At 52.3% G+C, this 140473-nt stretch overlaps 2 protein-coding genes and 1 long non-coding RNA gene across 9 annotated transcripts; 2 read left to right on the forward strand and 1 right to left on the reverse strand.

Moving 5' to 3' along the window:
* The first annotated feature begins 4414 nt into the window (after positions 1–4414).
* On the forward strand, positions 4415–6565 carry Lrrc10b (leucine rich repeat containing 10B). Its single transcript, XM_005063844.4, has one exon. It carries the CDS (start codon positions 4623–4625, stop codon positions 5499–5501), a length of 879 nt encoding a protein of 292 aa, XP_005063901.1. The 5' UTR covers positions 4415–4622; the 3' UTR covers positions 5502–6565.
* A 3434-nt stretch (positions 6566–9999) lies between these two features.
* Positions 10000–68444, reverse strand: Syt7 (synaptotagmin 7). 7 transcript variants are annotated; one of them, XM_040747795.1, is made up of 13 exons: positions 68229–68444; positions 45976–46079; positions 41716–41795; positions 37936–38067; positions 36823–37050; positions 33210–33578; positions 29560–29682; positions 24445–24580; positions 20663–20933; positions 16798–16967; positions 16258–16372; positions 15569–15768; positions 10000–13235 (listed from the first exon to the last, which is right to left on the reverse strand). In XM_040747795.1, exons 1-13 carry the CDS (start codon positions 68257–68259, stop codon positions 13131–13133), a joined length of 2064 nt encoding a protein of 687 aa, XP_040603729.1. In that variant the 5' UTR covers positions 68260–68444; the 3' UTR covers positions 10000–13130. The 7 variants fall into 7 exon arrangements, with proteins under 7 accessions (XP_040603729.1, XP_040603725.1, XP_040603733.1 ...); XM_040747791.1 differs by lacking the exon at positions 68229–68444 and adding an exon at positions 51837–51906; XM_040747799.1 differs by lacking the exons at positions 37936–38067; positions 68229–68444 and adding an exon at positions 51837–51906.
* Positions 68445–68485: 41 nt separating this feature from the next.
* Positions 68486–72004, forward strand: LOC121140963. Its single transcript, XR_005877925.1, has 2 exons — positions 68486–69503; positions 71272–72004. It is a non-coding gene; the product is annotated as an uncharacterized LOC121140963 (long non-coding RNA).
* Positions 72005–140473: the final 68469 nt, after the last annotated feature.

Here is a 140473-nt window from a genome sequence, read left to right on the forward strand (position 1 = left end):
CCTGGAAGTCTTGTTTTCAGGCTGAGGACAAGTGTTTGGGCACACTGGACGGTTTCTTTGATGTCTGTCAGCCAACTGAGTCAATGACCCAAGATATGAAAACTTTTGGCTTCCGATAAGACGGACCTGCACCTCAGCTTTATCCCTTCCCAGCTGTGTGACCTTGCTCAAGCCTCTCTGAATCTGTTTCCTCATCTGTAGAGTGGGAGGATGGATCGGCAGTGAAGGGGAAATTAGACAGCCCGTAGGTGCTCAGTAGATGACAACGTTCATTACCGTGTGGGAGAGAAGCAAGATGAGAGGGGGGTGCCGTGCAGGCGTCTTCCTGCAGCTGTTGTTCAAAAGCATGATCCCTGCTCTCCGTCTCTCAGTGACCTGGTATTCAAAGTCAATACCAAAAAGCAGCTGCTGCCTCCTTCCTTCTCTCTCTGCCTCACCTGCAGCCACGCCCTGGTTGCTCCAAGGCCCCCAAAAGCTCTTGGGCTGCTCTGCAAATCCCGGACCCACTTTCACCCCAATGAGCACCTTCAGGATGCACCCCTGGGCGCATCTTCCTGCCTTCACTCCTCTTGTTCTAGCTCAACGCTACTCTCTCACAGTAGCCCGCCTGGGCCACTCATGTGTCAGTGGCCTCTCTCCTCTTTTCTCCCCCCTCCTCAGTCCCTGCTTCATTTCTTCCACAACCTGACCATCACTCAGCTCCTTTTTGGTTGACTGTCTCCACTGGCAGAATCCTGTTCTCAGAGTACAGACTTGGACCTTGGTGTGTGCCCAGGCCTAGAAGCAGGTATTTGATGTTTTTGAATGAATACTTTAAAGACTAAGGGGATTAAGTTCTGGCTGGTGCAGGTAAGGAGACAGCCCTGTGGCATGAAGAAGCCATCACTTTCCTTTTTCCAAATGAGAGAATTAGAGTAGATCTCCAGGAGACCATGAACCCATGGGAACTGAAGATATCAGTGTGTGAGTCCCTTCTGCAGAGTTTTTGGAAGCCAGGGTCTCTAGCTTCTTGCAGACATTAAGAGCACACCCCCCATGAGGCAATGAGCCCTCTCCTTGCGCTGACATTTCCTGGTTGGGTCTAATAAACTGGAGTCTTTGCTTTCTAAGAACCTCCAGTGATGTGACATTTTGTGACTGTTCAACTCTCAGCAAGCAGTCAGTGGCCCTGGCTCAGGGTAGGGAGGGAGCGCTCAGGAGGAGCCTAGGCAGGGGCAGCAGGGGACACAGAAGGGGAGACAAAAAGCCCCCTTCTGTATGGTTTGTCAGAGTTTTCGTTCTTTTATTTAAAAGAAAACATTTACAACAGGCATAAAAAAGTGAACAGTCGTGAATGCTGGAGACTAGGTACAGAGACGTTTATCACTGAGAGCACTGAGTTTTTGTATTCAAAGGAATCTTCACATAGAGTTTGGGGGGGTAAGATTATTATAGCTGGTAGCTGGCAATAGAGAGTCCATTTTGAAGGCCTGGGGACTTGTCCTGTGGGTATTTTTGCAGTGTGTGTGTGTGTGTGTGTGTGTGTGTGTGTGTGTGTGTGTACAGAGGGCAACAGCTGAGTCTGGGTTGGAAGCTAGAGCTGCCAGAGCCCTGGCTCCTCCTAGCAGGTCTGTTTCCTGCTCTCCTGGGGAGTGGGGAAAAGCTGAGAGGCCCCACGCTGGGGTTGAAGCTAATTCATTAGTGACACCTCAACAGGGACCAGGCTCCTGCAGCGCCAGTGTGACTCATTGAGATGATTGCTTTGCTGCCAATCTGCGTGGGCCCTGAACTCAGCGGCACATTTTACCTTTGCCCACTGAGAAGGGCCTGGTGGGAGGTAAAGAAACAGTATCTACCCAGAGCAAGAAAACGACCTAGAGGAAGCATTGGGCTGGCCTCCTTGCTCCTAACCCCAGGAGCATACCTGCCTGGTACCGAAGCGGAGGCACTCATAGGGCTTCTGGGACCCCACGGAGTCCAGGCGGGCTGCCTGGCGCTGCAGTGCCAGCCTGAGCATGTGGTGAGGGTAGGCTGGCAGGGTTCCCTCCTCCACATCGAATGTCCCTTGGTAAAGATGCTGAGGGGATGTGGGGGGTTGGGAGGTATTTATGCCTGGCTGGGATTGGCCTGGATTCCTGGCGTGTGAGTGCCCACCTCCTCTGAGAAATCCTCTCATGTAGGAGAAAGGGGAGTGTTGGGCTGGGACATAACGTGGTCTGGGAACCTGAGGAGCTAGAACCTTGTCTAGCTGGGCCTGAGAATCTATCCATCTGGGGTCTGATGTCTGGACTTGGTTTTTTCTAAACATGGATCCCTTACCTTGGCTGGGGTCCCCACATAATTTTATTAGTTTCCCCCGGGATGGAGGTACATGGCTGTTTCCTAGTAACAGCCTGCCACTTTCCGTGTTTCCCATTATCTGCTCACCCCCAAGAGGCCCCTTGCTTGAAGACCACTACTGTTGCTCTGCCCTCTGGTCCTTTAGCTAACAAACATCTATTAAGGCTCAGAGAAGGAGAGGCCCAGGAATGAAAAAGGATTTGCTGGATGGCTTCATTCCTAGGAAATTCAATAGCAAGACAAGTTGACCCATGATGATAGAAGTCATGACCCAAGTTGCCTCTGGGATGTGGAAGAGCCATGAGGGACACGAGGACTGCGGATGTAGGTCAGTTAGTGGGGCGCTTCGCCTAACATGCTCAAGGCACATAATCAGAACACAGTGGTGCACATCTGTAATCCAGCATTAGGGAGGTGGGAGGACCAGAAATTTGGCTAGCCTGAAGTATGTGAAACTCACAAAGGAACAAAAGCTTAAACAAACAAACAAAAAGCCCGTGATGGCACAGGCACATACATTAGTCAAAATACACTCAGTGGCACTGAGGGACACTCGCAGTCCTTCCTTCTTTATGTCATTACCTTTTATTTTTCAGGTAGATTCTTACTATGCTGCTCAGTCTGGTTAACACACCTGGGGTGAGCGGTGTGAGTCACTCTACCTCCTTTTATTGCCTCCATCTGAGACAAGGGCTATTAGACTTACATCACTATATACCTTAGGCTGGTTTTGAACTTGCAGAAATCCTCCAGTTTCTGCTCTGAATGTTGTGGGATTCCAGGTCTGAGCCACCACACCTGGGTTCTTGCCGCATTGTTGCTCAGGATGGCTGACCAGCTAGGATCATAGAGGTGAATCTGTTTCTTACTTTCTTCCACTGTCTTAATGTTAAAACTGTCATGGCAGTAGGGATGGTTTGGAAGACGCTAAGGTCTGTCCCCATAGCCAGGTCAGAGAGGGCAGGGAGGAGGTGTGAGGTCTGCTGACCGAGTTCCCAGGGTGCAATCTCTCCTGGCTGCACAACCCTCCAGCACGTTTGCCTAATCCCTGGAGGCTGCTTTCCTCCTGGTTTCTATGGTTTTAATACTTCCTTTCTCCTAGTTTTTGCATTGTGAGCCAGAAACTCTGTTGAGGAAAAATTCACTGGCGGGGTGGGGTAGAATGATGTGTTTTCTTTTACTGGGAGTTATACGGTTAGGACTTGGGGCTCTTGAGTCACACTGGCTTCAAATGCCATTTTTTTTAAGTCAACAGGCTTAACTCCAATCTCTTTGAGCTTAACTCAGTGCGTCTATCTTTAAAATACGGGTAGTAGCTTTTAGCAAAGTGCCTGGCACCGGGAGCCTTGACAGAGTGGGAGGGGAGGAGGCAGGTCAAAAGGCTGTTGGGGACAGCAGCCCAGTGACAGAACTAAGGTGATTATCGTTGTTGGCACTCAAAGGTCACTTGTTCCAGTCCTTCGCCCAGCACAGCCACACACAGACCTTGGGTACCCTCGGAGGGGCACGCATAGGTGCGTGAGAACACCAGCAAAGGGCGGAACCCAGCGTGGGCGGAGTCAAGCATAGTCCCGCAAATCCTTAGATCTAAAAAAGGCCAGAACATTACATTGTTCCTAGTTAGTCTAAAATAATCTTGAAGTGACCCCCACCTCCACTGGGCGACTATTCACACGCCACTAGACGCGAAGGAAAAGGCAAGTGACCTCGCCTTCAGGTCCTCTTCCAGTGTCCACACTCCTCCATTTCTTCAGTCCCAGGTTTCTTCCTCCTGGGCCCATCCGCCTCGAGGCGCACACAGCTACCCGTTGACGCTGTTGCAGACAGCGTCGGACGTCGGGGCTCAGCGCTAGCCCCGTGCTAGATTTGCGCTCAGCGGCAGCCTCGGCTCGCGCTAGCTCCGGGAAGGGTTAGCTAGCCAGGGACCCGCTTTAGCTTCGGGACCCCACTCTCCCCGGCCGCCTTGGCCCCGCCCCACCCCGCCCTCCCTCTGCCTCATTGGCAGCCGCAAGCGCGTCGGGGGTTGCCAAGGCGACGGGTCGCTAAGCTGCGAGTCAGCTCGAACTCGAGCCAGTCGGCCTCCGGCGGAGGCAGCGGGGGAGGCCAGAGGGCGGGCGGCCGAACGCGGTGCCGGGCGGCGGGGCCCAGGCGGGCGCCTCCTCCCGGCACGGCCCCCCTCCCGGCACACAGGCAGGCCGGGGCGGGGGGCCCCCGAGGCCGGAGCGGCCCGGGCCCCGTCGGGGCGGCCAGGGCGGGGCGATGCCGGGTGGTGGCAGCGCCGGCCCGGGCTGGGGCCCGTGACCATGGGTATCGCGGAGTCCACGCCGGACGAGCTGCCGTCGGACGCCGAGGAGCAGCTGCGCAGCGGCGAGCAGCAGCTGGAGCTGAGCGGGCGGCGGCTGCGGCGGCTGCCCAGCGCCGTGTGCGCTCTGAGCCGCCTGCAGAAGCTGTATGTGAGCGGCACCGGGCTGCGCGAGCTGCCCGAGGAGATCGAGGAGCTGCGCGAGCTGCGCATCCTGGCGCTCGACTTCAACAAGCTGGAGCGCCTGCCCGACGGCCTGTGTCGCCTGCCGCGCCTCACGCGGCTCTACCTGGGCGGCAACCGGCTGCTGGCGCTGCCACCCGACTTTGCGCAGCTGCAGAGCCTGCGCTGCCTCTGGATCGAAGGCAACTTCCTGCGGCGCTTCCCGCGGCCGCTGCTGCGCCTGGTGGCGCTGCAATCGCTGCAGATGGGCGATAACCGGCTGCGCGCGCTGCCCGCGGAGCTGCCGCGCATGACGGGCTTGCGTGGCCTCTGGCTCTACGGCAATCGCTTCGAAGAGTTCCCGCCCGCGCTGCTGCGCATGGGCCGGCTGCACATCCTCGACCTAGACCGCAACCGCCTGGGCGGCTTCCCTGACCTGCACCCGCTGCGCGCGCTACGAGTTTTCTCCTACGACCACAACCCGGTCACTGGCCCCCCGCGCGTGGCGGACACCGTTTTCTTAGTTGGGGAGGGCGCCGTCGAGCGCATGGCTGAGCGCGACGAGCCCATTCCGCGGCCGCCACCCCGGCGTCCAGTCCGGGCTTTTGAGGATGAGGAGGAAGAAGACCTGCTCATAGGAGGCACAGGACCCAGGGCCCTGGGGTCCGCCAGGGACAGCCTCCGAGCCTTGGAAGCCCCTCCAGGATTGGGCACCTGAGCCTCTGCCTTGAGTGATGGGCTTGGCCACTCTGGAAGGAGGGTCTCTAGGAGGCTGCGGCTGTCTGGTTATGGGGTGCCGCTGCGCCGCTTATTGGGGCGGTGAAGGAGCGGCATTGAGAGAGCAGCCTGGCACAGGCAGGCCTGAGGCTATCTTCCGATAGTCCTGGGTAGTAAGAAAGACTCCCTGGGCAGACCTGTGGGCAGTTTTCAGACCAAGAAGTCTGGGATAGAGCCACTGATGGTACAACAGATGAGCCGGTTCTCACCTGGAACCAGGGTCACCACTATCCATAGAATCATCCCCACTCTGACACTGGATGCCCAGGGTGCCTATTGCTTTCATCTGGAGTTTGGATTTCCTAGGCCTACCCTAGCTGTTGCTGGAGCCATTACCTCTGGGGTGGGTTGTATGGAGGCAAAACTTCCCCTCGTGTGTGTGTGTGGGGGGGGTCGTATGGCCAGTGTTAGGGCATAGGGACTCTGTCCAGAAGCAGGACACAGATTGGGGCCTAACACCTTAGTTTCCCTTAGCTCTCCACCAGGTCCCCCGATATCTGTATGGAGCGCAGAAAACAGGGTCTCCACCCCACCTTTCCTTCTGGTCCCTTCTCCCAGCATATGTGGAAAGATTGCTGAGCAAAGAGATCTTCCCTGTCCTACAGCCTGTGTCCTCAGTTGTCAAGTTAGAAAAGAAGCCGCTGGGCCCGTAGGGCCTCTGCCCGGGGAGCGAGCGAGCGAGGGGCTCTGCCTTCTAGGAGACTGCTCAGGGCCTCCTACGGCTTGCACTCTCCATTTCCTTACATGGGCACAGCCAGGGTGGCTGGCACAGCATGGGGCCCCGGACGGGCACCATGTGCCTCTACTCCGTCACCAGGGACAGCCTCTGAGGGGGTGAGGAGACAGGCTCTGCAGTTCCCAGGGCCAGATCCAAGCAATAACAGGAGGAAGGGGTCAGAGGACACTCAGGGACACTGTCAGGGGCTGGAGCCCCAGAAGGTAGTGTTTTCTTTAGGAAGAAAAAAAACTGGTTGTAAACATAAATTATATTTCTTGGAGGAAGAATGTGTGTTTCCCACGTGCCTATTTATTTATAAGCCCAGGAGCACCAAGTTCCACCGCTGCGGTTACACCTCCCCCACCCTTGTGCCCCGACTCTGTGTCAGAATGACCCTGGCCAACTGCTGTGTCCTTCCTGTCTGGGGAGCAAGTGCGGGCTGCAGAAATGGCATTGGCTCCCCGAGGCTGGTCACCTGGCCCCTTAGGGTGTCTTCTTCCCCACCCTGGCTTACCCTGCCCTCGGTTGTGCTGTGGGGTCGTCTGGTGCTTAGTTCTCGGGTCCAGGCTCTGCTGCTCCCCCCAGCTGGGCTGGCCTTCCCCTACTGTTTCACGGCTCCCGGCCCCTCCCTCCCACTCCCTGACTGCACTTGCTCCCATCCCCTTTGCCTTTCTGAGTCAGGGCTCCCTCAGTTTTGGCCGCTATCACCATGGCAACGAGGGCTGATGTCATATGAGGCCAAAAGGTCAGGCTCAGCCCAGTAGCTGGGCTCTGGGTAAGGAGACGCTGGGCATGGATCTGGAGTGCGAAGAGACTGGAAAGAGGGAGGAGGCAGGGCACTTGGAAGCGGCCTCTTCCACAAGGAGCAAGGCCAGCTCGGGACACAGCTGTCGGCTTTGTCTTTGCTGAGCTGCCATGGGGTCCTGGGCCTTCTTGGGGTCTGGGAACTTGGGAGAAAGGGTATGGGAGGTGGGGTGGTCAGATGGTTTGGGTCACCAGGGACTGACCTCTTGACCCAGAACTTGCCAGGTCCAGGGAAATCCCCTGTGGACCAGGTCTGGCCCCCTCTTAGTTCTGCTATTGGCTGTGTGATCTTGGTCCCCTGGGCCTGGGTTTCTCCATCTGTAGCTGAGGAGTTGGTCTGATGCTCCTGCCCAAGACTCCACTCACTGCTTACCCCCACCCTTTCGTTGTCCAGCCCCAGCCATCCTGAGGTGTTCAGGTCCCTCCCCTGCCCCCTTTCCACCTTGGCACCATTACCTATGGCTGTTTACCAACCAACTGGAGCTACTGAGGCTGTCTGCGGCAGATCCAGTTTCTTGTGCAAAGTTTGGTTAGAGTCCCTGCTGATGCCCGACACACTGTTATAGCTCTCCTGAGAAAGACGGAACGGTTGCCAGTCCCCCTGATACAGCTCCGTTGGAGTGAGGAAAGCACTGTGTGTGTGTGTGAGGGGTCCCGTCATGACCTTGGAGTGAGGAAAGCACTGTGTGAGGGGTCCTGTCATCTCCACCCTCCCTTGGCCCCTGGAAAGAAGGATAAGAGGTGTGACACATTTGGCCACAGCCTCATCTGTGGTCCCCACACAGTCTCAGGACAGTCAGAGGTGGGACACACGGGGAGGGGATAGGGAAGCTCAAAGGAGTTTGGTGTGTCAAGCCAGGGCGGAGGCCAAGAGAGCTGATGGTTACAGCAGAAAAAAAGGCCAAGGGAACAGAGTAGTGGGAGGGCAAGAGACAGATTGAGGAGAGTCTGTGATCCACCCATTGGCCTATCTGTAGACTCCTAACCCAGTGCTCAGTTCAAGCTGTGGAAGAGCCTCTCCATCCTTGGCTGGCTGGCAAGTTGGCAAGTGAGATGGAGGAGAGTTATAGCCTGTCTCCTCCCCTCTGACCCGCAAGTCTCCAGTCTGGTTCCCAAGTCTCCAGAACAGCTGACTTCTTGACTGGCAGGCAGGGCAGAGACGCTGGGATGTTAGCAGAGGCCTTGCCAGGCTTCACTACCGCCCCTTCGAGAGCTTGGTAAAGGGGGGAAATGGGGTGATTGGGAACCAGAGACCCTCCCCAGAAGCCCCTCCCCTCCTTCCGCGCAGCCACACGGGCTTTGTCACCGCTCCCAAAGCTTCCTCAAGACACCGGGGCACCGTGACTCTGAAGATGGACATTTATTACCACAGCCAGGCACGCCACACAGAACGCATATTCAGACAGGGAACCCTGCCCAAGGGCTCACAATCTAAGAGACACCACACCCGAACGCGTGTGCACATACAGACACATAGCACATGTACCGACACATACAGGACCCAGACACAGGGAGTGGACGACTTCACAAGAAACAGATGGACGGGGGCTCCGGATGGGGCATCAAGCATGTTCAGATTGTCCTTTGGGCTGTCTTTCTCAGAGAGGGAGAGGAGAGCCCAGAATTCAGGGAGGCTAGTGAGACCTTTGGAAGCAGCGTATCTGGGAGGGACTCGCAGGAGAAAGTGGTCTCATGAAGGGATGGATGGGTAGCTCAGAACAGGCAGAGAGAGCCCTGTGCCAGCGGCCAGGTCTGGCATCTCTGCTGTGCTGCCCCACCTACGCTAAAGCTGTTTCCTGACTTTACTTCCCCCAAAGAAAGGCTAAACCAAACCCAGGCTGGTTTGGGGTGCCCCTGGAGCTACTTACCTGACCCCAGGACTCCCTCCAACCCCTGGAATAGAAGCCAAAAGAAACTGCATATGCACACGCACTCTAGGCAGGCACTGTACCTCTGAGCTACACCCCAGCCTGCAAACAGCTTGCAAAAGGGATCTTTAAACCATACTATAGGAAGTTGAAGGAGCAGAAGGGGGAAGGGTGGGAGACTCAGAATGGGGGTGCTTAGTACAGATTGAGGAGGCAGCTGCTGGCCCCAGATGTGGGGGACCAGAGGGTATGGGACCCTCTTCATGCCAGAGTAGGGCAGGTACCATGGAGATATGGGGTTCAGTGTCTATTTGAAGCAGATAGTTTTCCTTCTGCAGTACCCTGAGAACTGGCAGGCCAGCTGCCCTGGACCGAGCAGGGAGTGGCTGGGAAATTATTGCTTCTTTGAGGATAGAGGACACTGAGGGCCCAGCAAGGGACAGGTCTTTCCAGAGCCACAGATAGGGCGCTGGAGTTCATTCTCTCATGCCCTCAGGTTGGAACTTTCCAATGGGGCTGTTAGATTGGAGAGATTGTTTCCAACCACAGAGAATCAGCCTAGACCACAGGTTGGAGAAAGGCCACAGGTCCAGCAGGCCGACCAAGAGCTCAGCCTATCTTTTCTTTCCCCCACCAGGACCTGTGGACCTGTAAAGAAACATTGTCCCCAAGTCTTAGCAGCCCAGCAATGATGGTGAGGTAATGGTTGGGTGCCACCTTGGCTTTTTCTGCCCATCTGGGATGGGGTTAAGGACCCTCTGGGAAGAGACGGGGTGCATACCCCGCTAGGTGAGCTCCCAGGGAGGCCCTGGAAATCTGTAGGAGAGACCACTACTAAGCATGACACATGCCTGGCCCAGGATGCAATGCTCCCTGGTGAGTGTGGAGATGACAGTCTCGGCCTGAGACTGGGTTGGAAGCTCAGGCAGGCCCAAGCCACTCATGAAACAATCGAGTCCCAGAGGTGACAGACTCCCCACTCCCAGCTGCTGCTTCCCTTGGGGGAAGAGAGAGAGGGCTGGGACCCACAGAGGAAACAGCCAAGGCCCTACTTTTTCACGATCCTTTATTTATCAGAACAGGCCTTGCCACAAAAAGCAGGGCCCATTCCCACAAAAATATGGTTTTGCAAAGAGGAAGATTTTGCTGGCTTAGAGGGTGCATATGGTGGGAATTTTCGTATGGTTCTTTTTCCCCTTTTTTTCTTCATTTCTCTTTGCTGTGATTTTTCTTTTTTTGTGAGAGTGGATTTTTGTTTTATTTTTTATAAAACACTTGCGCTCAAGGACTCAAACACAATACAAACAGCGCCACCAATTCCCACCCCGGGGCCCCAGTCGACCTGGGAATCCCCTTGGCTTTTTTTTCTTTTGTGGCTGTTTTCCTTTGTCCCTTCCCCGGCCTCTGGTGCCGAGGGCAGGTGGAGTGCTGGGGCAGGTGGAACTTGATAGCAGTTACATGGAAAGATGGTCACAGGAAAGGTTACCTAAACAACATAACCACTAAGTCTAGGGTGCCCACAAAACGCCAGGTGACACTCATAAAGGGGCTTGGGACACAGTGAAGAGACAGATTGGCTCTGGTGGTCCCTAGAGGCTCTGCGGGGTAGGGTGGATGGGCAGGTGGGCCTTGCTCTCAGGCGCCAGTGACAACTTTGCTTTGGGTAGCACCTTCAGAGCCCTCCTGCCTTGATCCCCTAGGTCAGGTGATGGTGGGCCTCACAACCTCCCCCATGAGGTAGGTGAAGTATTATTACCATCATTTTACAGATGGAGAAACTGAGGCCCAGTGAGAGTGGGTGACTTGCCCAAGATCCTAGGACAGTGGTAGCAGAGCTCTGGGGCCCTCCCCACCCTCAAGTTCCCCTGTCCCTGCTCTCCGACTGCCCTAACTGTCCCATGCCCAGACTCCTTGTCACCCAGCTGCCTCTTGTACAAACCCACGTTGCTCTCAGCCCACCGTTTGGAACCTCTTGCCGGTGTCCTCCACTCTCTAGCTACATGTGGGGGCTGAGGAATTCCAGGCTGGATCACCAGTGTTCCTAGGTGGGGTACACGGCAAACCAACTCTGGAGGATGCTCTCTGAGTTGATTGACTAAGTGTGTGACTCCATAAATCCTCTGCCATCCTTAAACCCATTGGGGGAAGTTGGGTCCCTCAGATGGCTCTGTGGGAATGTTCAGGGAACTGAGGCAGATGGAGTAAAGGATAGCAGCAATTTCTCTCTCATTTCCAGGCTCTTGACAGTACCCTCTCCTATTTCCACACAGGCTCTGGGGTCCCTTTCTGGGGACTACACCCAGCTGGGGAAGGCAGTTGGGGCAGATCCCCCTTAAAGCAAAAGCTGCAGTATAGAAACATTTATAATTACAAGTAAAATGGGTAACTATTTGTTTCACAATAGAATTATTCACTCTACAAATGATTCACCTATAACATAAGATGTTCTTCCAGGTACCAGGGGACACGGTGTGAAATTCAACTTAAGAACATTTTGATATGGGTGAAAGGAGACCTCACTGCCCAGAGCAGAAAATTGAGCTTAAGGGGACTCCCAACAAAGGAAAATGTGCCCAAATATCTGTTTCCACTGTGCTCTAGATGTGTAGATCCAGCACAGAGCCCCTTCTGTCCCTGGGGTGTCAGGCTTGCCAGCCAGGGTAGAACTGTGGTCCCCGACTGTTAACACAGATGTGGTGGTCTGGTGCCACCAGGTGGTAGGTTCTGGGAATGTCGGGCTCAAGTCTAAACTGGTTTTGAGGCTCTGTCATCAGTGGCTATTTTCTCAAAAGAGCACAGAGGGATCATCCTAGAGTCTGCTGTTTCCAAGGAGAAGCCAGTTCTAGTCCCAGCAGAGGCTAGGAGGAGAAACAGCAGCTTCTTTGGGTATGGTAACCTCAGAATTCTGGAATGTTCCCTGCTTCCTCTGTTTGTGTGTGTGGGCGGGGCACAAAGAAAGAGTTGCTGCTCTGGGGTGGCGGGGAGGTCGGGGAGGGTGGAGGAATGTATCAAGACAGCCTGGAGTAGGTCAGGGGTAGACCAGATAATGCAAAGAGAGGAATGGAGGAGCTGGGGTAAGGGGTGGGGACGAGGGACCATATCCACGCCAGAGTGTGGGACAGATGCCATCTTGGCTGGAGCATGAGATCTGGGAAGGTGGGGGTCCCTGGGTACGGGGTTAGGGATGCCTGAGAAGGATGGGAGTGGTGCCCTGGAGGAGTGCCATGCACATGGTGAGTAGGAGCCTACAAAGTGTGAGCCCAGGCCCAAGGGATGACATTGTAGGGAGTTGCTACTGGGCAATTATGGGGTGGGGGCTACAGAAACTGGCCAAGTGGGTGTCAGGAGGCAGCTGAAGCATCTGCCCTGGTCCTGATGACTCCTTCTATCCATCTGTCCACACCCTTCCTCCCTATCATCCTTAACCTCTTCACCTCATCCTCATAAAACTCTGCTCCTCTCCATAGCCTCAGTACTGCTGGCCCCACGGGGACAGGGAGTAGGCACCCCTTTCACATGTGTGCACATGAGCTTACACGTGCACGTGTGCACGTGTGTGGACATGCGCGCGCACACACACACACACACGCGCGCGCGCACACACACACACACACACACACACACACAGTAGACACAACACAAATACACAGGGCCACGTGTCTCCAGGACCCCAGAGCACGGGCTATGTACTATCCTCAGCATCCAGGGCCCAGCCGGCACCCGAAGCTGGGGACAGGCCTGGTGACCAGGCCGTGGCCAAACGCCTCGGCCTTCCTCTCTTGGACCCCAAAAAGGGGGGCTAGGGAAGGGGTGGCTTCTCTCCACTCCAGGCACTGCCTTAAAGAAAACGGCGGACTATGCCCACCTGGCGGGCCTCTGGAGGGATCTGCCTATCTGGCTCTTGAGCTTTCCCCCACTTCTTTAGTATCAGCAAATCAGGAAAGAAAGAGGCAAAGCAGGGAAATGGCTCCCAGAGCCCCCACCCCCAAGCTGGACTCATGGGGGTGTGGCCGGTACTTCCTAGAAATGGGGCCCAGTGGAGTTCTGGCACCCCTCCCTGGCTGAGCCCTCAGGTTCTCCCCTCACCCAAGGCAGGGCGCCGGGCAGGGCGTTGTGCATAAAGTGGTGGGGGCGTGATGGGGACCCAGGTCTTGGCCCTTGGGGCCTCATTTGGCCCCACTCAGGCTTTCAGCTGATGCCACTGGGCCACAGGCTGCCGGGGGCGAGCGATCATGTCCTTCCAGTGTTTAACTTCGCCCGGTCCGCTCTTCCAGGACAGGTAGATCTGGGAAGGAAGAGAGGAGGTATTATGGCAGGCTCTGAGGCTTGGGCCCTGTCTCACAGTAACAGCCCGTCCCACAGAGGCTGTTCCTTTCCCTCCTTGCCAGCCTGACCTAGTTTCCTGCCTGTGCTATCCCTCAGGGGCCTGGACATGCCTGGCCCTTTGACATCAGACTGTAGCTATTTTGTGGTGAAGGTCAGGGCACAGGCAGTTGACTTGGGTGACCTTCCTTGCCCTACGAGGTGGCACCATTGTTACTGTCTCTTCCATCTCCCGACATTTCCTGCCACCACCCACCCCAAGGCTCTGCACTAGGGACCTTTCAACGTACCCTTACAAACCTGACAGGTGAACAAACTACACGACTAGCCCCAGTTTTCAGATGGGGAAACCAAGGCACACAGAGTTAAGAGTTTAAATGTTCAAAATGGTACAAGGCAGGTCTTGGGGGTTCTAGACTACTAATCCTGTCCAAGCTAATGTCGGGACTCCATAACTTGCACGGTTGCCCCATAAGTCCTCCAAAGTATGCTCAGCCGAGCCTGGCCTGGGCACTGGTGGGTGCTTAAGACCAAGGACACTGGAAGAAAGTGCTGCAGGATCCTGGCCAGGGCACTAAAGCCATCAAGATGACAGTTTAGAGGGCGAGAAACTGTCTCAGTCCAAAGAACCTGGGGGGCTTGACAATGGGGTACAATGTGCTAGCTAGTACTGGATCCCGGACCAGAGGCGGGGCATTAGCGGAAGAACTGACCAAATGCAAATGAAGTCTGGTGGCTTCACAGCAAGGCCCCATGTCAGTTCCTCAAGCTGTGACAGATGCAATGTGAGGGGCCAGCAATTGAGGACACTGGGCAAGAGGGATATCGGTACTCTATGCTATCTTTGCTACTTTCTGTAAATTTAAAAACTATCTGCCAGGTTTAGTGTCTCATACCTAAAACCCTCACACCGAGGCAAGGGAACTGCTTTGAATGAGGCCCTGGAGTCACTGCATAGAGCAGGTACTGTGGCACTGGCCCATAACCCCAGTGTTTGGGAGGTAGAAGCAGCAGGATCAGACATTCAAGGTCATCTTCAGCTATAATGAGTTGGAGGCCAGCCTGAGCATGGCGGTGCATGCCTTTAATCCTAGCACTAGGGAGGCAGAGGCAGGGGGAGCTCTTGAGTTCAAGACCAGACTGGTCTATACAGTGAGTTCCACATCTACCAGGGACATACACATATAGGGAGACTATCAAAACAAAACAGTGGAAAGCAAACTTCTGTTACTGAATAGATAACCGCATTTGCCAAGGTCAGGAACATTTCAAAACTAACTTCTATTATAATAGAAGCTATGTGTATGCTCCAAGTGCCAGACTAAACACTTCACTCTGCCCTTATAAATATTCCCACTCCATTGTGTAGCCAGGATAACTTCCCTACTCGCATTCTGAGCAGAGGAAGTAAGATTCAGAGAGGTGACAGCCGTTAAGGGTGGAGTTCCAGGGCCAGAGGTACAGGTCAGTGGAAGTGTATGCCTGTGTTCCATTCAAATGCCACAAAACAAACAAATGAACAACAAAACCAGAACCCCACAGACTTCTGTGCTCATACTTCCAACATTGAATCAGAAACACAGGAATGTGATTTTCAAAGAGTGGAGGGTTTATGTCACAGAATTGTGTAGAAAAATTCAAATCAGGTCTGGGTCTGGCTTCTTGTTTAATATGCAAGAAGAGATCACCATTGCTGGTTGAGGCAGAGGCAGAGAGGCAGAGAGAGAGGCAGAGAGGCAGAGAGAGAGGCAGAGACAGAGGCAAACAGGCAGATCTCTGTGAGTTCGAGACTAGCCTGGTCTACAGAGTGAGTTCCAGGACAGCCAAGGTTACACAGAGAAAACCTGTCTCAGGGAAAAAGAAAAAAAAAAAAGAGAGAGAGATCATCTTCACCCAGAATCTCCATCTATTTCAGGTGATTCTTGCCTGACTCTGGAAAGTTCTGGAGGGCTGGCATTAGCTTCGTTTTACAGATAGGAACACAGAAGCTCAGAGAGGCCAAGTGACTTACTCCAGGCCACCCTGGAGTGCAAACCAACTAGGAGCTAAAGTCAGGTCTTCGGTTTCTGGCAAGGGCTCCACCACAACACCATCTAGGTCATTCCATGAGCAGGGCTGAGCCAGTCTGAGAGCCCACTCAGAAAACCTTTAGGGAACTCAAGGCACTTCCCCTGTTTCTCCTTTCCCTGTCTGACTGGGTCTTTCCTGGGGTCCAGGCCTGTGCTCATCCTAGCCCCTGCTGTCTCTTAAGGACAAACCCTTGTGGCCCTGGCTATGCGCCACATCCAGCCCTACCTTGCCAATGACGTCATTGCGGCTGAGCTTGTCTTTATCCATGACAGTGATGATAATGGTGGTCTCCCTCAGCTTCTCTGTGGGGATGTCGAAGGCGAAAGACTCATTGAAGATGGGATTCAGATTCCTCTTCTTGGTTACCGTCTTCTTTTTCTCTACCCGCTTGTCTTTATACATCAACCACACCTTCACGTAGGGGTCTGGGGGCAGTAGAGGAAGGGTCAGAGAGATGGGGTGTGTGTGTTGGGGGGGCTCAAGGACCCTCATGCCCTTCTAGGCGCAGAAACTTAAGCAGGAGCTGGCTACATGCTTTCTAAGAGGGTGGTGAGGCCAGGTGAGGGCAAGAACAAGAGAGATTAGGGATAATCAGCAGGTGGACACTGCCCTAACGTTTTATGCTGGCGCTCCAGACAGCTCTCCCAAGGCCACACACAGTGGCATGGAAGCTAGGACTGGGGTCTCCCCACCACAATGTTTCTTTTCTTCCTGATTCAGGGATGCCTGGTTGCTAAGATGACACCTGACCCGGAGTGTGTCCAAAGAGTCCCGCTGTCTGTAGTCAGGGTAGGGGGCCAGGGTTAGGGCCCCAATACCCTTCTATCCTCCACATCCAGCATGACCCTCATGTCGCGGAAGCTCCCCAGCTCCCCACACCCGCCTGCCCATCCTGTCATGATGAGTCTCAGCACCTGACGTGCCCCCGATGTCCATGGCTTTGAGGTTGCGAGCTTTGATGATGTTCACGATGATGGAGTTGGCAGAGGGGTTGTAGCAAAGAGACAAGAGCAGCTCCCCTCGGCTCCCCTGTAGGGCAACAGGAGGGGTGAGGTGGGGTCATAGGGACGGGATGCTCCCATGACCTCGCTGTAGAGGTGACAGGCGTGAGAACTGGAAGGGAGGGTGTGGTTAGAGCCCAGCTGCCCGCAGGTCCCTTCTGCCCTCTCCTGGGTGATGCCAGCCCCTCTGCCAGTCACTATCATGCCATCTCCTCTCCTCTGGCAGGTCTGTGCTTACTCAGGACTCCTGATTCCTTAACCAGAGCCCTGGGCTCATTGCACAGCTCAGGTGATTCCCCAGCTTCTAAGCCCCAGCACATAGCCATAGGTAGGAGCAAGCTCTCCGGGGCCGTCCATCAGGGCTCCACTGGTATCCTAAGGCTAGGGGTGGCTGGGCACCCTCTGCCAACCCTGACCACATTGCTCTGGCTAGAGGACTGCAGGGGGTCTTACACTCCCATCGCTGCATGGCTTCAGATCCTTCCAGAAGGTCTGCATCTGGGTCAGGTCCACCTTGTTGAGAGGGATGGACACCTCCCCAATGGGGTCATTGCGGCTGAAACGGTCGTAGTCCAGGACCTGGAGGTAGAGGACCCTCTGCACCACTTTCTCATAGGGAAAGCCTGGGGGGGAAAGATAAACAAGGCGATGAGGGTTATCACAGGGACGAGAGAAGGAAGCGGAATGGAGGGAAGGGAGATATGGAGAGAGGGAGGGGAGAGGGGGAAGGGGGGCAAGGGAAGAGAAGGGAGGAGGGAAGGCAGGAAGGGAAGAATGGGGGCAGGGAAGGAGGAAGGCCCTGTGAGTGGGGCTGGCCTTGTGTCTTCTGTCAGCAGTCTAGGCCAGGGGGCCACAGCCGACTGCAGTAGTGCTTTCAGAAGTGCCAGCAAGAACTCTGCCTCATGTGACCCAACAGATGGGGGAAGCAGGCTTAGATGGTTTACATGACAGTCCCAGGGCCAACAGGAAGATCAAGGCCATTAATGTGAGCACTGCCTGTGTGTCCATTTTGGGTCTGGGCAGTGGCCCCTTTGTTCTCTGGATAAAATCTGGGCAACTGGCTCTGCCTGACCCAGGAAACAGGGGGGTAGGGAAACTAGAAAGGTGCCTGTGAGAACAGACCAGCTTCTGGGGCTCTGCTTTCTCCACTGCCTCCCCAGGCATCAGCCTGTCTACCTGCTCTTCCTAAACTGACCCCATGTTGGGTACCCAAGCCGCCAGCATCTCTTACCTAACAGCCACGAGTGTGTCCAAACCGCCCTCCCCACTCCCAAGCTTCTTCTCATGGTCCATTCTCAACCCTGTGGCCACATCGATTTTTTAAAAATAGCCGGCATGCCACAGCCCGCTCCTTTTAACATCCCAGTGTACTCAGAAGGAAAGCCAGCCTACCTTGCCTTCCGAAGTGTGGCCCCAGTGTCTTCCCACTGTGGGCTGGAACCCTCTTCCCTCTAGGCTCCATCCCTAGAGACTTTCCCCCAGCCCTGAGAAGTCCTGGCTCTGCCTGCATCAGGACCTAACCTGCAGGCCACACCATGCCTGCTCTATCCGGTTCTCAACTTTTACATTTAGGTTCTCCCTCCTGGTATCACAGATGGGCGGGCTGCCCTGTAACACACTCCATCACTCTCCTTTCTTGGCTCTAGGGTAAGCCCAAACAGATTTATCCATCTGTCTCCTCCATTATCTTACGGCTTGCCTATCAGGCCAGGATAGGCACTTGATATTTTAAAATTACATTTATGTCTGTGCATGTGTAAATGTGTTTACATGTGTGTGCACATGCTCATGTGACATATGGTTACGCATGTGCCTCAGTGTGAGTGTGGATGTCAGAGGAGAACTTGGCAGGGATCGGTTCTGTCTTTCCACCTTGTGGATCCTGAGAATCAAACAGAGGTCGTTAGGCTTGGCACCACGCCCCTTGGCACCACGCCCCTTACCCACCGGGCCACTTCGCTGGCCCCGATAAATATTTGTCAAGAGAATAAATAATGGAGGCTGGGGAGATGAGCCAGTGAGTAAAGCCCTACCGCGCAAGTGTAAGGGCCCGAGTCTGGACCCCCAGCACCCATGTGGGGTGATGGTGGGTACTGGAACCCTAGCCCTGGGGAAACTGCGGGTTTGGTGGAGACAGGCGGATCCCTGGGGCTTGCTGTCCAGCTCCTCCAGCAAATCGGGAAGCCCTGGGTTCAGTGAGAGACGCTGTCTCAAAACTGGAGAGATGGCTCAGCAGCTGAGAGCAAGCTCTGTTCTTGCAGGGTTTTTGCTCATGTACACAATAAACACACATCAAATATTTTCTAAAAAATGGTCAGAAGCATTGAAGAAGACACTAAGTATTGACATTTAACTTCTATACATGCACGCGCGCGCGCGCACACACACACACACACACAGAGGACAGAGATAATAAATAATTGGGTGGATGAAGAAATGCTAGTGAGCTGGCCTAATGGAGTGGCCAAAATGAAAGGGGGAAGGGAGAGGGGCAGGTGTGAGCTCTGTGAGGCACAGGGGACCTAGGGTGGGTGCAGGACAGCCTGGAGGACAGCCTGGAGGTGGTGTGAGATAGTCTTTCCCATATGGCAAAAAACTAACCCATCAGAACCTGTCTTGAATGGCTGGTTTTGAGGGATGTTTTTCTCTGCACACCAAGGGGAAAGCATACAGGGTTCCCCCAGAACATGACTTAATTATCTGCACAGCTTTGTCCTCCGTGAGACTGGAGTGACTAGACAGCTGTAGCAATGCCTCATTCTTTTCTGAACTCCCAGGATCCAGCTGAAATTTGGTGATGAGCAAATGCTTGTGTGAGGGACTTGAGGATTGGGGCTTTGCCCTTAAGTCTCACCCATGTGCTAGCTATACATGCCACCAGAAGCCAAGCCTCTGGTTGGCTGTGCCATCTCTAACCTGGTGCCCATGCTGACCTGGGGAGGAGGGGCCTAGAAACACAGACGCACTTACTACATTGTCAAGTCATGAGAAGCTCAGACGCTGATGGGCTTGGACCCAGATGGGGAAGAGTCCCTGGGACCGGAAGGGCAGGGCACTTCAAAGCGATTGTAATCCTATAGGGGGTGATTTCCCCTGGTGGAGACAGGTTATGGCGAAAGAGTTAAGGCTTCCCGTGGTAGGACCTGCCACCTCAGGCCTGGGAAAGGAACAGCTCCCTCACTGCCCACCCCGTGTCCTCAGACACAAGAGATAGAAATGGCTTTGGGAGCAAGGGCACATTCAGTTCAATGACTCTTGGAGCCAGAGGGAATGGCTCTGAGATCTTGCTCACCTCACCTCCCATGGTGGGGAGGGATCAAATGCCAGCAACAGACCACATTTTCAGCAGGTCAATATTGGCATCTTCTGGATGTCAGGGCCTGCTCTAGATGCTTGGAAAAGTTACTAATTTGTTCAATTGTCATTATTTCTCTTTTATAGCTAAAGATACCCAGGACCAGACGGGTTAGGATATTGCTTAATGCCACACAGCTAGTAAGTGAGAGAGCTGAGATTCCAGCTCAGACAGCCTAGAGCAAGGGGCTGATGGAGATGAAGATGAGGATGAAGAAGAGTCCCAGGTTCTGGCACTTCCACTAGATGCATAAAGGCCCTTCACATGGTTGCTCCAGAGCAATGCACAAGCTGGGATTCTAGCTGTACAGTCTCCCTCTCCAGCCTGTGGCTGGGGTTCCAGCTGTACAGTCTCCCTCTCCAGCCTGTGGCTGGGGTTCCAGCTGTACAGTCTCCCTCTCCAGCCTGTGGCTGGGATTCCAGCTGTGCAGTCTCCCTCTCCAGCCTGTGGCTGGGATTCTAGCTGTACAGTCTCCCTCTCCAGCCTGTGGCTGGGATTCCAGCTGTACAGTCTCCCTCTCCAGCCTGTGGCTGGGATTCCAGCTGTACAGTCTCCCTCTCCAGCCTGTGGCTGGGATTCCAGCTGTGCAGTCTCCCTCTCCAGCCTGTGGCTGGGATTCCAGCTGTGCAGTCTCCCTCTCCAGCCTGTGGCTGGGATTCCAGCTGTGCAGTCTCCCTCTCCAGCCTGTGGCTGGGGTTCCAGCTGTACAGTCTCCCTCTTCAGCCTATGGCTGGTACACTGACTTCTCTCATCTCCTGGGGCCAGTCTCAGCTAGAAGCAAAATGCATTGGGTAATCCGGGCATGTGTGTGCATGAAATTAGTATGTTCATGCATTGTATATGCATGTGTGTGCACTTGCACGCATGCATTTGTTCATGTTTCTTGCCTGTAGCCAGAGTGGGATGGATTCAGCGTGTGTGTGTGGGGGGCAAGAGGCATGCTGGGCGTGGCACCAGCCTCACCTTCAAAGAGGAAGGTCTCGTTCCAGTGTGGGTTCAGGTTCTTCCGCTTCACCTTGGTCTCCAGTTTGTGCTTCTTGTCGGGTAGCAGGTAGATCTTGACGAAGGGGTCACTGGTGCCACTGAAATCCTTGGCTGGCAGCTCCTGGGCCTTCATGACCTTCACGGTGAGTGTGGACTCCTGGAAGTTGTAGCCAACGCTGAACTGGATGCGGCCCAGGTTTTCTCGGCTGCAGCCCTCATGGGCCTCATCCTCCTCGGAGCCCGGGGAGAGCTGCAGTGGGAAAAGATGGCAGGTTGCTGGGGATTCTGTCTCCACACGGCTCCCAGGCAGCACGGCAGGGTCCACAACAGCATGACAAGCCGACTTCTTGTGGTCACAGCATGACTGGCTGGGGTGGTGGCCTATCCCATTCATGGCCAGTAGAGGATGTCCAGGCTCTGAGAGCCCTGACTTAACCAGAAAGGGAAGGGAACAGGGCCAGGATGATTCTGCATCATCCTGTGAGCAGAGCTGTGAGCAGGAGACCCACATTCCCACCTCCCCTTGAAGCCACAAGTCTGCTCAGCTCTAAGAGCTACCCTGAGCTGTCCTGGCCTCCCTCCCCTCCTTTTCCAGCCCCATGGCCTCCTGGGAGGCATCCCAGCTCTTACAAAGGAGGCTCTCCGGGGACTGTGGATGATGCAGTTTACAAGATGGCATTTGGGAGATAAGATGAGAGGTTGGCCAGGCTGTCCCCAGGGAGTCTGACTGAACCAGGCTGGGGTCCCTGGGCACTGAGGTTGTACCTCCAAGCTATGGCCGTTCCCAGTCTCCACTCCTCAGGATAGAAGCTTGGATAGGCATGGACAGTAGCGGATAGTCATAAGGAGGGACCGGGTGCCACATTTTCATCTCAACACAGGAGTGGCAGTTGGGAGAGAGCAGTTGGGATCTGCCAGTTGGGGTACCGCTCACTAGGAATGATGGAGGGCCTTGGGGTCAGGGGCCTTCCTGGCCTGGGTGTCTTTGAGTCCACATCTCCTCTGGCAATAGATGGGAGTCAAGAGTAGGTCCCAGGAAATTGCAGATGGGACAAAATGGTAGGCACTTGCTTTTTCCCCACACTACCTCAGAAAATCCTTGGGTCCCTCCTGCTTCCTGGAGTGGCAACCCCAGCTTCTCAACACAGAGTATCACAGATGACATAAGGCAGACAGAGGCACCTACCATGGCAAAGACACATCACCTTCTTACTGCCGAACCAGGCAGCTGTCACCTGCCTCTTGCTGAGGAGACTGGCTCAAGGAGGTTAAATCACATGTCCAAGCTCGCATAGCAGTCAGGACCCTCTCTGACTTCAAGCGCCACTCTTTCTACCAAAGCCCGCCCAGACCCCAAGTCAGTGTAAGGCCCTCCCTGCAGACACTGAAGCAAAGACACGCCTGCACTGAGCAGAGTGTCCAAGTTAGATCGATGATGGCAAATACTGCAGCTTACCAGCCACCTGCCGTAGGCCACACCCTCGGCATCTTCTGTGCCTTCCTATATCTTAAGGCGGGCTCTAGTATGTTCAAAGTTTGGCTTGGAGCACAGAGATATTAGGTCACTCACCTCAAGGTCCTATGATTGACTGGCCAGTCAGAACTTGAAACCAGGTTTGTGGCCAGCAACAGTGGGTGCCTGGCTCCCTAACTTGGACCATAGTTTGAATCTGGCCTCTGGCTCCACCCAGTGGCCAAGGGGGGAATAGCAAATTGCACTGTTTATTTATTTATTTATTTATTTATTTATTTATTTATTATTTGTATCTCTGTGAGACTGGGGTTCATATAGCCCAGGCTGGCCTCTAATTCTCTATGTTGAAAAGTTGGCCTTGAGCCTCTGATCCACCTGACTTCTGGGACATGTGCCACCAAACCTAGTTTATTAGGTGTTAGGGAATCCAACAGTGCTTCATGCACATTAAGCAGGCACTCTACCAACTGAGCTACACCCCTAGTCCATTGCTGATGCTCCTGTTTACCCCCTAGCTGATACTACTGCCCACAGGCTCTATCCCAGCCCCCCACGTGGCTTTCCATGTAGAGACCTCCATCCCCATTTTCCCTCAGCTTATAGCAATCCTCCTCTTCCCCTGAACCTGCAGGTTGGGGACCATGGAACCAGGAGGGTGAATGGGTACATGGCACAAGCAGGCAGAGCCAGCCAAGACCACCTGCACACCACTTCCCTCTCATATTATGGAGAAGTCTTAGGCCACTGAGGTGTAGTTCCCGCCACTCTTGGGGGGAGCCTGGGCTGTCTAGGTGGACTTTCGTTTGAAAGGGGCAGAGCCTCTATAGCCACTTGCTCAGCTTTCTCAAGGCCCAGCCCTGATTCCTAGTGAACAAGCCATTTCCATAGCAACCAGGCTGCCTAAGTTTCCCCTCCTCTGCCCCAAACCTCTGTCCAGAAGTAAGCCCTAAAAGACATCAAGTCAGCCTGTGCCAGGTCCCACGTTCCCCAGTGGGGATGGGTTCGTCATCTCTAGGAATCTGACTCCTTCCTGGCCCTCAGCTTCTGCAGCTTGGGGACTGCAGAACACCATGGGGTGAGGTCACAGGACACACTCTGTCCTGCTTATTTTTTTACTGTCACTGTTAATATCAATGACCTCGAACTGGCAGAGGGTTGGGCAATTAGCCTCGCTCTCCCACCCCTGGGCATCTGTGGAGTACATGAGAGGGAGACCGGCCTGTACTTCCTTCCGCTGCTTGAGTCTGCCAGCCTCTCCCTGAGGGCAGCAAGGGGCCAGCCAGCTGGCTGGGAAAGGGCTGCCCCTTCTGGGAACCTGACTACCAGGAAATAGCACTAATTAAGGGGCTGTGCAAGCAGGCAGGGTGGTCTGTGGTAATGGGCTGCCCAGAGCAGAAGATAGCCAGTCAATACAAAGTTGGAGATAGGAACTCAAAAAGGGCCAGGCCAAGAGAAATGCAGACTTGGGCTCCACCTCAGGCCTGATGCCTGGAAACCTGAATCCTTACCCAGGTGACTTGTGTGACTCTGTGTGCATATTGCTACTTGAGACAGGTCAAGCTGGCAGGAAACTATAGGTCTGGGCGGTTAGGAGTGGCTAGAATCCTGCCTCCACAGGGAGGGAGCCAAGGAGACCCCTTATGTCCAGTAGGAAGAGAGGGTGCTGGGTTCCCACCACAACCCTCTCTGAGCCTTCGGGGAACTTCTGGCCCACCAGACCCTTAACTGGTTCTTGTCTGCTAGCTTGCTATGCCTGTCCATGGGCCTCCCTCTGGAGATTAACCCAGCATCTCTCTGGAAAGTACAAGTAACTGTGACATACTGTTGCCACCAGGGGGTATCATGAGAACTGCGGCCCCAGCTTTGGTCAGCAACCTAGATGGGGATCATAGGCCTGTCAGGAACAAGGAGCGACTGAGATCACTGGTGGGCTATGGAACAGTCACCCCTGGGAGCCCACTTTACATCTCTACTCAAGGGAACGCCATTGGAGGGAAGGGACACCTGCCTCAAAGGTCACTGCTGGATAGCCTCTTCTCTCAGGACATAAAAACATCTTTATGAGTAGGTTTCTTAGGCTTTTCCTCAGCAGAAAAAGATCAAAGGAAGACAAAAGAGGGAACTGAAGCATGGAGAGGCATTTTGATGAAAGAGCGGGGAAAAGAAACCAGGCCTCATTCAGTCAGCAAACACTGAGGAGCCATTATGCTGGGACTGAGTATCTAAGTCTCTCTGACTAAGTCGCCTACTTCTGGTCCCCCCACAGCCCATCCCCAGCCCTTCTCACCATGAGCATCTCGCTGGTGAGGGAGTTGACAAGGTCCGAGACAGAGGAACGGGGCTCCGTTCTGCGGTCAGACTCATCGTGAGGCGTCTGGCCAGGCACTGGGGCTGTATTCACAGCCTTCCCTCCTGCAGGCAACCTGGAGGTTGGGGGTGGGGTGGGGAGAGGTCAATGAGTATGGCTGGCAGGTGGGGCTGGGCTGGACTCCATGGGCCTGGGTGGCCACAGGATCTTCTCTGAGAACTCAGCCCCTGTCACCTCCTGTGGGCCAGCAGGAGTGAAGCCCCGGTTCACAGCCTGGTTTTCCCTGAAGACCCGCATTCAGCGCTCATCCTCCCTGAGCCTCTTCCTTAAGTGACTGGCTGAGATGTCCTGTGGGAGCTGTTTAAGAGGGGCCTTCATCGTTTCTGCCACCCCCTCCGTCCCCCACCCTGTTCTCTGGCTTACATGGCTATTCTCTGAGCACCCCTGTTCTGCAGACGTCTTCTCAGTCTGGGAAGGAGGAGGCGCCAGGTGGCCTGGCCAGGTGTCTCTCCACGTCATTACCCTCTGCAAACACTCCACAGCCTCTCTCCCAGAGCTCCACCTGTGTTTGCTCAGCCTTAGCAGAGCCAAGGTGAGGCTGAGACCACTGTCCACATGGCTCTGTCTGGCAGTGTCTGCTTCCACAGACGTCTTTTGCTGTCTCGTGCAGTGCCAGCTATGTGCTTGGAATCTACATTTACCGTGTGACCAGCGTGAAGGAGTACTAACTGTGTGTGTGTTTGTATGTGTATATGTACATGCACATGTATGTGCATGTGTGTGGTGGCCTTGATGGTCATTCTTCGGTGCTATCTCTCTTGTTTCAGACACAGGCTCTCATTGGCTAGCCAGTGAACCTCAGGAACCTGCCTGGCTTCACCTCTCCAGCACAGTGGTTGCAGATCCACCACGCTCTGCTTTTCTTTTTACCATAGGTTCTAAGGGCTCAAGGCCTGTGCTTGTGTGGCAAGTCTTTTACTGACTGAGCTATCACTCCGGACCCAAGCATGGACATTTAATTCTGATTTAATGCAAGCTCTTTTATAGGCTGAAGATGTAGCTCACTGGTAAAGGGCTTGCTTATGCAACATTAATCAAGACCCTAGGTTCTGTTTCAAACATGACACAAAAAAGTGCCACACCCATTCATATTGAATAGCCATCTTTGGGCAGGGCCTGTGATGGCCTCATGTGCCCTGGTCCCCACCGTGTTCCCCACTCACATACTTAATAAGACTCTTACCCCGAGTCAGAGAAAGACAGGCTGCCACCTAGCAGGCAACCATGGCCACGCCCAATGCCATACTGGTCCAGAGAGCTGGGATCTCTGGTTTAACAGCCAGATAATGAACCCAGGCTCCATTCAGCTGGGACTTAGGAAGGGACAACTAAGACTCTGCCCAGGGACCAGACTGGAATGTCTCATGAGGAGGAAGAGGTGGGGACAGGCAGTAAGGAAGAGATGGCATAGAGCTTGGGGCAGGCTAAAATTAAACAGCTTTGAGAGCACAGAGGCTGGATACAAGCCACATCCCCCGACACAGACCAGCTTGAAATACACGGGCGGCCACAGTAGGCAGATACAGACATGCTTGGAATATGCCAGGCCCTGGGGGAAGACACCAGGACCCAACAGCAGGGCGTGCACACACAGACGCACAGACACACACACACAAAAATTCACACAAGCCCAACAGACACCTAGAGCAACAGGGAGAAGACAGCCCGGGCAGCAGGCAGGGTAGCAGGGGTCTCTGTGGTGACACACACAGTTGGAAGCACACTTAAGATTCCCTCAAAGGGGAGACCCAGCCATGCGAAAGTGTGCGTGTGAATTGGAACAAACCAGAAGCAGGAAAGGCAGGGACAGCAGGTCATCGGGTGTTACATCCACCTGCTATGAGACCCTGGCCTTGCTCCGTAACACAGCATGGCATGTCTGCCCACTGCCCGCCCTCTCCCTGAACACCCTAGAGGTTCGGACACACCCGTGCACACGAGCCCTCCCCCCAACATCGCACACACGCACATGGACATGTGCTCATACAGACAGGCACGGGGAGGAAGAGGAGACTGAAATAGCTGGAGAGGTAAAGTCAGGTTAAAAATAGAGCAGGAGAGGAGAGAGCGTGAGATTGACTGCTGAAGGTATGAGAAAGTCGGAGTTATTTTGGCCACACCACAGCGTCAGCATAGCTGCAAAGCAGCCTGGGAAAAGATGGTCAGCACCCCTGAAGCTGTCGGAGGTCACAGGACAGAGAGACAGGCAGAGGGAGAGACAGGCAGAGGGAGAGGTCCAGGGGCTGGTCGCTGGCCCAGGGACACCCCTGTGAGGAGCAGATGGAGGAAGGAGAGAGAGAGAGAGACAGAGACAGAGAGAGAGGCTAAGAAAGGTTAGTCAGACGGGTGGAGAAGACTGCTGGGTGGACAAGGGCACAAGGAGGAGCGTGGCGGCCGACAGGAGAGGCAGAGAGGAGGCGGGGGACACACAGAGGCGGAAGAAACATGGTGGCTTCGGAGGAGGCGAGCAATGGGGGTGGCCTGGTCCGCTCTGCCCCCCACTCGGGGTGGGGGTGGGGCCACGGTGGAAACCATTTGGATCCCAAGGAGCAAAGGTGAAATGCTGGATGGCTGTGAGCACGCATGGCTGGTGTGGGAGATGAGTGGGACGACACAGCAAGGGTCTCCGCCCCCTACCCCACTCCTCACTCAAGAGTACCCGAGGCATACGCTTAGGCCCAGGGCTTGGGGATCCTGGAAGGGAGCCTTCAGGGGCACCAAGAAATGTTGGGTGGGTTGGAGGCAGACTGTCCCTCACACTCCTTGTAGCTTGCTGGATACCCATATTCTTTGCCTGGGTCCTGGAGTGGCTTAGCCTCCCTGTTCTGTCTCATGGGACTCTGTGGCTTAACAGGCCAAGGGGGGGGGTGAGCATTTCCTCCAGCAGCAGCCAAGGACCTGGGCAAGGCGTCGGCTGGGGTGGAAAAGGCATGCTTTCGAGGAAGGGACAGATGAGCCAGCCGGCGGCTGTAAGGCCCAAAGGTCAAAGGGTAGGTCCCTAAGGTGCTACAGCCTATGCCAAGCTATGGGATAGGGGCACCTGCTAGGGAGGAATCACCTGAGTCAGCAGGTCCTTGAAGCTGCCCACCATTTGGAGACACCCCAAGAGCTGTGAGAAATGAGTTTCAAATGTGGGAGGGCATGAATAGGTGGGGATGGCATGTGTCCACTCGGAAAGTGGGGCTGGATGGTGGGGAGGGCCCACGGCAGGCCTCCACCTCCAAACCCACCTTTCCCAGGCAGGCGGAGGACAAGCTGATGTCATGATCAGAAGGGATAGCTGTACTAAAATATGGAGACCTGAGTGGCAAGGAGGTATAAATAGGCTGTGGGGTGAAAATGGGGCCGGTTAATTAACACATGGGTGATGTGAAATCTCGTTTCCAGCCTGCATCTGCTCCCTCACGCTTCACACCTTCTCCCCCAACCCTTCCTGGCAGAGAGAGGGCCTGGGTTCTTGGCAGGCTTTCAGAGGGCTCCAGCCCCGCCCTGTATCCTGTAGCCCCTGGTCCCACCCTTCTCCTCCAGGCCCTCTGCCAGCCTGGAGCCCATCTTGGAGAGCCTGTGGCTCCTGCCAGACCCAAGTAGGTAAGGGGTGGCAGACTCTGCTACTCCCTCAATCTCCACTTCACATACATGGGCTCAGGAACTGACACCAGCTGTGCCACCAAGCGAAAGGACAGTTCTCATCCTCCCCTCCGACTCGCTAGAGACGTCCGACCCACTAGACATGCAACGTGGATTCAGGGCGGGAAGGAAAGAGAGGGCTGGTCTCCAGAAGCCACTGTGAGATGATAGCCAGTTAGCTGTCACAAACACCCTACCCTGCTTCCCTAAGCTACAAGCCCCTGGCAGCAGCCCGGGGCGGTCCCTTCCTGTCCCTAGCAGCCTCTAATGAGCATCAGGGTTACCAGTCTAAACCTGATCTCAGCCCAGCTCACAGGATCTGACAAGTGCCCTGGCCCTTGGGCCCATTTCCTCATTAGAAGCTTTGTGTGTTCAGTCTTTCATTTGACAGAGGCTGGGGCAGAAGCCTAGACAGGGTCTCCGACTTGTCTGAGGTCACAGAGTGAGGCTCTGGCTACACCAATGCTGGCCCACAGGCCCTACCATAGGCCTTTGGACTCCTGGGAAGCAGAACTGAGCACAAGCAGCTGTGAGCCCAGCCGAAGGCCAGGTCAAGGGAACAAGTAGATAAGGACTCCATCTTTGGGAGTGCTAATAAACCCTGCAACCTTCCACCCTCCCTTTACCTATGAGCAGTGTCCACCCACTCCTTGACACCGAGGACAGCAGGAGATGCTTCCCTGAATCCCAGGTGGCGAAGGCTAGGAGGTACAGCCTGTACTGCAGCCACCTGGCTACTCCTGGTCTTCACAGGGCCCTGAGGAAGGCAACAGGGAGCCTGGCAGAGCCAGACCCTGCCCTCGCTGTGAACGGCTGGCCCCACTTTCCATTTCTGGAGGTTGTGCTCAGGGGCCACCCTTCTGGTCCCTTCTGGTCACCAGGCCTCTCCCATTGTTCCTCATCCCAGACCCTCCCCGCCAGGGGCTCCTCTTCCATGGCTGAGTAGCAGAACAGGCCCTGCAGGCCAGAGGGAGGTTGAGGTGGTGGGGATGAGGAAGAACGGGCTTACGCCATTCCCCCAACATCCCCTCCTCACACAGCAACCACCAGAGAAACAGGGATTTCTGGGTTGGGGAGGGGGCAGAGATGAAAGATGGAGGGGCAGCAGAGGGAGGCAAGCAGGGAGATGGGGCCCAGGAGGCTGGGCTTGCTCCAGGCCAGGACAAGCATGCTGGGGAACAGGCTTGATCCAGAATGGTCCCAGGATGGTCCCTTCAGTGACCCAAGGGACACCACTGACGTGGTCAGGGGACAGAACACCAGCTGGAGGGCTTCTCCTCCCACTCCAGCATCGGCTGAAGACACCACCACCTCGTCCAGTCCAGCAGTTGGGGCCGGCTGAGGCAGGTGGCCTCTCCGTGCCTCCTTCTCTGCCGCCGCCGCCGCAGGCCTCGCCCGTGCTCGTACCTCTTGTCCCCCTGAGCGTTCTGGTTCTGCTGGGTTCCTGGGTTTTGCAGGTCAGGGATATTGGCAAAGTCATCCTGTTCCGAAAGCCCTAATACCAGGGATAGCACCACCATCCGGCCTTCCCTGCCCAGGATGGGCAGCCCACCAGCCAGGGTGAAAGGAGGCAGCCCCGTGGACAGGGCAAGGGTGAGGGGAGGAGAGAGACAGAAACAGAGAGAGAGAAGAGAAAAAGCGTAAGAAACTGGTCCTGGAGAAAAGAAACCAAGCTTCAGAACTGTAAGTGGTTGGAGAACTGAGGGGGAGCAGAGGGGAGGTCCAGCTGGCTGTGGGCCAAGAGCTGCAGTCTCTGAGGTGACATGGGAAAGGTGCTAGGCACAGGCCTGAGGAGAGGACTTAGGTATCTGGGATAGTACCCAGGGAACACACAGGCTGGAGAGTGGAGCAGAGGCCCTGGGACATGGTATCCCCAGATGCATCACTCTGATTATCTGTTCCCTGGGAGAGGGGGAAGAGACTCTCTGAATATTTTGTACAGGGCATGTTCAGGGAGGTTTGGGACACAGGCGAAGCACTGTAGAATAATCTGACATCCAATGGACATAGTACACTGTGCTCAGGGATGCCCTTCACAGATCTCGGGGTCCTTGAAACCAGCTATGCAGCTTCTAGGCTTCCAGATTTACAGCCCATCATAGGAGAATTCCAGTTCTGTCCCTTCTAGGATCCCAGGCAGAGTGGGACTTCTCTCTTGTCTACTTCCCCAGGGAATCAGAGGTGACCAGATGCCTCCAGGACCTGTTCAGCGGAGGCCTTTCCACGGAGGAGCAGTTCAGAAGGCATCGGGGAGCAAAGGTGGAGAGAAAGTCCAGAAACTTGGCAAGGTGTGGGCATGCTTTGGCAGGGCTGCGGGGAGTCTGTGCCTGCAGTGAGACACGGCTCTGAGAGAAGGTGGCCAAAGCAGAGTGGTGGGCAGGCACCAATAGGATGAGAGCGACTTGGAGAGGGTGTGTGGGCAGCAGGACAAGGTCTGAGGCCACACACCTCGAGAGTGGAGGCCTCCTCAGAGAACCTCTGTGTGGAGTTTTGCTGGTGGCTGTTCTCCCTCAAAGCCATCAAAGTCTATGAGTTTGCAGAGGCTTTGTAGAGCTTGAGGGGACCTCTGTAGAGCTCATCAGAACAAAGAGTTAAAGGATTCTCAGGCAGGGCAAGCATGAAACCACGCCTCAAGACGGGCCAAGGGAAACACAGGGAGACTGGCAGAATGTTCCAGAAGGGGGTGGATCTTAGGTCAGGAATCTACACTTCAGGCACTGACAGAAAGCAAGAGCTTCTGTGATTACTCCCCAGGGAGACTGTCAAAGTGGGACCTCTGACCAGACATAGCATCTGGGGTGAGGTATGAGGACATAAGAGTTGTGAAAATGGGAGACGCCACCAGGGTCTGAGAGAGGGGAGGAAGCTAGATGTCGAGGTGTCCTTCTTTTTCCAAGTCTTTGTCCTGGACACAGAGCCACACCAAGCTGACACTTATGCTGGCATCTAACTTTAGGGGCTCGACTCTCCCCTTCCCTCAGGCCGGATCCTGGCTTCTTTTGTTCCTGACTATTGCTAATGTCTGAGTTGGTAAAATTCCATTTGGTTGTTCAGGAGCTAGTTGAGCTGGGGGAAGGCGAACCCAATGAAAACACGTGTTCCTTTTTTTCCCCAGTTAATACATTTTTTCAGATACTGCTTTTGGTCTTCTTTAACACCGAGCTGCTCCTCTGCATAAACACCCAGATTGTCATTCTCGGCAGCTTCGCAGGCCAGGAGGGCAAGGATGAGGAGCTGAGCTGGACTTGGGGGAGACAAACTGGTCTGGCTGGATGGGGTTGCACCTAGCAAGTGGGATGGAGGCACCTCGGTGTGAGGGGAGGACAGGTTCCTGCAAGGCCAGGAGAGCCCTCACAAGTGGACTCTGGGGCCTCTGTATCTGGGGTGAAAGATCCTCGGCAACACAGCCTCTAAGCTGCAAGGCAGGGGTCGGCATACCTCAGCCTGCCAATGGTTCTGGGCAGTCCACAAACTAGGAACCGTTTCTGTAATCTAGAAACACTAAGGGGAAAAAAGAAAGCCTCATGTGGCAGAGACTGAATGTACCCTGCAAAGTATCGGGCCTTTACAGACCGAGTACGCAAGCCCTTATTGTGAGGGAGCAGTAGTGGCTGTGCTGAGCTTGGAGGTGGCCAGCAGGTAAGGGAGTATGAGAGCTGCTGTGGGGGCAGGAGCGTGGGTATGTGATGCTGGCATCTGAGCCATGCCCCAGGATGCTGGCATTTAAGTCACGCCCATCAGAATTCTAGTTGTTTAGGAAGATAGTGGGCCGGAAGAGTTGATATCTGGCCTCAGCCTAAGCAATTGCAGGAAGAACAGGAAGAGGGTGGGCACCCTCCCTCTAAGGGCAGGTGGGGCCCAGCTGCCCCTCAGTTCTGTTCGTGCCACAGCAGAACTGAATTTCTTCATCTCCTATTCCGTGACCACAACACCCATCCCAGAACAATCCATTGCCAAGACAGGAGGCCTTACTGGACATCTCTGGTGCAGCACTTGACTGCCTTCCCAGAAGGCAGGTAGACAGGCTTCCCTGATTTCCCAGGGGCAGCCTTGGGCAGAATGGACAGTAGGTCGTGGTACAGGCCTCTTGCAAGCAAGTGTGGGTACCTAGTTCTGTTGGAGGTGGCTCTTGTCTGAGCTGGAGGCTCTGGCTGGGCTCTCAGATGGAGATGTAACATGCTTTGAGGAACTTGCTTGCCTTCTGGAAGCCCTGTATCTCTCCAGTGGGCTTGGCCTCAGCTTGGGCTTCTCCTCTTCCTCCCAGTTTAATGGTGCCATTCTATACCTAAGAGGTCTCCCAGGGAAGACCGGGCTGGAACAAGGCCCATAGGCCCACAGCTCTCAGCTCCTAATGTGACCATCCCTGTGAGCATGAGGTCAGGGAAGCAGCTAGGGTCAGATGCTGGCTAGCATGGTGTTGCTTCTCCAACCCGGGTCCTTGAAATACCACACTTGGCAGCTCTGGGGGAGTGGCTCAGGTTTGTCCTCAGGGGAGGGTCATTGTGATAGGGCTGAGGTCAGGGATGGTTGGACGGGGAGGTCACGGGGGAGGATGCACGGGCAGAAAGAGCAGTAGAGTCTGGTTACAGACAGGAGGGACACTGGAGGAAGGACTGCAGGGCTCTGGAGATTTAGTGACAGGGACGGGTTGGGGAGAGGTGGAGGAAAGGGCAGTGAGGCAAGGCTGGCACCGTGACAAGAGTAGCTGGGGACTGATGGGGGGGTCAGATCTCAGGACCCGCAGAGCACTTAATTATGTGTTCTCACTAACCCTCAGAGGGCAGGGCTTCTCTTCTCAAGCCTCGGGAACAGTGAGAGGGTCTGCAGAGTTCTAGGGGCTCTGATACAAATCCTTTCATGGTGGGGCTCCAGCTATAGGTCACAAAAGGCTGGGGAGGGGGACCCCTAAACCTGCCAGACACACTGTGGGAATGTGTGTTCCCACACAGAGGAACATGGAACAAGAGTGTCTTGCTTCCTCTGTTCCCAAGGAGACTTGTGGGGGAAAGGCTGGGTTGGGGAGGTGGGGAGCCGGCCCGCTCAAGGGGAGGACTTACAGGAAGGATTTCATGTCCAAGCCTCGGTTTCGAATCTGCCCCACCACGTGGTCCCAGCTGCCTGGGTTGGAGCGGCTGCGGCCCCCAGCTGCCCGGTACTTGGAGCCGGCCGAGGTGCCCTGCCGAGCCTGACCCCGGCCATAGGCCCGGGGGTTGGAGCCCGGTGCCGAGGCCGCATGGGCCTGCAGCTGGCCCAGGCTCTGGCTGGTGGTGGGCTGGCTGGGCTGCCGGCCCCTCTGGTTCTGGCTCAGCGGCTGCTGCAGGCTCTGCTGCCGCATCAGTGTGCGGGGTCGCTGGCATTTCGGCTCTCCCGCGGAGCTGGGGATAGACTCAAGGGTAGTGGCCGTGGACAGGGTGGAGTCCTCGAAACTTGGGGCAGGTGGAGGAGAGGAGAGAAAGGAGAAGCAGGTGAAGGGATCACAGTGCAAGAGAAAGAAGCCGAGGGCCAGGGCTGGGAGGCCCCAGTGCAGGGCTCGCTCGGCTGGACCTCGCCAGGCCTCCATCGGAGTTGTCACTGCTGCAGTCGCTGCCACCGCCTAACCCACCCCGAGGTCCCCAGGCTGGTCCCCCCCCCCACCTCTGGACTTAGCTCGCTGGTTCCCCAGTACCTCTGTCTGGACCAACCTCTTTGCAGGTCTGAGTGGGCCGCAAGAGCTGTGGCAGCTGCGTGGTGAAGGCAGGTCCCCAGGGCCCTATGACTGCCTATCATGTTGGAGTGGGAGGGACAGAGAGCTGCCGCCACCCCTCTGCCATCTCACTAGGGGACACTAGTAACATACGCCTCTGTGTTCTGGGTACTACTGTCCTGAGACAGAAAGAAATCCAGGCCAGCACAGAGCTGGCCTGATAATGGCTGGGGAGGCAGGGCAGCCGTTCTTCAGGCTGTCAGAGGATGAGAGAAGGCAGACTCACACAGAAGCCTGCCTGGTGGCCAGCACAGCTTTGGGATTCAGTTCTGGGGCAGATCTCTGACTTCTTCCTAGGGTATCCTGCCCTGGTGCCTAGGCAATGATTCCCACTCAAAAGTGGGGACCAAGGAAAGAGCAGACAGGAGTGGGGAGTCCCGGAACCAGCAGTCTGCACCCACCCTAGTTCTGACTGGCAGTGGGGGATCTTGCTTCTTCACATATAAGAGGAGGTCAGTACAATAGCCCACCAGCATCTCTAAATGCGCTTGGCAAAGCAGGGCAAGGACAGACAAGAAAATGGTCTGGCTGTGAGAGACCTGGGTTCAAAGCTCACTTCTGCCATTACTAACGGGCAGCTTTCGGTGAGGTTTTATACCTCTTAGCTTCTCAGCTGTAGACAGAGGGTGCAAAACAGCCCTTCACCGGCCTGCTTTGGAGCTGAGGTCAGGGCTGTGCCACTAACTGCTACCATGCCAGGGCTCAAGGGCAGGGGTTTGTGTTTCAGCTTAAGGTTTTGTGTTTCTGCCTGTTTTGTGCTCTGGCCAAAGATTTAACAATTCCTATGACAAGACTGGAGGCAAACTGTCACTCAAGTGGCAGGGAGTCAAACCAGACACTGTGTTGAACAATTCCAAGTAAAGTTCCTTCTCCCTGAGTCTGAGGTTACAGCCTTTTCTTCCTTTCCCTATCCAGCTGTCTGGAATTAGGGGCAGTCAACTATGACCTATAAGCTGAATTTAGCCCACTGCCTCCTTTTATAAATAAAGTTTTACTGGAACCCAGCTGCTGGCATTTGTTTACATTCCACTTGAGGCTGAGCAGTGTGAAAGATGTGGCCTTGACTTGCAAAGCCCGCGTATTTCCTAGCTGTCACTTGGCCCTTTAGTGAGAGAGTTGGTCTATCCCTGCTCAGGGCCACAGGATAGCCAAGTACATCTTGGGAGTAGTAGAAGGAGGCCTCAGGACCCTTGGGAGCCACGTTCACCACAGCAGCCAGACCTCAGCCATGCTCACCCCTGAACTTACTCTGGGAACCAAAAGACAATAGTTAGGTGGCCCCTGTGGGCTTGGCAGAGAGAGAGAGAGAGAGAGAGAGAGAGAGAGAGAGAGAGAGAGAGAGAGAGAGAGAGAGAGAGAGAGAGACAGAATGAGAGAAGAAAGCAAAACATGGCTGTAATTGGGGGTTCTAGGCAGGTAGCAGCCTGGCCTGATGTGGGCTGGAATCAGGGCTCTCCCCAGGGCAGGCCTAGGTCTGTCCAGCCTTGGTAGGCCCACAGCTCAATGGGGGCAGCCAGCTGGGGGAGGGGTGCACACCATCTTCTCTGTTTCCTTGCCGACCTCATTTCTGTTTCCTATCACATCCAAAATTAGTCCAATTTACAACCTTTCAGTCACAGGAAACTAAAACTGGATCCTCCAGGCCTGAAGCCAGTGAGCGAATGCCAAGGAAGCCCAGTCAACCCTGAGCTTGGCTGGGGCAGCCTGGAGGGCAGGGGGATGTGGTTCTCAGATGGGGTGTGAAACATCCATCTCTAGAGACATTCCTGAGATCATATATCAGGAGGGAATGGACTTGTGTCCACTCAAGGCAACGAGCAAATGTGTCCTCAGCCTAGTAGTCCTCCGTGGTTCGATGTGTGTATGTGTGTGGGGGTCTTCTGAAGAAAGCCAGGAGGGCCTTGACTTGAGCTGAATATCCCAACACTAAGAAGGATCAAGGCTGCTGGCCTTCTGAGGGGAGGCTCCTTCACGACTGGAAATGAGACAGTGTCAGCAGCTCAAAGTGGAACCCACTGCCAAATTTGTGAGGTGCTTGTAGTTCAGAGGACCTGGGAATTGGAAGGGCTCTACTGTGGGAGACGGGAAGTTCTGAAAGTCAAGAGGAGAAGAAGGCAGCCTTAGTGGGAAGACAGATGCTGTGTCAACCATCCACAACTGCTCGGCAAGGCCAGGAAGTCATTAAAAAGGGACAGGCTCTTCTCACTACCCTCTGACATTTGAAAGGGGCTGCTTGCTGGGGCTCAACAATCTCAACCCTCAAGATCTCCTATCAGTGGGATAGCTCACTGACCAAGACAGGGCCAGCCCGTGGGGATGGCTGAAATGAGATGAACATTTGTGGCAGCCTGGTGGCTGCTCATAGATGAAATCCTGTGGCAGATGGTGTCATGGGACAAGCAAGGCTGGGACAAGCAGATGAAATCATTCAAAATGGAATGGCCCAAGGTGGGGTCTAGAGCCATCAGCTGGCCAAAAGAGGAGAGGCCCACAGGCTGAGGAGTGATAAAAATACAGGCAGAGATGGGCCTGCTCCCCAGGAATGGTCCCACAGTGGGACCACCAAGGGCCTGCTGCCCATGGAGGGATGACCTGATGGCTGAGATGGGGTGGCCAGTCAAAGAGGATGGGATGGCCCAAGGACTGGAGTGAAGCTGCTCTGGGGACAGAGAATGGAATGACCTGGTCACTGGCAAAGGAAGACATTAATGGGAGGCTGCCAGAGGCCTGAATGTGAGAGCATATGGCTGAGCTGGTTGTGCCTGATGGCGAGGACAATGAAAGAGTCTTGTGAAGGGATGGAATGAGCCAGGGGCCGAGGACGGCACCTCTGGGGGCAGCAGCGGGCATGCCGGGGTCCCGCTGGCCGCCCTGGTGGGGCAGGCCTGAGCTCATGGCTCTGGCAGCCATGGGGCGCCATCACTCACTTGGACAAGTTGAGCTTCCCTGCGGCCAGGTGGCTCTGCACCATCCGCCAGCGGCCTCTCCCCGCCTTGCCACTGCTGCCCGGCTCGTTGGGGGCAGCCCCGCCGCTTCTCAAGGCGTCCTCTCCGGGTGGTGGCACCGGCGCCGGCTTCTCCCCCAGCCGGCCTTCCCGCTCCACCGCCAGCCCCGCCGCCGCAGTGGCCACTTTGGCGCCTGACAGGAGGGTGCCACTGGAGGCGTGTAGGAGGCAGCCAGGCCAGAGGAGCACCGGGGGTGGCGGTGGGGGAGAGAGGGCAGGCCACACATGGGGGTGGGAGGGGGGAAGAGGAGGAAAAACATCGACAGATAAAAGGAAGAAAGAGACAGTGAGAGAGGAGAGAAACAGACGGACAAGAGACAGACAGAGAGAAAGAGAGACATCAGCACTGCAAATGGGTTAACAGTGGAGCCTGCAGAGGAGAGAGGGGACCGGGCGGGCTGGGGTCAGAGAACAACGCACCACGACAATGGAGGGGGGCCCCTCCCCACCGCCTAGGGCAGGAGCGGTGGGGGTTGGGGGAGGGCAGCCACCTCCAACTCTATCCCACAGGACAACGAAGGGTTAACGACGGAGGAAGAGCGGGCTGTCCAGGCCAGGAGGCCCCCAGGCAGGGAGAGAGAGAAAGCCGTGTTAGTCAGAGTTCATCACCACCACCGCCACCATCACCGCCACCACCGCCACGAACCACCGACCACCGACCACCGACCACCAGCAGCCACGGCCGCAGCACACAGCGGGGAGGAAAAAGCGAGCCACAACCGAGAGGGAGGGACCAAAACGGGCAACCCCATCCTGACTGCACAGAGGGTGGGGAGCCAGGGGGCGTGGCTGGGGACCAGGCGTGGCTGCGAAGGGGGCTCTCCTGCATGGCTGGCCCTGGGGGAGGTGACAGGAGAGGGACAGGCAGGCGAGGGGGGCAGGAGGGGTTGCTCGTCTCCATGGCCAGCCTGCCCATGGGGTGAAGGAGGGGAAAGTGGAGGGACAGGAGCAGGAGAGGAAGTGAGGGGGCGGGAAGGATGGGTGGGGCGTGCGCGGATACTCAGTACATATGATCAAACCAGGTAAAGTCACTCACTTGAGGGACAGTCGAGGGTCGCCATAAGGGGCGTAGGGTGAAATGTTTAGAATAAACTCCTTGGGAGGATAGGAACTCCATTTCTGCTGCACTGTGCTTTCATTGTTATTCCAAAAGTCTCTGTCTAGGTCGCTGGAGGGGCAGAGAGAGAGAGGGGAGAAAACAGGAAGATACAAGAAGAGACCAGAACAGCAAGTCCTGCAGGGGCAGAAGGGACCAGAAGGGACGTGGGGCCCCTGGGGGCACACAGAGGGTAGGGCCTCGAGGGTCTGCTCCTGCAGAGGAAGAAAGGCAGGAGGGGGGATGGCCACTGCAGCCTGGGCCAGGCACCCCCGCACTCACACACGCATGTAGGTGCACACTCATACGCACACACACGTGCACTGGAAGGCTAGCCGGGGGAAGCCGCACAGGAAGGAGACAAGCTGCGGGCAGGCAGACAGGAGAGCCTCGTGCCTAGGAAGCTGGTGGAGAGAGAAAGACCATGAGAGAGGCGGGGTTGGGATGGGGATGGGGGTGGGAGACAAGACCTGGATGGGGCAAGGGGCACCCTGGGGGAGGGGAAGGTGCTAGTTCAGTGTCAGAAGTGTTGGAAAGCACCTGCTGCTGGTAGCTGGCCCTGTCTCTCTCTGGCCTCAGTTTCCCATCAAAGGAGAAGACTGGCTTTTCTCCCTCTTCCATCTTCTCTTCAGTGGCCTAACATGTCCCCTGGCTTCTTCCTCTGGTGAGGCTGGAATACAGGGTTTCCAAGAAACTGAGACAAATGGGGTGATTGGGACCGGTTAGGTGAGGCTTCCGGATAAAGGGAGGTAGCCTGGTCTCTGATGCCAGAGAGGATATCACCAGGGGTCATCAAGATCCTCTGTTCTGGGGACTATGTGGAGAGAGTTTGCTCTTCTGTCAGTGGAGCCAATGGGACCTGCCCAGCCTTGGGCCCACAGTATAAACTTGGTCTGGCCAACTGGGAAGGTTTCTTGTGCTCCTGTCCCTAAGGTGGAGCTGCTGGGTTTAGAAGGGACCATCACCCTAGCCCACCACCCCTCCTTCCGGGTGACTTTTCGTCAGCTGACAGGCTAACAGCATAAAGGACGTTGGGATTTCTGTGTAGGGGTATAGGGTAGAGTAGGTGGCAGAACCCTGGACTCCTGTAGTTCATGGCCTGGAGGTTTCAGAAACTACGGACAGCTTGTTAGCTTCCTGGGATCCCAAAGCGGCAGGGACTGGTGCTGAGAGAGACAGAGAGGTAGCTCCCAGGCCACTGAGTCATTCCGGAAGGGAGTCATGTACGGGTGACAGGAATGCTGCTACAGTAAGGGTCGAGGAGGAGAGTCTGGCCTGTGCCATGCTTGGGTGAGAAGAAGCACGGACAGAGGGCCGGCATTATGGGGGCGTTCTTCCCTAAGGGTCAACTTTTCTCAGGGGAGCTGCTTCTCATGTCCCTGAGAGTTAGGTCTTGACCTTGGTGCTCCATCTGAGACTCAGGCACAGAGAAGAAAAAGAGATGAGAAGCTGGGCTGTCACTATGGGCCTAGAGGAGATGGTAGCCTTGGCTATCCCTAGAGATAGTCACTTACTATCTAAATACACTTTGGAAATGTCTCACAGGGGAGTCTATGCACAAAGTTCAAGCCCAGGCCCTGAGCCAGCTCACAGAGACAGGGGGAACAGTGGGTAGGGAAGGGAAGCAGTCTCCAGTAGAAAATTCTCTCTCTACGAAAGATCTCATGCCCATAAGAGATACACCTTTGGCTCCACTCCCCAGCAAGACCTTGCTTGGATGGAGACTGCCCACATCGGGTGTTAAAGGAATGCAGCAGGTTGGCAGTCTCCCTCCTCATGCCCCCTCCAGGTCTCCATCCAATCTAGGTCCTAGAGGGAAAAGACCCACCCAGCATCATTGCCAGGTTGTCCCCCGACCCTGAGTTCTGGGGCCACTTGGATTTCTACCGTGGTACTGGAAAAGAAGATCCCACGTAAAAGAAGGTTGGGGAAACCGGTTCCTTTGCTGCATGACTTGTCGGTCCTAACGTGTCAGTGGCCGTCAGTATCGCCAAAAGGGAGATGGAGTGTGCAGTGTTTCCCAGACTTGGTTGCTGTGAAATCTTGGGTATGTTAATCATTTCTGAGGCACAGGTGCTCCAAGGAACAGTTTGGGAAGCGCTGCTGAAGAATGCAGTGTCCCAGAACCCTTGACAACATGATCCCTTTGAGGAGGCGCTATGCCAGTGGGGAGTTATGAAGTAAATAAATTGCCCAGGATGGGGAGTACAGGAACCCAGACATGGGTAGTGGCTTCTGTGTCAGGGGCAGGGCCTGGCAGCACATCAGGTGGAAGCAGGCTCAGACTGTGGACAGTGGGTCTACAGGGCGTCAGAGGGTCACTCTCCCCTCACTGCGCCTTAGAGCTTCCTCTGGATGCTGGCTGTCGCCTGCTTTCTACCCTGATGCCCTCCTTTCCACTTGCTGGCTAGAGGAGGATACTTTCTAGAATGCCTTCCCTGTCATGAGCACCCCTATCTAGGAAGGTTATGATCACCTATTTTCACTCGGGGCTTCAAATAGCCCAGACTAGAGGTAGCCTCTTGCTCGGCTCACATGATCCTCCTCAACCCCCACCTTCAGAAAGCTCAGAGCCTGTCTTCTGCAACAGCCCCCAAGTCCTACCAGCTCCTGCCTTTGAAGAAGGAGAGCATGCAACCGAACTCAGCTTCAAAGACTCCCCGTGGTCTCCTCTGAGCCTTCCACCCATCCAAGCCCTAGTTGGCCCACCCTTCTATTCATCCCCCACCTCAGACAACCCCCCCCTCACAACTTCTATGAAAGCCCCAAACAGGGTCAGAGCAGGAGATTTAAAAAACAGGAGGGGCAGGGAGGGAGCCTTCAGGAATGGATAGGGGAGCAAGGGAAGAATGAGTAATGCAGGAGGGCAAGGGTGTGCAGGGGTGCAGGGGTGCAGGGGAAGGGACAGTGAAAGTGGAGGGCCTTGAATTGACAGGGAAGGGGGAGGGGGAGGGCTGGGGGGGCTCAGCTTCCAGGCAAAGCTCCTTGGCCAGCAGACTTGATCCCATCCAGGTGGGCTGGACAGAACTCCCTATGAAGGCCTGGTCTCCATGGACAGCAAGGCAGGGAAAGGTCTGTTCTCAGAGCCTGAGCCCTATGTGGACTCTCCTAGTGACTCTCAGCAGAGGGCTGGCCAAGGTGGTCTTGGTCTATGGACTAGGCTCTTAGCTCTCGGTGGGGAACTCTAGGCAGGGTATAATCCACAGGACCCAAAGGGGGACAAGATGCACTTGGAGGACTGAGCCCCTCCCCATGGGCCTCATTCCCCGGGCTCAGCACTGAGACCAGCTGGGGTCCTTATGGCTTGTCTGCCACCCTTTCCAGGTTGCCCTGGGAGCATGTGAGGAGAGTGAGAAAGGAGACTCAGACTATGAGGAGAGGATTCCAAGCCCAGAAGTAGGGTCTTGGGGAGAGACTGAAGGGCCCAGGGGCCTGCCAGGGGGGTGGGGACAGTGTGTATGACACTGAGAGCTGGACAGAAGAATTAGCATGGCACAATAGGGCTATGCGTGAGAGGCAGCCAAAATCCCAGGGTCTGAGGCATAAGAGGAAAAAGGGGGCCTTGGCGTTGTCCAGGGTTCTGAGACCAAGGAGGTGGGCATGGGCCTCAGGGAGTGAGGGACATACTAGATGTGTGTGTGGTAGGTCTGAGGAATGGTAGAAGGGGCTTCTCCCATGTGGGCTGTCTGTGTACCCCCAAACTGGCAGCCTGGCACCTACTTGATGGCTTTCTTCTCACTGCGCCCGCGCCCCGAGTCTGGCGTGCCCACCGTCTCCAAGGAGTTCTTGTAGCGTTTGCCCTGTGGAGACAGTATCAGGGTTATTTCTTGGGTGAAGATCTGGGCATTCCCCATTTCTCCAGAGCGGGGGCTCCAGAGGAAAGGAGAGAGACTAGAATTTAGATTATCAACAAAGTCTAGAGTCCCTGTGAGGGATTATTGTCATTGTGGGGTGGTTGTCCCACGACCATGAACCTTGTGGGTTCTAGGACCTGCCTCTGCCTACAAACAATCCTTCATGCCTGACCCTCAGGTATCAGGCCATCCTGTCTGCCTGTCTCCTGTGCCTCTGGCCCAGCTCCCAGAAACACAGTTCCCTCTGCTGTGGACAGACGGCTCTCAGGCGCCTGGCCACGTCACAATGTCCACGTCACCACCCCCAGATGGTGGGGGTGGCATCCTGCAGGGCAAGGTTGGCAGTGGCCAATGATGTGAGTGGTGGGGGCGGGGAGCAGGCCACGTGCCTGAGCCTGCCAGCATTGTTGGTCATTGCTTGGGGGCTCTCTGTCCCCATGCCCTAGGGCTAGGAAGCAGGGACAAGGCCTCTGTAAGAGATAATCTTGGGAAGAGAGAGTACATACATCCTGACCCTAGGGGCTTCAAGGTTTCCTGGCCCCTGGACAGCCCCCAGAGTTGCTTAGCCCAGTGTAGGCAGACAAGGAGCAGGGATGGGCATCCTAGGTTCACCAGTGCAAGGAAGAACAGCAACAACCAGGCCTGCTGCTGGGAAGGTGAGCACCATTCACCTTCTCAGTTTGGGTTTCTAAATTTAGCTCATGTAGAGCCCGGCCCCATTAACATTCCTAGCTGCCACCAAGCATCCTCACAAACACCCCATGGGCCTCAGGCCTGGGCCAGGCACCACTGGGTTGGTGCAGTTTGAGGATCCAGGCTGGACAGGGGCCAGGTTTGCCCTGCAGACCCCTTTACCCCTGGTTGCTAACGGGCCCTGAACTAGCTGAGTGGGGACAGACAAGTGCAGACACACATGTGTGCAAGCATGCACGTGTATGCTTGCACATTCCCTCATGTGCACCGACACTGTAGCCATAACAGTCAATTATTCCATCCTTCCAAACACAGAATAAAAGCTGCCACGGCCGTGTTCCCACATGCCCCCGCCAGCTGCAGCCCCTTCCCGGCCACGGGAATCTGAGGAAACTGCAGCAAAGCTCCCAGGAACACGTGGAGTGCAGAGGCCTCCCTCCATTGTACATGCAGCACCTCTACATCTCGGGGCACCTTGGTGTGGCCCTGGCAGAGCCACGGGTGCCCCATGTCACCCTGGCCAACCTTTCCACCCTCTCTGACCTCTCTATCCTCCCTCTGGAATAGTTTGATGTCACCACATGGGTCCGCTGGAGAAGGGGCTCCCGGTACCAGACAGCATCAGTTTCTCTGTTTATTTGTGTCAGCTCCTACTTCCTGGCACAAAGTCACACAAAGGCAAGGCTTTTTTCACTCTCCAGCACCTAGAGTGGCATCTGGCTCCTACAGGTAGTTCATAATGTCCCCATTCACACGGAGGCTTGGGCCTCAAGCTGTTTCCCTGAGCTCAAATATTCAAACCCAAATACAGAGATGTCAGGCCTTCAGGTCCACAGAGCCACCCTCCCTCACATTTCTCTGGTCTCTCTCATCATCTGTTTCTTAGAGGTTCAAATCCCAAACAGTTCCAAACATTGACGGAGACCATCGGGGTGGGGCCGTGCTGTGGTTACCAAGGACCTTAGGCAGGAGCCAGAGTCCCACTGTTCCCCAGGATCTGGGCAGCACAGGGCCCTTCTGAGGGAAACCTTGAGACTCTGTCCACCTGCTCCTCTTTCTTTCAGGTATTTGCAGGAGAGCTAGCCTTGGCTAGTGCCATCTTCCAAGGATGTTCAGCTGCCCCTTCCTCAAGGCCAGGTAGGACTGGAGTTGGTGATCTTGATGGCCTAGAGCATTTGGGGGAGATTCTAACTGCCGCCCACCTGCAGCTCAGAGAACTTTTCCTGCTGTCTGCACAGACTAACTCTGCAGCAGGAGCCAGAGTGCTATGTGGGACAGGACCCAGGGAAGGATTGGGCTGGGGCATTGAGAATTTCAAGGACAACCCAAATTAACAGAAAACCTAGGTGAGGTCCCAGAGATACTGGGTGGCTTGAGAGGAACCTGCTTGTCAGGGAGGGGACTTGCCAGGATGATCTGGAAAAGCCAGCTGAAGATTATGGAAGTTATTAATGTCTGGAAATGGGATCTGGGCTGTCAAAGTATCGTGTCACTGGGACTGAGGGCACAGGAAGGCAAAGAGATCCCAGCTGCCACCGTCTGTGAGGACAGTGTTTTAAGGTCCCTTCTAAAGACCAAGGAAGCAGCCTGGGTAGAAAGGGTCCTGTCGTCTGGGATCCATGGTGCCAGGAGCTTGGGGTCGTGGCGGTGGGGAGCGTCCTGAGAGAGCGATGTTCTATGAAGCCCAAGTCCAGGGAGACAGACTGTGGTCTGGAACCCTGGAAAGGTTCCTAGCTGGAGGCTGCAGTGTGGTTGGGCCAGCGAGGTTGCTGGTTCAGAACCTCTCAAATGGCCAAGGCACTCTAATTCTCCAACTACAAACAAACCTGTCTCACACTCTGTTCTCAACAGAGATGCTGGTGGGGTGAGGCCGTTTGTACTCTGGTCTTGGAAAGGGTGTCTTCACACACACACACACACACACACACACACACACACACACACTCAGAGTGGCACAGTGCATATGCAGGGAAGACTAGGACATGGGGCAGACCTCAGTTACACAGGGATCTGAGAAAATGATACACATCCACTGCTTACCAGTATGTATACACTCAGACACAGGACAGACAGACAGACACCCAGTCACCAGCTCATACAACCTTTTTCCTCTGCCTTCAAACACAGACAGGCAGGAACAGTCTAGCCAGCCCTACAAGGCACACACCAAGAGCAGTCACTTCCATGGTCTCAGAAGACAGCGGTACTCAGGGCACGAAGGCCATCTCCTTCCAGTACCTTCCTTGAAATTCTGAGGCGGATACGATGGGCCAAGGAACAATGGATGGCAGCTAGCTCACACTCCTGCCCACAGCAGGGGATAGCTCACACTCACACAGGGCTCCTACCCCTGGTACTTCCCCAGGGGTAGGAGCTGCCTATCTACCCCAGGGTGGAGAGACTCACCCAGTAAACAAAATTGCCTTCTTGAAGGAGCCATGCTGGGTTATCAGTCCCTTAGCTTCTCCTCATAGATTCCTCACCAGACCTCAAACTCTTTCCAAAGGTGCTTGCCCCTTCTCTTCCTACATGGGAGTGGGGCATGCAGTCTCTACTCACTCAGGGTCTATGACCCAGCTTTACTCCTGCCCTTACGGTCCCTCTGTGTATGCTGCCCCAATTATCCCATTCTGAACGCGGGTGGAGGGGTGCCTGATCCCTGCCCTGCCCCTGGGACATCTCTGAACCTCTATTGAGATCATTCCCTGTAGCCCTCAAAAGTCCCACTGCGCTACTGGGCGGAATGGGAGGTGGGACTCAGGCTGCAGGGCCCAGCAAGGGGGTCCTGCGGGAACAGCGGCACTTGCCTAGCTGAAGAGTGCTGGAGGAATGGGTGACTCACAGTTCTCCCTCCCGGCGCCCTCGGGTGATGAATGTCCCTCCTGACAGTCTCGTTACTTATTGATAGCCTAATCCCGCTCGTTAATTCCCCAGCCCTCGTTAAAAATGAAAAGAAGCCGTTTGTGCTTGTACAAACCAGGAGAATCAGGATGGATGCGCAGGAGGCTGGGGGTGGGGCGGGGCAGGCGGCGCCTTCTCATTGGTCAGGAGGCTATGTGGATTAGCCACGCCCATTGAGGGGCGTGGGGAGGGGAAGGGTGGTGCGACTAGTAAGGGGTTCAGAGGGCCTCATTTCTCAGTCTGCAGTTCTTTATGCGTGAGGTGGTGCATGTGAGCGCACCCACCTGCCCGTGTAGTGATCTATGTGTGTCCCCGATGTGTGTGCCTCTGGGTATAAAAAGATGTATAGGACCAAGACTCAAACAAAAGAGTGTGTGTAAGCTTGTGGTGTGAAGTTGTCTGCACTTGTCCCTGACTGTCGGCAGACAGGTCATCTGCCTACGCACTCCATAGAGTTGGAAGCCAGCAAATGCAGGATGGCAGGGTTCAGGGTGGGGCCCAGCCCCAAAACTTCTCCCCACAAGAGCCTCACCAGTTTGCGCTGACACCAGTGGCACAGGCCGCAGAGGACGATAGTGACGCTAAGGCTGACGGTGATGATGGCAGAGACCAGCAGGACATCGCGGGTGGGCGCCCCTGAGGAGGACATGCACAGTCAGATCATTATGGACCAGGGCCATCCTCCATCCCAGAGCCCCCAGAACAAGCACCGCTCCCCTCCTTTCTGGCACTTTTCACTACCAGTTCGGCCTTTTCTGCCTGAGCCTGGGAAGTTTTCCCTGCTTCCTCAGCTTCTTCATCAGGACAAACAGAAGAAACACGCTGCTCAAACACTCATCCTGTAAACAGTACCCCTTTCAAAGGGAGAGAGCACATCTATGCCCCTAGGTCCATTGATGATTTTGGAAGAGCCACAGCTCCTGTGTGGCCTTCCTGTGCTCCACATGCCAGACCTAGTTCTGAGCAGTAAACAGGCCCAGAGGCCACCTGCCCTCTGAACACCTTCAGACTCCCTTAAGGGCTTGGCCAAGACTCAACAGTGAATGTGTAATCAAAAGGGGATCTCTGGGATTTTCGGGCCACATTAACTCAACTTGGCTTCGCTGGAAGCCCTCTTCTGTCAGCTCCATCCTAAGCCCCTTGGCTTGCTTCCAGCCTTCTCATCCTTGTTGGCTCCAGCCTCCTCAGCATTATTTGTAAGGTCCCAGAAGCTCACAAGAGTCACCTGAGGCTTCCACCTTAAGCATCCTGCGGTCTCATATTTGAGGGGTGGAGCCCCTCTGTGGGAGGAAAACCCCAGGTTTCTGCACAGATCCCGTTTCCTAACTCCATGGCCCTGGATGAGCAGTATGAGCACTCAGTTTACTCCTCTGGAAATGCAGATTTAACAGCTTCCTCTGTCTTCCTCACAGGGGGTTGTAAACATTAGCCCAAAACAAATGTATAGACTGCAAAACCTGGACCAAAAATGACCACGTGGGGGAGTGAGCGGAGGGAAAGCAACAAAGAGCGCACATGAGCTCTAAATATGTGTGCACTGGGACGTGTCCTAAATCACGAAGATGCAGTTTATTTACAGAGGAGCCTGCATGGGCTTCTCGGTGCCAGTGATTGTGGTAATTAAGAGTTGACAGTATCTGTCTGGTCCTGGTTCCTGTGGCTTTAGCTTCTGCGTCTCCTCTCCTCTGGGCCTCTCCTGCATAGATGTCTCCTAGAGGAGAGACGGGTGGGTCTCTCTCGGCTCTCAGGGCCCCCAACTCAGTGCCCACCACTGTGGCACCCCAAGGAGCCTATTTACCACCCTTTCTTTCTAGAAGGCTGTTTGGGCCAAACCAACTTCCTAGACCTCCCAGGAAACATTGCCCTCACTCAGTCCTCACCAGCCTACCACCTGCCAGCCAACTGCTCACTCCTAATCACAGGAAACCCCTGGGCCCAATTCCTGTCAGCTTTATGTGCAGCAAAGATGCTCTGATCTGGTCCTACCCTATGGCCATGGACAAGTCCTTGATGTCTGGGACATGAGTGTCAACTATGTAAAAGAGTTGACTCTTCCGAACTCAGACAATGAGCCAGGATTTCCAGGTATTTCACCTACAGGGACAACTTCATTCTCATGACAATAAGAGAGATAAGGATCATAAATTGGTTTCGTTCTACAGATAGGGTAACTGAGGCTTAAGAGGTTCGGATATCATGTTCAGTCACTTAGCAAGTGGATAGTAACTGAGGGACAGGACCAGGCAGTCTGTCGCAGTATCCACACTCCTTGCTGGTTCTCAAAGTGTGCTCTTTGGAACACCTAGATTTCCCTTGACTCCCTTGGGGTCTGCAGAAGCAGGCTCTGAGTAGAGAAGGCTGAAGCCTTCTTCAATCAAATCAGCATCATTTCCCTTGGCTTTACATCTTGGGCTTTTGAAGAAAATTACATTTGAAGAAGGAGATACTGAGCAAAGTTGAATCCTTCTGGAACGATGGCTCTAGGGTCTCCTGCAGTGTGGATGCTATTATCTTTCAAGGAGCTGACTCCTCCCCTTCAAGATCCCTCAGCCCCCTCAGCATCCCTCGCACAGCCCTTGAAGGCAGGGTGAAACAAATGCTTGCCATTACAAATTGCACTGATGTTGGGAATAAAAGTGACAAGATGTCCTTGGCCAGCATGCCCTCAAGTGCTGTTACCATCAAGGGGCACAAGCGTGTTCTCGCCTGCCAGCCAGAAGGAACCATTCCTGGAGGATGGAGTCACTGTGTCCCTGGGCTGCCAGGGACCTTGGAAGTCACAGAGTCAAGCCCATGATGCATGATCCCCTCTGGACAGCCCTGGTGTTGACAGGGAGCTGTTCCTGCAGGAGGTTGGCTCTCCTGCAAACAACACTGAGGAGGCTGCTGTAGCTTGTGCCGAGTCCAATCTGTCTCCCTGGAACTCACAGTTGCGGTCCTCAGCCTGCCCTCGGGCAGCTCTGCCACCTGACAGGCCTCTGAATCCCTGCCGACAGCTCTCATGTCCCCTTCAAGTCTTCTCCAGGCAAAGCCGCCCCAGCTCTTCTATCCCTCCTCAGATGACATGCATGGTCTCAAGTCCTCTTATCGTCAGCATATTAATGTTTGAGGAGAGGAAATGCTGCGGCCCTAGGCAGCCTTTGCCCAGGGCGGAGTTCCATGACCTCTCCTTGGACAGAGGAGACATCCTGGGTCCCCAGGGGTGAGACACAGACAAGGGCAGACAGATGACATTGGGAGATCTGGGAGGCAGGACAAACCAGGAGCTAAGCAGAACCAGCCTTCTGGGCTTGTATGGGGTTGTTCAGGGAGGGAGGGGTGAGCTCAGACATACTGCTGCCCCTCTGCCCAGGCCTCTGCTGGGCATGTCACCACATGGGAACTCATTCATGACCAAACTGAGTCGTGTCGTCCTGCCCACATCATCAAGCAAACCCCAAAGAAAGGAGACTCAAGGAGGTGTCTTCTTTCTGAAGGGAGCCCAGTAGCTTGTGTATAGAACTCTCTAGCAGGTCAGCTCCATGAGGGCAAAGATCAGTTCCTTAGGTGAAACTATTCCATCATGGAGACTGGAGCCTGGTTATAGTAGGTGGTCAATAAATACTTGTTGGAAGAATGAATGAGAAAGACTCCCAGGCCTCTAGGAGTAAGAATAGCCCTGGGAATCTGCCATTTATTAAGCACCCACTGTGTACCACACTTCAGGACCTGTGAAGACAGAGACTGTCAATCCTTCACTCACTCCAGTATCCTTGGTGACACACAAAGACGTGCTCAGTAAATATTTGTTGAATGTTCAATGCCTGCATATGTTATCTCATTTGTCACCCAAACAAGATAGAAGAGAAGAGATGGGAGAGGCGTTAATGACAGTCTCCAAGCCTTTCTCTTTTACACACACACACACACACACACACACACACACACACACACACACACACACACAAACACTCCGAACCAGGACTCTGTTTATTCTTTGCACTACAAACCCAAACCCTTGAGTTGTCAAGACCCTGATGAAAACACCTCCGTGAAGCCTTGCTTAGTCTGCCCAATGAGAATCGATCAGTGTCTTCTGCTTCAGCATTCCCACGGCACTGTACCTGTCTTTTAGAGTGTAGTGTTTAAGCGTTGCGGCTCTAGAACCAGACTTCTGGGCTCAAATTCTGGCTCAGACTCTTCCAAGCCATGTGCCTTAATCCCTGCATGCCTTGGTTTCTCTACCTGTAAGCGAGGACTAATAATAGCACAGTTTTCCTGGGACTACTGGGAGACTAACAGGAATTAGCACATATAATGTGCTTAGCACAGTGCCTGACACAGAGTAAGCAATAAATGGTGGCTATTATCATAGCATTAGTGCATTGTGCCCTGGACCAGAGATACCTGGGGCAGGGAGCCGGGCTTACTGAGAAGTGAATGAGACACTGAACGGTCCGCTCTCATTCACCCCAGGACAGCAGGGGCCAAGGGTCACAGTTTATTGGATTCTCTGCAGGCTTACCCACCCCCTGCCCCAGGAAGTGGTCCTTATGGCAGGCATCAGTGAGTGCTTCTGGCATGGAAGGATGGAAGGGGAAGGGCTGGCACATGGGGGTGTGGGGTAGGGGCAACAGCTGGAGGCCAGGCTGGGTCTCAGGTGTGAACTGTAGACCCGGTGCGGGTTGGTAAGGCTTTGCTTCCATTGCCTCTCATCTCCTCAGCAAGCCATGATTTATGGATGAACAGAATCAAACAGGACCGCGGGCTGCTGGATGCCCTGGGGAAGCTGCTTGAGAAGCAATGGACTTCTGAGGGCAAGCTCACTGGCTGCCTGCTGGGGGGAGGGTATGTGCACAAAGAACACAGATACAGGCACCACAACCCTCTCACGCACATGTAACATGGAGATCCATTCCTACACAGATATCCATGCTTACACACACACATATGCATGCATGCCCATGACCAGGCCCACGAGCAGATGTTCAGCTCACTCTATCACTCATGAGGCCTGGGATTTCAGGTGCTTCCTCTGGCTTGGAACTCTCACTCCTGAGTTGGATGTCATTTGCCCACTCCCGTATCGCCCCCTCTTTCCTCTCCAGGTGGAGCAGACTAGGGACAGTAGGTTTCTTGTACTCTCCTGCCCTGGGTTCAAGCCCCAGCTACATCAATGGCCATCTGCGTAGCCCAAGCAAGGCCCGGAGTGGGTTTCCATGCTCTTCCTTCCAGCAGATGATCTCCTGGTGTACTGTTGTCAGGACTAAACGACAGCCAACATTCACTGGGGACACCTAGTGTGGCAGATAGTTTCTGCATATCACCTCTGGGCTACTTAGTGTTCCCCACTGACAGAGGAAGAAACAGAGATCTGGAGAACTAACGGCCCTTGAGTCTGTGTTTTCCTACCATGCTACAATGGGCTCCCTCTGAGTGGAACGATGTTCCAAGACATGCTCTATTGTACTGCCTAGTCACACACATTCCACCCTTCCCACATGCACCCAGGAAGCTTTGCATGATGTCTTAGTTAGGTTTCCATTGCTGTGAAAAAGACCATGACCAAAGGCAACTTAGGGAGGAAAAGGTTTATTTAATCTTACATTTTCACTCCATCGGTGAGAAATCAGGGCAAGAACTCAAGCAGGGCAGGAAACTGGAGGCAGAGACTGAAGCATAAGCCATGGAGGAGCGCTGCTTACAGGCTTACTCCTCCTGGCTTGTTCAGTATGTTTTTTTATACACCAAGGACCATCTGCCCAGGGGTGGTACCACCCACAGTGGACTGGGCCCTCACACATCAATCATTAGTCAAGAAAATGCTTTATTGACTTGCCTACAGGCAATCTGGATGGAGGTATTTTCTCAAGTAAGATTACCTCTTCCTAGATATGTCTAGGTTTGTGTCAAGTTGACTGGATGGCTGTTCCTTACAGTCTTTTCTTCAAGGCACTTGACTGAAGTTGGTTTTCATTCTCTTCCATAAGCCTTTATATGTACTGGAACTATTACAGCTCACTATTTGGGATTTATAACTAGCTCTCTATATTCTTTCTATGTTGGATTACCTGGAAGGCTGAGACCCAGATCCATGGCCTCTACAGCCAAACATCCATAGAGAGGCTGCGGAGATAATTGCTAAATGCATGAAATCATCCAGCTTCAGGAAAGCCAGCTTCCTTCAGGAAGCCCTCCCTGAGGACACAGCAGTGTCTTCTTCCTCCAAGTTTAAACTAACTGGCCTTCTGCCACATTCCCTGTCCTTGGGCATAGACCAGACACCTCAACCAGGACCACTGGGCCCACCAGAGATCTATACACAGGCTTGTCCCCCCAAAATTCATTCACATTTTTACTCGTGGATGGTGACATGGATACTACCTATGCATACTACTTCCCATCACTCTCAACCTGGGCTGTCCCCTTTCCTGGAGGCTCCTTTTAGCATCACCAGCTTGTATGCCATTGATCTCTTACCAAGTACTTTTAGCCATAGTCATTGATAGCACCAAGTCAGGTTCATAGCTCTCGGCACTTCTTTGGAAGTACATCTCTTATGGGGGAGGGTGTGGGGAGGTGAGACAGGGTCTCACTATGTAGCCTTGGCTATGCTAGAACTCAATATATAGACTAGGCTGCCCTCGAACTCACAGAGATCACTTGCTTCTATCTCCTGAGTGCTGGGACTTATTAAATGAAAGTAAGTTTCTTATGCCCATTTTACAGTGAAAGAAACTGAGGATCAAAGGATTCAGAGCCTTCCCAGGAGCACACAGTAAGAGAGAGGTAAAATCGGGATGGGACTTGAGGTCGTCTGGTCCCATGGCTCTCCTCTGTTCTACTCTAGGGGTGCTGTGTCTTAGATCACTCAATGGCTAGAGGGAAAGGAAAGAGACTGAGTGAACCCTAGAAGTCAGTGGAAGGGCGTGTTCTAGCTAGTTTTCTTTCTTTCTCTCTCTCTCTCTCTTTCTCTCTCTCTGTTTCTTTCTTTCCCTCCCTTCCTTCTTCCTTCCTTCCTTTCTTTTGTCAACTTGACATAGCTAGCATCATTTAAGAAGAGAGAACCTTCATGAGAAGCAAGCCAGTAAGCAGTATCCCACCATGGCTTCTGGCCCCAGGTTCTCGCCTTAAGTTCCTGCCCTGACTTCTTTCAGTGATGAACTATGATATAGAACTGTGAGATAAAATAAACCCTTTCCTCCCCAAGTTGATCTTGGTCATGGTATTTTATCACAATAGAAACCCTAACTGACACAGGGTTCTTTTTCAAGAACTGCCCAGAAGAAGCCAGGGCTGAGTTTCCCCAGCATTTCAGACACTACTTTGGCATATGTTGCTTAGGGATTTCCTCCCAGATGTTAGACTGATAGAGCACTTTCAGCTGATAGAGGCTAAGCCTGCTTATGAGTCCCAGAAGAAGCTGGGGGCCAGGTGCTGGAGTTGGGCTAGCTGGGAGAACAGAGAGAAGTCAGAGGATGTATCCAGGGCTCCATCATTGGTACTGATTAGGATACGGACACTATTCTACACACACACACACACACACACACACACACACACACACACACACACACACACACATACGCGGTGGGGAGGAGTGCTGTTGGGGGTGGCTGGGTCTACATCTGCCAGCACCTTCCCATCCTGAGCATGCCTCCTCCCACCCGATTCTGCTCTTCCCAGCACTCCCCTCCGCCCCCAGGATGGTGTTCCAGGTGGAAGGTAGTGAAAGTTGGAGTCATGGCTTTCCACAAGAAGCCCTCCCTCCAAATGCATGCCCAGTATAAGGAAATGGGGGGAGGGCATTTACAGGTGGACAGAGCCCAGCAGCTTGGGGAGGGTACACTTGGGAAGCTTGTGTCATCTCCCTTCTTTTGCCAGCCCAGTACACACCAGAAAGCCAGGAAGGGGCAAGAAAGGAAGACAGAACCACTAAGCCAAACCCTGAAGCCCAAACAGGCAGGCAGAGCTCTGCTTCTTGGCAGTCAGTAGAATTTTCTGTCCTCTCTTCACTCTGAAACTCCTCCTTCCAGGCCACCCACCTTGGAGCCTGGCAGCTCTCTCCTTGCAAGGAACAGAGAAAATGAGATGGGTGGGAGAGGAGGAAAGGAAAAAGGAGGGGAGCGAGCCCAGCATACCTTCCAAAGGGAAGCTGGGTCTCGGCCCTCTCCCAGGCCCTCTGGACAGCGTCTCTGGCCGTCCTTCAGGAAGCAGAGGAGCAGCACACAGTACCTTGGGCCTCACCTGGAGCAAGAACAAGAGGAGGCCCGAGGGGAAGTGTTTTGGAAAGTTACAAGTAGCTGAAAATAGGGGCTTAACACAAGCAAGCTTCCTCAACCTTGGCTGTAATAAAAACAGATAATGTGTGAGTGAGCCAGGGAGAGCATGCTGGCAGGGGCCGCAGAGGCCGGCTGCATGCAGACAGTTTAGAATTCAGAGGAGATGCCAAGTGAGTAAACATCAAACGAAGGGTTATCCGGACGGGCCAGGAGCTGGTCCAGCAAGAATTGGATATGGACGTGTCAGGATCCACAACCACCCAGGCTCCTCATGAGGGGTGAGGCCTGGCCAGCTACAGGGTCTTATCCACACCTTCCCTAGTTCTTCTGTCTCTTCCAGCAGACATCATCATGGCCTGGGGAATAATGGCTCATATCTGTACTGCGAAGAACAGTTTGTGAAATGCTGGACAGTTTACCAAAGCTTTCACATTCATTATCACACTTAATGGGGGTCAGGAGGGCATCTTCTGTCCAGCCACCTCCTCCCCACACCGCAGCCACCCTCATCTCCCACGATTCCTGGCCTGGAATGGGATTGCTCTGAGTGCTGATCCTCAGCCCCAAAAGGAGGGGAGACAGACTATCTGCAGACTGCAAGAACTGTTGAGGCGAGAAGTCATCAGAATCAAGGCCGTTCAGGACTGACACGTTCAAGTGTCTAGCCAAGTTATCCAGGAGCCTGCTGCTCTCCCTGCCCACCTTGTGCCCCAAGCTGATGAGCCGCCTGGGTAACCATGAAAAGGATCACATCCTTCAGAGCAGCAGGAACCCAAGAAAGGAGGAGCTCACAGGAAGGGCCTCTCCCGCAGGAGTGCGGAGCGGGGGCAGGATCGGGGTGTGTGATGATTAAGTACAAGCCTTGACCACTAGTTACTCCTATGAATAATGCATTGTTGTGCCTTGGCCTAAATCAGCATCTTATTGTTATTAATAATACACAGCAGCACAGAGGCTGGGGTTGGAGCGCAGTGCTGTATCTCATTGGAGGATCTCAGAGCACCACACAGTTCCTCATACTAATGACTCAACTCCACCTCCCCAGGCTACAGGCTTCCTTATGGGCCAGGAAGGGCACCTGTCCTTCTCTGGCTTCCTCCCACCTGAGCCTTGGAGTCACAAAGGCCACATGAGTGAGGACTCATCCATCCTGAATTTCAAGTACTCAGCCAGGGTTCTGGGAGGGGAAGGGGAGTACACTTAATCTTTGCCAGCTCAAGGGCTCTTGAAGATTCAAGATTATGTGAAGCAGTTTCCTGAGATGTTTAAGAAGGTAAGAGGTAACTAGAGAGGGACTCCAGATGTGGGCAAGAAGGATGGAGAGACACTGGTAGGGATCTGAATCCAGATGTGCCACCCATCAGTTGTGTGACCTTGGGCTACTCACTCCGCTCTCCGTTCCCAGCCTTGTCGCTAGAGCGTAGGGTGTTCCTCCTGGGTGTGCTGTTTCACTGTATCATAAGATATCTGTCACAGGGTTAGTGAGTAGGAGGTCTGAGCCACTGAGCCCTTCAGTGCTGCCCGTGGTACTGAAACAGGTGTAGGCCTGGCGTTCCCTGTCCTTGGTGCTGAACAGTCCTCAGTCCCAGAGCAGAGCAAGACTCAAGAGACTGGAACCTCTTCACAATTATAGCGCAGTACCTCTATGTCCTCTGCCGGTCCCTTCCTGAACAAACCCCAGCTGAAGCCACCAGAAGACCTCCAGAGCTCCTTTTCTTTAGATAGTGAGGTCCCAGCGAGTCACAAGTCTCTCTGCTAAAGAAAATACCGCACCCTCTTCCCTCTAGGCAGTCTGCCACACTGCCTCCTAGTGGCAGCTTGGAACTGTACCCAGAGCAGGAGCACAGAAGGTCCCCAGTGGTGGCGCAGGGTGCACAGGGAAGGAGCAGCAGAAGGCCTGGCCCCCGCCGCCCCCTCACTGCTCCTAGGGCAATCTGGCACACTGAGCTTGCATCATTGCCCAACGCATGCACGCTCGAACTCGTCCGTCCTTGTCCTAGCCTAGTTGGGCGCCTTGCTGCTTGGGTCACAGAGCAGACTGAACACAGATGACCAGAGTGCACCAAGCCAAACCTCCAGGTGGTGGGCGGTGTTGACTTGACGAACATCAATCTCTCCTCCCACTGCTAGGCCAGAAAATGCCTATAATTTGCTTCCCTCAGGGCGCGGCAGAAGCCCCATTCCCCCACAGCCACCATCTCATAGCCCTGTCCTAGAGAAAAGTGAGGAGCTTGGGAAGGAGAAGATACCCACGAGACACTCCTATTCTACAGGTGCTTGGTGATTCCACAGATCTCTGTTAACCTGGCTGACTGAAGAAACTCCCCCCAATCCCACAAAACAAAAAGCAGGAGTCAGGGGTTAGCAGTAGGGCTCAGCTAGTAGTGTTTGCCTAATCTGCACCAGGTCCTAGGTTTGGTTCCCAGGACATCATAAGATGGGGATTATGGTGCGCACCTGTAATTCCACATTCAGGACGTGGAGGCAGGCAGATCAGGAGGCCAATTTGGGATGTCTGAAGCCCTACCTCAGAACAAACAAACAAAGCAAAGCAGATAAAATCAGAGTAAAGACACCACTGAACCACAGATTCTCCGAACTCAGGGAAGGAGTGAAGCTAATTTACTTTAATTACAGTACAGCCATCTAGTACCATTCATTGAGCACTTGTTATGCACTAAGCGCCATGCTAAGAGCTCTGCAAACATCATACCCGTTAGCCTTACAAACACCCGTCGGAGGAAGCGCCATGTTCAGCCTCTTACAAACCAAGAGAGTGGGGCTCGGAGAGCAAGGAGGAACACACAGAACAATGGAGCTGGTGGATGTGAAGACTGCAGTGAGAAACCTTATCTTTCCACCCTCAAACTCCAACCGTCATCCAGTGTTCCAGAGGCCTCGCCATCCCTCAGATATCTGCAAGACCACTCTCCCTCCACCACCCCCACCTCTCAGCTGAGAGTCACTCGCATGTGACAGAAACACCTTGCCCTCGGCAGTACTTGTAGCCTCACTAAGTGTTGACCGAACTGAGCCCCGTGATACTGAGGGGCGAGGGCAAGCAGGAATGGCCTGGCTCTGACCTCACAGGAGTCAACATCAGGCTCAGAGGAATAAACGGCTGGCCCTAAGTAGCCTTTTGATGCGAGCTCCTCTGAAGGTGGTTGGCCTGCCAGGCCAGTGCTCACTTCCCGCTCGCTGCAGGCTGGGCCCTGTGTACACAGGGCTGGAGAATCCTCGGGGCCACGAGGCTCTGTGAGGCCCTGACCTGAGCTGCTTTCCCTCTTCCTGCTCCCCAGAGGCCACCAGCTGCCTCAGCTCTAAGTTGGAGTCTTGGAGTCTCACTCTAAATGGCTTTTTTCTTCCAGGCAATTACCTCCTGCTAATTAGGAAGCGAGGCTGCCAGTCCCAGGGCCCCAGACTGACCCCTTTCTCAACCCACAGGGATGAGGGTATGTGGAGGCAGTGAGTGGCAGCACTAGTCATAAACACTTCCTGGGTCACAGCCGGCCGGTCAGGGCAGTGGGGGCAGTGGAGGGTCAAGGAGTTTCAAGGACTTGAAGAAGGGAAGTGAAGATGCTGGGGTGGGGGGTGGCTGAATGGGAGTGAGCCAGGAGACCAGGAGTTAGAAGCAGCCTAGACACACCCATGTGGTATAATAGAGACCTGGGCAGCAGACGGGGCCAGAATATCTGGAAAAACACAGATGTGGGGAAGGCATGGAACGGATGAAGGAAGGAAGGAATTTAAGGAGACAGATCTCCGGTTCTTCAGAGAAAGAGGGCACACCATAAGATGGCCAAGACTACAAAAGAGGATGGCAAAAAGGGAGATACTGGGAGACTCCAAGAGGGAGAAGGAGACAGGAAGGACAGGGGGGAGGGAGGAATCACTGCAAACCCCCAGGGAGGAGTGGAGAATGGGGGAGAACGACTTGGAGTGGCAGCTCCCAGGGCCCCAAGAAGGGCTATTTCTACATCGCTGTCCTTGAGCCTCCCCAATGTCAGTCCCCAGCCGGCCAGGCCTGCATACTTCCTACACAGCCACAGGCGCGGGCAGGCATGATGATCATCACCAGCTAGCTCGTGCCCCAAGGTGTTCCACATTCTGGGGACAGCCAGCTGACTTTGCTCCATGCCAACCTGTAACCCCTTCCAGGGGACCCTCCTGGGTCACAGTAACATGACCTGAGCATGCGGCTGTGCGCTGCAGCCTCTCTGTCTCAGCAGGAAGATCAACACGCACAGAAGTAGCGGCTGGCCAAGGTCATATAGCAAGTGGGCGAGGGAGCCAGACACGGAGGACTCCGGGGCTGAGTCCCAGGGGGGTCCCACTCTCTGCCGGGCAGCAACAGAAAATGAATGTGGATCTTGGCTGTCAGCACTTTTTGTCAGACCTTGACGTCGTGTACCACATGGGAGGGACAAGTGTGGCCAGGGGGTGAAAGAAAAGCCAAAAAGAGGGGAGTGGAGGTGGGGGGGGGGAGGGCTGGATGGGAGGGCTCTGCAAAGGCAACAATGGCAGCTAACATTATTGAGCACTTACTAGGCACAGTGTGTCACCTGCTTACCACATGATGTGTGGGATCCCATTTGATCCCCATGACAACCCTACCACCCTATTATAGTGAAGAAACTGATATACGGAAGAGCTACCCAGTGAAATGGTTCTAACCAGATGGCCAGTCAGCCATGTTGAGGCCACTGTCCAGAAGATCCCTCCACTATGGCATTATCTGAGTTCCCAGTTCTGAAATCTAGGCCCAAAATGCCCATAGGGCTGTGGTTTTTCTTGTTACATAAAAGGGAGCAGTATCCTAAGGTCCCACATTCAATAAGGTGTGTGCATGTTGTGTATGTGCACGTGTGTGTGTGCGCGTGTGTGTGTGCATACGCATATGGAGGCCAGAGGACAACCATGGATGTTGCTCCTCAGGAGCCGTCCACCCTGGTTTTTTTGTTGTTGTGTTGTTTTGTGTTTTACATCTTTATCATTTATTTTGTTTGGAGGAGCATTCAGGTGCCACAGCATACAAGTGGAGGCCAGAGGACAACGTGGAATAGCTTTTCTTTCCTCCCATCATGTGGATCCCAGGGGGATCACAGGATTAGGCTTGGTGGCATTGATCCGTCACACCAGCTCCACCTCAGTTTGTTTTGTCTTTTTTTTTCCCGAAACAGGATCTCTCACTGGCCTAGAGCTCACCAAGGTGGCTGGGTTGGCTGGCAGGCAAGCTCTTCCTCCTCAGTGCTAAGATTACAAGGGTGTGCCACCGTGTCGGGATTTTGTTTATAATGTGTATTTTGGGGATTGAACTCAGTTCCTCATGCTTTCAAGGCACACACTTTAACAAGTGAGCCATCTCCCCAGCCCAGAATCCCATTATTTTTGATCTAGAACCCCAGTGTTCTGCCTGTCAGTCTGCACTCTCTTGGTCATTTCCCTGCATGGGGCTTGCTCATCTGTTCTTAATCATTGTCTACCTGGTATAGCCATGCTGGGTCACACATGTCCACAAGCATTCCAGCACCAAGAAGAAATCAACTTTAGTATATGCTTATATGCGCGCGCGCGCACACACACACACACACACACACACACACACACACACACACACACACACACACACACACACCCCTCTGGGCTCTGGTTGGTTTGTAGAGACCTTGTGCTATTCTGCAATGCATAGCCACGTGGTAGTGACGTGGGCCACCACACCCTCTCTCCTCTGCTTCCCTCTAGTGCCTGGGTGGCCGGCACGTCACATCACACACCTGCTGGCACCCCCATCCCCACTGCCTTCCTCACGCCTCTCCTCTAGCAGAAGCAGGCACCTTCTCCAGGAAGGAAGCAGGCTCAGGCACAGCCTGGCTCCCACAGCCTGAAGATGCCAGCCAACTTGGGGGTGGAAAGGGAGAAAGAGGCATCAGCATGAGGTTTGGGGGCTTAGGGTCTATGGTTCCTACCAAAGACCAAGTCTTCCCTCAGTTCTGACTGTCATAACTCAGCTCTCACAATTCTAGGGATGCCAGCCCCCCCTTAGTCACTCCCACAAATGAGACAGATGGGGGACATGGGAACAGAGGGCCTAGCCCTCACTCCCAAGCAGGGTGATGGTACCACCAGGGCTCCTCTGGCTGAGTTTTAACTGCACCCCTCCACCCCATCCCTGGTCCCTACGCTCTCCTCCCCCTGCCCAAACATTTCAGAGTTCTGGGTATTTTTAGGCCTCAGCTGACAGGCTGTGAAATCGCTCCCTTCGCACCTCCCCAACCAGGCGGGGGCTGGAGAGGGAGGAATGAGGTTGGGGAGGGCCATGTAGACAATTCACTGGGCTCCTCCCAGGCTGGCAGGTGCCAAGCAATGAGTGAGGGGCTCCTCCCCTTTTCCCCAGATCTGGCAAGGAATCCCTTCACCTCGCCTGGAGAAGAATGAAAACAGAATAGAAAGGGACCTCTACTCCATTCAGGGACTGGAGAATAAAGGGTTTATGAAGGTGCTGGGGACACCCTCTGAGTCCAACTCTGCAGCCAAACCAACTCTAAGCACTCCCTTCTGAGAGATGGGCTGAGAGACAGGCTGGCTGGGATCCTAGTAGGATAAGGGAAGCACTAGGCAGCATATCTCAGTGGTTAGCACCCAGGCTATGGACTAAGAATAACTCAAATTCTTTATCCTGACTTGTGGAATAACCTATCCAAGACCCTCTATCTCTGTGGTCCTTAGTTTCCTCATTTACATAACCTAGAAAACAAGGTGATACACACAGACACACACACACACTCAAATGGCAACGTGTGTGTGTGTGTGTGTGTGTGTGTGTGTGAGTGTGCGCGGCCAGCACCTCAGTGTAAAGCTGTTTTCCTGGAATGACCTCTCCTTAGGGAAATAGGAAGATATATCCACACCCTGCTGGAAATGGGCCCCTGTGCCAGGGGCCACGAGCATGGAGGGGAGGTGGCCTGCCTAGTTGTCATGGAGACAGTTTAGCTCTATTGAGATTCTGCAGCCCAAACCTGGCAGCATGAGTGTGAGTTCTGTGGTTCCTGCTATGGCCTCACCCTGATGCCCGAAGTGAGGGATAGGGTGCAGACCTATTCGGCAGCAGTATCTCCTACGTCTCTGGGGCCTTTGAGACCACTCACCTTGGCACCTCACCACCTCTGAGAGGCCTTTTCTAATGACTCCAGTGCCAGAAGGCCCTCTCACGCTGATGCCCATCCACGCTGGCTACCATCTGACTGCCCACTCCCCATTCACTGGTTTGCTAAGGCCAGGGCCCACAGCAGGAAAACTGAGACAGTCTGGGCAGGTATGTCCCCGGTGAGCCTCGAACTCCACTGCCAGCTTGCTGCCAAGCATCTCGTCTCCCACACCGCCACTGATATAGTTCCTTACAGTGATCTATTCCAAAGACTTCCATTACCTTACAAAAAACAAAACAAAACTGGGGATGTGGCTCAGTTGGGAGAAGTTTTGGTTAGCATGCACAGGGTCCCAGGTTCAATTCTCAGCACTTCATAATCTAAGTGTGGTGGTATAAACCTATAATCCCAGCACTTGGGAGGAAAAAGCAGGAAGACCTGAATGAAGCCCAAGGTCCTCTTTGGCTACGGCAGAATATCCAGGCCGTCCTGGAATACATGAGACCCTGTTGCTCCTCCTGTCAATAGCTCAGTTCTATAATTTCTGAAGTCAGACTTTTTCTAGTCTGGCCCAGTTTACCTTCCCAGGCCTCAGGGTACTCCTTCCTAGGATCTCCCTTCCAGTCAAGTTCAGACTGCTCACTACTGCCTCGACTGGCCAAGGTCTCTCAGGCCCCTGCACCTTGCATGTACTTGCTCCCAGTTGCCAAATGCCCAGCCTATGCTTCCTCCTACGGCAAAGCTCTTGGATCCTGCAGCATGGCTGGAATCCCGAATTGACTTCTAATGGCGAGTCCTTGCCAGGGTGTGCTGACAATGGACGTGCTATGCACTTAGAAGAGCTGTATCACACAGCAAGCACTCCACAAATCTGTGCTAGCCTGGCAGATACTGACAGCCATGGCTTCAGTGAGATCCTCCCCAAACTCTTCCACTAAGGCAGTAAGTCCTTCCTGGAGCTTCCAGAACCCCCGTCCCACACATCAATCTCTCAGAACGGGGTAATGTTGATAACAGCTGCCCTTCCATATCACGAGTGTTTACTACGTGTGAAGCTCTGGAATGGATGACTACTTTTCTTGCCTCATTGCTCCTCATCCTCCAGCCACCCAGAAAATAAGAAACATCCACATGCCCATTTCAGAGAGGAGGAAACTGAGGCAGCAGGAGACCAGTGAGACAGCAACAATTACCTCCGCAGGAGTTCACAAAGACAGCGGGGTGGGTCCAAGGGTCCTGGCTTAAGTAAGCCATCCCTGGAAGCACACATGTAAAGTGCTTAGCATATACTGAGTGCTCTGCAAATAAGAGCTTGCTACTAAAGTGCGTCTGCTAACACTAGTAGTGGGGAGGTGTTGGATGAGCTGAGAAGGAATTCCTTAAGCTACACGACCTGCAGAGCACAACTTTATTCCATTCCTGGAGGAAGAAACCAGGGGCTCAGGGCGGTTCTGCTATACATAGGGTCATAAATAGGAAAGACAGGGAACCCTAATATCTCGCTGGTCCTAGAGATAAGCAGCTCCTCTAGGGGGCTCTGATGTACTCAGATTGGGCCGAGCAGGAGAGAGCCTACTTTGGGCTGGCCAAGCCAGCCACAGCTCTCTGGTCCTGCTGACACTATCCCGTAGTAATGAGACGGATCCAATCTGTACCCAGAGCCCCACCGGGAGCAACTGCCGCGGCAGGGTTTGAAGTAATTTAATTGGACACATTAGCCACACAGCTCTCTCCTCTACTCCCCTGTTTGGGGCTTCACGCAGGCACCCCTTTCTCACTTACCCAGCCCTGGTAGGAAGCAGGCACACACACCACCAACCAGTTAGGACAGACTCATTGGCACCCCTTCTCTCTTTTTTCTGGAGGTGCAAAAACCAGAAGCCCCTTTTTGCTGATGCAAACAGTAGCTATGGAAGCTGACTGAAGCCGAGACTCAGACCCTGCCTTCTCCAGTGGTAAGAACAGGGTCACCCCTTTCTCTCCATCAAGCAGCCCCAGAAGCCCTCATCCTCCCAGACTCCAAGGACACTGAAGGAGCAGGGCAAGAAGCATAATACTGTTCTGACAATGTTTGGTTCTGTCACTATCAGGGTAACTATTGATACAGGGGACGGTCCTTCTCTTAGGGCTTTGGGGAGGAATGCAAACACACAAATGTGCATAGAATCTGACAGTCACCAATGCACAGATGAGTTCAGTTTAATCCAGCTAGACACACACTCACACACACACACACACACTCACACTGCACACAGAGACACAGACACACAGCATCAGAGTAACCTTGTATCTGTATACAGAATACTCCTACAACCATCCCATGTCCACACCCATGCATGCTTACAGCTAGGTGAGGCCCTGCTCCCTGAAGATGGAAGCCTCAGAGGTGGCTAAGGTGGCAGGTTAAGGGTGTGGCAGGGGGCAGGCAGGATCCCTAGAGAGCCCACACCCTGCCAGGCTGAGTACAAGGCTGGGGGAGGGGCCCTCCCCAAAGCTTTCCGTCACAGCTCCCCGCGCACCTCAATGCACCTCGCTATGAATACACTCATTAGCCGCTGTTTACAGCGGGCAGGGCACTCGGCACTGAGCACAGCTATTACGGCCAGCCAGCTGCCGCCCGCACACGCACACACGTAGGTACACACAGCCACCAAGCTTCTACCACCATCCTGTCTTCCCCTTCCCCCTCACTGGAGCCCCACATGCTCTATCACGTGGATATACCAATTCCCCAAACATCTCAGCCCACCATATAACTCAGTTTCAGGCCCACCCACCCAGGGTGACACACCTTTCCCAAGAGTTCCTTCTGGGTAGAAGCTGCCAAGCCTTCCTGAGTAGCCGATGAGCTAGCCCACCTTTCTTCCAACGGGCTGGAATGAAGGCATAGATGCTGAGCTCTCTCCAGTCCCTTCCACAGGTTCCATGCTGTCTGCCAACTCTGGTCCAACCCTCAGGGAATTCTGCTGGGTGAGACTAAGCCTGGCCCTCCAGAGGCAAATTGGACAGAGCCCAGCAGGGCTACCCCCTGCTGCCTGAAGGTCAGCACCTCAATGTCCATGGAACTGGCACAATTCTCTTGGCTCCACTGGCTGGGGTTCCCTGGCAAGGTAGAAGGGTACCCAGGCTTAGCCTGGCACAGGCTGGCTCCGGCACCTGGCCAGAGCAGTGACTGCCCTGATAGAAAAAGCTGACCTCATTGGCCACGAGTGCCACCTGTGGGCACTGACCATGGAATGGGGACTACACACAGAGACAGATGTCTGTGCCCACCTGGAACATCTCAGTATCTCTGAGGAGCCCATGGAACCAATTCCTCCCCCTCCACTCAGGACTGAGCCTCCCAGCCACCACATACCCCCCTCAGCAGCTACTCCCCTGCTGTTCTGGGCCTCACTCCCCTGGGGGAAGCAGTTATTGAAAACGGTCCATCAGATTCAATAAGAATTCAAAGTCCCTGAGAGAAGAGAGGGGTGGGTGGAGGGTGGAGGTGGATAGGAGGGGACCGCATGTTCCTCCTGCGCCCTTCCCTCATGACATGCTTCATATAGGGGCTGGAGGGCCCTTGCTCTGCTGCCCTCGGAGCCTGTGGGTCAACTAGGGCCCGGACCAGCTGCCTAAAGACCTCTCTTAGTTTACTGGATGCCCACCTACCTGATCCCCTGCCTTGTAGCTTTCCTCCCACCTATCACAAGCTGACCTATCACCGTGATCCAACCTCTGTGGCACCCCTACCATCAAAGAGGAGCTTCAGGACCAACCTGATCTCTCAATCCTTGTGTTCATAGACACCTAGCCTGATGGTCAAGCTGTCCTCCCAAGACCACAGAACAGCATAGAGTTAGTGAGAGGCCTGACTCCACAGCAACTCTGTTGTTTAGAGGGGCCCCTAGACCCAAAGGTCATCCTCTCCCAACCCAGTGTCAGACTTGCTCTCCTCAGACCCCCTCCCTGCCATACCTGTTGGAGGGACAATGTGTTCTGAAGTACTAAGTTCTGCCCCAAGCACAGGACACAGGCACAACAGTAAAGGGAGCCTGTGCAGATGGGGTCAGCTAGGCGAGGGATGTCCCCGGAGAGCAGTTGTCAGGAAAATTGTGGGATAGTCTGGCTTTGTTGGATTTCCACACCCAGCCTTGGACCTGACCCCATCCATGGTCCTTATACCATAAACTTAGTCTGTTCTTTCAGCCCTAACTCCAGCCTCACACCAACCGTTTGACAGACGTGGCCCTTAAATTGTACCCAGGGAGTAGATAGGCGACTTAGACAATTACCTTGCCATGCCAAAGTCCTCTGCATATATATATATATGTATATATATGTATATACATATATATATATATGCAATCACCTTTACCCCTACGGAATGACCTGCCTAATGGAGTGTCTGTGTCTGTAGGGGACAGAGTCCACTAACAGGTGGAAGGGGGAACAGATGGAGGCTTCAGGCACTGCTGTCCAGTTGGACTAACCGAGTCCCAGAAGTCCGGTGACTAAGTGGGAATCCCTCAGGGCCTAACCTCTCTCTCCCAGCCCTTCTCTCTCTGGCCTTGCTCACTGGCTCACTGCAAGGTCACTTCTCCCTCTCTCCTCCTTCCCACTGCTGTCCTGCCTGTCCTGCCTACCCACTGCAACGCTGACCCCTGCAGGCCTGCTGAGGCCCTGCCCAGCCTGGGGACAGGCAGTCAGACAGACTAAGGAGGCAGGCCAGGCCAGCTTTGGGACAAAGAGGATAAAGGATGGGGGGGGGGGCTGCAGGCAGGGCAGAGGTGGCTGGGCAATCTGGAGCAGGAGCTCATGGGTGTGCATGGGAAGGGACAGGTCTGCTTTCTCCATCTAGTTTCTGCTGCCTTCTGACACCCCTTTCTTTATAGTAACAGGAGTAATAGTGTCTGGGGGCCAGCACCATGGGGGAAGGGAAGAGCTCCCATCAGATAAAGCCTTAGTCTTAGGATGAGCCCTGGAGGGACCGAGAGAGAGAGACAGAGACAGAGACAGAGAGACAGAGAGAGAGAGACAGACAGACAGAGACAGACACAGAGAGACAGAGACAGAGAGAAAGCACAGAGGGAGAGAGAATACCATAGGAACCCTCTGGAACTGGCTCAGGGCATGAGGAGCAGGAGCAGATAAGGTATCTGTTATTTATTTATTTATTTACTTACTTATTTATTTATTAACAAAACAACAGTGGGCCACAGGTGCTCCTGAGACGGGTGGATGAGGAGACCAGGCTGTAAGAGGTACTGGCTCCTGTGGGACCAGAGGGGAGATGAGGGACTGTTCTGAGTCACACAGGAATTAATTTGCACATCTCACTCCTACCTGGTGCCAGGCAAAGGGGAGTTGTGGGTGGTTGGAAATGGGGGACATAGGGCCCTAGCTGTGGGTAGCAGACCTTGAGAAGCTGCTAGGGATGGGAGATTGGCATGGAACTATAAGGATTCTTAGAAGTGATACTAAGGGTCACAAAGGGCCTCAGAGATCCCAGAGGAGCAGAATTCAAACATACTCTACTCCCTACGACCTATTTTTGGTTCTACCAGCCCAGCGCCCACACAAGAGAGAAGAAGACCTCGCCAGCTTCCTTCACAGTCAGGACCAACCTTGCCTCGGCATTGGGGGACCCTGCAGTTTCAAGGGGGCAAGACAGAAAAGGTTCAGGGTTGCCAGGTTGTCAGGAACAGCTGTGGAATCCAGGCCCTTTGCCCAGAAGATGCCAAGTACATCAGGTTGGCCTCTGTGGAGAGGGCAGAGGTGCTTGGAGGAGTGGTAATGTCACCGTGCCAAAGTATTAGAAGGAGAAGAGTGGTTGGATGAAGGCATGGCCCTAGGCCAGTGGACTAACAGCAATGGAGACTGTCCCTTCCATCTTCTTTCCTGAGTTGGGCTCGGAACTTGACTGCCGAGAGTGAACCAAGCCAAAGGATGCCCCTGCCTTTGGTCCAAGTGTAGGAAGCTGCCTTTCCCTAGGGAACAATGTCAGGGTAGGTGAACTGGGTTCAGACAGATGAGGAAAGGGCCCCTCAAAGGTAATGTCCCTTCAGCCCACACCTAGAGGACATTCAGAGAAGGGCACGAAGCCCCAGAGGAGACTGAGTCTCAGATCCAAGCCTTCAGTGTGTGCAATGTCTGCCACCCAGTAGCTCAACCTCAGTGAGACTGGAGTGCCCCTTGAGAGAAGACAGCATGTGTGGATTGGGCACAAATGGGCAAAGCCAATGTCGACCCGTTTGCTGTGCAGAGCTTCAGGGCTGGAGTCCCCTTCTGTGGAGGGTTTCAGTGCCCCCAGGACCCACAGCAGGGAACCCAGAGACTCTTGTAGGACTGGGTCTTAGGCTGGAGCCCCGCGCTCTTAGCCTTGGAGAGCAGCCCAAAAACAGACCTCGGAGGCCAGGAGGCTGAACAAGTGGGGGTAAGGGGTTAAGCTGTGTCTGAAAGAGCATCCCAAGTGGGATGGAACTGAGCCTGGTCAGGAGCTGCAGGGGACCTGTCTACAGGTGGGCACTGCGTGGGGGAGGCGTCAGGAGCCAAGGAGGAAATGGCAGAGCAATTTCCCGAGGAAGGAGAGATTCCTGGCACGGGCTCTAAGGATGCTAGAAGGATGCTAAGCCTGACAGTGGGCTCCCAGGCCACTCCCTTTCAGAAAGGCAAAGGGGTGCGGCCCCCTTCCCTTCCCTCCCTGGTAGGACTGGAGTGAGTTTGATGTTCTCTGCGTCCCCCTCCCCAAGCCCAGGAGAACACTGCCTGGCCACCCCCATTGTCATCAGCCGCTGAGATTTCTCTTCAGGTACCCCTGCCTCCCCTTCACCGCTCCTGCGGTTCCCCACCCCCCAGAAGCCTCTACCCCCCGCCGCTGCACCAGATTCCCACTTGCCCCCTGGAGCCCTCTCAATTCACAGTTGGCACCGCAGATGACACTCCGCTCCTCTGTGCCCACAATCTTGGCCCAAAACTGCCAGGATCTTCCTTGCCCCGAGGTCCCCCAACATTAACATCCCCAGGGCACTGGTGCTGGGGAGCAGGGGGTACCTCTGAAGGCACTGCCCGGCTCCCTCGGGGATAGCAGCTTCTCGCTCCGCCACACACGTTGTCCTTGGGCTGCTGGGGGTTGGGGGGGAGGTCCTTGTGGGGACACTGCGAACCCGGCCCTGGGCATCCAGCCTAGCAACGTCCCGACTGCGGGGTCTGAGTCTGAATCTCTGCCGCTAGAACCCACGCCCCCGGGACTGAGATAACCCTGGTAGGAAGGGGTGCAATTCGTGCGGCTCCAGCCGACAGCAGCCCTAGGCTGGGGCTCCGAGACGGCGACCAGGCGCTGCAGCCATCCTGCCCGCCGGTACGGGGCGCCCCAGCCCGCGCGGGTCCGCGCTTACCTGGGCTGGCCGCCTCCGGGTCCCGGTACATGGTCCCCTCGTCGCCGGCTCTCTCTGGGCTCCTCAGAGCCGCCTGCGGCCGCGCGCTACTCTGCCGCCGCTGCAGGGCATGGGGCCGGGCGACCCCCGGGGGCGGGTCCGAGGGCGGGGGCCGCGCGGGCTGCACTGAGCCGCGGAGCCGGGGAGCGGGGGCCGCCCGCCAGCCCTCCCGGCCGCCCGCGGAGCACGCTGCCGCCGCCGCCGCCGAGCCGCGCGGAGCCTCCTCCCTCTGGCCTGCGCGCCGCGTGTGCGCGCCGGAGCGTGTGTGAGTGTGTACGAGGCGGAGTGTGTGTGTGTGTGTGTATGTATGTGTGTGCGTGCGTGCGTGAGTGTGTGTATGTGTGTGTGCGCCCGGGGCACCGCCGGCGCCGCCCGCTCGCCGCCGAGCGCCAAGGCCACTGTTACTGCCGCGCCCACTGCCGGCCGCACTCCGCACTGCAGCCCTGGACTAGCCACCGCCGCCCGGTGCCGCCCCGAGGGCACGGCCGCCGCCCCGCAAACCCCAAGCGCTCGCGAAGCCCCGCTTGGAAGGATCGCGGAGCTCCACGGCTAGGTTCGTTCAGATTATGGAAGATGTGACTCACTCGGCTCGTGAGCCACGGGTGGCGGTGGACTCGCACGCCACAGGGTCGCCCAGCTGGCCACCTCCTCCGAGGTGCCCTCTGACTCCGTTCCGAAAGGCGTGGAGATCCTACCCGGGTTTTCCGCTTGGTGGCCGCTCGAGGGCGTTAGCTCTGGACTGGGAACAGCGGAGGACCTAGGAAGAAGGGTTGGTGGGTATCAAAACCAGGAATGGAATCTGTTGCCTGCGCTGGGCCTCGGCCTGACAGTCTTGTCTTTCCCAGAGCTGGTGCGCTGCAGGAACAGATAGGACTAGAATCTCCACCTTCCGTGGGGTACTACGCATCGCAACCTTTCCCATCTATCCCAGCTCCGGGAGCAAAGAGAGCAGCTGTTCAGCCCCTCTTCATTCCTCTCTCGACCCTGTTCTCCCGGGCCTCCCCTTTCATTTGTCCCAGTGTGCCCCTGAAAGAAATGAAATCCCCTTCTCCTGTCAACCTTGAGGACTCTTGGCGCGCTCTCTGCTATCTGCTCCCTTGATCTGTTTAACATTTTCCAAATCTGGAGGACTCCGTTTTTCTCTACAGAACTGAGACTATTTGCTTCTGGGGCAAGGAAGAGGCAGAATCATGTCCCAAGAACTTTGAAGGCCCAGGACCGAACCATGGGGATCAGGTACCAGGTCTCCTTACACATCTACACAGGGACTCAGTACACACAAGCATGCAAGCCGTCTAGCTCACAGAGTCCCAGACCCTTCCCACCGTGCAGGTCGTGCCCCTACCCTGGACTGAAAGGGGTGGGTAAGACAGCACCATCTTTGGATTGCAAATGTCAGCATCCCTCCTTCCATGCAGGTGACAAGTGAACCTGGCTTTCCAGCACTGGAGGTTTCTGCTCCCAGAAGGTCACCTAGCTGGCTTCATACTGTGCCTGAAGTATGCCCTCCCACACCTCCACCTCACTCGTGGTACAGGCAGCCAGCACCCACGGGGACAATCTTTGCTCCAAGTGTCCCTCATTGCGCTCATGCGCACACACTCGCACACACACAACACAGCACACAGACCATTCCCTGAAACTCACATGGAGGTTACCGCCCCCCCCCACCACCACACGCATATTCACCTCCACCCACAGCTTTTCCGGTTGAGAAGTAGATAAGGAAATTCCCCCAGCAAACCTTCTCTAGGATTGTTCCGGTGGAAAACAGATTTCCTGGGATTGAATATTCTAATTAAAAATGGAAGGGGAAAAAAAAGCATGTGTAGGTTAGGCCTGTAATTCCCCAGTGGAATCTCAGCCCTCACCCTGTGGTCAAGGGCTATTTTGTTCCACATCCTGTAGCCACCCTCACTCACTTGCAGCCTAGAATCCAGGGACTAGTCACAGCCTGCCTTGGGGGCTAAGCCGGTAGGTGGGGGCTCTAGGGTCTCCAGCCTGCATTCATTCCGCCTTCCAAATCCATCTGTCTCTCTCAGTGCTTCCTGAAGAGTCAAGCGCGCACTATGCCCTACCCCAGCCATCAGTGGGTATCCAGGAAGGGCCCCTCTTCAGAAATCTTCCTATTCCAGATCCCTCCCACCCTCCTGAGAGAGAGGAAAGGGGAACAGCATGATCCCTTGCCATTGTAACTTGACAAGGTTTTCCTTTGGCATCTAGAAGCTCCCAGTTTCTTAGCACTGATGAGGACATCAGAGAGATGATCCAAGCCCCCTCCTCAGGTGACAAATGGTGAAAGTCAAGCCCCTAGAGGAGACCCAGGGAGCCAGAAGCTCTGAGAACTCACAACCCAAGGTGCTGCTAAGGGACCTGGAGAAGTCCTCGGTTTAATTCCCACATTTTTGCCAATTCTGGGATTCATGAAAAAAGCCGTCCATTTGCTCCCACCCCAGGGCTTACAAATAAAACTCACCTCATTCTCTCAGCAGCCATGTGATAGCCACTACTCCAAAACAATGGAGATGGACAGTCCCCAGACATGCCAGATAAAACCTCAAGAGATCTCTTTGTGCAAAACAAGGCTCCAGGGCATTGTGGGGTTTGATTTATTTCTTTTTTATTTTTATTTTTTGAGTACTGGGGACTGAGTTCAGGGTTGTGTGCTTGCTAGGGAATTGCTCTACCATTGAGGTAAATCTTCAACCCCCTAAGATTTTAAAAAACCCTTTTCTGTGGGTCTCAGGCACTTTGTTTAGGGGAAGCAATGGCACTGGAAAGAGGAAGACATACACATTCATGTGGTTCTGCCATTTGCAGTTGTAGTTAGCCTGTGCAGACAGACATATGTCTTGGGGCCTTGGTTTCTTCATTCTGCATAATGAGGATAACAATACTTATTTCTTTGATTACTGTAAGATTAAATGTGATGACACCATTAACAATACTTGAAGCATCTGATTGATTCTTGATATTGATTACTATTATTTTTTTTATCCTTTAGAGAGATGCTGTATACTCTCCATTCTCATGTTTTGCTTGTTGAAGAAATCACTTCAGAAGAAATCTAACCTCAAACCATTTTGCTACATTTGAAGGCTATTCTCTCCTGATGTTGCATCCTGAGAGCTCAGCCAGTCGGGAGCTCCTGCCTTCTAAGCACTCACAAGGACTAGGCAGAGGCAGGAAATGGATTCTGCAGGAGAGCTCAGGTCCTTGGACAAAGAACCCAGGAGACTGTGAATTACTCACCCCCCAACCCTGCCCTCAGGCCCTGACTCTTCTTAGAAGAGGTCCTGGGCCTCTGGAGGGGGCCTTCAGAAGAGGCCCTTTCCTTCCAGATGGGCCCCTATGTCCTGAGTTCCATGACGTGAAGGAAGCATTCAGAGCACCTAGTCGCCCAAGGATTGGCTTGCTGCATGCCTTGGACCCCTCAGGCCTGTTTCCCATCTGGTGCAGTCATTGAAATCAGGTGTCCTGGGTCAGCTGCAGGCTGAGAGTAAGAGCAGGGAGGGACATTTTGTCCCTCTGGAGCAGATGCCAGGCCTCCTCTCTCCCAAACAGGGCCCCCGAGGCCACCTGGCTATGTTGCTAGGCCACGACATGGAGGCAGGACTCCTGGGTCCGCCAGCTTCTTTGCTGGCGTGATCTCCACGCTGCTGTTTCCCTACAGTGCCTGTCCCCTCACCCCCACCCACCAGACTACAGGATGAATTATTAATAAAAATGCTGAGGAAGCTGTTTGTGTGTGCATGTGATAGAACAAACACACCTCTCTCCTTGTCACCATCCATGTGGCAACAGACTCAGACTGAGCATTGGCCTCATCCAGCAGTGACAGGCTGAGGCCAGATAGCACAGCCTACACAATGTACCGTCTAAAGCGCTTGTCCCACAATCCTGTCCCCATCTGCAGTCAGCCCCTTCCTCCTCTGCAGAGGCCCAGAGTCTGGAGAGGATAAAACCATAGGATTAATAGATCGGCCAGGTGTGGTGCTGATTGAGGCAGGAGGATCAGGAGTCAAGGTTAGCCTGAGCTATAAAAGATACTGTGCCAAAAGAACAATAAACTGATGTCATCACCCTGAAGGGACAGGACAGCAAGGACCAAGAAAGCAACTGCAGGCCGCTATCACCATGCCTGTCTCATCACAAGGAGGTGTAATCAGTACTTTTGGATTTCCTCCCCATGCCTAGCCCTGAGACACTCCTGCTTTGGAGGCCTAGTCCTAAAAAGATGGAGTCCATGCCACAACATCCAGAGCAGAATTCTAGTCCTGTGCTCTGCTCCTGCCTCTGTTTCTCTAGCTGTTAGCCATACTGGATATCTCTGGATCTTGATTTCCCCATCAGGGCTAAAAATAGTACTGTAGAGATGTCAAAATACATTGGCAAGATATGGCAAGATGTCTTTCCTGGCTCCCCATGGGTGACCCCAAAGTATCAAGAATCCTGACCTAGACTGACCTCTCCACAGCTACAGGCACTCAAGAATCCCTGAAACTGTTGCAGGTCCAGAAGCATTCTCTTCCAGAAGCCCCACCTCCGTATCACCTGTCCTCCCATGTGTTTCTCCCATCTTGATTCTCTCTCTTTTTAGCTTTAAAAAAATGTGTGTGTGTGTGTGTGTGTGTGTGTGTGTGTGTGTGTGTGTGTCAGTTCTCTCCTACTATATGAGTTCCCAGCACCAAGTTCAGATCATAGGGTTTGGTGGCAGATGCCTTTACCTGCCCAACTATCTTGTGCTCCTGTCTCTCTCTTCTCCATGTTCCTTCTGATAGCCATCCATCCTTTGCTCAGCTATTGTGGCAAGCTGAAAACAAGTGGGCTTCTTCCAGTCAATCCCTCCGGGGACAGCTACAGTGTTAATGGGCAGCTTTGTCTCAGGCCTCTTTGATAACTCTTGGGCTGCTCTGGACTCCTGAGACTGACTGAGGCCCCTTGGAAATCCCTCAGCTGGCTGATGCCAAGCTCAGGGAGCTGGGGTGAGACCCTCAATTCTTCTGAGAATCTGGTTACCATTCTCTGCTACAGGGGTGCTGCTTTACCATCTTGGTAGTGTCTCAGGCCCTTCTGGGGATCTCATCTTCCTAGAAGAAATGCAGACACAGATACAACCAACATTTTGCTTATCAGTACGTGTGTGGTCTATAGTTTCTGGGGAAAGCTCCCTTGTCCTGAAGCTCTACAAGGTGGCTTCCAACAGTCTCTGCCTTGTTCTTAGCACTCCTTGCCCTACCCATGATGACTCTGGGTGATGAGAGAGGTGGGCTAGGGGGATCTATTCCTAAAGCGTTTCCCTCGGGCCTCTGTGGCCTCTCTCTTCAGCACTGCTGTGGCTGGAGCCAGCCTGTCTGCAGCTCAGACTGGTGTTTTAATCCTTCTTGGAACCCATTGAACCGGCTTCACCTGCCTTTCAAGGTATTTAAAGGTTCTTTGACCAAATGCTTTTTGATCCTCCATTGATGGGAACCAAGCAGAGGCTCTTTCGCCAGCTACCCCATTCCCCGTATGTGATTAGTCTCTAAGAGCTCTTTTTGATATTGCAGCAACTGTCTGTGGTTTGTTCAAAGCCCAAGCTCTTGCCACTACCTCCCCCAGAGAACCAAGCTGGTCAGCTCCAGCCTACACTGCCCATCTCCAGTGTTGGCCTAGTTAACAGGGGCCTCCCAGTATCAAACTCCTACCTAGACTGCTTTGGGACCCCAGCCCCAACTAAGCTGATAAAGAATGAAGCCTTGCTCCTCCCAGGGAGCTTCCTGGAGTCTGGATACCATGTGAAGTGATGGGGTGAGGGATTAGTGGCCCCTAGACTTCAGAGGACCATACCTCTGCTTCTACTCCAAGGATAGACAGGTCAGAGCCATGGGGTCTCTGGGCCTGTTTTCGGGGTCTGGTTAATGAGATAGCTTGATGCTAAAAGAGGGGGAAACTGAGGCTCTGAGTCCCAGATTCAGGGTTCTGAGTATGAGGGGACAAAAACTAGAACATACAATCCAGTGTCTTCACTACCCCACTCCACGTCGTGACTCCCTCCCTTCAAGACAGAATTTAGTGTATCCCAGCTTGGCCTCCAACAGGCTATGTAGTCAAGGACAACCACGAACTTCTGATCTAGCTCTATCATTCAGGGCCTGAGGCAACAAGCACCAGTAAGGCAGGGTTATGTAGTGCTGGCGATGGAACCAGCTAGGCAAGCACTTTACCAGCTGAACTACATACACTCCCAGTCCCATCCCAAGATCTCTGTGGGCAGCTCCCAATTTTCAAGGCGCCCCTCGACTGGGTTTAGATCTAAAATTGGAGGATCGGCGGTTGGGGAGAGCGACCAGGTGCCTTTGCTCCTAATAGCAGACATCCGGTGATCGCCCAGCTTGGGGCCGTCGTGGACCGCCAAGCCCAGAGAGGAGCGTCCTTCCCCACCCAGTGCTGGAGTGCAAGTAGAGACCGGAGAGGACGGTGTGCGCGTGCGCGGAGGGGGCGTGGCGGCGCCCTCAAGAGCTGACAAATTGTCACGGAAAAGAGAGAACAGGACCTTGCCCTCCCCGAAGAAGGAGACCCATCCTCAGAGCCAGTAGGCATCGCACTTTGGAAAGTGCTCAACCTCTGCCCAGCTCTAACTGAAGTTGAAGACCGCAGTGAGTGTGAAGTCCTTCAGATCACAGATCACCTGGTGTCCTGCAACTACTCTCCCTAGCTTTGGGCTTAGGACGAGTTCCAGCACCACAGGAGGGAGCGAGTGCAGATCACCAGTCTCTATCCTTCATCAAGAGCTCCAGAGAGGCTGCTGGGCATCTGAACTGTGCTAGCTCCAGCGCCAGAACCGAGTCCCGGCACTGTAATAATCATAATAGCAGCAGCCAGCATTTATTGAGCTCTGAGGACTTGCCTGGCCCGAGTGCCAAATGCATAACACGCATTATCCCACTTGATCGTCACAGCAAACAACGTAGAAATCATCTTGTGGTGATCCCCTTAGGAAGATAAGGAGCCTGAGCCTTCCCCCTTCCCCACTGCTCTGCAAGGTCACAGCCAGAAGGAGGGGTAAGGGAGCCAGGTACCTGAGTGGGCTGTGCTACTCTGTGACGCTTTGGAGGTGAAACTGGACAGGTACCAGAGGCAGTCCCTCAGCCACCTGTGGTCCTGCCCACAGAGGCCCCTAACAGTGTGGGAGGAGGGAAAAGAAAGGGTTCTACCTTCTACATCTTGGATGCTCTAATTTCTCCCAGGTCCCCCGTATTTCTGCTTCTATCCCTCCCAACTGTGGGTGGCCCCCAAGGCTCTGTCCTCAGCCTTCATCTTCCATCTTCTCTTCTTGTGATCTCATTCACTCCCACAGCCTCAGCTCCGGCTTCAACCCAGCTTCCAGCCCTGTCTCTGGAGCCCTGACCTCCCTTCGGAGCCTGGCATCTGCATTCGTAATGAAGCATCTCCACCCAGGTGGAGTGAACTCGTTCCCTTCCCCAGGGAAGCAGCCCCCATTAGATCCCACTGCCGCCCACCCCAGAAGGCCTCATTAACTCTCCCAAGCCCCAGATCTGTTTCCCAGCTCCTCCTGGAACTCCCCCCCTCATCCAGTCAGCCTCTTCGCTCTGCAGAGCTTCTCACATGGTCTCTGACTTGGCAGCCACCTTCCCAAGTCGCACTCACAGCCTCTCACCCGTGCCTCAGCCATGGCTCCTGACCAGTCCCTTGCCTCCTTTTGTCCCTCCCTCCCAGAGTCCTTCTCCACTGTGACTTTCTGACCAAGATCTGACCAGGCCATTGCTCCCCAACTCCTAGGGATCTTAAATAGCTCCCCATTTCCAGTGGCGTCAGTTATGAGTAGCTTTGCCCTAGGTGGTCTTCTCCAGTATGGCTTCTATCTCCTGCCCCCTTGATGGCTCCGTGTCCCATCTTTAGCTACATAGTCTTTCCGAGTTTCCACCTATGAGTCCCCACCCTTTGAGGCCCATCTGACAATCCATTTCTTCCAGGGAGCTGACCCTGATTGTCTTGGGAGAGCCTGAATTCTCTTCTGAAGCCCAATAGTACTTCCTCGATTGATTCACTTAATAGCATTTGACATCTTTTCCTTTTTTGTTTGTCTGTTTGTTTTTGTTTTCGAAACATGGTTTCTCTGTGTAGCTCTGGCTGCCCTGGATCTGTAGACTAGGTTGTAGCTCACAGAGATCCGCCCACCTGCCTCTACCTCTGGAGTGCTGGGAGTGAAGGTGTGAGCCGCTACTACTCAAGCTCATTTAGCATCTTTCTAAACCCCAGTGCACTGGAGATCCTTCTTTTATTTAACTTCTTATTTTATTTCTTGAGACAGGGTCTCACCATGCAACCCAGGCTGACCTTGAGCTCCTCCTCTCCCTGCGCCTGATCTCTGAGCCTGGGATTACAGGCAGGCACCCACACCTGGCAGTGGGAACTCTTTAAATGCAAGAATTACTTATTACTATCCATCTCCATCTTCTTTCCTTCACATTTTTATTGATACATCCAATAAACGTGGGTTGAGTAGCTACTTTCTGCTAAGCATTGGCTATGAAGCAGTCTTACTCTGGGACTATGTCTGGTGCCAGGCATGCAGTAGAATCAAGTCAGTGACAGAGGGGTGTTTGCGTATATTCAGTGTGATGGCCCTGCCCAACGTATGACTTTCCATCCACTAGCCACCAGAATGCCAGACTGTAGGTGATGGTATGCAGCTGACATAAGACCACGTCTTGCAAGGAACAGTACAGAAAGCATAATTGCAGGTATGAGTCAAGTCCTCTTGGATGAAAGAAAACAATACAATGACCTTAGTTAGCCCTGGGGAAATACAGACACTTCCCAAATGCCCACTGTGTTGCAACAAGCATGAGTCTCAGAAATCTTTGCCGAATTAAGTAGATTTGAGGCAGAAAGGGAACATAAATGGGACTAGAGAAGAAAAGAAAGGTGGGGTATTTTCATAACAGCTGCACAAAGCAACCCTGCTGTCTACTGCAGAGGGATAGATCATGGATATATACCACTCTGAACTCTCAAAAGAAGAGAGGTAAATACATGTATTGGCGATATTATTAGTCTGTCCCTGTCAAACCAGGTAAGTCCTTCCACCTACGAAACCCCAGCATCCCCTGAGGAAATCAGCCCGGTCCTGTGGCAGCTCACTGCTCTCAACAGGCCTCAGTTTCTCTACCTGCAGGGTAAAGACGTGAGAAGGTATGGCTTGAGGATCTCTGGTTCTGTTGGTGACATAGTCCCAGGGTCAGCATCTGCCTAGCACACACCTTCTTTGTTCTCTCATCAAGGTCACTCCCTGATGTATTTGTCTTTCTGATCAAACAAGGTCATGGGGGCTTTTTATCAGTGAGTACCCTATAAATCCTGGAGCATGGGCTTAGAGGTTTTTTCTCTCCTATTTGTGTGTCTCTGTTCACGTGTGTATGCAGATGTATGTACAAATGTGTGCATGCACCGGGTGGCGGTGGCGCACACCTTTAACCCCAGCACTCGGGTGGCAGAGGCAGGCGGATCTCTGTGAGTTCGAGGCCGGGCTGGACCGACAGCCTCCAAAACAATACAGAGAAACCCTGTCTCGTAAAACCAAAAAAAAAAAATGTGTGCATGCATGTGGAGACCAACAGTCAATTCTCCCTCAATTGTTCTCCCCCTTATCTTTTGAGACAGAAGACCTCTCACTAAACCTAGAGCTTGCCCACTGGACTAGACTCTCTGGCCAGCAAACCCAGGGGTCATTTTCTCTTTGCCTTCCCAGCCCTGAGATTACAAGTATGAACAGCTGTGTCAAGCTATTTGCATGGGTGCTGGAGATCTAAACTAGGTCCTCATGCTTACATAGTAATAATAAGCCACTTTACAGACTGAAACATCTCCCTAGCCCCTCAGAGTCTATTTTCTAGAAAAGCCCTTTGTGTAGACCTTTCTTTTCCATTCCTAGCTCATGATCTGGTCCCCTGGGGACTTCTGACCCCAATTCACACAGGTCTTGGAGTACCAAATCCCCTGGTGAAAGGATGGGACCTGCATCTGGAGAGAAGCCCCCCATCATCTCCAGACCCTGCAAAGCAGACATGAACCATGTCCCACTCCCCCCCCCTTTTTCTTTAACCAGCACATTTTACTGTAGTTGTTACTTTTGTGTCACTATGATCGGATACTGGACAGAAAGAACTCACGAGAAGAAAGATTTGTTGTTTTGGCTCATGGTTTTAGAGGATTTCGGTCTATCATGGTAGGACATTTCCTTCTGCAGCAGTGGGGGTGTGAGAAACTGTCCAGATGACCTTGGATCAGGAAGCAGATAGCAGCTGGAACTAGGGACCTGATTACGATCTTTAAAGTCCCAGTCTTAGTGACACAACTTCTTCCAGTTATGTTCCACAAAGAAAACCATCAGCTGGGGGACAAGCACTTTAATATATGCCTGTGGAGGGGGCTTCAGATTCAAAATCTAAGTGATAAGTTCCCCCCACATAGTATCCCTCAGTCCACAACCTCCCAATGCCTTCATCCTCTGCCCTCCCCTCCTCTCCACATCCCACTGCCCTCATCCCTTTCCCTCATCCATTGCCTTCCTCCCTAACCCCACTCCCTCCCCTCATCCACTGCCCTTACAAGAGGCTTGCTCCACAGTCCCCCTCAGCCTCTGACCTGGCTTCCCCTCTGTATTTCTCACCTATGGTGTCAACGCATCAAACTCAGAGCCCTCCCATGGGTCCCCTTTGCTTTTGAGCAAAAGCTCAGATTCCCTTTTTCACCTAACCAGACCTTTGCAGTGTTGTCAAAGGGGGCTGAAGGGTATAGCTCAACTGATAGAATGCTTGCCTAGCATGTAAGAAGTCCTGCATTTAATTCCCAGTGTCACATAAACCAGATGTAACAATGCACACCTCTAATCCTAGCACTCAGGAGGTGAAGGCAGGAGGATCAGGTGTCCAAGGTCATCCTCAGCTACAAAAAGAGCTCAAGGTCAGTCTGGGTTACATGAGAGATTATTTCAAAAACAAAACAAAACAAAAACAAAAACAACTCTGCCAAAGGGTTATGGGGAGCACACCTCAGACTGTGGGTACAAAGGTAGGAACGTGTGATGGCACCTGGGTGGGAAGAGTCAGAAACCTGATATCACAGGAGCCTGGGATGGGCATCAGGGTATATCAGGCACACCTGCTATGTCCTGAGTTCTCATACTGGGGATGCAGCAGGGTCTGAAATAAAGATCTCTGCCCTTGGAAAGCTGATACCCTAGCCTGGCAGGGTATCATCAGCACTAAGCATTGGAATACAGAATAAGTTAGAAGACATGAGCACTGTGGGGATAAGAGATGGCTGTGGCAATATTCACAGGTGGATGGGGCAATTGCCTTTAGAGATGGTCACTGGGTAGTCTGGAGGGCGGGGAGGGATTTGGCCCCGTGGCCTGGTGTGTGATAGTGAATCGGAGGACAGGAGTAGCTAGGCAAAGACCCTAAAGTGAGAGGGCACGCTAGGACTAGAGTAACAGCAGGGAGACTCTTGGGCTGGAGCAGGAGAGGAAGGGAGATGAGGTGGGAAGGACAAGTCACAGCAAGGGCTTTGGGAGCTTGAGGGCCACCAAGCACTTCGTGAGGAACAAGGACAGATGGGATCTGGCTTCCGTGGTGGGAGAGCCTCTGCGGCTGTGTGGAGGAGCCGGGCAAGCGAAAGGAGGCAAGGTGGATGCTGGTGCGATAATCCGGCTGAGAAACGATGGAGGTTGGATGCCATGGGGGAGGCGGATTGTGGATCTATTTTGAAGGCAGAACCAAAAGGATTTCCTGATGGATTGGGTGTGAGTTGTGACAAAAAAGGAGGAGGTGAGGCAGCCAGCAGGGTTTGGCCTGAGTAGTGGCAGGGTAGGATTGCCAATGGCTGACTTGGGAGGTTCCTTTGCCAGCTACCCTCCTTTCCAATCCCTTCTCATATCGCCCACTACCAAGGAAACTTTTAAAACTTTTCCCCCGGTTGCTCCTCCCTATGGAATTTTAATTCCAAAGTTACCATAAGTTAATATACTTGGAGAAACCACAAACCATTGCTCTATGTAAGAGAATTTTTGTCCTTCAAGAACCAACTTTTGCCTGTGTGTGTGTGTGTGTGTGAGTGTGTGTGTGTGTGTGAGTGTGAGTGTGTGTGTGAGTGTGTGTGTGAGTGTGAGTGTGTGTGAGTGTGAGTGTGAGTGTGTGTGAGTGTGTGAGTGTGAGTGTGTGTGTGTGAGTGTGTGTGTGAGTGTGTGTGTGAGTGTGAGTGTGTGTGTGAGTGTGTGTGTGTGAGTGTGAGTGTGTGTGTGAGTGTGTGTGAGTGTGTGTGTGAGTGTGAGTGTGAGTGTGTGTGAGTGTGTGTGTGAGTGTGAGTGTGTGAGTGTGTGAGTGTGAGTGTGTGTGAGTGTGAGTGTGTGTGTGTGTGTGTGTGTGTGTGTGTGTGTGTGTGTGTTCCCTGGAGGATGTATATAATGGATATAGTCAAAAAAGGGAGAACTGAGCTCAGCTTTGCCCTTGTCGGGTCAGAGCTCCCTAGTACAGGGAGACTCCGGTCATATACAGATGAATGATACTTGAGGTCCAAGGCTGGAGATGAAGATTTGGAGTCCCTAAGTGCGCAGATACTGTTTCAAGGGAGTAGAATGCATGAGCTCTCCAGGAGAGTAAATTAAGGGAGGCCAAGATCAAAGGCTGAGCTCGGAGTACACAATATTATCCGGGGGAAGACAGAAAGCCTGCATAAAGGTTGAAAGGAGCAACCAGAGATGTAGATAAAGGAGAAGAGGGAGGGGGAGGGGAGGGGAGAGGAGAGGAAGGAAGGGGGGGAGGAGAAGGGAGGGGAAGGAAACGGATGACTCCTGGGAGCATAATGGAAACCATGTTCCTAGGAGCAGGAGGGCTGTACTGTCAAAGGCTTCCAGAAAGCCAGGTGTAGGAAGCCTGAACCCGATCACTGGTGGAGCCACATCTTCATGAGACTGTCTCTGATAACGAACTTTTAGCAGGAGGTTTTTCAGAGAGAAGGCAAGGAAATGAGCTGTAGCTGGGAGAGGGAGAGGGAGAGGACAAGCCAGGATCCAGGGGATTGTGTGAGGTTTGGAGGAAGGCATGGGGTTTGTGCATGGAGAGGCGAGCAATAGAGCAGGAAGGGCTGAGGGTGTGGTGACATGGGGAGGATGTCCTTGAACGGAGCAGAAGTCCTGGGTTCTGTGTCTGCATGGCTGGGAGCGTGTGCTGGGGTATACTGGTGAGTGCTGGTGAGGAGGCATGCATCCATGCAAGCAGGTGCTGCTGGGTGGATTGTCTGCAGGGAGTGGGAAACAGGGCCAACCTGTGAGTGAGGAATGTTAGGGGAGGCGAGATCACGCATGGTGAGGGCACAGATGAAGGGAGCCGTGACCGCAGGCCTGAGCCTTCCAGACTGCTCACCTCCAGGTCTCAAGTTCCCTGACTCTGCAGAACTTTAACTGCATTGGGTAGCAGGGAAAGCAGAGATTAAATCGGGTGTCATTCTTCTTGTGCTGTGCACCTTGTTGGCTGAGAGCCTGGAGCTTGCTGATTAGGCTAAGCTGGCTGGTGATCAAGCCTAAAGGATCCACTTTCCTCCACCTCCCCAGCACTGGGACTAAAAGTGCTCTCCAGCACATCAGGCATTTTGATGTGGCTACTGAGGATTGAACTCGGGTCCTTGCACTTGAATGGCAAGTACTTAAATGACTGAGCCAGCTCTCCAGGACCCAATTTTAAAATTTTAAAATGTTAATTCCTGTGACTCCACCGGAAGAGGGAGGGTCCTTACCTTTTAAAGCCTAGTCACTAGCAAGGGCTGTATAGTCAAGCAGCCAGTGTTGGAAGAAATCTGGGCCTTTATACTACTTTTTTTTAATGCCCTGTGCCTTCTGGTCTGTGAAAAGAAGCAGGGGAAGGACCAGCACCATACTGTTGGAGTTTTACACCTGTTGCCTGGAGAGAGGGTGAAGGTGCTGTGGATGAAGAGAGAAGGGGTACATGGGGTGGGCTTGTTCTTCGCTCCTGCATATCAAGTAGAATGAAGAAGGCCATGTCACATCTGTGTCCCCAATGAGGGATGACCTTGAGTCCCTGAACACTGGTACTCAACTGCATCATGTGAGTTGAAAAGTGCTCAGTTAGCAGCTAGGTGTGGTGACACACATTTCCAGTACCAGTACTTGGGAGGCAGAGACAAGTGGATCTCTGAGTTTGAGGCCGGCCTGGCCTATAGAACAAGTTCCAGGACAGCCAGGACTACATAGAGAGACTGTCTTAAAAAACCCAGAAAGAAAAAAAGGAAGGAAGGGAGGAAGGAAAACACTCGGTTATGTGTGGATCCTGGGGACAGACCCACCAGTAAGTTCAAAACAGTCAAAGGCCAGTGCCACAGTGGTCACTTTCAATTTCCAACAGAGCTCACAGAACCAGGGAGGCGAAGCCTCTTCCCCTAGGCTCCACCCTTGAGCTCCCCCACCTCCACCCCCCACCCCACCCCTCCCCACCCCCACCAGGCCCTTCCTGTTTTCCTCCTTGTACTCACCTCCCCACCCCTGGACATTTCCTCCATTGGTTCAAGATAGGTGTGGCTTTGTCTCTTAAGAGCCTAGAGTTACTCTGATGAGGGCATGTCCAGTGTGCAAGTATATGTGTATGTATGCATGCATGAACGTATGTATGTATGCATGTATTTATGAATATGTATGTGCACATGCGTGCATATGTGTGATCATGTGATATATGTATATATGTGTATGCATGAGTGTATCTATGTATTTATGAGTGTGAGTGTAGGGGATAGGAGGACTGAAGGAGATGCTGTGGTCTTGCTCTCTGCTCATAAAAAGACTACAGCAAGAACAGCATGGGAGGGGGCCCTTATGGTCCTGTCCAAACACCTGCTGGGCACACTTGCAGAGCAGGGCCTTTTGCTCCCAGCAATTCACTCTCCTCCTGAAACCTGGAGGCAGCAATAAAACCCCATCACAAGGGCCTTCAGGGGGCAAGTGCTAATAGACCAGGATGGGATCCATGGCTTGGGAGGACAGCCGCAATGCTCCCTCCCCATCCAAAGGCCTAGGAGAGGGCTGGGCAGGAGCTGCTAATTGCCAGGTGGTGGTAAGGCTGGAGAGCAGTGGGTACAGACAAAGTGCTCTGCCAAGCCCTAGCCCTGCCTCTCATCTCTTAATGACCAGCCAGAGACACAAGAAGCTTCAGCCTCAGGTCTCAGCAGAGGCTGGCTCCTGCACTAATGGCTGGCTACCCTGGTCGCTCATGTCCTGCAAGCCGGCAGCGTAGTGGAGAGATGGCTCTCAGGTGCCCCTTGGCCCCTCTCTCTGCCTTCCTCCACAAGAAGGCTATGGCAGTGGGTCTAGGAGGAATCAGTCCACACGCTGGGGTCTTTGGACATCACTGCTCATGCCCACGCTGCTTGTGCCACAAGGCAAACCAAACAGAAAGGCATGGGGCCAGCCTACAGATGCACAACCGTCATTCCTAAGAAGCCTGCTACTTCCTTGTCTTCAGATGACTGAGACAAAAGGAGCCATTTAGGGCCCTCACTCATGGTGACCTGCCAGGAACAGAGTAGGGTAGGATGACAACAACTACTCTTTTTTACTGAGAACTACGGTGTGCCAGGCAATGTCCCAGATATCAGGAAGAGTGCCGAATGGGAACCTTCCCTTAGAGCCCATATTGCCAAATTCAGTCCCTGTGACCGCCACTCCCGGTTTACAGATGAGGAAACTGAACAAGAATGGCCCCTGTAGGCTCATAGATCTGAATGCTTAGTCATCATGTGTGGCACTATTATAAGGATTAGGAGGTGTGGCTTTGTTGAAGGAAATGTGTCACTGAGGGCCAGCTTTGAGGTTTTAAAAGCCCACACCAAGCTCAGTCTCTCTCTCTGTCTCTCTGTCTCTCCCCCTATCTCTCTCTCTGTGTCTCTCTGTGTCTCTCCCTCTGTCTCTCTCTCTCTGTCTCTCTCTGTCTCTCTCTCCCTCTGTCTCTCTATCTCTGTCTCTCTCCCTCTCTCTCTCCCTCTGTCTCTCTCTGTGTGTCTCTGTCTCTGACTCTCTGTCTCTGTCTCTCCCTCTGTCTCCCTCCCTCTGTCTCTCTCTCCCTCCTTCCCTCTCTCTCCCTCTCTCTGTCTCTGTCTCTCTCTCCCTTTCTCTCTCTCTCTGTCTTTCTGTCTGTGTCTCTCTCTCTGTCTCTCTCTGTGTGTCTGTGTCTCTGTCTCTCTCTCCCCCCCTCTCTCTCTGCCTACTGATCAGTATGTAGAGCTCTCTGCTACTGTCCCAGCACTTACCTGCATCCCACCAAGATGATGGCAAAACCCCAGTTAAATGCTGTCTTAATCACGGTGTCTCCACACAGCAATAGAACAGTGACTAAGACAGGAAGAGAAAAAGAATGACATTGCTTATCCAATCCTGGTGTCTCCTTTGTGCATCTGTTTTCCCCAAGGCTTTGCATCCCTAGCCCCTCCCATTGTGCAGAGGGAGACCATCGATGTGGAAAAAATAGAGAGGACCACAGACAGGTCAGGCTGGGTGGTGGTGAGGACTCTTGGAGGAACATGCACATGCAGAGCTAGAAAGGTATTTCTCATAAAGAGCATGCCTGCCAGGTAGTGGGGAAACCATTTCTTCCTTTGTTTTTCAAAATGACTGAGAGAAAGGCTTCCAAGAAGGAAGATGAGCCAGACGTCCATAGCTGGACTCTGATGGGCAGATGCTACCTTCCAGGACCTCCTCTACACCACTCAACTACAGACCCATGCCCAGCCCAGGCTGAGACTCCAGCTGGGAGAGAAATGCTAGCCTGATCCCCTCTTATTCAGGTCAATTACAATATTAAGAAGTGTGTGTGTGTGTGTGTGTGTGTGTGTGTGTGTGTGTGTGATGCTTTGCCTCGTGCAACAGATTTGGTAAACCTCGGAGCAGAGAAGAGACTGGCTAATTCTGGGGCGTGTACTGAGTTACAAACTTCCTGGGGGTTCCCTGGACTCCTCAGGCTTGAGATGTTCACCCAATGAGAAGGCATCAACTCTTTATTCACAGGATGGAAAAGAATTAGAGAGGGACAAAGAGGGCCTGGAGGGATGGCTCAGTAGTAAACAGATGCTGCTCTTCTAGAGGATCCAAGTTTGGTTCCCAGCACCTACCTCCAACAGATCACAATTGCTTGTAACTCTAGCTCCAGGAGAATCCAACATCCTCTATTGGATTCTGCAGACACCTACAGACACACAAAGTAAAAAATAAAATTAATATTTTAGGGGGGTTCTACAAACTACAGTAAGCCCCAGAAAGTGTTGTGCCCACACTTCATAATATATCCTCCCTTCCCCCTCTCCCCTGGCCCCCTTCACTTCAAACAGCCTCCTACTATCTAACTTCCATCCATCCTCCAGGTCAGTTGAGGTTCTGTCTCTGACAGGAAGCCTCCCCTGGTTTCTCTAGTATTTCTGTTACACTTCCCTGCTAGGGTACTAATCATCTGGTATGTCACAAATAGACATCCCTATTTTTTTATTTTAAATTGTTTATGTTAATTTTTTGCAGTATGGGAAGGAGGGAGAGGGCCTCACAAAAGCTAGAGAAGACAACTACCACTGAGCACCATCCCCAGATCCTTATTTGTTCATTTATTTTAATATTTTATTTATTTTTTAATTTTATGAGTGTTTTGCCTGCATGTGTGTGTGTGCACTATGTTCATGCCTGGTTCCAGGTCCCCTAGAACCGGAGCTACAGACCATTGTGTGCTGTAAACTAGACCCAGGTCCTCTGCAAGATCACCAAGTGCATTTAAACACAGCCATCTCTCCAACACCTCAGGCCTGTGTAAAATTTTTGTTGAGAGGAAAAGTCTTGCTAAGTTTTCTTTTCTTTTTAAAATTATCTATCTATCTATCTATCTATCTATCTATCTATCTATCTATCTCTCATGTGTGTTGGTGTTCTGCCTGCATGTGTGTCTGTGTGAGGGCATCGAGTGCCCTGGAATTGGAGCCACAGACATCCATGAACCACTATGTGGATGCTGGGAATTGAATCCAGGTCCTCTGGAAGAAGTCGGTGCTCCCAACCACTAAGCCATCTCTCTAGCCTCCCAGGTTTTTCTTGAACTAACTTTTCCTTCTTTCTTCCCTTCCTTCCTCCTTCCTCTATCTTTCTCCCTCTCTCCTTCCCCCTATTCTTCCTTCTTCCTCTTCCTCTTTCCCTCCTTCCCTCTCTGCCACCCTCTCCCTCTTTGAGACAGGGTCTTATGAATCATAGGATGGACTTGAACTGGCTATGTAGTAGAGTATGATTATTAACTGCTTGGCATTACAGGTTTGGGCCACACCCAGTTTATATGCTACTGAGGACTGAATCCATTGGTTCACATTAAACAAACATTATACCAACTGAACTATAAACCAGCCTTAGCTTTGAACTTTCAATCCTCCCATCTAAACCTCCTAAATGTTGGATTACAGCTGTGCAAAATCATACCCGGCGGCATCTAGAAGTCAATTATATGCTGTGCCAGGTATCCAGGGCCAAACAGGCCCAGCCCAGCAGTGACTTACACAGTGGCCCAGGATGTGTGTAGCAGAGTCTAGAAAGGTGTGGTGGAAACTCAGAGAAGGGAGGATACCAGACTTCCCAGGGAAGAGGCCAGGGCCTTGAATGGCAAATCACTGGGGCGAGGATTAGGGCAGGGGACTGTCGTAGTGATCTGAGAGTATGCTGCTTTGTTTTGGACCCAAGCCTGTATCCATGAGTGGTTCATGGTCTAGGAAACTAAAGCATGCCCTGGAGAGCCATTTTCAGGGTGTCCAGAGAGGCTAAGCAAGATGTTCAAGGTGATGCATCTGGGCTGTTGCTCTGGACCAGGGATCTGTACAGTCATTGCCCAGCTTTCCCTACATAGCTGCCTCCTGTCTCTGGGTAAGTAAGCTGCCACGGGCTCCAGGGATGCAGCATCAGAGGGAGGTGACAATAAAGGCTTATCAAACCGCTATGTAGGAGGCAGCCACAAATTTCAGCGGCTAAGTAATCTGTGTCTACTGTTGACTTAGCAAGAGCTCGGGTCTCTGAAATGCCAGTGCCACAAGCTGCCTACAGCTGTCAGGGCTGTTGAAATTGGGGAAACTGAGTCACTAGAGGAACATAAAGCACTGTGCTGCAAGAGGTTTCAAGGGTGGGGAGGGGAGGTTGAGGGTGGAAGATGCTTGAATGTTTGGACACCAGGCCGTCAGACCCCAGCTGGCCATTTCCAGATAGATCAGTAAGTTTCAGTTTGCGGCATGGGCAGGAGTTAAGAATCGCAGCTGCTCTGGTACAGACAGGGATTGTGCTGGCTAGTTTTATGTCAACTTGACACAAAAGCTAAAATCATCTGCAAGGAGGGAATCTCAATTAAGAAAATGTCTCCATAAGATCAGTCCGTAGGCAAGCTTGTAGGGCATTTTCTTAATTAGCGATTGATGTGGGAAGGTCCAGCTCATTGTGGTACCATCCCTGGGCTGGAGGTCCTGGGTTCAATAAGAAAGCAAGCTTGAGGTCCCCCAAAGAGCTGTGATAGAGGAAGGTCCTATCACAGCTCTTTGGGGGACCTCAAGCAAATCTTCAGTCTGCTCTGTGCCTCAGTTTCCTCTGCCTGCCAAGTGAGTGGGAAGGTCTCCAAAACCCTGCTCTTCCCTGCTCTGCCCACCACCTGCTTCCCTGTTCTCCACAGCCTAGGTTCTTGATTTCTTTCTATTTTATTTTACTGACATTTGTGATTGAGTATGCCCCAGTCAGTCACAGAAGCACAAGTATGTACCCCAGAACACATATGCAGGTCAGAAGACAGCTTGTAGGAGTCAGTTTATACTCAGTGGACTCTGCACCTCAAACTCAGGTCATCAGGCTTGGTGATGAGCGCCATTGCCCACTGAGCAGTCTCCATGGCCCTTACGGTCTTGGTTTCTTCCATTATAATCTCCCCCGGTGCCTGTTGCACACTAGGAGCTCAGACATGCTACTGACTTTGCAACTCCCTGACCACCCCACGTCATCCTTCCAGGTCCCTTCTCCCAGGGAGCCTGGTTGGTGCACCCCCCTCCTCAGGTTCAGCTGAGCCCTGCAAAGCTGGGCTGTATCGCGGGCTCCTGTGCACGTGTTGGGATACAGATCTGGAAGCCTCCCCCTGTTTCTCTTCCACCTTCTCTTTTCCATCGGGGGTGCGTGGGCACAGTGTCTTCTTTTAGATTCCCCTCAGCATGGCTAGGATGAGTGCCAGGGCCTTGGTGGTACAGCCAGTGCTCCAGGGGGTTGTGTACAGCCTGCAGTGAATCACCCACAACAGTCCAGGGAAAGCTGGGCTGGCCTGGGCTCAGGGATGGAAACAAGGAGACCATGACATGTATTCTTTAGACAGAGTCTCATGTAGCTCAGGCTGGCATCCAATTCACTGTATAGCTGAGGATGACCTTGAACCCTGGATCCTCCTGCCCATAGCAACAGAGTGCTGGGATTTCAGGTGTTCACCACAAAACCTAGTTTATGTGCTTCTGGTTATTGAACTCAGGGCTCTGTGCATGCTAAGCAAGTACTCTAATAATTAAACCACATTTCGCAGTTTGGGACAGTGTTTTGTGGGGCTGAGGATCAAGTTAGTTTGTAGAGTGCATAAAGCCCTGGGTTCTAGCGTCAGTCCTGCATACCCCATTGTAATTTCAGCACTCTGGGGGAAGAGGCAGAGGAGCAGAAGTTCAAGGTCATCCTTGGCTAAATAGGGAGTTTGAGGCCAGCCTGGAATACACGAGACCCTGTCTTTAAAGGGGGAGGAATAGAGAGAAACCTTAGTGGTTTAAACACTTGTCACACATGCATGTTCATGGGAGTTTGGGTCCCCAAAGCCCACATAAATGCTAGATGGGCATAGTGGCATGTCTAATATCAGGGCTCAGGAGGTAGAGACAGGGACTTCCTAGAGCAAGCCAACTAGGCCAATTAGCCACATCAGCAAGCTCTGGGTTCAACTGAGAGTCCCTGCTCCAGAAAAAGATAGAGCAATTGAGGGAGACTCCTGACATCAATCTCCAGCCTCTCCAGGCACATGCACACATACACACTCACTCACACACAAATACACACATACACACTCACACACAAATACGCACATACTCGCACACAAATACACACACATTCACACACAAACACACCATATACATTCACACAACACTCTTTTACAAACACACACATACACACTCACACAAAATACACACACATACACACATACTCACAAACACTCACAAATATACCACATACTTACGTTCACACACACACATATAAACACACATACTCACAAATATACCACATACATTCACACACCACTCACACACAAATACACACTCACACTCACATATGCACACTCACACACAAATACACCACATACTCACATTCACACATATACACTCACATATACACACTCACACACAAATACACTACATATTCACAGTCACACACACACATAAACACACACATATATTACATACACAAACATCACACATACCACATACACAATCACACACACACCCCACACATACACACAAACACTCATACACACACATATACACACAAGCACATACACATCAATCACATATATCTAGAAAAGTCTCTTGAGATGCTGGGACAATGTCTCCTAGCCTTCCTCTGTCCTAAAGGAACAGGGATTGGGATTTGAGAAGCCATCCTGGGCTAGGATGGAGAGGGCCTATTCTGTTTAAGTCCACTGGTTTATTTATCTCCCACCCCCAGCCAGGACCCTACTCTGAACGGGGGTGGGGGAGTCTTGGACTGAGAACCCAGGCATTTATGTGTGTGTCTCTCAGGGATGAAATATTCCAGACCTTGACCTCTAGGAGCTTATGACGGGTGCTATTGGAGGCAGTCATGGGGTGATTGGGGGCTCAGGCTTCACTGAGGCAAAAGCGACAGCATATACCCAATTGTAGAGGTTGCATATCACAATGAGTGGGTCTCTGTTTCCTCGTTTGTAACACTGACATGGTGTTTTAGTGGGGGGGGGGTTGGGGCTGACCTCAAATTTTTCATGGGTTTCCCAAGTAATTAAGGAGGATTCCACTGGAACAAGAGGTATGAATTGTCCACAGGGCAGGGATCTGGGTATTAGTGAGGTCCTAGGGGCTGGGCAGGTAGTACAAACAGGGCTGTCTGTTTAAGCAAGGAGGGGAGCTTGGAATAGGACATTGCCAGCCAATAAGACCATCTCTCCAAGCGCAGTGTTTGCTGTTGGAACAAGAGCCGGGTGTGTCAACAGTAGGGGATGAGGTGGCCCTTCGCTGCATACACAGACTGTCTCTGGAGCCAGCTGACATGGCCCTATGGAGCTCAGTGTTCCTATAAAGTGGAGTGCTCAGAGAGCACCTATATGAGCTGTGCTCCAGCCCTCTTCCCAAGTCTCAGCCTGAAGCCAGGAGCAGGGGCGGTGTGCCCCTCAGGAAGGGAAAGGGTTCCTAGTGACAGCAGCTAAGGCCTATAGCTTTTCTTCTTGGGGATGCTGCATACAAGTTTAGTCTTTTCTATTATTTTAATTGCATTTTATTTATTTATTCACTGGGTAAAGGAGTACCCACCATAGTTTGCATGTGGAGGTCAGAGTTGGTTTTCACCTTCCACTGTCTGGGCCCTGAAGATCAAACTTGGGTCTTCTAGCTTGACAGCAAACGCCTTTCCCCAGTGAGTCACCTTACCAGCCCATAGGCTCAGTCTTGACTCTGATACCAAGTTGATGGATGACCCTGGGACAGTCCCTTCCATCTCTCAGATGAAATCTCAGTATCACTTTCACTTCCTGAAATGAGAGTCCGGGAGATGTTATATCAGCCCTTTGCCCACAGGACCCTCTGCCTCTCCTACCTGATGCAACTTGCTGGCTGACTCTTCTGTGTACTAGCCAGTGTTATCAAGGGTCTACTAGGTGCCAGATGGCGGGGCATGAGTGTGCAGCTGGCTCTCCAGCTACAGTGAGTTTGTCCTTTAGAAGGGAAGCCACCTGTGGTTCCAGACTGTGCACAGGGGCCACCTGTGGTTCCAGACTGTGCACAGGGGCCACCTGTGGTTCCAGACTGTGCACAGGGGCCACCTGTGGCTCCGTGGCTCTGCAGAGGGTCTGGAGTCACACAAAGCTTACGTCACACCCTGATGCTACACTGGCTAGCCATGTGGTCTTACTCATTGTGTGTCGTCTTTGAGCCAGAGATGATGACGTCCACCTACTGGATTGTGGCGACAGCACTTAGCTCTAGCATTGTGTCTTCTCAGGATACTTGGAAGGGGGTTCAGAAAGCCTTGCTGATATTACTGTAGCCAAGGATCCTGACAACTCCCCTCAGCCATAGAAGAAAATCTCTGACCCTAGCACGGGTAAAAGAAAGTGAATCAAGTGCCCCAAAATTGATGGGCCGCCTGGGGCTGCATGAGACAGAGGCTCTGGGAAGCAATGATTATGCCCCTCCCCTTTCCATTGCATCCTGTCCACACCCCATTAAACTTGTAGTTCAGATGTCCTTCCAAGAACCCCCTCGGGCTGGAGAAATGGCTGAGTTGGTAAAGTGCTTGCCTTGCAAGTAGTGTGGGAAGTGGAACTCTATCCTCAGATCCCACATAAAAAGCCAGGTCCTTCAGTCTGAGTTTGTAATCCCAGTAATGACAAGAAGGGCGGAGGTGGATACCTAGAGCTCTGTAGTCAGCTAGCCTAGCCTATATCATGCAGTTCTGGACCAATGGGAAACCCTGTCTTAAAAATCAAACAAACAAAAAGGCCCATAAGGAACAACCCCAAAGTTATCCTCTGATCTCCATATGAATGTGCAAACATGCATCTGCACACACATGTACACTCTCCCCTACACACACATGCACACGTACACACGCAAGCCTCAGATCCTGGCTTGCTGTGGTTGATCAGAGAAGAATGAGTGTTCTGGCTAGGTAGGCTTCCTACCATGCAGGTGGAGAAACTGAGGCTCGAGTGTCAGGAGAATCGGTATTTTATATATCCATTAGGACCCATCAAGAGTCCCCAGCCTGGCCTGTCACCTCTTTATAGACAGCAGAGTGAGGGATGGAAACTCTAGACTCTAGACCATGTGAGCCTGAGCCCTGCCCTGATCTTCCAGGTCCCCAGCGACTCCAGCACCCCCTCCGAGCAGCCTGAGTCTATGGAAGCAGATGGTGCCAGAGCCTGCCAGCTACTGGCTGCCCTGGAGCAGCTGTTGCACAGATGTGGGGCAGGGGAGGGTGTGTGGAACCAGGTTCAGAAGGCAGGGACCCTTGGCAGCTCCTGTCTGAGTCACGCATCAGCTCTGGGAGTGGTAATGAGGGGATTAGGGCTATTACTGCCGAGTGACTGGGAGTGTGCTCACTCACCCGAGCAACCGCCTGCGGCAGCTTATCCCGCTTAGCTGTCAAGCAGCCTCACCCCTGCCCTCCTGTCCACCCTTTGTCTCTGGCCTCCACATGCCTCATTAGAGCTGGCTGGGTGTGCCTCCTCCCAGACACATCATTGCTCCCACGGCTCTTCCTGAGTCCAGGTCTTGGGGGCCAGATGGGTACAGTGATCCTTGAAGTTGATGCTCACAAAGGGTGTGGCAGGGATACCATCACCATGGGCAGATTTGGTCACTTAATGGGACTCTGAGGCCAACAGAACCAGGAACACCTCACTATCTAGGGAGGACCACCCCTTATCCCCAACTTGGCCTCATGTCTTTGCTTCAGCTCCAATCAGCAGAAATAGAGCCACACATCCAAGCAGCCTGGGACTTGGAAGTGAGATAGAGGATGGGGGTAGCACTTATAATAACAAATGACAGATGGCCCAACCTCAGTGCTTGCTCTGTCCCAACTGCCCTGGTCTGTGCTGGGCTTGTTTTAATTTACTCTGTCCTCAAAACAGCTCTGTGGACTGTTGTATTATCATCCCCACTCTATAGATGAGATAACTGGTCCCTAAAGGTTAAGTAAGTGGCCTTGGGTCACACTGCTGGTGAGCAGAGCAGCTGGGCTTTCATCCAAACATCCTGGCCCCAGAAGCATCTCTTTCGACTTCAGCCTTACAGGGCTTCATGATACCTGCCCCGGGACCTCTCTGCTTGAGACAGCTCCCACTACCATCCTTATCTTCATGTTCTAGAGAGACAGTGGCCATCCCACACATCTTCCAGACTCTCCTTTTGTGTCCTAAGCAGTTCCTCCCCTGTGTGCTGGCTTAGGCTCTTTCCATGGTATATACCTGTCTTCAAGGCCATTGTCCTGTGTGACTGGTCGGGCCAGACACATGAGCACTCATGAGGCACGGGGAGGAGCATGAGAACAGTGGTGAGAAAAGGACCTGGGGTCAGTTCCGTGGCTTAGGGACATGGGAAGTGGCCGCCTCTCAGATCCTCAGTCTCTGAAGGTGGGATGTCCTCCCAGTTCCCCTTGAGCATTCATGATGCCAAGTTCCAAAGATCCTGGATTCATAAGCAGCCCGTGTGACCAGTGTCAGGTCTCTCTCCTCCACTCGCTAAGTTGAACCAGGACCTTTCGGGTTAGTGGATCCCAAGAAATCTTCTGCCCTCAGAGTCTCTGTGCTGCAGTCCTACACTCATAGCAAGGCCAGAAAAAGAGGCCACTGCTCACCAGGTGGCCCCTTGTGACCTGTTGTAGGGCACAGCCTTCACCCTGTCTTCTGGAGCCCAGCACCCGCCCTCCCTGTGCTGGAAAGGTAGGTGGCACCCCTCCGCCTCCATGCTGTCGTCACCACCTCGAGGAGTGAGAATCCAGGGAGACGGTTTCCTGGCAGCAGAGCTCCTGCTGCCCTGTATGGGTGTGTTTGGTGCTGCCACACCCGCTGAGGGCTGACTAGACCCTGGGAGTGGGTTAGGGATTTAATTCTGTCGGGTGCACAGCACCCCCATGGGAAGTAGGGGCAGATGAGGTGGCCACCTTAGCTGCTGTGCTAAGGTGAGAGGAGGCACAGGTGCATGGCAGGTGCCAGATGCTAGGGATAACAGCCCACAGTGGGGTTCTTGAACACTTAGGCCACCATCAGGGTCAGAGTTGCCTGGGGGAGTTGTGCCTTTGACATGACTGTTGAGAAAATATTCGTTCAGCCTTTTCTCAAGAGAGTGGGCTCTTCCCGAGACTGCCCCGTCCATTCATGCACATGCACACCAGCTCCTTGGCTGGTCTCAGTGGACAGGATATGGAACGGAAGATAATGAGGGCAGACCTTCCCATGGCGCTCAGACCTGCAGGGGAGCCATGACTACGCAGGTGCAGATGTAGCCTCCATCCCAGACTGTCCTTGCTTTGGGACGGTCCCTGATGCCATTTTCACCTCATGGAGCCAAAGGCACATTTGAAGTTTTGTCTCAGTCAAGAGGGTCTGAAAATAAAGCAAACAAAATAATTACAAATTGTGTGTGTGGTTTACTTTTGAGTCAGGCTGTATCTCAAACTCCTGATCTTTCTGCCTCCTCCTACCAAGTTCTGGGGTTCCAGGCAATGCACCACCATGCCCAGCTTTATTTGCATTTATATTTTAAATGAGTGGCACACGCACAAGGTTCAAAACTCAAGTTTAAAAAGAAAAAAACCCACAGGAACAAGCTGGGGATGTGATATCAACACTCCCAAGGCTGAGGCAGGAGGATTGCCATGAGTTCGGGGCCAGCCTGCAATATAGCAAGATATTCTATCTCAGACAAACAAACAAAAAACCCCAAACCAACTAAACAAACCCCCTCCAAAAGAACAACTACAAAATGTCAAAACGGGGCCAGGAGGTGGCTCAGTGGGTAAAGGCTCTGGGCACTGAACCTGGAAACCTGAGTTTGATTCCTCGGACCTACAAGGTAGATAGAGAACTCATACACAGACACAGACACAGACACACACGCACACACACGCGCACACACACACACACACACGCACGCACACACACCAGGCAGCAAAGGGTCCTGCCAGTCCTCCATTTCTCTGCAAAGAGAGGCACCCTTATTTCCTGGAATATATTATGGGTGAACCATAACCTTCATTGTTGTCCACACCCATCGTCTTTTACCATGTGTGCATAGCCTTCTCTACCTCCCTGGCAGATGCATCTTGGTTACTGCTAGGCATTTTTTGGAAACAGTGCCCTCGTCCCTTGTTATGGCTATCCAGGACTTCCTTATATGGAGGGACCATGAGTTATTTAACAGATCTTACTGATGCACATTTAGCTTGTTTCCAGCCCTTGGCAATTACTTTAAATGTTGCAATAAATAATCCCTCACATGTGCCGCTTCAGTGGGTGCTTGCAAACCTCCAAGTGGAGGCCCTCCTGGGGAAGTGTGGGGATCTGAGTTCCTGATTGGGTGGAGAGGGTCACAATGCCTTCCCCAGTGGTGTCCCCAAGCTGTACCAGCCCAGCCTTGTCTGTTTTCCCTGCTTCCCCTGGGCTTTGCCAGCAGGCATGTTATCAAACTGAGAGCTTTGCCAATCTGATATTTGAACAAGGCTGTGTCAGTGTGGTAAGAAACTTTAAAACAGTAATTATATGGTCAGCTGTCTGTTGAGCTGAAGGACATTGTGCCAAGCACATGACACACGTGATATGGTGCTCATTTCTCCTGAAGGACCACTCGCTGTAGACAGAGGTTGCCTGTTCCATACAGGAAGAAACTGAGGCTAAGAGAAGTCAGGTGGGATTTCAACCTAGGTCAGCTGACCTAAACAGATTTGTTGCTCTTGCCCTCTTCCAGGCGGTCTTCCGGTGATAGGCTTCTGAAGGTCCCAGGCTGAGGGCACCGGTGCCACCTAGAGCTATTGCTCCTCACCAGGAGGTGATGGACAGAGATTCAGTCCCCTACAGCCTTGCCTGACATGGAGCCCTCCGTGACATTGACCCCCTGAATCTCAGGTCCGTCTTCAGGACAGAGAAGGCAGGCTCCGTGGGAAGTGGGCAGGTCAACATCACCTCCCTTGGGTTCATTTTCACATCCTGACTTCCTTGGCTTCTCCCTGAGAACTTCTCTCCCTGGAACCCATCCCCAGTACCCTTCCAAGGAATCTATCCACATTTAGCCCAGAATCCAGGGTGTGCCCCTCTGCTCTCTGATTTCATGCCCTGTGACATTATGCCGTATAGACACACCTACTCTTCTTCTAGAGCTGACCTTGTCCCCAGGGAAACCCAGGAGACTCCAGCTGCCAAGAGGAGTTCTCCTTGCACCCAAGGGGTGACTCCATGGAATCATCATCTCCATGACCCCAAATGGCTTTACAGAAACTCTGAACTCTGATCCTGGCCAGCATGGGTGGGGCAGAAGACTCTGTCAATAGTGGGAGAAACTCGTTAAGTGAATGTCAATAGGATTAAAGGCTTGGATGGTCCAGGAGACAGAGTGACATCACCTGACAGTAGGAAAGGACTCCCTGGGGCATGTGGGGGTGGAGTGAGGGTAAATAGTAGAGCAGATGTGGGGAAGAAGGCAGGGAGGGAGAGGGACGGATCATGAGATGAATAAAGGAGAAAGGCAAGCTACCCAGACAGAAGGTCCCAGAGGAGAGAAAACAAGCACAGGGGGCTGGCAAGATGGCCTACTGGACAAAGGAGCTTGCTGCCAAGTCTGACCAGCTGAATTCAATCCCAGAACCCACACTGAATCGTGCAAGTTGTCCTCTGACTTCCACAGTCCCACGGTGCATATCCATTCCTACAAACAAATGAATAAATAAATAAATAAATGTCATTAAAAGTTAAAAAAAGGAAGCACAAAAAATGAGAAAGAGCATTTAGAAAACAATGAGAGGGTGATAGAAAGATGTAGAATCCAGAGACACACACAGGCGGCTGGTGGAGAGAAAAGCCAGAGAAAGGGAGAGAAGGCACCAGCGCGCAGAGGCTGAATGGATCTGTAGACAGAGGGAGGAAATGAAGATTGAGCTACTCTACAAGACGTGTCTTAGCCTGTGAAGCCCTCTCAGGAAGCTGTGGACAGCATCCCCAGGAACCCTGAGTGGCAGGTTTGTCACTCAGGCAAGAATAAGATGGACTGAACACCCACAAGGTGTCAAGCTGGCTAGAGGTGTCAGGGACAGGCAGGGAAGTGGCAGAGTGAGGAGGAGATGGCCTCGTCCCAGGGCTTATAAGCACACAGGGCGATTGGCATGGGTTGGTCGGACGAGCCCCTGACCCTGGGGACCCATGATGAGGTCACATGGCAAAAGCTGGGACCAAGTGTAGTCCTAGGCCCTTGGCATTGCTTGTTCCATGGAACCACAGTACTGCACAGTCAGGAGAGAGAGAGAGAGAGAGAGAGAGAGAGAGAGAGAGAGAGAGAGAGAGAGAGAGAGAGAGAGAGAGTCTGTGTGTGTGTGTGTGTGTGTGTGTGTGTGTGTGCGCGCGTGGGCGCGCACAAGTGCTTAGCCCGCTAACACACATGCAGAGCTTTCTGGTGTGAACAATGGTGGGCTGGCTGCCTTTCATCTGGAGCTTCCTAGGCTGATCACAAAGGTTGGGAGAGGAAGGGTACTCAACCAAGACTGTGGTCTGATCCTTATAGGTAGCTGATAGGGACCAGTTTGAGCTCCAGCTCTGCCATTGTTTGGGTACCATCTTGTCCAGGGACTCTCTTCTCCAAACCCTCTCCTGGGGGACAATGGCAGAGCTACTGAGGGATTAGCAGAAAGTCCCTGCACACTGCAGCACTCCATCAGTCTGCCTTGCCTTGTCCCAAGTTCATGGACAGATGAGTAAGATTCCTTGGCTGCTCTTGACCCTGGGAGGAAGCTGGGAGAAGCAGAATGTATGGGAAAGAGAATGAGTCCTATTTCCTGGCCCTTCATCGGTGGGGCCAGGAGAGCTGAGAGTCGGAGGGAAAGCTGGAGTAGACCCCTGGAATCCCCAAGGCTAGATACCACCCAGCCCTTACACATCCAGGACCACCCTCCTGAAGTGCTCAGGGCACAGGGGAATTCCCAGAGCTGCCTAGCTCCTGGTGGGGTCCAGAACTTCTGCTGTGCCTGCCAGGTCCAGGCAGCTGGTTGGTATACAGACAGGCAAACCAGCAGGCAGGCTGGCCGGCCAGCGGGCACTGCAGGAGGGTAAATTCCACATTTGCATTTGGATGTTCCTGGCCCCAAGGGCTGCTGACCTTTACAGCTGTTACTTCCGCCCCTCTCCCAGGCATACTGGGCTCAGCCATGCTGGCCATTCAGTGCCCCGGCCTCATAGGTTCAGGGCCCTGGGAAATGCCCTGCAGACCCCCAGCTTGCCCTCCTCATTTATTCTACTGTGCCCTGATACAACATCAGTTGCTGCCCCCTCCCCAATTCACTCATAACCCCAGGATCCCCTCTGTCCTCCCACAGCGAGTCCCTGACTGATGCAGGGGTAGCTTGGGCCCTTGGATTAGCAATGTCAAGGAGACTTCTTCAGTCGCCCAGGCTGCTGTGACATCTCCCAGGGGAATCCCCGTCTATGCTGAGTGACAGCAGTGCTGAGCACTGTCAGCTTTTCTGGGCTCAGCAGTCAGGCCTGCACCTCGGAGAGTAGAAATGCTTCCCAGCCCACCTTATCCCCAAGGACTGTTGTCACGGGTGGCTTGGCTAGTCAGCTGACTGAGCAAATCCCATAAGATTTTTATAAATTAAAATCCATCTCCCAGATGGCTCAGTGCAGAAGACTTCTTGTTCTACAAGCAAAAAGACCTGTGTTCAAATCCCCAGAACCCACATAAAAAGCTGGGTGTGGTAGAGGGCACTGTGGGGAGGCAGAGACTGATAATTCAGTGAGACATCCAAGGGTACAGAACATAGAATAATGGATGGATCAGGAAACCCTAACCGTGGCCATTTCTCTGGCCTCTGACAATGTGTACACGCATACACACTTGCACATACACAACATGCAAAGGTTCTTTTTTCCTTAAAAACTTTCATATTTTGTGTGCATGGGTATTTTACCCACATGTATGTTTATGTACCACATGTGTGCCTGGGCCCCACAAAAATCAGAAGAAGGTGTTGGATCTCCTGGAATTGTAGTTAAGTTGTTGTGAGCAGGTGCTGGGAATCAAACTCAGGTCTTCCGGAAGAGCAGCAAGTACTTTTAACTGCTGAGCCATGTCTCCAGCCCCCATTTACAAAATCTAAAAACAAAGGCCATCTCCCAGCCCTCTGGGGCAGTTTCTCTATTCAGCCCAGGAACACAAAGACAGGACTTGACTCCTTTTCTCAGAGCTAAGGATTGAGCGCAGGGTTTGGAGAATACTAGGAACATTCTCCAGCACTGAGCTACAGCCCCTACCTGGTTCATTCTTTTTCAGAATAGACACTTGATCATCTTTTTATGCCCTGACTTTGAGTGGTGGGGGTGGCATGGGATGGCACCATGTGGTGGTTAGAGGACAACTAGCAGGAGTCATTTCCCTCCTTTCCCCTTCCGGGTCCTGCGGCTGGGACTCTGGCTGTCAGGCTTGCAACCAGCAGGTGACGGTGACATCTGAGCCATCTCACTGGCCTGCTCTCTTTCTTCTTCTTCTTCCTACCTCTCTAGCCAGGTGTGTGTGTGTGTGTGTGTGTGTGTGTGTGTGTGTGTGTGTGTGCATGTGTGTGTATGCATGTGTCTGTGTCTGTGTGTGCATATGTCTGTGTGTGTGTCTATGTCTGTGTCTGTGTGTGTGTCTGTGTGTGCATGTGCATGAGTGTGTCTGTGTCTGTGTGTGTGTCTGTGTCTGTGTGTAGGTGTGTGTGTCTGTGTGTGTGCATGTGCATGTGTCTATGTGTGTGTGTCTGCGTGTGTGCATGTGTGTGTGTCTATGTGTGTGTCTGTGTCTGTGTGTGTCTATGTGTGTGTGTGTCTGTGTGTGCATGTGCATGTGTGTGTCTGTGTCTGTGCATCTGTGTGTGTCTGTGTCTGTGTGTGTGTGTCTGTGTCTGTGTGTGCATGTGTGTGTGTCTGTGTGTGCATGTGCATGTGTGTGTCTGTGTCTGTGTGTGTCTGTGTGTGCATGTGCATGTGTGTGTGTCTGTGTGTGTGTCTGTGTGTGCATGTGTGTGTGTGTCTGTGTGTGTGTGTGTGTGTGTGTGTGTGTGTGAAGGGCTTGATGATTATCAGGGGTTGAATTACCTGTAAAGGATATGCTGAAGTGCCTTCCCCCAATACCTCAGAGTAGGCTCACATTTGGAAATTGGCACTGAGCACGGAGGCGTGCTGAGGTAGGGTGGCCCTGATTCCAATATGCACGGTATCCTTAGGAAGGAAAATACTAAAGATACTAAAGATGTAAGAAGAGGATGTCACATGACAGCCCACATAGACTGAAGCCTCAAAGCTGAAAGTCAGGAAACAGCAAGGAGGGCCAGGAAGGGGTAGGGAGGGGTTGTCTCCCAGGACAAACCTTGAGGGCGGCCCTACCAGGACTTTATTGAAGATTTCAGAGCTGGGAGGTAATCCGCTATTGTTTGAAGGTGCCCAGGTTGTCATTAGTTACAGCAGCCCTGAGACAGAAATGCAACCGGGGAAGAGGGCCTCAGTCTGCTGATGCTTCTAAGAGCATGAGATGGCAGCAATCCAGGAGGATAGCAGGTGAAAACACAGCAACAGGTTGGGGGTCTGAGAGAAACCAGCCTTGTACATGTTTGCTCCTGCCTGGCACTGGTACAGAGCTGTTTGTTTCTTCCTTTGTGCCCAGGCTGGCCCAGAATTCCTGTGCTCCGGGTCCTCCTGATTCTACCTCCCAAGAGGCTGAGCCTGCAGAAGTAGGCCACAACACTGGCTTGCGACACGTCGACAGGCAAAATTTACCTCATCTCACCAATCCCAATGCCAAGGCTGGGATGCCATTTTATAGATGGGGCTCAGAAAAATTGACAATGTACACTCACTGGTCTGTGGCAGGGGAGGACCTGAACTCAAGATTTAGACTCCAGACCCCACACACTTAACTAGTACTCTGTGTCCTCAGTAGGAAGCAAACAAGGGGCTAAGAGCTATGGGTGGGATGCTTGGAGAAAGAACCAAGTTTGCATCACAACCTGGGCACGTGTCACCTTCCTCTCGCTCAGATCTTCCATGGTTCCCTGTCTTCCAAGTTCAAGCTTCCTCATCTGGCACACAAGGGGTCCCCCTGCACACATACACACATACTCACACACACATACACACACTCACACACACACACCTGCCCCTCACCCTGCTGCAGTTACAGAGAAACCAGCGGGTAACTGGGGACGCAGAAATGCTGAGCTGAGCTAGGACACCTGTTTTGCCACTTATTAATGTGACTTCTGACCCTGGTACCCCACCTGTGAGGCAGTAATGGGACCAGGGCACCATAGTTGAGGGAAGGCTTTGTGATACATGTAAGCTGGAAGTCGCCTGCCTACAGGTCTCCACATGGGCTTCTTTCTATCCTTATTGACGAGGTTTCCTTGACATGCTGGGGAGTCTCCCTGCTGCTGCTCACCCATGCCTCTGACTAGATGCTTTTCCCAGAATTCTCTGCTCTCCTTCAAGATCCACCTTGAGGTGTTCTCTGCTCTGGCTATCCCCACAGCAGGATATGAGAGACTTTATATCCATCACCTCATCCTTTCCTCCTGGAACAGCAGCAGGAGGTACATAAGTTTCTTGCCTTAGTTTACCTATCTCCGAGGTCTAGCATGCCTGGTGTAATTTCCCTACCCCTGCTTCCGTTGCTTTTTATCATTTGTCCATTTGCTCTCTGGCTGGTCTCCATGGCTCCAATTGGCTGCCCTGCCACCTCCTGTCAACCATGGCCTCAGCAGGGGGTAGGGGAAGGGTCAGCCCCCTCTCTCCACCTGACAAGCAGATTACAGAGCTGTCTTTCCCAGAAGACAGCGGGTGACAAGGGGAATTAGCTGCCTGCCAACTAGCCACCCTGCTGAGATGGCTGTGCCCTGGGGGCTGGTGACAACTGTGGCCAGTATCTCCCTCCCTATTGTAGTTCTGGGAACAGGGATCCTTGTACAAGGCCCAAAGTGCAGGAAAGGGGGCTGGCCAACCATGGCATCATCTCAGGCCTGGGTTCCAGTCCCACTCCTGTTCTGCTACGCTTGGGATAAAATCACTTCTTTAAACCCTGGCGCCGGCTGTCCAGGTGGATCTGGGAGGGGCACAGTGGCCTGGAGGACACATGCCTGGAGGAGCCCCTCCACTGGGTGATGCTGTAAACTCTCCACTACCCTAACCCTGCCCATTACCTCCCACACCACAGGCTAATCACACTACAGTTTGTACAGGGTTGCCGTGGCCCTGGCCGATTGGGCTAGCCTCAGTTCATCCTCTTCCTGTTACCCACCTTTACTCTTTACTCTGTGGCTGACCAATGGGTGTGAATGGCAGTTGACCAGGTGGGATTCCAGAAGAAACGTATCTTGAAAAGTGAGGGACACGCTGGAATGAGCAAATTCCTTTTGCCCTCAGAGTTTATTTTTCTTGCTAGGTATTGTAGACAGGATGCCTGGAGGTAAAGAGGCCATGGTGCTACTACAGGTTAGAAAGTCTGGAGACATCTTGAAACCAGCACACTAGCCCTGGGCCTTTTCCTCTAGAGCCTCTGTTATGTGAGAACACAGCTTTCCGGTGTTCTTTGACTTGAAGTCAAATGTGTCCTAGCTATGAATGTCCCCATTGTGTCAATCCACTGTAAGCCTGTGCTTGAGTGACACCACTCAACACCTGTGGATGGGCTGAGATTTCAGTACCCACAAAGTCCCACCCATCTGTCCCTCCAGTAGGCCTCTGGGCTAATGTTTGCTCATTCCCCTGAGACCTAACAGAGAGGAGAATGTGGAGAGGAAGTCAAGGCCATTCCTCCCTTGAGCCTATAGAATATGGCTCTCATTTGCTTAGCCAATTATACCAACATGGCCAAGTGGGACATCCTGGGGTTGAAAAAGTCTTCAGGCCAGAAGTCCCTGTTCCTGTGGGCATACACTGCTCAGAGGGAAGGAGCCTGATCTCAACATGGAGGATCAGGAGACAGCCAGAGCTGAAACTGATGAAGGAGAAAGACAAAAAGCAGAGAGGGGGCTGGGCCGTAGTTCAGTAGGCAGAGCATTTGCCTAGCATGTATGAAGACCCAGGTGTAGTCTCCAGCACCACATAAGCCAGGCCTGATGTCCATTCCTATATCCCAGCACTCAGGAGGCAGAAACTGGAGGATCAGAAATTCAAGGTCATCCTCGACAGCATAAAAATTCGGGGTCAGACTGAGATACACAGATCTTATTTAAAAAACATTTTAAGCCAATAGGGTGTCTCAGAGAAAGGAACCAGTCTGTAGAAGGCCTTGCCAGCCCAGTGTGAGAGAGAAGTTAGTGGGAATGAGAAGGCGGCCCTGGGCCTGATGAGCTGTATTGGGTTTTATATACAAGGGCATTGAAGGGTGGACAAGTGCTCCAACAGGGAAGCAGGCTGGGGTTAGAATTGCAGCATCCCTCCCTTGGCTTCTCCTGACTCAAGATTCTGAGTCTCTGAGGCTGCAGTTAAAACCCAACCAACTCTGTAAATTGAACGTTGGCCACATGGAGATGTTCAAGGGGCAGTGACTATGGAAGGTCTGTGGTTTCCTTCAGTACCATGGTGAGACAGGAAGAGACAAGACAGCCCCTAAGTTCAAATCCAGCCCCACACAGCTCTTGACATGGGCTCTATCTACCAACACCATCAGGGAGACCGTGCCTCCTCTTCTCCTGTCTGGGCTTTGAACACAAAGCGTGATCTGAGAGAGAATGCCATCATTGTCATGGATTATGTCACTGCGGACCTGAAAAAGGACTCTGAGTCCTAGGATGGGGGGGAGCTGTGTCTTGTGCAGCAAATGTTTAGCTCTACATGTCTCCCAAAGTCCAAGGCACCAGCGGTTTGGGTACGAAAGGCTTGGGTGTTCAACTTGGCGTTTTTAGATGGTGGAGTGGGACCTAATGGTAGTTTTTAGGCACACACTGTGGGTGTGTCCTGGAAGGGGAGAGTGGAAATCCAGCCTCCTCTTATCTCTCTTTCCTTCTGGCCACAATAAAGCAAACAGCTTACTCCACCCTACATTGCGTCATCACAAGGCCAAAGGCAATCCCGATCTGATGCTCTAAAACTGAGCCAACGTGAGTCTTTTCTCAAGTTGGTTGTCGTTGGTGTTTTGTTATAGTAACAGAAACATGTTGAGGGGAAAGACAAGAGACTGGACCTGTCTGGCCCTCTATAGAAAGCAAGAATCCTGTGCTTTCTCGCAGGCCCTGTCTTCTCTCTGAGGGGTCCCTCTCCCTGCTTTCTTGGCGTACTAACTCTCAGTTCCAGAGATTCTTGTGAATTAATGCAGTATCCACAACGATGCTCGCCACGGCCGAGGGACCTTTTGCAATGTTTAAACAATTCAAACTACTCTTATATTTGTATATATAAATTTAGATATAATGTGGATGAAATATGATACATATTTTTTACTGCTGCATGGGTGCTGAACACAATTGCTAATCATTTAACAAAAAAATGATTGACAGGATTTCATTAAAATTTCAAAAAATTACCAAATCAGATTTTATTTCAAATGAGGATTTCAGCTATCACATTAATTATAATTTCTATTTTACCTCTTTGTTTCAATGAATAATTATGAACGTTAGAAGAAATATCTTTGGGGGACAATACTTTAAATTTTCATTTGCTGGAGAGATGGCTCAGTGATTAAAAATACTTACTGCTTCTGCAGAGGACATAGATTTCATGTGATGGCTCACAACAGCCTACAGCTTCCCTTCTAGGGAATCTGACTCCTATAGGTATACATACATTAACTAAATCAATCTTTAACAATCCCATGCACTATAATTTATCTTTGATTTTTTTTTGTAGTTATTGGTAATTGAACCCAGGACCTTTGGAATGCAAGAAAAGCATATCAGCACTGAGCCCTCCTCCAGCTCCTCAGTTTGTATTTTGGCAAAACTCAATTTTGTTTGATCATTACCATCACTGAAATGAGTCATTTTTGGTGAAATGAAGACATGGACATTTTATAAAATAAAATAAAAATTTATGAAGTATGTATCGCGCTATCACTTGTCTAAACACAGCCGGCCCTGTCAGTGGGCTACCCAAACAACAGTTTTCAAACATCTAAAAACCAAGGCCTCGCACACACTCCTGTTTTGCCACTATGAAGGTGTGTGTGTCGAGGTAGGAGAAGAGAACATATTTCATTTAACAGCTTGTTTGGTTTGGGAATATTTAGGCATATGGTATGTGGGTCTTCATCTGCAGTCCCAAGAATTTCAGAGGCTGGTCTGGATTTTAAAAAAGCTTTATTGATACATAATTCACACTCTATCAAGCCCATCCGTCTAAGGGCTGGAGATATAGATGGCTCAGCAGTTTAGAGTGTGTACAGCTCGTGCAGAGGACCCAAGTTCAGATCCCAGCACCCACATCGGGCAGCTCACAAATGCCTGTGACTCCAGCTCCAAGGGACCTGACTGCCCCTTTTGATCTGCTTCTGCACCATAGGCACACAAGCAAAATTAAAAAAGACCTAAGTGCTCACCCTTCTAAAGTGCACACTTCATAGTTTTTAATACATTTCCAGCCTTGCTTTAATCACCATTAATCCCGATTAAATCTCGTTGCCTCTGTGAGCAGTTTGTTCATCTGGAAATCTCTCCAGTCCCTTCCTGCCTCTATAAATTTGCCCTGGTGGTACAGATGGGTCACATGCCGTGTGGCTGTTTGCCTTTTCTTCTGCTTGGCATGATGTTTTCAATGTTCTTTCATTTTGTAGCTTGTGTCAATGCTTCGTTCCTTTTCATTGCTGAATAATATTTCACCATGTGGCCACATCTATTCATCATATAATAGGCATTCAAATTATTTCCACTTTATTTTACTAAGAATGCTCTCATGTGACTGTTTGGAGGACATTTGTTTTCAGTCCTCTGGGGCTTGTACCTGGGAGTGGAATTGTTGAGGCATAAGGTAACGCTATGGCTTATGGTTTGAGGAACTGCCAAGTGGGCTTTCCAAAGCTTCTTGCAGTCCCAGCGGCAGTACACGGAAGTTCTAATCTCTTCCCACTCTTGCCAGCACTTGCTATTGTCCGCCTTGCTTTATATTCCAGCCGTCCTAGCGGGTGTGAAGAGGCTTCTCATTGTGGCTTTTGATTTGCATTTCCCTGGTGAGTTGTGCCGGAACAGCTTTGTGTGTGTTTATTGGCCGTTTGCAGATCTTTGGGGAAATGTGCATTCAAATCCTTTGCCCATTTTTTAATTGGGTGATTCAGGTCTGCATTTAATGCTGCTAGGATGAAGCTGCAGGCAGGAAGACCCCACCACAGGTACCTCCAGCTTGCTTTCCCAGCAGCCCGGGCCATTTGGGGTAGTCACACTCACCTGCTAACCTTTAGAGAGGCACTTGATGGAGTCCTTGCCTAGCATGTGTAAAGTCCTGGGTTTCATCCCCACCACCTCATGAATCAGGCGTGGCAATATAACCTGTGACCCCCCAAACTTGGGAGGGGGAAGGCGGGAGAGTCAGGAATTCAAGGTCATCTTCAGTTATATATGGAATATGAGGCCAGCCTGGGGTACCTGAGACCACAGGGACCTGGGGAGATTGCTCAGTCAGTAAGGTGCTGACCATACATGCATTAGGACCCGAGTTCGAACCTCATCACCCACATAAAAGTTGTGGTGTGTGCTTGTGATCCTAGTGCTAGGAAACAGACAGGAGGACCACTGGGGTTTGCTGGCCAAACAGTCTAGCCAATCAGTGAGCTCCATCAGTAAGAGACATTATACCAAAAAGTAAGGTGAGGAGCTAGAGAAGACGGCTTAGCAGTTGAGAGAATTTGCTGTGCTATCTCTCTCTCTCTCTCTCTCTCTCTCTCTCTCTCTCTCTCTCTCTCTCTCTCACACACACACACACACACACACACACACACACACACAAATAAGAATAAACTTAAAAAATAAATCTTAAAACGAAGGTAGGGAGCAACTGAAGAAGACACCCAGTGTCACATGCTCCCCACGTACAATAATCAATGTAATTAAATTACGACACCCCCCCCAAAAGCAGCTTCTGTGTTCCAGGGTCCTTACTGTCTCCTCTCTTCTGTAATGCTTCCTCCAGGACCCTCTTACGGAATGAAGTATGACCATGCTGGGCAAGACTCAAGGAGGCCATGGCTAAGGTCTGACCAGCTCGTGTGATCCACCTGCCTCCTCAGGCCTCAGCTGTGCACACCTGTGCAGCTCAGCTTCTGCACTGTCGATAGCTGGCCCTTTCCCTGAGCAGAGCTCTTGGGGTTACAGCACTAGGTTAGGGATGGTGAACAGTGCTAATTGGAGGGAACCCTTGGGGCATTTTGTGGAAAATTGTCCTTCTATAACCCTTCCTGCGGGGTCCCAGGGCCCCAGGACAGTATATAATCCAGGCAGCCTAAGCACCTCAGAGTGCAGAGCCCTCATGTCTAGACACCCCTGTCCCCAAACCCAGCTGTCCATCTATTTCTCCCTTCTCTTCTAGGCCACCCAAGCCTCCTCCCTCTTTCCCCAAGTGGCGAGTGGCGTGTGGCTGCTCAAGGGATGTGAGAGGTGACGGGAAAGTGACACAACACCCTTTAATTACTGTCTTCTGCATCCCAGCACCTAAATTTAGCCATAGAGCCTGGGCACAGGGGATGAGACTCCTCCCTCCCCAGTCCCCTGTCCCTAGGGAAGATGGAGACAGACCCCCTCCCAGAGCAGGGCTGGGGATGGCTCAGGATACAGCAGAGGCCGGTGGGGGCACTGAGCTCCAGGAGGGACACCCCAAGTGTAAATGGCAGGCGGCAGCTGGGAACAGGATGACACTACAACCCTGACAGGGAGCCTGGGGTGGGGGAGGTGAAGGGAGAGGGGGTCAGAGGGTCAGGGCCACGGGATCCTCTCAGCTTCCGTAGCACCGCTTGGTGGCTGTGCATCCTCTGAGAAGTCAGCCAGCCTCTTTGGACATATTTGTTCATCTGAACACAGTGCACCACCTAACCAAAGTGGTTGTGAGGTTCCAATAAGATACCTCAGATAATGCGGAGAACACCGAGGAGACACAGATGGGGCCAGTCTTGTTGCCCATCCAAGGTCTGTGTCAGGTTAGCCTGTGATAGGACCTAGGTGTCTAGACTCCTCCTCCAGTGCTCATCCACGAAGCCCCACACCCTCTATCTTCATCCCCACCCTTCTCTCTTTTCCCAGGATCTAATGTAGCCCAAGTTGGTCTGTACTCCTACGTAAGCTTGAACTTCAGATCCTCCTGCCTCTATCTCCCATGTACTAGGATTGCAGGCACATACCTCTTCACCCAGTTTATGTGGTGCTGGGGATTGAACCCAAGGTTCTGCAGGCACTCCACCATCTGAGTCACTTCTCCAGTCCTGCAGTGATTCTTACATGGAGACACACAGGCAGAGACAGGAGAATTGCCAGGCCCTAGGTCACCAGTCAGCTGGCAGCAAATCTGGCCTCTGTTGGTGGGTGCCAGGGGTAGCTGCCTCTCTTCCAGGCCTGCTTAGAGCTGCCCACTCCAGGAAGCCCTCCGGCTGCCAGCCTGCTGGTTCCCAAGATGGAGGAGCCCATTGACAGTCACATGCCCCTCCCCAGCTCCGAGAATTCTCTAAAGAGACACCTTAGTTGTTGCTTCTGTGAGTCACTGGGGTTCAAAGTCACTAGATCTTTGTAAAAGAGAAAGAAGAGGGGCACAGCTGGAGGGGGCTGGGAAGAGAGCTAGAGGGAATGTGTGCCTGGCCAGCTGTGCACCCCAGGTATTGACAGTGGTTTTATCTAGGCACGGTGGGGTCAGGTAGGGATTCTGGAATCAGGCAGGCCCAATCTGGGTCTCAGGTCTTGGTCCCTCATATGCAGAATTGGGCAGTAGAGCCAGCCTCCTGGGGCAGGAGGCAGATGGAGAGAGATAGGCCAGCAGGACTAGTTCTCCTATCCTGCCTGAACTGTCTTGGACAACAACTTCTCCTTCTGTGTCTGGACAAAGCCACACTGGAATGTGGCAGGAGCTGGGACACTGTCATCCCCATGTAGGAACTGCTGGGTGCCAGCCTCCAGGGGCATCCATTGGCAAGGCCTGAGAAGCTCCTGCCTCTTCACTGCTCTTCAAGGTCCCTTGCCACCAACTCTAGCTGTCACCAGGCACATGGAGTCGAATTTAAACCTGCAGGCAGGCAGTTGCATCAGCCTGTCTCATAACCAAAAGAATCGGCAAATTCAGCCTGGGAAGTTTATGCTCCAAACTCCTGGCGGCCTCTGACTTGAGCAGGATGCAGATACCTCCCTTGACCTCGAGTCACCAAGCCCCTATGGAGAGTGGGAGGCGATACATCAGGAAGTGAGAAGCCACACCCCCTCCTGGTCATGTCCTTCTTGAAGAGGCCTGTGGGGTCTGAGTTTCACTGGTGACTCCTTTGCAGTGGCGTGCTCATGATATTGCTGACGTACAGGCAGCTCATGTGTTGTGGGCAGGTTTCAGGCACCACGCACTGTCCTAAAATTTGACACATGTTGAGTCACCTCTTGCTCACGATGCCTTAGGAGATGTGATTATGAATGGGAGGCCTGGCCAGGTCAAAGCACTGGGACTCTCAGAACTGGTGGGAGAGTGGGGCTCCCACCCAGGCAGTCTGAACCCATTTGTTTGTTTGCCCAGTACCCCTTCACCTCCAGCCATGCTCCCTCTGCCTCACCTCTGTGACCTGTTCCTCCAGGTCTGGAATGTGCTGTCTACTGGAAGGTGAATGTTGGGAAGAGAGGTATGAGCCTGGGGCTTGCACAGTCCCTGTAGCCCCCATGAGGATGCCCTTACTGGCTCCCCTGCCTTCCCTGAAGATACTGTGATCTCAACAAAAGCAAACATAAGAGTCAGAGACAGCCCAGGCTGCAGGGAATGCTTCCTCAGTTGCCTCCCGCTCCTTCTCTTGCTCACCACCCAGTGATTCCGATGCATAGAGAGGTGCCCTGGCCTTGCACAGCACATCCCTGGGTGATGCCGTGAAAAGCTGTTCTTGTGAATGGCAGAATCTAGGTTTTCACCTAGCCAAGGGGAAGAGACATGTCCACAGTCCTCTCGTGGAAAGCTGGGTACTGTAGGGGGTGCCCTGGGGTCTTCATTACATGGTGGCTTTCATGATTAGCATTGTAATAGGGTGATCACTCAATCCCACCCACTCAGGGAGGGACAAAAGGAACCAACAAGGGTGTGGGGGGGTGAGTGTACTTGCTGTCAAAGACTAATGACACTGAATTTAATCCTTGGGGTCTATGTAAAGACTTGGATGTGGTGACTGGAAGCTGTAATCCCAGCAGAGAGAGATGGCGGAGACAGGAGAGAGAGATGGCGGAGACAGGAGAGAGGGCAGAGACAGGAGAGAGAGAGAGACAGCAGAGACAGGAGAGAGGGAGAGATGGCAGAGACAGGAGAGAGAGAGATGGTGGAGACAGGAGAGAGAGGGCGGAGACAGGGAATTGACTGGCAGTTCACGGGCAGCTAGCCTGGAGTACACAGCTTCAGGGACTGTGGTGATGCCAGGGTGCTAACTTTTGGAGTAGGAAGACAGGGCTGCCTGGAAGGAGGACTGTCCTGACACAGAGCTCTCTCCACATCAGCATGCCACATGGTCAGGTGTCCCACTGACGCTTCCGGAGGGAAGATTCTGGAAAAGAATCAACACCTGCTAATTTCTTGTGTGGATCACGTGGCATTCCTGTGGTGCTTATTAGGTGTAAAATGGCCTAAGAACAGAATCCCAATATATAAGGGCTCTTGAGAGAGGGTCATGAATGACCTGTGTGTACTCAGGATAGTCATCTAAAGGAGATAGAAAAACCCCAAAGCAACAATGGGGCAAACACTTGGGGTTTGGGGGGTTCTCCTAAGTAAACAGAGGTATTGGGAGGATTCTCCTTAGTAAGCAGAGGTATCTGCTTCAGGGCTGGTATGGTAGTCCCACAAGTGGTGCCTACATCATCCCTTGTCTCTTGATTAGCATCTTACTTGTGGCTTCTTCCTCATGGTCACAAATGGGGCTCCAGCTCCAATAAGCCCGTGAACATTACAACCAGCAAAGGAGAGACAAAAGGAGCTTTGTACCACACTGAAGAACTATAGATATCTTAAAAGGAAATCTGGAATGTGCAGATTCATTTCAGGTGATTTTGTGCTCAGCTAGGCATCAGGAATCCAGCGGGAAGCATGCTTGGAAACAGCTGGCAACCTCTGGAATCCCGTAATCTGTTTCTGTTCCACAGGAAGACTGGCTGTGTGTTTCCTGGCACTGTGCCCCCAGCGGCCTTGAATCACTCACTCCTTGTTCTCACGCCTTTCTTGTTCTTGGACATTAGTCCAATTCTCCAACACGATGCCAGACTGCTGTAAGAGCAAGACTCAGCGCGCGGCACAAAGCCTTCCCTGGCCTCCGAAGCCCTGTGTCTTTGGGACCTGTCATCTGCCACAGCTCTGCCCACCTCTGCCGCACCCTCTGGGCCAGTGCCTGCCAAGACTCCCCTCCTCACCCTTCTGCAGGACTCCAAGCTGGCCTTGGAGGCCCACTGCAGGCAGATGCCTCGTGTGTGTATTCCTCAGTCTCTAGGGAGAATCGACTCCCTTTCTCTGGCCTCCCTTGGGCTTCCGGAGCCTTCCGTCATCTCTCTATTTATAGTTAGAGTCAGGTGGCTCTGGCCTCCACGTTGCTGGGCCTGGCTGGGAGAGCGGGTTCTGTCACCTGCCTGGGAAAGCTGGGATTTTCCAAGACAGTCCTGTGTCCCCCTCACCATGCCAGTGCCCTGGAGAGAGGCTCCCACACTGGGGAGACCCTTACCTCGCTCCCCGTTAGCTGCTCGATCCTTGCTTCAGCATGTGTGCCTCTTGGCTGGTCTTCTCTGAGAGACAGCTGGAGTGCCCTGTGCAGGACTTCACCCTTCTGTCATCATCCTGGCTTTCAGGCCCGGAACCCAGCACCCTCCTGCCCCTGCAGGTCAGAACCCCACAGTCCTGATCTGGGACCTCAAGTGAGTTGTCAGTCCTCTCTGAGCTTCTGCCATTTTTAGCTGACTCATTCTGATCTGACACGTTGGGTTCCCAAGAGATCCGAGGACGGGGACAATAGATTCCTGGGGACAGGGACAACACAATAGGTTCCTGGGGATTTCATACATCCCCACTTTCCCTGACCCTTGGAAGTTGAAGGGAAGGATTGCTGGGCCTCTGGACTTGGTCCCAAGGGTTGGCAGTGCCAAGCCCACCTAGCTTAGAGATCAGAGAAAGCCACTGTGGCTTAGGGTCCTAAAGACACTGGTACCTACAAGGGCACTGGTGTGGGGCGCCTCCTAGTGGACACCAAGAGAACATCTTTCTGGCCATCCTGTGGTCCAGGCTGCAATGACCTGCTGAGGAGTCCATGCTGAGCCTATCACTCACGGCCAACTGTGACAAATCCCATCTCATGCAGCAAACCTCAGTTTCCTAAATCTCCCAAACTGAGATGATAGCCCCCCCCCAGGACCACACCAAGGCTTCCATCAGGAGACCAGTCTTACACAGTGGTGTTTCCCAGGTCCCCAGGGGCAGGGACCAGTTGGTAGTGAGTTGGAGCTGGTAGTGAGGAGACAGGGCTTCCGGGTTGTCACTGAGTGCTCTCTGGGTGCTGCTTCATGGTGACTCTGGTATGTTAATCTCTCCTTCCAGCTCTGGGCATTCTCAGAAGTTTTAGCTCTTATTAACATACCTGTCCCAGGAACAAGCTTACAACTGTATCCAATTAACCTTCCTGACAAGAACGATTCGATATGAGTTCTTTGTCAGTGTTCACAGGGCTATCTCTGCTTTCCCTAATCCTGAAAAACAGAAGCACTGTGAATGAGCTACATCACCGTGACCATGTGGCTGGGGCCACAAGACACTGACCTCTGGGGAGAATTCGGGGTCTTCCAGAAGCTGGACCCTAGGTGAGGAACTGATGGGTGGATGTGTGTAGGGAATAGAGACCTCCTTGTGTGCGCCAGTGGGTGTAAAGGAGGTTTGGAACCTCGGGGTGGAAGGGACTTTCTGAAATGCATGCTGGGTGTGGAAAACAATGTTTTATTCCTTTGTGCTGTTGAAGCTGACAGAGGGTGATGCAGCCTGGGGACTTCTGACTGGACCTGCGGCTGAGGTTGCCTGGAGCCCTGTATTAGGCTGTGTTCCTTTGGGGGTGGCTGGAGATGAGATCGGAACAGCAGTTCTCCGCCTCCCTTGGCATGGGCCTCTCTTACACTGACCCCTGAACTAATTTCTGATGTCCCAGGAAGATCCAATGACCCTGGTGGAGACAGGGTCTGAGGATCTACAGGGGATGCCCTCTTAGATCTGTGCATGCTATGGCCCACCAGCTTTTACTAAACGCCTATTATGAGTTCCTACAGGTAGACTATAGACAGGCAGTCTGACTGGATGGTGGAGAGGAGGCATGGGCCATAGGCTGGCAGGGGAAGAACAGAGCCCCCAGGAGGTGGACTGCAACTAGACTAGGTGTGGGATGGGGACAAAAACACCTTCCCTACAGTCACCACCCATGAGTGGGGAAAGCAATGAGGACAACCTGGAGTTAGCAACCAGATCCCAGGCGTGAAGCCATCTTGAGGATGGACAGACAGAGGCAGTCCTGAGAGGTACAAGTCCCTGGCTTCAGCCAAGCTGGCTTTTACTCTTCTCTATGCAATCCCTGCTACTCCCCCTGCCCTCCCCAGTGCAGCTCCCCTGCTTGTCGCTTGTGAGGAATACCCTTGTGTCCCTTAGCCCCGGTCCTACCTCCTCTTGCCGTCTCCAGCGCTCTGGCCAACACTACCTCCTTTTCCAAGACTCAGCTCCAAACACCTCTCTCTTTTGGGTCTCCCCAATTCTGTTGTCTCCTGGGCTGGGAGCCTAGTGGGACCTCTGCCCATACCAAAGGCTCCCTGGCCCAGCCTGCTGCCACCCCTCCCCGAACAGGCTCCATTGAAGTTGCTTCTTCTGTTTTACAAAGGACAGCAGGAGGCAGCCACGGTTTTCATGGAGCTGCAGAGCTGTGTGCCTGCATGGGATTTGTGCTTTGGAAGTTCACTAGGACGGCTGGCAGAGGCAGGGTGAGGGCACAGGGCTTCTGTGATTGCTAGGCAGGAGCTGTGAGGGGAAGGGGAGGGCAGGTAAAGCCTTTGCTTGATCAGAAGTCTCTGAGCCTGGCCCTGCACTCAAGTCTGACTCCCCACCTCCCGCCGCCAACCAGGCCAGTAAAAGTCAGATTCCTCAGATATGTGGAATAGGCTCTCGGGTGCCAGGGGCAGGATTTTAAATAATTTTTTTAAGTTCACAAAGAAGTCATAATGTAAAATGTATCATCTTAGCCCCACCCCCATCCTTTAGAGTCAAGGCCTTGCTCTGAGGCCCAGGCTGGCCTTGAATAAGAGATCTTTCCAAGTGCTGGAATTACAAGCCTGAACCACTATGCCTTGGGTTCACACTGATTTTTTTTTATTTCATTTGCTCAGGCTGGCTTTGTATTCACTATGTATCCAAGGATGACCTCGAACTTCTGATTCTCTTGCTTCTCCACCTCCTGAGTGCTGGGTCCACTATGTACCACTATACTTGATTTATGCAATGCTGGGGATTGAACCTAGGCCCTTGTGTATGGTAGGCAGCTTTTTACCAACTGAGCCAGGCTCAATTTTAACTGTTTTTTTTTTTTTTTTTGACACAGGGTCTCAATGTGTTGCTCTGGCTGGCCGCAAACTCACAGAGACCCACCACCTCTGCTTTGCAAGCGCTGAGATTAAGGCATGTGCTGCTACACCTAAATGTTTAATATTTTTAAGCATTTCTCTTACTTGTGCGTGGGTGGGTGAGTGTACGAATGTATGTGGGCACATGCATGCCACGGGTGCATGAAGACGAGAGGACAGCTTGTAGGCACTGACTGTCTCCTTCTCTGTGTGGGACTGAAGTCACACAATCGGTGGTGGCACTTGCCATTTGGCCAGCCCCTGTGTTTGTGTTCAGCTCAGTAGTAAACAGATTCAATTGTGCATTGGGTCTCTGGAGCTTTCCTGTGGTGCAAGGCCGAATCTCTGCACCTGCTACACAGAGCCTCCCGTCTCCCCATCCCCCTTCCCTGCCTTTGCCCCCACCTTACGTTTCAGCGTCTATAGGAGACCGCTTTCTGCCTCCTCTAAAAGAATCCTGAGCTCTCTGTCTTTTGTGACCAAAGTCTATACATTTTAATCTTCATGTAGTTCTGAGGTATTTGGCGTGTGGGCTCAAGTTTGGGAACCAGTGACCTGTCACCCACGCTGACAGTACACTCACCCTGTTTCTTGCCCTTAGAAGTAAAAGTAAATCCTAATGACCCCAAGCCTTGAGTGAGGATTCCCTGTGACCTCTGTGGGTAATTTTCTCTCAGACAGGCCATCAAAGTCTAGTCCAGGCAGATCAGGCTAAGAACCCAACAAATGTGATGTTTTGGATGCTGGCTGCTCAGAGTGTGGTCCTGCATCCCTTGGAGTTGGTTAAAAAAGTCCTCCCAGGTTCTACCTCCGAGGCAGCATCTCAATGAGTGGGTTAGCCAGCTCCCCAGGGGCATGGGGAGGGGGGAGGAGAGTCTGGGAGCCGGGTTAATGGAGAAGAGGGGACTTGCAAAGAGTTGGGGACAGGGCCTGACAGCAGAGCTCTACCCCTTACCCCTGCACCAGGAGGACAGAGAGGCTGCTGGAGAGACTAGGTTGATGGGGGCTTGACCTACTCCATGGCAAGAGCTGCCTTCGAATGGATGGCTCCTGTATGCCTGCCAAAAGCTTCCTTGTGCCTTAGTCCCGATCCTCAGCCATGGGCCTGGTGTCCAGCCACCCTGTGCCTCAGCTGCAAATCCCCAGAACTGTGGGAGCATGGCCTTGAACTTGGCCTTCTCTTTAGCCAATGCCCTGTCTATAATCCTCCCAGCAGGGGACCTAATCTGCGGAGGCGGTAGTATTCAGTCATACCTATCATAATGGCTTACAGAGCAATGAGGAAGGGTTAGCAGTCATCAGGCTGCTCAGTGCCACAGAGGCCTAGGAGGTTGGCACAGGGTGAGTCTTGGGATGCTCAAAGACTAATACGATGTCTCACTTGTGGCAAGTGCCCCCGTTGTCATTTGAACTTGAGGTTGTCTGCCAGGGCGAGGACCTCCTCCTGGCACCTGTTTTTGCTCTTTTGTTCTTTCCAGAGGAAAAGGTGTTAGGTGCTGGATGTAGGACTTGGACTCAGGGTTATGCATGCCCAGATCCTGAATTCTTAATCGCTGAGCCCAGCCTTTTTACCCCATCTTCAGACAAGAAGCTGCACAAGCCAGCCTGAGCACGTGAGGATCTCTGTGGACTGGCTTTCAGCCACCCTGAGTGCCCCTGGGACCTTCGTCTCAGCCGTAACCATCACTGATGAAGCCTGTCCCAGGAGCCGCAGCTGCAGTCTGGGAGGCTCATGAGTTCAGCACCACGAGGAGAGCTGGAAAATGACACCTTCTGGTCCCAAGACTGCCGGGCAGGGTGATGGTGGTGGTGGTGCAGATTAGACACCTGGGCCCCGGAGGTGGCCTGGTGCTGCAGCTGTCACATCAGGAGGTGGCAGGATTGGAAACTGACAGCATGGGTAGAGGTACTTGCCTTCCCGGCCCTGTGGGGTGCCCATCACAACCCGGATGGAGGCTGAGGCAGGGCAGGTAGGAGGGCAGAGCACATGGGGCGAGCCCTGGCTAGCCAGGCAGAGCCTGTGTTGGTTGCCACACAATGACTGGAGGCACAGGAGTGACAAGTTATGATTGAAATGGCAGCTGGAACCCTCCCTACCTGCAAACTGCGATGAGTTGCTTCTCCCGGACTTCGGTTCCCGACTCTAATGGGAGTGGAAACGGTACCTATTGCCCTGCTGAGAGCCTTTGGGTCGCCAGCATACATGAAGTACCTAGTACCTGGCATACCTTCTCATGTGGGTTGGATGACTTGAAGGGAAGCAATTTACACCTGGCTGCTGTGAGGGGCAGGTGAATTACATATGGGAGAAAAAATACATAGTGCCAAGTGTACAGCAAGCTCTGTCAGTAATTGGTATTATTATTAGGAACAAGCCAGCCACATAATTTGCAGAGCTCAATGCAAAAGGAAGTGTGGGCTCTCACACGTAACTGATTAAAAGCTCCAAAACGGTGAGGCCAGTAAGATTGGCATAGTAGGTAAAGGTGCTTGCCATCAACCCTGACATTAACTGGATTCCCAGGATCCACATGATGGAAAGAAAGAACGGACCCCCTGCAAGTTGCTCTCTGACCTGTACATATGCACTGTGGCAGGTGCACACTTGTATGCATGTACACACACACAATGTTTTTAAATATAAAGGAATGATGATGATGGTGATGATGGTGATGATGATGATGATGATTGCAAGACAATGGCTGCACAACTGTGCCTGACAGCAGGGTCTATCTGAGCATACATGCCTACAGAGTCCATAGCTGCCTTTGGTGTGAGACGAGATACCCAGGTTCTCATACTGGGCTTGGCTGTGCTGAGTTAAGGATTCCCCAGCCCTGTGCCCTAGTCTCCAGATTATTCTGGTAAAATTCAGTGTATAGTGAGAGCCTCTGGCCTTCCTTTTCCTCTCATTAGCCTACTCCAAATTTATCATTCAGCATGAAAGAGCAGACTCCTTGAGGTTAAGGCCCATGGTCCTGCTGCATTTCCCCGGGGAGATGTGAGGAAATGGCTACTCACCCCAGATAGGCCACCAATGACTCATCAAAGTAACCACTTAGGCTTACTTGTAGGAATGTGGGTGACACCCCCAAACACTCACGTCACTGAAAAGTCTCATTAGAACAAAGTAAAACACCCCCTTCCATAACCTCTGGAGTACTTCCTGAGCCCACTAGACCACATGCAACTCAGGCAGAATTACATGCAGCGGGTGCGGAGGCCCAGGAAGGCTTAGCTGCAATCTCAAGTGGGTGGGGTCTGATGACCTTCCCCACCTCTCCTAGGAAGGAATGTCTGAAGGCCCAACGCATGGCTGTGTGCATACATGTGTGCATGCACATGGACGCCGGGGGTCAATATCTCGACCTTATTTTTAATTTCATTATTAGTGTGTGTGCATGTGTGGTTTGCATGTCGGTGCAGACACATGCACGCTATGATGTGCGGAGGGCAGAGGACAGCTCTCAGGAGTTGGTTCTCTCCTTCCACTGTGGTATCTGGGACTCGAACTCAAGTCGCTTGTGTGGCAAATGCCTGTACTCACTGAGTTATCTATCTCACCAGACCCTGTCTACTTTTTTCTGAGATCAGGTCTCTCGTGGAAACAGGAGCTCACTGATTGCCCAGGATGGCCAGTATGCTCTGGCCATCTTCCCGTCTCCACCTCTGAGGGCTGTGGTTCCAGATGCATGGCCTCACACATGACGTTTTATGGGACTGCCGAGGACCCAAACTCAGGGCCTCATGTTTTCTGCAGAAAGTGCTTCACCCACTGAGCCGCCTCCCCAGTCTCAAGAGTCAATCCGGAAGGTCTCCTGTGAGCAGTCATAGCTGCTTTGATGAGCTGGTAAGCTCGGGGGACAGTACTCCACCACAGAGCCTGTGAAATCCTCCTCTGCCCACCCCAAGAGGGCAAGCCCAAGGACCCTGTCATAGCACGAGGATGACCCAAACAGCCTTAGACAGCACAGGGACTCCAGGGCCCTGTAGTAACAGAGGGTGTGCAGAGGAAGAAGGACTGGGAAGGCTGTTGTACATGTGTTAGCCTGGGCTGTCCCTGGGGGTGGGCACGGGGGTGGTTCTGTTCTCTTGGTGTCTCTGTGGTTTCTCCAATGGCAGCAATTGCTTTTGTAATAGCAGGCAAAACCCATAAACAAGCCTCTATTCAAGAAAAAGCACTGTTCTCATAGGAACCAGGAAGACAGGCCCCCAAAGCCAAGTACATTCAAGGAGGAGAAAATAAAAGCCATAAAGATGGTTAGATTAGAATAACTCATCTATACTAACCCTTCATAGCTCACACCCTCCTTGAAAGCCTGGTGTGAGAGGCTAGGGTTGAGCTCTATTGGAACGTCAGGCTGGTGTGTGTGTGTGTGTGTAAGTGTGATGGTGTCTGTGTGGGACTAAGTATGGGAGGTGGGGGACAGTTGGTCTTTCCAGTAGCTGGACCCAAAGTGTCTTCTGTGATGCTGAGTGGCAGGGTGACCCAGAAAGAGGATGGGCTGTGGAACAGGACGGAATGGCGTCATATCCCAGCCCCACCAAACCTGTCACAACACTTCGCCAAGCAGCTGCTCCCTGGTGTGTAGAAGAGAGAGCTCAGCATCTAAATTGCAGGATTATCCTTCTAACAACGAAAGAAAACCAACTGGCCCCTGGTGCCTAGTGGATATTCAACCAGTAGACTCCTCCTCCCCACTCCCTGACACATCTTACCGGTACATTGAACTTTGGCATCTTCAGAAGCTAGACTTCACCGTGACCTGTAGCCTGACCCTTGTGAATAGGAGGGAGGATTGGTAGCACTCTAGGGGCCAGAGTCTGGAGTTCCTGGTCCCCACCATCCAGCCCCTGAGGCTGACTGGGAGTCAAGCCCTTGATAGAACCCTGGAAGGAACCATTTGGTGGAGCGTGGAGACCTCTAGTGGTCTCCTTGGAGACTGCACTTCTCAGCCTGAAACCTCCCATCCTGGTTCTTCCCTTCAAGGCTCTGCAAAAATGTCTTGAACATATCCTGGATATATTGGTAGTGCTGGAGATGCAGATGGGAGATGACTTTCAGTCCTAAGAATCCATTGCCAGATGCAGCAGGCCAGGCCATCCTATTTCATTTCCTGCCACTACAAACATTCGTATTGAAAAGGGGCTTGGGCAAGACACACTCACAGGCCTGTGGGAGTGGCATTCTACCGGGCACCTACGGAATGTCAAGAACCTGAAAGTTCATATGATTTCCAAAGACCTGACTTGGCCAATAAACTGAGTCTGAAGCCACGTTCCCTTCCCCCTTGGCAGGCATGATGAAAACCCCTAGACTAGTGGTTACACAGGCTGGTGCTTGTGGTATGTCAGGTACTGAGAGAAACCCTTCATGTTAGACTTCTCAGCCCACAGAGCAGAGACTGTGAACTTAGCAGGCAGCTCGGTGTTCCAGGTGTAGCTGTTTGGAGAGTTGAACCCAGGACCACTGGGCTCCAGAGCCCAAACTCATGAATCAGTATGTCTGCCTAACAGGGACTCACAAAGCAAGTTACTCATAACTCTGGACCTCAGAGTCCTCCTTTTTCGCTCCTTGTTTGGTCACTCTTTCAGATGCTCCTGTGGGTGCTGGTTCCCAGGCCAGACGGACTGGACTTCGGACTTATTGCATGGGTTTGCCATGTGTGAGCTTTCAAAAGCCTGCCCAGGTTATTCTAATGAGGGTTGGAGCCCAGATGAACACAGGCGCTACAGGACAAGCAGACAGCACTGTCTGCTCTGTGTGAAGTCTACGGAGCTGGAAAAGGTGGTGCATGTCTACAAGCCCAGTACTCTGGAGACAGAGGCAGGAGAATTCGTAGTTCAAGATCGGCCTTGGCTAAACAGAAACCTGTCTCAAAAACTACCCTTCTAAAGCCTTGTGGCCCCCACCTACGTCTTCCCAACTACCTCATAGATGAAATCTACACCTTTAATGTGTACCACAGGATGCAACTAAGCAAAACTGCAAGGTTTTGCAAGCGCTATCAGCGGACGGACAAACGTTCTCTTCTCCCCCGCCTTCTTCCCCAGGAAACCCTGTACCCATCAGGAGGTACTCTTCACCTCCCACCCCACCCCTAGCCTGGTACCCATTGGCAGGTGCTCCTTATTTCCCACCAACCCCTAGTTCTGCAACTCAAATCTGCTTCCTGTGTCTATGGACTATAGAATCATAAAAGATGTGGCCTTTTAAAAAACTGTATGTATGGGGCTGAAGAGATGGCTCAGTGGTCAGGAACACTTTGCACTGCAAAGGACCCAAGATCAGTTCCCAGCACCAATGTCAGGCAGCAGGCTACTGCCTGTGATTCCAGCTTCAGGGAATCAGACACCCTCTTCTGGCTTCTTTGGGTACCAGCACACACATGTGGCATATACTCACACAGACCGTTCACATCCATGAAAATAATTTTAAAAAATCATGTGTGTGTATGAGAGAGAGAGAGAGAGAATGCTGCAGCATGCATGTGATGCTCAGAGAACAACTTTATGGAGTCAGTTCGCTCCTTCCATATTTATGTGGGTTCTAGAGATTGAACTTAGGTCCCCAGACACACAGCAAGCACTTGGGAGGCACTTGCTTAGTGAATTGCTCTCCCTGCCTGGTTATTTCACTCCTTAGATGGTAAGCCTCTTAACCCACATAGATCTGCCCTGGTGGCTTAAGCTTGGAGCAGCGGCTAGTGAGAGGGCCATATTACTTTAATCAGATAATCAGATTATTCTCCTTCTTGGCATCTGGCAGAGATCAGAGCATTAGGCGAAGGGAAATGAAAGCATAAAGCACCCATCCCACTGGGCAGATATTTATCAAGTGCCTGCTATACACAGGCCAAAGGGCCAAGCTCTGCACTGCAGTGTTCCCCCGGGGCTTCCTTGGCGGAGTGAAGACACCTGTTCTCCCTACCCTGTCCTCGTAGCTTACATCTATCACCACAAAGTGCCGTGTTGAGCGCTTCACACGGAATATCTCACAACGGCAGATACAGCAAGTGCCTTATTAGAGATTGACAGCTTTGGCAAGGGGGGGTTGTCAGCTTACATACAGAAGGTTGGTAGTGTGGTGTGATCAAGGCTCCCCAATCTCTCTCCCTTCCTCTGCATCCCATGGTTTCCTTGATGGCTGTGAGGTAGCCAATGGGGCATCCAGGCAGAATGTTTCCTTATAATGAGGCCCAGCAAATGAGAGAGGAGCTTTCCAGAGTTACCTTTCAACAATGAGGAGGATGCTCACCCAAAACCGTAAATGAGTCTCGTCTCAAGTTTTGTTAGCCCAGATTGGCTTGGACCTACCCATCCACTGATCCGGTGGTCTTCCACTCTGACTGATGGAACACCAAAATCACCCTGTGAGTTTTGGAGAAAGTAAAAACATATTGACACTGAAGACCATGTTAAGGACCATCTCCCTCTTAATTTAGTACTCTGGGGGTTACCCCAAGCCCCAAGGTTTTAAGAAAACATCCCAAGTATGTCTAGCACATAAGGAAAGAATTATGGACACCATTAGAATTTGGGCACCATTTCCAAACAAGGTCATTGCCCTAGGATGAAGACCCTGGCCAGAATAAATGAAGACATTCACCAGAAACCATCATACCCATGGCCTCTTGCTAGACCCCACTGTCCAGTGTGCACCAGTAATTAATAATTTTTAAAATTCTGTAATTTTCTTGTGAATAGCATAATTATATTGCTTGACAATTTGCGTGTGTGCTAAGAGCATTAATTTGCTAAATGTAAACATCTAAATCTATGCCGTAATTATTGTAAACCATGTTAGCATGCCTTGATTTTTAATATCCGGGGAGCTTCTCACACTATAGGGTGTCTAAGAGCTGGGGAATGTGAACCAGTCAACAAAGCACTTGCCTTGCAAACATGAGGGCCTGAATTTCACCCCTAAAATCCACATTTAAAGAAAAGACAGGTGTGGTGGCACAGACTGTGCTCTTAGCGCTTGTGAGGTAGAGACCGGTGGGTCACTGGGCTCACTGGCTGGTCAGCCTAGCCTACTCAGGGAGTTCCAGGACACTGAGAGACACTGCCAAAAACCAAGGTGGATAGTACTTTAGGAATGATGTCTGAGGTTGTCCTACACACACACACACACACACAGACATACAGACACACACACACACACACACACACACACACACACACACACACAAAGGGACCCAAGACTTCTTTGGCTTCTAGAGATCCTGTGCCTAATATTCAGCCATAGGCTACGCTGTACGGCCCTAAACATATCCCAATTCTCCACTGCCCTGGAGTGCCAATACACCTAGGTCCTTGGCCAAGGCTTTGTAGTAGGTTGGACGCTCCCTCAACCCTGTGGTTAGGACCTTATTATGCAGTTTGTACTGAGTAGTGAGTTAAGAGATGGAAAGAGGTTAAACAGGTCCCACTTGACTGTTGCCCATCAGCCTGAGCCTGGCTCGGTTCATTGTATGGGTGCACTGGACTGGACTAAGGGATGTCCAGATAATTGACAGACACCATTAGTGGGTGTGTCTGCAAGGGTGTCTCTGGAAGAAATTGGCATCGGACTCTCTAGGGATGGGTTCCTTCTGGCTAACAGTTTGAGGGCACAGACCTTCATGGTGGAGAAATTGTGGAGGAGGCGTGTGAAGGGACTGATCTCCTTGCATCTAGCTAGAGTCGGGAAACAGGGAAATGGCTGCTGGTGCTCAGCTCACTTTCTCCTTTCTATTTAGCCCTCAGCCCATGGATAGTGACGCCCACACCCAGGGTGTGTCTTCCCACCTTGGTGAACCTCATCTGGAAACTTCTTCTGGAAGCTCAGAGGCTTGTCTCCATGGTGACTCTAAGTCCATTGATAAACAAGATTGACCATCGTGCCACCCTCCCAGTGTGGGTGGCCAGCAGCCAGTACTCCTGGACGGAAGGAAAGGGGAGGAGGGGTGAGCTCTCTGTTTAGCCAGACTGACATTTTCTCCTGCTCCTGGATACCCACACTTGGCTCCTCGGCACACCGCCAGTTTTCCTGGCGCAGCAGCTTTCGGGGGACACACTGTGGGACTCCTTGGCCTCCAGAGTCATGTGAGCCAGTCTCCACAATAAACTGCGCGTGCGCATGCGCACAGTATTGGCTGGTACAGGGCCACAGGAGGAGACGGACGCTGTGCCTCGTGCTGTGGCAACCTGAGAAGCTCTGAGGGGATTAGACAGGGCACTCCTGGATGTGTCTGGAAGGGAATTCCCGAGTGGGCTAACTAAGGGTTATGGATGCCCTGCCTCGGGTGTGACTGCTACCTCCTAATAGGTTGGGAAGAATGAAGAGGAAAGCTCCTGCCTCAGGTGTGCTCTTCCAGTCTCCTAGAGGTGGACAGCAGCTTCTTCCTCACACCCCCACGGCCATATTGCTCTTTCTCCCTGTGACCCAAAGCAGTAACTCCGACCAACAATGAGTCAAAACCTCTGAGACCATGAGCCAAAGAAACTTCCCTCCGGAAACACACCTCTCAGGCATTTTTCTCAGAAATGAAAAGTTGACTGACACGTCTGCTTCCTGGAGCAGAGCCACAGAGCCAGGCCAGATGGTGCTGGAGAGGTGAGAGTACCATGTCTGTGTTTTGAGCCGCCCTGCTTTGAGATGTTAGTTGCACAGCGTCATTGCAGCATTAGCTGCCTAATACACTTTCATAGAGTAGACTGGAGGTAGACATTCAGCCTTCTGGTTTTTTGGTCTCATAGGAATTTAAAGGCCTAGCCCAGGGGCAAAGAGTGACTGAACAGAGAGCTTTCCCTGTTGGTGCCCAGTGACAGCACTTAGCATTTTGAGGGTGTGGTCAAGTCCTAGTCTAAGGGTAGAGGTTCTGCACGTCTTTATTTCAAAGTTAAACAACCTAACTCCTCAGTTTTATGGGGCCTTGGATAGGTCCCTAAACTTCCCTGGGCCTCAGTTTCCTCATCTGTAGAAGGGGACAATAATAACAATAGCTGTCTGTGCCATGCAGATTAAAAATCTCTGAACACCAGGTGGTGTTTGCGCAGCACTTTGGAAGCAGAGGCAGATGGATTTCATTGAGTTCAAGATCAACCTGGTCTACAAACCAAGTTCCAGGACAGCCAAAACTGTTACACAGAGAAACCCTGTCTCAAGAGAAAAAACAACAACAACAACTGTACAATGGGGCTGGAAAGATGACTCAGTGGTTAAGAGCATGGACCGCTCTTCCAGGGGTTCTGAGTTCATTCCCAGCACCACATGGCAGGTTACAACTGTCTGTAGCTCTAGTTCCAGGGGAAAGACACCCTCACACAGACACACAACTGTCTGTAACTCCAGTTCCAGGGGAAAGACACCCTCACACAGACACACAACTGTCTGTAACTCCAGTTCCAGGGGAAAGAGACCCTCACACAGACATACAATTGTCTGTAGCTCTAGTTCCAGGGGAAAGACACCCTCACACAGACATACAGCTGTCTGTAGCTCTAGTTCCAGGGGAAAGACACCCTCACACAGACACACAACTGTCTGTAACTCCAGTTCCAGGGGAAAGACACCCTCACACAGACACACAACTGTCTGTAACTCCAGTTCCAGGGGAAAGACACCCTCACACAGACACACATGCAGGCAAAACACCAATGCACATAAAAATTTAAAAAACAACCTCTGTACCAGATGCACAGAGCAGGGTGTGGCTCACAGGAACCATCAGAGAAGCAGACCCTCCACCCACACAATTCTGTTAATAAACTAGCCAGGGTCTTATCATTCTTTTTTTTTAAGATTTATTTGTTTGTTTTATGTATATGAATGCTCTGTCTGCATGTACACCTTTATGCCAGAAGAAGGCATCAGATCCCACTATAGAGGATTGTGAACCACCATGTGGGTGCTGGGAATTGAACTCGGGACCTCTGGAAGAACAGCCAGTGCTCTTAACTGTTGAGCCGTCTCTCCAGTCTTGGGTCTTATCATTCTTAGGAACTGAAGTGAAGAGAGGTCCATTGACCAATATGCTGTCTCCTCTACTGTGGTGGATTGCATGAGAAAAGTTCTTCATAGTCTTGGGCATTTGGACACTTGGTCCCAATTGGTGGCACTGTTTGGGGAGGTGCAGCCTTGTTGGGGGCCACAGCATCACCAGGCATGCCTCATGAGTTCAAATCTTGCCGATACTTCCAGTTTGCTCTCTCCGCCTTGTGTTCTGTGAACTCTGCTGTCTGCTCCCCCCACCACGTCTGCACGTGGCTGCTGTGTTTCTGCTGTCATCATGGACTCTGACTCCTCTGGAGCTGTGATCCAAATAAACTCTTCTATAAGTTGACTTGTCAAGGTGTTTTATCACAGCAATAGAAAAGTAACACTACAACTATTTTATTAGTGTGTGTGTATGTGCAACCTGTGTGCAGAGGTCAGAGGATAACCACAGGTGTTGCTTCTCAGGTACCACCCGCCATTTTTTTTTCTTTTAGACAGGGTCTCTCACTGGCCTGGAACTCACCAAGCAGGTTAGTCTGACACCAGACCTCATTATAGATGGTTATGAGTCACCATGTGGTTGCTGGGGATTGAACTCAGGATCTCTGAAGAAGCAGTCAGTGCTCTTAACCTCTGAGCTGTCTCTCCAGCAGCATGTCTGTCCTTTTTGAAGTAGGTCCTGAGATTTGAACTCCGGTCCTTATGGTACACGTTTCCTACTGAATCATTTCTCCATGCTTGGTTCACATCAGGTAACCATGAAGTAGCTGAATATAGAAATAGCTTGATGGGGTGGAAACAGACTAAATTGTGAGCAGAGTTCTTTTGGTAGCTTTGAACTGGGCTGAGGACTGGTTGGTCCATAGGGACCTCCCTGAGGTTGGCTGGGCAGTGGAGGAACAAGTTCCCTCCCTGGGTTGGTGTGTGTGTCCTGGAATTGCCTTCCAGACTCTGAGGCTCAGTTTACTCCAAAGTGAAAGGAGGGTGCTGCTAGGAAGTGGGGTCAGCGCCTCCTGTCACATGACCTCTGCTGCCTCTGAAGGGCCCCTCCTTCCCAGGGGAACCTGAGCCCTGCTGAGCTGCAGATCCCAGGGTCCCTGACAAGTGTCACAACCCCATAGCAGTACAAAGCTGGTCTCTAAGAGGCAAGGATAGGCACAGGGCTTCCTCTGAATTGCAGTGTGCCCAAGGCCTAACCTACGGGCTAGGCCCAGAGCGATCCAAAGCCAGCTGCTGGGGGGGGGGCGGCTCTGGTGATGGAGGAGGCTGACAGAACCCTGAGGATAGGCTTAGGGAAAACAGAGAGAATGTCCCAACTCCGGTCACTTTACTCTGGGAGACTGTCTCCTTGAAATGAGACTCAGATTCTCATGCATCTTAGACCTGTACAATGTTTCCTGATGGGTTGGTTTGGGGAAAAAAAGACCCTTGCTACACTACAAAGACTCAAGGGTCCAGAGGCCGCTCTCAGTTCCTGATCCTGAGCTCCTGTGCTGTAAAACACAGCTTGAAGAGACTCGTAGCCAGGACATGCCTCTACTCAGTCCTGTGTGACACTGCCTCTCTAACTCTGCCTTACCCAGGAATGCACACGTGGGTGAGAGGGTAAGGCCTCCTCCCATAGGAAGTCAATGAAGTCTGTCCCATCACCACATTGAGGCAGGACCAAGGCCTTCCCTCCTGTGTCTAGGCTGAACAAGGTATCTCTCCATAGGAAATGCGCTCCAAAAAGCCAGTTCATTCATTAGGGATAGACCCTGGTCCCACTGCCAGTGGTCCCACAAACTGCCCAAGCCACCCACTGTCACCTGCATTCAGGGGGCCTAGTTCGATCTTATGCAGGTTCCCCAGCAGTCAGTCCGGAGTCAGTGAGCTCGCACTGGCTCAGGTCAGCTGTTTCTGTGGGTTTTCCCATCGTGGTCTTGACCCCTTTACTCATATTACCCCTCCTCCCTCTCTTTGACTGGAATCCTGGAGTTCGGCCCAGTGGTTAGTTACGGATCTCTGCATCTGCTTCCATCAGTTGCTAGAAGAAGGTTCTATGATGACAATTACAGCAGTCCTCAATCTGGTTACACGGGAAGGCCAGTTCAGGCATGCTCTCCTCTATTGCTTAGAGTTTTATCTGGGGTCATCCTTGTGGATTCCTGGGAATTTCCCAAGGGCCAGGATTCTCATTAATCCCATTACAGCTCCCTCTATCAAGATATTTCTTTCCTTGCTCCCAACTCGACCTTCCTGATCCCTCATGTTCTCCTCCTCACTCCCCACTCCCCTTCACTTCTCCTCTCTTCCCCACCCTCAACCCTCCCTCCCACACTCCCAATTTACTCGTCCATTTTCCTTTCCTAGGCAGATCCATGTGTGTCTCTCTTAGGGTTCTCTCTGTTTCTCAGCTTCTCTGGTGTTGTGAACTGTAGGCTGGTTCCTTTGTTTTATGTCTAATATCCACTTATGAGTGAATACTTATTATATTTGTCTTTCTGGGTCTGGGTTACCTCTCTCAGGATGTTTTTTTTTCTAATTCCATCAGAGACCACTTTTTTCTATTTTATTTAGAGACAGGGACTTGTTAAGTTGCCCAAGCTGGTCTTGAACCTGTGCTCTTCTTGCTCAGCCTCCCAAGGAGCCAGAATAACAGCCCTTAAAGGACCAGACCCTCACCCAGCCCCCTGTTTTGACATGATTGCAGAAAAGAGCCAGCAAGACATAGGCCCCTGACTCAGCAACATGTGCTGAGCTCCTGACCTTGCCCCAGTCACAAGGAAGCCAGATACCCTCCATGTGGCAAGGAACCAATCAGAAGTTAGCTGGTGAGCTCTGGCTGTGCTTTCCAGTAACAGTGGAGTGCAGAACATAGCAACAGCCCTGGGAGGGCCTATAGGTATATCAACCCTGCTGCAGCTGCAGCTGACCAATAAACTCAGGGCAGGTTGCCCAATCCCAGAAGTGCACCAATCCTGAAGTTGTTATGGGCCCTAGACACTCTCCTTACTCTACCCCAATATACTTCCTGCCCGAGTACTTCTTGAGGTCCCACCTGGTCCCTGCATGCTTCACCCTCTGTGTTGGATGGATAGAGGGGACAGGACCTAGTTAACTAGTAAAATTAAAGACTCTTTGCTTTTGCCTCGGATTGGGTCTCTTGGTGATTTGGGGCACAACATCTATACCCATTCTGAAACTAAAATGTTTCCTTACAGGCTTACGTTTTGAATGGTCAGGCCTTGGCTCATGACTCTATTTGAAGACTGTGGAGCCCTCAGGAGGTGGGGCCTAGCTGACAGAAGTGAACCACCAGGGATGGGACCTTTGAAGATTACATGGCTCCTTTCCCATCCAGCTCTCTCTGTTTCCTGGTCTGTCCCATGTCAACAGTCACCATCATGAACTCTGGATGCAGTAAGCTTGCTTTGCCTCATGATAAACTGAACCCTCCAAAACCTTGAGCCCAAAGCAACTTTCCTTCCCTTAAATTACATCAGATATGTTGTCATAGTGACCAGTGCACTGGCTTGAGCCTGTAAATGTAGAAAACAAGGACTGAAGCCAATGACAGGGTGCTACCCAGATAAGTCAGTCCCAAAGCGAGGCTCAGTTTCATTTCCTGTCACCAGTTACAATACCCTAACAAAAGCAACTTAGGTGAGAAAAGAGTTATCTTGACTCACAGTTCCAAGTACAGTCCTCCATGATGGAGAAATCAAGGCAGAAGAATTTAAGGCAGCTGGTCCCACGACACCCACAGGAAGAGGAGATGATGAGAGCATGCTCTTGCTCAGTCCCCTTATTCATGCAGGCTCCCAGCCTGGGAATGGTCCTGCCCACAGCAAAAGGGGTCTTTCCGTATCAATTAACATGATCACCATAATCCCTCACAAGCAAGTCCAGATACCCATTTTCCAGGAGGTTCCAGAGTCTATGACACAGCTGGCTCAATCCGTACAGATCTTTGAAACGCAGGAACTGGTGAAGCTGAGACTTGAGAGCACCTAGCTGGTTGCCTAGTGGTGTCAAGAGGACCCGTACTCCCAGCAGCCAGCATGAAGGGTTTTCGGGGACGATGAGGGAACTTGAGCCTGGGCTGTGGAGTGGAAAGATCAGATGAGGGCTAGAGAAGAGGGTTGGTGGCTAAGAGCGCTTGCTTAGCAAGGCTGAAGCCTGAAGGCCAGTGTTACAGTTCCCAGCACCCAGGAGTCTCAAACTGTCTGCAACTCCTTTTCAGGGTCTCTGTGTAGCCTCCAGGGGGTCTGACTGGCCTCAGGGGGAGTCTGTCTGGCCTCTGTGACACCTAAGCATATGTGGCTCACATATACAGAGACAGGAACATACAAACGCATAAAAAACTTAAATCAAATAAATACTTTTTTAATAAGAAGAACGATATAGTTGGGCTGGCAGGAAGAGGCTGAAGCTGTTACTGACAGCAGACAGTAGGATCTCATGTTGATTAAAACGTTCACATTCACAAAAAGACACCAGACAATGAGATGTTTACAGTGAGACTCACCAGGGGCACAGAATGACAGCTTTGTTTCCTTATTTTTTTTGCTCATCTGCATGTTTAACTTCCAGGATAACAAAGGTTTGCTAATTGTATTTTGAAACACAATCTCAAATACTTAGACTTAAGCAATCCTTCTGCCTTGGCCTGCTGGAGAGCTGACACCACAGGCTTTGTCACCATGCCAGGCCCTTATTTTATTTTTTGTTATGGGAGATGGAACCCATGGCCTTTCATATTCAAGACAAGTGCTCTGCCACTGAGCTACAGCCCCAGACATTAAAAGGTCGTCTTATTTATCAGTTGGGGCTATAGCTAGATTGTCAGAGTGCTCACTTCACATGACCAAAGCCCTGGGTTTGATCCCCAGCTCTGCCAGTATAAACTCCCTGGCCCCAGGCAAGGAATTGCTTCTCCAGGCTTCAGTTAACTCCACACTCCGTGCTGGTTTTTTGGTTTTTTTGTTTTGTTTTGTTTTGTTTTTTGTGGTGGTGATGGGAGGAACCGATCACAGAGCTTTGGCCTTGCAAGCAAGTGTTCTACCTCTGAGCTACGTGCCCAGTCTGTTATAAATGATGCTGAGTACAGGCCCTGATTCCCAGGGCTTGTTGAAGGCCCTATGAGTTAGTAGTGGGTCCCAGTGCCTGGTAACTAAGAGGTATGAATGTCATTTTTATCGACCATTCACTATGTATGGAACTGACTTGTGGACGGTATGAAGATGGAAAAGATGATAGCCCAGCTTTCGAACTGCTCACAGATCATGCACTTGTCCTGTTCATCATGTTTTGCTGACCGCATCAGGGAAGGTCTCAGCAGCCAGACACCCCCAGTTAGCTCTGGTCTGATGCCATTTCCTAGGACCCACTCACCAGGGCTTCTGACCCCCTTCGCACTCTGCTCTTTGTGGCTGTCATCGCACGCGTGACTTAAGAACAACAGTGCTGAATGAGTGCCGGGCGGTTCCTCAAAGGACTCTGGGAGGCTGCAAGGACAGCTTTTTGGTCACAATAGCTTGCGTGCATCTGTGTGCTCATGAGTGTGACCTGTTTATATATAAACACGAAGCAATCTTTCATGTTTCTTATATACACAGAATTTTCTGGGAACGAGACTATTGTGTATGGGAGAGAAGATTGTCCTTTGTTTTGTTTGGCATCTTTCCAAGACTTGGTGCCTAATTCATGTCACTGGCAACAGAGCGGCTCATGGTGTCTGAGTCAGCCTCACAGCCACCTGTGTCCACTATCTTTGTGGCTGCTGTGGCCCTCATGGTCACATCTCTAGTGGCAAACATGGGGCCATGAAATCCCTGCTACAGTCAGTTTGTACCCTGCATCCTGAAATTCGTACTATTTCATTATGGATTGCTTTTCATTTTTCCTTCATAGTATAGTTAGGATAGCACATTGATTTTTTTTCCGCTTGTTTGAAAGCATATGTGCACACAGGTTAGATTATTTATGAATTTCATTTCTACTCAGTAAAGAGGGCATTAGGAAATATTTGTCATCCACATAGGAGTCAAGCATGACTGGCCTGCAAACCAGCACTCAAGGATAATTCAGGAGAGCCATTTCTGAACCAGCCTCGGCCTCAGCCATCAGTTGGGAGAAATTTGCTGAGATGAAGTGCGCAGTCACTCGCTTGCCTGTGGGGTGTAGAGTTTGCCTCCATTGCCGTTCTACTAAATGGAGCTTTCCCTCTCCTCTGAGGAGCATTCTGGGTTTGCAACCCCATGACTGGTTTCCTTGTGCCCTCCTGCCAGTCAGCGCCTTTTCCAGCATGTGCTTCACTTGGCCGGCCTGTCCCCTTCTGTGCCGCCACCCAGCCTCCTTGCCTTAGTCCCAGGGCCTCTTCTCTCTGCAGTGTCCAGTCGCCATCCCCTCCTCCAGCTCCCCCCACCCTTGCCTCCACAAGGCTGTACCCATAACTTCCAATTCTGTTCTGGCCTCTGTAAGACACTTCTAGAAAGTTGTTTCCACCCAGGTCTGGAACTGGCCAGAGAAAATTGGCTGCTGGGGAGGAGAGCCAGATGCATTTGAGAGGTTCCAGGGAAGATCCTCTTTCCACCCAAGACAGAACCAACTGGGAGACAGAGGGTAAGGTATTTCCCTACATCTGTGACTTCATACCCAAGTCAAGTGGACTTTGGATGTTCCCAGCCTTGAACCTGACTTTCATCTATGCAACAGCCCAATCTCTGGCTCAGTGGGAATACTGTAGGCTGGTGTTAATCAGAGTTGTAGACACTTTGCCCAAAGACAGGGTGGGGCATGCCCAGAAGCTCCTCCCACAGATGGCTATCGGCTAAGTCTCTTCTCTGCAGAGAAAGAGTGAGCATCTCTGGGACCCAGTGGATTCTAGGTGGAAGGCAGAGAGGCAGGCCTGGCACTGCTGCCCAGGTTAGTACTGAGGTCCTCTCCTACTATGTCGGTCCCAGAATTGATCTTGGGTCATCAGCCTTGGTGGCAAGCACCCTTACCCCCTGAGCTGTCTCACCAGATCAGCAGCTGAATTTTGATATATTTGTTGGCTCAGAAAACAGCACAAAAGATGACTGCAAATTCTGGAATGCTTTTCAGGGAATGGATGGTATTAATCACTAGGGCATATCCATACACTTGAGAGCCTTTGTGTTGTAGAAGCCAAATGCTTTCCAGCGAGGCTGCCTCTGAGACACAGGTGGAAGTAGGGAAAACACAAGAGGGGCAATGGACACTTCAGCCCCACAATCCGCCAGGTTCCAGGTCACCCCGCTGAGGAGAATCAATCGACACTTCAGCCCCACAATCCGCCAGGTTCCAGGTCACTCCGCTGAGGAGAATCAATTGACACTTCAGCCCCACAATCCCCCAGGTTCCAGGCCACCCCGCTGAGGAGAATCTGGGTTCCCACTGCAGGCCTTATCTATGCCTCTAATTCCTTGATGGTGCAGGATCTGGAGAAAAGCTTTGACTGAATCATGCTGCACTTTGGATATGGTTTGAATGTGTCTCCTGTGGTTTGGGGGCCTGAAAAATTCCTCACTGTATTAAGAGGATGGAAGCAATCTGACCATGTGTCCAAAGATGTGGCCCCTGGGAGATTAGAGTTAGATTAGGTCATTAAGTGATGACCCATGATTGAATCCTACTGGCTGCTCTCTCTCTCTCTCTCTCTCTCTCTCTCTCTCTCTCTCTCTCTCTCTCTCTCTCTCTCTCTCTCTCATCTCAAGATGTTGCTTAAGGATGGATGCTGCCAGCAGGAACACCATTGCCTGTTGCAAAGGCTTGACCTTGGATAGACTTTCAGAACTGTCAAAGTATGTTTGCCTGCCTGCATGCCTGCCTGCCTTCCTTCTTCTTAAAAACTCTGTGTCTGAGTGCTTTGCCTGCATGTAGTAGAGCATCACATTCGTGCAGTGCCCAAGGAGGACAGAAGTCTGTATTCGGTTCCCTGGAACTAGAATTACAGAGCATGGTGAGCTGCCAATGCCAGGGTTGGGAACTGAACCAGACCCTCTGAAGAGCAGGAAGTGCTCTTGACCGTTATGCCATCTCTCTAGCCCTTACGCCCTTTCCTTATAACCCCTCCAGTCTATAGACCTGTGGGACTTATAATAGAAACAGGCTAATGTGGGAAGACGTGGTGCCACTCACTAGCAAGCCACCCTATAGGCTTTATGGGCAGGGCTTAGAGCATCCTCAGGAAGGGTGAACCTGTGGCGAAATGCCTTCGGGTTGGAAGCCAGGCCAGGCCAATCAGCTGTGGCCAGTTTCAGTGGATGAGAATATGAGCAGGCTGAGGCCAGATCCCTCAAAAGCTACCTGGAAATTTGGCTAAGATCGAAAAGATTTCTGGCAAGTGTATGAAGTGACCAGAATTGTCTTACGTAATTGGTGGGAGTGCAAAGAGAAAACCACTTTGGAAAGCCGGGAACATGGATCACAACACATCCCAAATGTCTACCCCCAGGAATATACTTAACAAAAGTGAATTTGTATTCAAATAAAGAGGAGGAAGAAGAGGAGGAGGGAAGGGAGGAAGCAGAAGGGAGAGGTGCGGGAGGGGAGATAGGGGGAGGAAGACAAAGAGAAGAGAGGGTATAGGGAGGAAGAAGGGAGAGGAGGAGAGGAAGGGGCTGAAAAGGAAGAAGAAGTGGAGAGGCAGGAATGAGAAGGAGGGAGAGAGGAGGAGGGAGGAGAGAGAGCGACCATCTTGGGATGGAAGTCAGCCTCTCTTAGTTGGTAAGGGCAGGGCTGAGGGGAGCCGTGAGCATGTTAGACAGGTGCCTCTTCCCCCGCGGACAAATAACTCTTGGCTTGGGAGTTGGGGCAAGGGCACGTGCATGTAGCTTCCTCATTGGCTCAGTTTCAGATTTGCTAAAAATGAAAAATGAAAAAAAGAAAGAAAGACGAATCTCAATAAAGATGATCTCAGTCTCACCCACTTTCCACCATAAGATGTATAAAATTCTGCCAGTCGGTGCAACATGATGGTTCCTCCCTCGGAGCCCCTCCCACTCTCCAAAGATGTTTCTCACTTTCCTTCATAAACCACGTTCACTCTGTTCATTTCTTCTCTGTTTACTTAATCTTCTCTGGCACGAGACGCCAGCTGGCCTGGCCTTGGTTGTCATTGGTTGTTTAGCACCCCAGCTCCCTGAGTTAAGTAGCCCTTAGGGATCAGACACTTGACATCTGTTAGCTTTGGTGGTCTTGGAGCTCACCATCCATAGACACTGAGGTGCTGCTCTCAAGAGGGACAGGTGTCAGAGGTCTGAGGCTGGCCCCAAGGTCTCCTGGAGCCATGGGCTATGCTGAGAGACCCCACCAGACACCTGCCTCCTGTGTCAGAGTTCGAAAGTGTGCTTGCTTCCCTTCACTCTGATCCCAAAAGGCAAGGAAACTTTGTGAAAGGCTCCAAGGCCATTGGGTCCTACTCCAAAGTCATCACTTTTTTGTGTTACCTCAAAAGTCACCTCTGGCTGCCATGTCAGAGGGGATAGATGACGGTTTAGGAGACTCGCTCCTTGTGTTCAGTTGAGAGAGCTCCCAAACCCAGAGCAAGGCCTATGATGGAGTGCTTGCCATGCACCAAAGACCATGCCTAGACACCACACTGACACTCAGGGTTGATACTGGTAAACCAGCTTTCCAGAATGAGAAATGAGGTCCTGCAAGGGTCCCCAACAGTGAAGCAGGAAAAGACTTTGGAGTGGGATTCTCTTGGCTCTGAATTGCTGTCGGAGACCTGCCAGCCTGGAGTAATCCTTTTCTTAGATATTTGAGGAGGCAGGAAAGAGGGGCAAAGTCTGTGATTATTGGTATGGCCATTTGTTCCCATCCCATACATGGCAAGGGCTCGTTACCCAGAAGTCAGCTTGGTAGAGGAGGTTGATAGCTGATGGAGTAACTTCCTGCGTCTCCTCCCTCTTTGTGAGCCAAACCTTTCCCAGAAAGGAAGAGAAACAGGAAAGGGCTCTTGGTGAAGGGAGCTCACCTTGAATGGGTTGGAACAGGGCACTGTGGGAAGGGGCATACTTAGTGTACTGAGTGAAAGGACCCCTGTGGTGGGAGTTAGCCTTCAGTTTTGGTCCTGGGCCAGCCCCTACCATGCCATGCAACCTACGGTGACTTTCCCTCCCTGAGCCTCAGTTTCCTTACCCGTACAATTTAGGAATTGGTGCCAATGATTATCTTATAAGGGCTCATCCACAAATCACAGAAGTATTAACTGATCCCCTACTTCGGTCACCAACCACGCACGGGGGACATAGCACAAGTTAGGCCTGGCCTTTGCTCTTAGAGTGGAGCCAGGACCAAGAAGACTGCTGGGGGGGGAGTTGCCCCCAGCCCACAGACCCTGTCTGAGACTGGCTAAATGAACAAAATAAAGTTTGCTCTCACCTGAGCATTACCCTGGAGCCCTCAAGCATGTTCCTGTCCCCCAGTGCTCCAGGCCCTGCCTCAGATAAGCACACCAGGAAGCTTCAGCTTTGGGGGGTGCTCTCACCCCCACTTCCTGATGAACCTAAGGAAAGACATAAAGTGTCCTTGAAATCTGGCCGGAATGGTGAATTTGTGAACAGGCGACCTAGTCAGAGGCTGGAATCTGTGCAGAAGCCAAGGGGGAAGGAGGCCAAACAGGTCAGAGGTGGCTTGCTTTGTCCAGGGACAAGCAGGCTGGGTTCTGGACAATGTGGGGTCCTGGAAAGGTACCAGAGCATATGTCAAGCCCTACACCAACCCCCAGATGAAATAAAGATGCCTGGTTAAGTGGAAACTTCATTTGGACCACAAATAATATTTTATCATAAATATATCTTGGCAATCTTTGGGCTACACTGATATTTTGAAAAATTGTTTACTGTTGAGCTGAGTATTTCTTTTTAAGAGACAGACTCTTAGGTAGGGTTTGGAAAGAGAGAGACGGAAGAGGGGTTTGGACTTGGGGTGGAGATTCCCCCAGAATATCCCAGACTCTTTGGGTATATGGATGGCAGGAGCTGGGGTGAAGCCTCCATCAGAACAACTGTGTTGAACTACATGGATGGATACGGTTCTCTCTCTCTCTCTCTCTCTCTCTCTCTCTCTCTCTCTCTCTCTCTCTCTCTCTGTTTCTCTCTGTGTTTTGTGTGTGTGTGTAAGTGGATGTCAAAGAACAACATTCAAGAATCAGGTTTTGGGCTGGAAGAGTTGGCTCAGTGGTTAAGAGCATCGGCTGCTCTTCCAAAGGACCTAGGTTCCCAGCACCCACATGACAGCTCACAACTGTTTGCAACTCAAATTCCAGAGAATCTGACACCTTCATACATGCAGGCAAAACACCAATATACAGAAAGAAGAATTGGTTCTTTCCTTCCATCATGTAAATTGCAGCAATTAAACTTGGTGAGAAGTACCTTTACCTACTGAGCCATCTCACCAGCCTATGTGGGTGGTTTTCAAAAGGCTGTTTAACCCTGGGTGATGGAAGGAAAAGGAAATCTCAGGCCAGACCCTGGCTATGATGGCTCCAAGGATGTGCTTGCTAGTCAGAGTTGTATTGTAACTCACACTTTTTAGGAAAAGAAATTGCCTTGCCAAATTACTTTCACTTTGTGTATTTCTTTGTTCAACCCTGAGAATACTTACTTCTAATAATGTAACTGGACTTTGTTTCTCATGGTCCCAAATCCAGGAAAGCCTAAGATCTAGGGCCAGCAGATTCAGAGTCTGGTAAAGGCTGGCCTCTGATTTCAAAATGGTGCCTGTTAGTCATCTTTCCCATTTTTGTGACAAAATAACTTGCAAAAGTGATTCAGTGAAGAAAGGGTTTATCTAGGGTTTATCTTGGCTTATGACTTCAAGAGGCATAGTTCATTGTGGCCATAAGACATTGCCGTGGGAACATGAGGCACATGCTCATATTGTGTCTGTCCACTGTCAGGAAGCAGGGAGAGCTGAAACCTGGTTTTAGCTCACTGTGGAGGTTTGAATGAGAACGGCTCCCATAGGCTCATATATCTGAAGCCTTGGTCCCCAGCTGGTGGAACTGTTTGGGAAGGGTTAGGAGGTGTGGCCTTGTTGGAAGAGATGTGTCATTGGGGGTGGGCTTTGAGCTTTCAAAAGCCCACACTATTCCCAGTTAGTGCTCGGCCTCATGGTTGTTATCGCCATACGTAACCTCTTGGCTACATGCACCATAAAGCTCCAACCCCACGCCTGACTACCTGTTGCCGTACTTCCTGTCATTGTAGTTATGGAATCTCCTACACTCTGGAGTTGTGAGCCCCAAGTTCAATACTTTCTTTCATAAGTTGCCTTGGTTGTGGTGCTTTGTCACAGCAGTAGAAATGTAACTAAGACAGAAGTTGGTACCAAGTGTTAGGAATAATGTGGGGGGGGGCCTTTCACGGCAGGTGAGGGTGACCGAGATGGAGGGATAAACATGCCAGGCAGACAGAGCTTAGTGAGAAGTTTTATTAGAAAGGGAAAGAGGAGAGAACAGATGGAAAAAGACACAGAGAGAGGACAGAAGACAAGAGGGAGACAGGAAAAGTCCTGTCTGCCCCAGGGGAACAGCAGGAAAGAGAGTGGGAAAGAGAGTGTAAGTGGGCGGGGTCTTTCTTTTAAAGGGGTCCTTTGCACCTGTGTGCAGACTAGAAGTCATGGAACTCGGGGCTGACTGAGTGCATTCTGCCAGGTGCCATCATGAAGCCTGAATCCTTACACCAGGGGCTGGAGTGTGTTGTTCTAACCCACCTGACTATGAGTTTTTTGGGAGAATGTAGAGACTTTGGGACTTTGAACTACAAAAGTGGTTGAATACTGTAAGTAAGGCTTAATGGGCCATCCTAGTAGGTGCTTAGAAGACAGTGCTGTGAACAGTGTAGGCTATGGGTGCCTAGTTCAAGAGTTTACAGAGGGAAACAAGCTTGGCAACTGGCTAAGAGATCATTCTCGTGATATTTTTGGAAAGAATATATCTATTTTTTTACTTTGTCCTAAGAGTCTGCCTGAGGCTAAATTGAAGGTGTTTGTACTAATTTCACCAGCAAAGGTGGTTCTAAGACAGCCTAGCACTGACTGTGTCCTGTGGTAATTAGGGATCACTCTTAATGCAGTTCTACAATGAAAAAGAGAATGCAGGGCAAAGGGAAATACAAAATGTACAGTTTGAGGAGAAAGGAACACAAGGAAATTTAATGTTGGAGCCTTAGTTTTTATGCTCAAATAGACAAAAAAAAGTGGAATAAAGGGAACGGTGCCTTCAGGTCAAGACTCCACTCAGCTAATCCTGAGACTTGAGAAAGGAAAAGGCCTGAGGGGTTTCGGAAAAGGCGACTGCGAAGGAAATCTGCAAATAAACCGAGGAGGGAGTCAGTTTCCAGCCCAAGCAGACTGCACAACTTGGCAGTTTGGGCCACGTGGTTCTGGCCTAAAGATCATGAGGGATACAAGAGGGAAGGACCTGTGGATTCTTGCTCTGCAGTCAAGGAAAGCCATCAAGGCTAAGTGTGGCAGAGGAGCCGCCGCATGGAAGCCGAGAGAGGCCACTGTGAGACGCTGTGAAGGTGAAGCCTGCATTGATTGAAGCCCCCAGGATGTTGAAGACGCCAGAGCCAAGGGACACCAGCCGAGGAAAGCTGCACACAGGGAGTGGAGCCAGCACAAGACAGAAGAATGTGCGGCAGTGACAGAGCCGGGAGCCAAAGCCGTCCGAGCCCTCTGACACCAGTCATAGAGCTACAGGGCTAGGAGCCTGCTCTGCTGGGGTTCGGTCTTGCTCTGGTCCAGAATTTCCTCACTACGCCCTTATTCCTCCCTTTTGGAATAGTAATGTGCATTCTGTGCCAATGTATGTTAGAAGCATGTAATTCATTTTTTAAAAACTATTACAGGCTGTTATAATAAAGAGATTGCCTTGAGTGCTGGGCAGTGGCGGCATAAATCTTTAATCCCAGCACTCGGGAGGCAGAGGCAGGCAGATCTCTGTGAGTTCGAGGCCAGCCTGGTTTACAAAGGTGCTGCACAGAGAAACGCTGTCTCAAAAAAACAAAATAGGGAGGGGATTGTTGAGTCTCAGAAGAGACTTTGGACTTTTACACTGTGCTGAGTCTGTGAAAAACCTATGGGGATTTTTGAAGATGGACTAAGTGTGTTTCCATTACGATATGGCCCCAAGCCTATGAGAACTAGGGAGTGGCATATGACAGTTTGAATGAGAATGGCCCACAGAAGCCTTCCATGCCGCTTATCCTCAGTTATGAGTTGACAGTCATTAGTACCACCATAACAGCCAGTGGCAGGCAGCGTGGATCATGGACTTCCCGTGATTTCTGGCAGCAGCACAGATAGTGGACATCAACATAGTCTCTGATGGGAGCATGAACCAGGGAAGTCTCTTGGAGGAGA

This window comes from Mesocricetus auratus, unplaced genomic scaffold, assembly GCF_017639785.1.
Source record: "Mesocricetus auratus isolate SY011 unplaced genomic scaffold, BCM_Maur_2.0 Super-Scaffold_4256, whole genome shotgun sequence".
In the NCBI taxonomy this organism is placed as follows: Eukaryota; Metazoa; Chordata; class Mammalia; order Rodentia; family Cricetidae; genus Mesocricetus; species Mesocricetus auratus.

What these genes read in the sequence shown, in the direction of transcription:
- Lrrc10b (XM_005063844.4), top strand. Translation starts at nt 4,623, where the DNA reads ATGGGTATCGCGGAGTCCACGCCGGACGAGCTGCCGTCGGACGCCGAG.
- Syt7 (XM_040747791.1), bottom strand. Translation starts at nt 51,891, where the DNA reads ATGGCATACAAGCTGGTGATGCTAAAAGGAGCCTCCAGGAAAGGGGAC. An exon ending in GACCCTCGACTGTCCCTCAA is followed by an intron (nt 37,051 to 37,935) that starts GTGAGTGACTTT and finishes ACACGCCTCCAG; the next exon opens with TGGCACCCTCCTGTCAGGCG. An exon ending in GCAATGACGTCATTGGCAAG is followed by an intron (nt 13,236 to 15,568) that starts GTAGGGCTGGAT and finishes CTTCCTTCCCAG; the next exon opens with ATCTACCTGTCCTGGAAGAG.